The sequence below is a fragment of the Lontra canadensis genome, unplaced genomic scaffold, assembly GCF_010015895.1.
Source record: "Lontra canadensis isolate GAN:19392208 unplaced genomic scaffold, GSC_riverotter_1.0 scaffold175, whole genome shotgun sequence".
NCBI lineage: Eukaryota > Metazoa > Chordata > Mammalia > Carnivora > Mustelidae > Lontra > Lontra canadensis.
In genome coordinates this window covers 56589-200767 of record NW_022631169.1, presented here as the reverse complement: position 1 = coordinate 200767, position 144179 = coordinate 56589, and the positions used below count along the sequence as shown (strand labels likewise).

At 40.2% G+C, this 144179-nt stretch overlaps 1 protein-coding gene across 1 annotated transcript; it reads left to right on the top strand.

Annotated features, from left to right (window-relative positions):
• Window positions 1–28232: 28232 nt before the first annotated feature.
• On the top strand, window positions 28233–131107 carry HS3ST5 (heparan sulfate-glucosamine 3-sulfotransferase 5). The gene is made up of 3 exons (XM_032846426.1): window positions 28233–28325; window positions 125125–125263; window positions 128947–131107. Exons 2-3 carry the CDS (start codon window positions 125157–125159, stop codon window positions 129875–129877), a joined length of 1038 nt encoding a protein of 345 aa, XP_032702317.1. The 5' UTR covers window positions 28233–28325; window positions 125125–125156; the 3' UTR covers window positions 129878–131107.
• The last annotated feature ends 13072 nt before the right edge of the window (window positions 131108–144179 follow it).

Sequence of the window (144179 nt, the reverse complement as noted above, 5' to 3'; positions counted from 1 at the left end):
CAGATCTCAGGAGCCTGGACTTACTCCGAATGGTGGGCATAAAGCAGAGGGAGTGAGTTATCTTCACTATTACAATCCTTAGGGGAGCCCACTAGGCTGTTCTAATGCAGCTCTTTTGCCTCTGTATTTCTAATGAAGTGTTTTGAGACCCTATAGCAGAGATAATATTATTTTTGTTTTAATATCAACTGGTACCTTTTGTCTACAAGGCAAAGTATTTCATCTGTAATATTTATCACCTAGTCTTTGGTTTTGTTGTTGAAAACTACCTGAGTAGGTTTTTTTTTTTTTCCTCCACCACTTTTGATTAAGAAAATATTAGGAAGGAAGCAGTAATACTAAATTGCAGAATTATAAAAGGGAAGCTCTTACAACTAAACTTTAAGATACTCTGAGGACTAAGAAAAAAAGAAAAGCCACCAATGCTGGGTAAGAAAAATGTGTGACAATGGAAGTATGCAATGTGATTTACTTGGCTGGCCACTGTGTAGGAGAATAAATTCTATAATCTTGCCAAAACCTGAGGGAAATGGGAATTGAATAGCAATAAATAACCTTATTGGGAAGAGTTGAATGTGATATACTGTATCCTCCAGCCTTTATGCAGGAAAATTTCCCATTGATTAGAGCATCAGACCCAAAGTGCACTGAAGACGAGATAATTTTTAATATACTTCGCAATGTCCTTTCCGCTCCAATGCCACAGCCTCCTCAAACTTTATGAGTTGGGGACGGGGGGTTGGATGGAACTACGTATGCAACTCCAAAATTTTCAGCCTCTTTCAGGATTAAATAAATTCTATAGCTAATTTTTTTCTATGTCTTTTCATTAATATTCTTTGTTCTGTTCAGAAGTCAGTCTTATACGTTTATTAATGTTATATATTTAATAACATCTTAATTACTTGTATTTGATCAGTGTTTTAAAGTTACAAGCACTTTTGTGCGTTAACTTATTTGACCGTTACACGACTGCCGTGTTTTTAGAGAGGGTATTATTTTTCATTCAGAATTAGAGTGGTTATGTGACTTGCCCAGTCACATGTAGTGAGGAGGTGGCCAATCTGGGGCTCAGTATCAGGGTTTCTGCCTCCCAATATTTAGTTGATAAGAATTTTGTCATATGAATTATTATAATTTATATGATAGTTTCATTTCTGCTGAAATGTCTAGTTCCATCCTATTTTTATTACTGAGCCATATTGTAGACTACTAAAGTGCAACTTGCCTGCTTCATTCAAGCAGTTGCTCTTTCATTAAAAATTTGTGAGTATTTGAGCTCTGTGTATTGTGGGGGTAGAAAAACAGACATTAGAAATTGCCCCCAGGGAGTACACAGTCCAAAGGAAAAGCAGATAAACGCATACGTTCACTACCATACCAAAACCGTTTGTAATACAATAAAAAATATATTTTGTCTTTGTTCCCCCTTCTGACCATTCTGGAACAAAGCTCTTAAAACTGTTGGAGTTTTCTGGGTGACAGGACTGTCTCAGTGTCTGCTAATAATGACTAAGGGGGGAACAGGGAGCTAGAAAAACTAACCAAGTGATTCAATGGTTAGAATTTTCAGCCCCACCCTCCCAATGCCAAGGGAGGGGAGAGGGCCTGGAAACTGAGTTCCGTTCCAATGGCCAGTGGTTTAACTAATGATGCCTCTGTATGAAATTTCAATTAAAACCTGAAACAAAGCTAAAAGAGCTTCTGGTTTGGTGAACACAGTGATATACTGGGAGGGGTAGCACAATGGGAGAGAGCAACCCCCTCCCTCATCACCCTCCCATCTCGTGTCTTATACATGTCTTCCATCTCGTTGTTCCTAAGTTGTGTAACAAGTCTTCCTGAGTTCTGTGAGTCACTACAGTGAATACTGAACCTGGGGTGAGGGAACCCTTGAATTTGAAACCAATTCAGACAGAAATGTGGGTAGCTTGGAGACCCAGGACTAGAGACATGCATTTGAAGTGAGGGCAGTCTTGTGGGACCGAGCCCTTAACCTGGGGCGGGGTTGCGGGGGCGGGGGGTGGTGTCTGTGCTAACTCTGGGTACTAATGCCAAAATTGAATTGAATTGCAGGATACCTAGTTGGTGTCAGATAATGGAAGAATTGATGATTGTTTGCAAAAACCAAACACTAGTGCTCACCATGTCCTCTATAAAATGCCCAGTGTGCCTCAGGCATTTCAGAGTGTCTGTGACCAATGCAGTCATCTCTGTATCCGTTTGCATGTTTGTTCCCACCATTTGTGCTGTGCACTTACCAGTAACTGCTAGTGTTTGCCCACAAATTGTTAGTGCTAATCATATTCTCTATACTTATATATTTTAATTGAATATTTAGTGAACTTAGGAATATAAATGTGAAGTCCAAAAGTAGTTTCTGTGAGGGGCATTGGGGTGGTTCAGTTGCTTAAGCGTCTGACTCGATTTCGGCTCACGTCATGATCTCTGGGTCATAAGATTGAGCCCTGCTTCAGTGCAGAGTCTGCTTGTCCCTCTCCCTCTGTTTTTCCCCTCACTTGCACACACATTCTCTGTCTCTCTCTCTCTCTCTCTCTCAAATAAATAAATAAATAAATTTTAAGAATGCAGTTTCTATGAAAACTTAGATGAACTCTTTTTAGGAAGATTCACTAAAGGTAAGTTGCAGAAAATTCTATCGAAGTGGACATGAGCAAGACAACTCTAAAAGACTGAAGAAAAAATTAAAATCTTAGAAAAACCAAAATATAACAATTCCTAGAATATAAAATTACCCAAGAAATTATTCCAGAATATACATATAGAGTCACTTTTAAAAAGCTAATTATGTAAATATGAGTTGTAGTAGAAAAACTAAATTTAAAAAATTAATCAGAAGACATCTCCAGTCAAAATTCCTCACAAGTGTCTTCAAGGGTTTACCTTAAAGCAATGAAATGAATTTGTAGATGAAATCTGGGTTGTGACCTACAGAGGAAGAAAATAAGGAACACCAGTCACCAGACGCACATTCAGAAGACCATTATCCTCCTTTAAAAGATGATTTATGCATCTTCAGTTAAAATGAAATGTATAAAGTGTGCTTTAATTGTCAATTCCATACCTTAGCCAAGTAATCAACCAACCATCAGTTTGGATTATAAAATGAGAGAATTGAGCATACCTCAGCTTCATAACTCAAGTCTTCCTTCTGTTTTGGGTTAAGAAATTGAAGTTATCACCTGTGAGCCTTGCATGTAGTGTCAACATTTAAATTATTTGCAACATCACTTTGTCAGTAGGGATTTATGACCCCAGTTTTTGTTCAGGAGGAATTAATAAGCTCCTAGTCAGTAGATTACTCTCAGGTTGACTTTCAAAGAAGAGCATAACCCTCAAGTGTTTTCCTTCCCTTCCCCTCCCTAAAATAATTTATAAAATAGTAGAACTGTCTGAATCCACCAAAGTCAGCTTCATTACCCTGCCTCCAGGCTAGCTTCTCCTCATTGTGCTAGATTGTTTAGAAATGTACTCTAGACGTGTGATTTCCTAGGAGATGATTTTGTGATTTTGCTCATTAACCTATAAATGAACCTTACAAACCAGCCTTTTGAGATTTTATTTTTTCTGTGCATCCAATCTTCATCTCACCTACTGCTGGCTTTAAACTCTAATTTTTTAATTTGTTCAAATATTCACTGACTACCTCTTATGGGCCAGGAGCTCTGTAGGCACTTGGAATACAATGGTCTTTACCTTCATGGTACTTAAATATTAGAGCTGGGAAGAGAGTCAGAAAATATCAATAAACATGAAGGATAAGTACATTACCTAGTGTATTAGAAGTAAGTAAGTACTATGGGTAGGGGGGATGGGATAAGAAACAGCAGGAGAATGGAACACCACAAATTGGGAAATGAGTTGCAATTTTAAGTAATGTGGTAAAGGTACATTCATTGAGAAGGTGATGTTTGGGTGAAAAGATTTGAAGGTGAGGAATGTGGCCATGACGAATTCCAAGCAGAGGGAGAGGTCATTGCAGAGACTCAGGTGGGAGGTACCTAGCATGTTTGAATAAAGGTGAGGAATGTGGCCATGACAAAGAAAATTCCAAGCAGAGGGAGAGGTCATTGCAGAGACTCAGGTGGGAGGTACCTAGCATGTTTGAATAGCAAGAAAGAAAGTGCCTGGATGTGTTCAGAGATAACTTATTAAAAGGACTGCCAGTCTAGCTACATGCTGAGAATAACTGGGCAGCAGAGAGGACAGTGGTAAAAACAGAGAGACTACTAAGAGGCTATTGGAATAACCAGGCAAGAGATCATGGTTTCTCACTCCAAAGAGATGTAGGATAGACCGTGAGGAGTGGCCAGTTCTAGATATATTTAGAAGGGAGAACCAATAAGATTCTCTTAGCATAAGTGGAAGAAAGGAATCAAGGATGACTCCAAGGTTTTTTTGACCAAACAACTAGGAAATGAAAAAATTACCATCAACTGAAACAGAACAGCTGTTTTGAGGAACAGGGTGTGGATGAAAGATAACGTCTCGTACTAGACATATTGAGTTGAGATGCTTATTAGACATCTAAATAGAAATGTCAAGTCAGGAATTGCCTTATGGATCTAAAGTTTGGAGGAAGAGTCATCAGCATGTAAATTGCTCTGCTCTTCGAAGAGGTGAAGATGAGCCAGCCTTTCTCAACTAGAGTTTCACAAAAGAAGTAAGCCTTCATATCTTAAAGATCCCTTGTATGTAAATAAATTAAGTTCTATCCTGTGTATCAAAAATGGTACTGGCTGCATAGCATCCTTGAAAGGATGGAGAAATCTTTGTTTTGTGTTTTGTGTTTTTTCGTTCAGATGAGAAAGGCTGCTTGGGATACCTGAGCAAATTTAAGTTCTTTGTCTCTTTTTCAAGCAAATTTTCTTAATTCTCATTCTTTTTTTTAAAGATTTATTTAGTGAGAGAGAGAGAGAGAAAGAGCCTGAGCTCGGGGAGGGATGGAGGAAGAGAAAGAGAAACAGACTTCCCGCTGAGCTCAGAGCCAGACACAGGTCTGGAGCCCATGGCCCTGAAATCATGACCTGAGCCAAAACCAAGGATCAGATGCTCAACCAACTGAGCCACCCAGGTGCCCTTCTTAATTCTCATTCTTAAAATAATCGGGATCTTATGATATTTGATATTTACAAAACTGTAGATAGAATGCTATCAACCAGTCCTTCCAAAATGTGTCCAGTTTTAAACTGGTGTTCATAAAAAGTGTGTGTGTTGTGGGAGTGGGGGGTAGGATGGGGGGTAGGAATGATAGCTCAGATATGTATGGTATTGAGGAAAATTAATTTTAAAAATTTTAATTTAAAATTAATTAATTAATTAATTAAAACAAAATCTTTCTATCGACCCAGAAATCCTCTCCAGAAGGGTAGTAGAAAAAGCAAACATGTTTGTTACTAAGTAAGCATTAAACCAAAATGTGATATGCACCACTGGCAATCCACTGAGAGATTGCAAAGACAAAAAGGAATCGTATACCCCCTTACGTAGGCAAGCAGATACAACCCATTACACACATGATTTTAAGATAAATTAGTACTCAAATCAGAGGACTTGACAGCACTGTTTTTCACACATAGTTTTTCCTACCTTTAACTAGCATCTATAATTTTCACCTCAGGTCATGATCTCAGGTTTGTGAGATCAAGCTCTGCATCAGATTCCTTGAGATTTTCTCTCTCCTTCTCTCTCTGACCATCCCCCGACATATTCATTCTCTCCCTCTCTTTCTTTCTCTCTCAAATAAATAAATGTATCTTCTTAAAAAATAAAATAGAGAAGAAATTACAATTATAAATTTTCTAAAGTAAACACTCTTTGGGAAAAAAAAAAAGGATGGGAAGAAGTCTGTTTGCTAATTGTCAACAGGGAGAATTAAACCTCTTGTTTTTTATTTTTATTTGTCCTTATAATGGTGAGCTCTTGGTGTAAACTGAAAATAAACAGTCCTTTACTATAGAACATCTCAGGGCTTTTAATTTGCTCACATGCATTATAAAATTCCGAGGGAAAAGTGTTTTGAAATATTTCACAATGTCAATTTCTCTATGGTCAAATATACTTGACCATAGAACTTTTTTTTTTTTTTAATGAAGTATCTCATGGGACCAGTATTCTTCAGATTAACACACTAGAAAATGCTATGCTGACCTAATACAAACCTGACCAATTCCAGAAAAAGCGGGTGTATTTATTTTGTCATAATACCTGGCCCTTATTGCCAAACTTACGTTAGTTTTGCACTTGTTCTCCCTGTTTATTTTGGTGTATGCTATGTTGCTCTTTTCCCTATCTTTGTGCATGCTATGATATTTTATGTTCCTATGTATGTGTTAGGCTAAAATATAAACATTCTATATTCCTCTTTTACCACTGTGGTAATAATGGCATTAATATTTTATTATTTTAATATTTTTTACCCCACCAGTATTTCCTCAATTCCACTTCTGGACAGTTACTTTGTATCTTAGAAGCACCCAGGCATCTATCTGAAATCACACCTGATGTTTTAAGTCCATAAAATATTTGTTAGTCTAAAAGCAAGCCTTTATAGGCCAATTCACTGCTTGAGGGCACTAAGCCTTACTGCTCCTGGAGAAAGGAGGCACAGCTGTATTTGTCATAGACAGGGTTTTTGGTGTCCTCAGGCATAGGGCACCATGAGAATTAGGTATACAACCCATAATTACCTCATTAATGCATTTCTTTTCTTTAAAATAAGAATTGTACCAAGTAGCTATTTTCATTAATCTCTAATTTCTACTAAATCTTTCTAAATCCCCGTGATTTGCAAAGCAAAGTCCACAGTAAATAGAGAATGCTTCCAAGTAAACTCAATCATTTCTGTAATTTACTTAATTTTGCACTGAATTTTGTGCATTTTTAGAGCTATCCCTGAATTTCTTCATACAGCCTGACCAGTCACTTGTCATGTTAGCCTTGCTGGTGTGTGGGGGAAAAGGTGTGCTAATTGCCCCTTAAAGTTACCTCCTGCCTTTCTCCATTAACTCTGAGTGTTCCATAGAATGGAGAAGTCCCAACTCATTTCAACCCAAACTGGCTGGTTCCTGGCCAGCTGGTTGGAGCCCTGGGGCTTCCCTGCTGTCTCCTGTAGCTAAAATTATCTTGTCTTTTCAAGGCCACAACCACCAAAAAAAGAACCTTACACCTTTGCTACTTTGCCCTTCAAAAAAACTTTTCCTCCTTTAGTCCTTCCTTACCTCTTGTTAAATATTTCTTTTTCATTTACAAATTTGCAAGGACTTTACTCTCTCTATTGATACCAAATCCCCTCCTTAAAAAACAAAAACAAAAAAAAAAAGCGAAAAAATAAACTAGTTTTCAGTAACACCATTAAATAGGCAACTTCAAAAAAATACTCATATAGTAGTGTACTATCACCACACATACTAAAATCTGTCCCTAGTGACTGCCACTTTATAGACAGATACTCAATTCCATGGAATCTGGGGTCTTTTTGTGGTGTCTCAACCTAGCTAAAAGGTGCTAGGAAATACGCTAGTATTTGAGCTGTAGGCCAGGAAGGGAGATTTTCTAAAGGGCCACTCCCTACTTCTTTGGCTTTGTCATTGCAATTTGGGCAGTACGCTTTCTATTTGCCATTTTAGAGTAAAAAGTAAACACAAAGAAAGAATACAGTAAAAGAAGTTACTTAAAGGATGTACCGTCTTCTTCTGTCACAAAAGCCCTGCTCAGTGGAAGGACAGATGGAGGAAAGATATTTATACTCCTTTGTTCACCCCACCTTAACCCCAACTCACAAGCTAAACATAGGAGATCCTAAAAACAAATTGGCTTGATCTAGGGACTAGAAAAGATCTTCTAACTATGGAACTCGGTTCTGCTAAATTTTGTCTCTGGAGGAATTAGGTCCAATTAAACCTGTTAATGTCATGCGAACAGTCATTCCTGAGTGGCTTTTTAAACTTATAATGACTTAAAACTTTCACATGGAAAGCAATGGAATACGGAATCTAAATGTAAATGTTGTGTGTGTCCTGCTAACTTTTCCTGTGTCTCTCAGTAATGTCTCTTGAAGTGATCATGATCATTTAATATGATTAAGGAGGAAGGAGACAGTTTTTAGAAAATAAATTTTGTCAAGTCTTTCTCCCATTCAAATGCCCAGATTTAGTCAATGTCTAAGATGTCTAAATCAATTAAAATTAGAAGATTGATTTCTGAGTTATTTGGCTTAAATGAGAACTTGTTCTTCTCAACATGATTCATCTCCCCAAAGAAGGTAAACCTTACATGTCTCAACAAATACATAAATACGTTTCTTTTTCTAAAATATATACATGAAGTATTTAGGGACAGTATGAGTTTCTTGCATTTTGTGTGTGTGTGTGTGTGTGTGCCCATTCATCTTTTGACTTCATAAATTAGATCTGAATGCCTGCGTGAGCTATGACCTAGCCGTTCAGGCACCACTCTCAGTTCCTGAGTTGGGAAGCTGCCTTCCAGGAGTAGTTTTCCAATTTAGAGGAGGGAGGACCTGTCCAAGGGAATCTATAAGCATAATCTAATATTGCTTATTGTTTGCATGAAGACACATAAGGAGGAAATTTCACCTTAATAGTGATATCAATTACTTAAGGATTAGTTGTCTCTTTGGGATAATAATAATAATAATATGAGTGTTTACTGTGTGCCAGGAACTTACTAAGGGCTTTATAATACTACCTCATTAACCCCTGAAACAAATATTTAGGTATTGCTATTTACCCTGTTACCTAGATAAAGAAATCATGGCACGGAGAAGTTAATAAGGAATTTGCTCAAGGTCAGCGCTGTGTTCACGTCCAGCAGAACGATGACAAAGTCAGCCTTCTTAGCTCCATGTGATGCTACCTCACACACGTGCTTATTTCCCAGCCACTACAGTCCCCCGGCCCTGAAGTTTGTCATGTAGTCCTTGTGTAAGAAATAACGTAATGAATATTAACTAATTCTTGGGTTTCATGAGGTTTTCCCTTTCTCAATAACACCTTTGCTCACCAGGACCATCTTGTGACTTGCTATTTATGCTTCAAAATAGGATTCATACATCACCTCCTCTCTGAGAACTTCCCTGACTTTTCCACAGAGAGTAGTTTGCCTTCCTTATCGAAGCTCCTGTGACTCATACATGCACACATACATGTTCTCTCCCTCCCCCCCATGTATCTGTATTTCTTTTTTAGCCTGCACCATACTACACAGGCATTGTTCGTTTATATGTCTGCTCCTCTAACAAAGCTGATTAAATCAGGAAGTGGGTATCTTTGATCTCCACTCTCCCACACATTAGTGATTCATAGGAGCTTGCTGATTCAATGTGTTTCATGGGTGGGCAAGCAGGCCATTAGCCACTTAGTCCTGGTTTCATTAATACTGCTGTGATGCTGGCAGATAGAATCTGGAGAAAAAAAAAGAAAAAAGAAAAGAAAGAAAAAAAGGAGATATATCCATTCTATCAGGTTAATTTTTTTTTAAAGATTTTATTTATTTATTTGACAGAGATCACAAGTAGACAGAGAGGCAGACAGAGAGAGAGAGAGGAGGAAGCAGGCTCCCTACAGAGCAGAGAGCCCGATGTGGGGCTCCATCCCAGGACCCTGGAATCATGACCTGAGCCGAAGGCAGAGGCTTTAACCCACTGAGCCACCCAGGCGTCCCTCAGGTTAATTTTTTTTTTTTTTAAAGGGAAGAGAAAACAACATATAATAATCTTCTATGGAAACTATGGATATGGACAAAAAATAATCAGATCATCTTCTGTGGCATAGAAGCTCATGATATAACCTTTTTTTAAAGAATTTATTTATTTATTAGAGAGAGAGAGAGAGAGAGAGAGCAGGATTGGAGCAGAGGGAGAGGGACAAGCAGACTCCATGCTCAGCGTGGAGCCCCACGCAGGGGTATATCCCGATCCCCGTGAGATCATGGCCTGAGTCCAAATCCAGTTGGCTGCTTAACTGGCTGAACACCTAGGCGCCCTTTGTGATATAACTTGTTAAAGAAGAACTGTGATGGCATATATGTCTTATTGACATTGGAGTGATTTATTCTTCTTTACTCTGTAATCCTAGGGTAAAAGCTATAACCCTGGGCCCAATTTTTCCCAAATTATAGAACTCTGAGGTTTCCAGCTGAATCACCTGTGGCCCTCCCTCTGAGCCTAGAGGCAGTCTCCTAAATCTTCAGAAATAGAATGTTCCCTTGCTGCTGCATATTGTTCTTCTCATTGACACTTTATAATTCCAAGCTTGTCGGCTCTGGCCTTGGAATTTAATTTTGAATTTATCACTATTCAACTTCTTCCCTGCCCCCCCCAAAAAAAAATCCTAGCTGAAAGAAGTAAAGAAGTGATATGCTTTTTGTTTTCTTATTTTTAAAGAGTAGGCCCAAATGAGTGGAATGTATCTTAGACGGACAGGTGTTAGCCTTGTGTTCTTGCCACATTGCAGTGGGATGTTGGACGAGATGTTTGCCTGTCAGAGATAGTTCCCTCTTCTGTAGAATGGGATGATAAGAGGTATCTAGCTCTTACAGGTACTGGGAGGATTAAATTAGCTCATGTATGTAAATGCTTAGAACAGTGTCTGGCATGTGATCAGTACTTAAGGAGTATTTACAGTCATCACCGCCAGGCCATGGAGAAATCTATGTGAATACATTAGATCTCAACAGAAGTTCCCTCCACAATTGTTATAATACTGTGCCCTGCCCTTACTGAAGGTGAAAACATTTCTCTTAAGTTTTAAAACCAATATCCAAAATAATATCCATTGTGTTATTTAATACTCATTATGTTATTTCTCATGCAAGGATGACATGACAAACTTCGGTTTTGAATTTAGCCCCCGAAACCTGTTTTCTCTCTTGAAGAACAGATTATCATTTCTAGAAGATAATGAAAATTATACGCTACCTTTTGCTTTGGAGAAGAATTTGCCTGCAGAATGCAAGGTTTCGAGACCTTTGGAAGGAACTTAAATTTAAGTGCCTAATGCAAAGATACATGTGCTCTTTGATAACCAAATGGAAAGAGAATTATATTTTGCTCACAGAAATTAAGGGGTCTATTCAGAGAGCATGCCTCAGAGATGGTCACAGGGGCCTAGAGGGGAGATGGGTTGGGGAACCACTGTGGGCAGGACAAGCTTTCCTCCAAAAATAATCCCCACCACACACATCCCAGAATAACTGTGAAACCCCAGGTTTTGATTGCCACAGGTCCTGGAGTGAGTGGGGGTTCGACAGATGATTGCCATGGGTCCTGGAGCAAGTGGGGGTTCGACAGATGATTGCCATGGGTCCTGGAGCAAGTGGGGGTTTGACAGATGATTGCCATGGGTCCTGGAGCAAGTGGGGGTTTGACAGAGCAGGGTTGAGCGCTGAGGATTCCCCACACTCTACCTAGCGCTGGCATGAAAGTGGAGATAAAGGCTCAGCTGTGAGCCAGCATCCGTTGTTTTATTTTCACAGCCTAGCAATTACTCAAGACTGATTCTCATTGAATGTGGTTCTCGTGTTGTCTTGCTCTGTCCCTAACGTGACATTTATTTCAGCAGGAATAAATGCAGTTTGAGGCTGCCTGTTTGGGGATCACTCTAACAAAAACAAGACACCTATTATCATAGGGGTGGTATGTGTGTTAATAACCAACAAGGCAGGAACTGAAGGACAGTAATGATCAATTTTCAGCTTATCATAATTACTTATCATAATTACTTTATCATAATTACTGCTTTGTAACTGAAAATAACATACAGAAGGGTAGACAAAGAGAGACCACGTCAGAGTGTTGGTGGACTATACATTTTGAAAAACTTCTTTTCAGGGGAAGAAAATGTGTCAGGTTGTATGCACTGGGATCCTTTTGTAAGTCCATGTTTTCCTTTGTCCATTTTTTTTTTTTAATGAGATTAGACCACCAGTAGGTCTGGACCAAGAGCATTTGTCAACAGTTGAAGTCATTTTCTCTTTGGCCACAGCTGCAGTTGGGGGTTACTCATCATGACCCCGTACTCAAAGGGCAGCAATAAAGTGACCTTTACCATCCAAGAATCTACTCAAACAACTAATATACATGTTAAGTGGAAAGGGGACAGATGGCAATATCAGCCCCAGAGTTCTTTGTCCTTGTTGGAGACTGGTATTCAGTTCTAGTCTAGATGATGCATTCGCTCCCAAAAAGAAGTATCTTCACCTCAACAATGAACGTTCTAGGAGACCAAAGAGCTCCATACATGGTTTCATGTTAGAACAGCAACGGATATTTAATGTCTCACAAAATTTGGAGACATCTGTGTGGAACAAATACAGAGAATTTGTTCAATTGGTAGGGCCTCATTTATATGAGGAGGATGAAAAGAATCACGTGTGGTGATGATTCCTTCACTTCGTTGGCAAATACTTGTGAGGGGCTTTCTAAGTGCCAAGCACTGTACTCACTGATGAGGATGCCATGGTGACCACAGTAGTTATGGTGTATTAACTGCCTTCCAAACCCTAATGAAACAATGGAAAAAGAATTAGTTTAAAGCACACATGTATAAGGACAAAAGCAGGGAATATGAGACACTAGCAATAAATCATTTAAGTTGGTAAGTCATATAGACATAGAAACTGATTTAGCAAGACCAAAAATGCTGAATCCTAAAACCAGCAGTGGGCAGAGGCTAGAAGCGATGCAGTTTCCACCAAAGCCCTCCCAAAGGCTCAGGAAATGGCCTCTGTGTGTATCTCTGGAATTGGGACGTGAACATTAGCTTCATAGAGGAAGATGGACTAAGAGCAACACTGGACACCCTCCAGATCCCCTCACTCATCCATGCAGTCGGAACCCTGAAGTTTTTTCCATGATTAGGGCAAAATAGAGAGTCAGTGGACTTGGGAACATCAGGGGGGAGAGAGAACAGCAGTACCACACTAAAAATAATGGATTTAAGTGGGGTTCCATTTACGGAATGTTGAGATCTGCAGCCTTGGTCCCTGGGCTCACGGAACCCTGGGAATCAGAATTCTCCAAGGAAGTTTGATACGTCTTTGGGGAAGGGATTCCTTAAGGAAATAGCCCAGCCAGGTCATCCTGGAGTAACGAGCATGACTGACCAATTTCTGTATGCTCAAAAGCTCTTCACTCATATTTGTGAGTAGACAATACATCAACACATGTTTTATGGAAGGCATCTAATTTGACATACAGACCAAAAAACAAACAGTAATACCTTCCAGGAAACAGATTATATGAAGAGATAAGACAAGACTTTGCCTCATTTTAATGAGAAGAGTGTGCTTATAGAACAGGCACTTTCAGAGAACAACTGAAAAAAAAAAAGCCTGGAAGTCAAAATTATAATCGCAGATGTGAAAAACTAAAATCAAGGATTAGAAGGTGACACTGAGGCATTTTCCCACCAAATACAGCAAAAAGATTAAAGAGATGGACAATGCGAGAGAAGATTTTTTTCAAATTAGTCTAAGGATTCTACTTCTGAATACTAAGAATTTCTCGGTATGAGAAACAAATTTAAATGAAGGGGGAAAATCATCAAAGGAAAATTCTCAGAATTAACATGAGTTTCCCCACTGAGAGGGCCATGGAGTGCCCAGCACGGTGAATAAAAATAAACCACATTCATTGAGATGTTTTATAACACTGAAGACAAAACAATCCTAAGAAATTCCAAAGCAAAAATACAGATTTCATAGATTGGATCAAATATCCATATATTATCAGACCTCTCAACAGCAATATTGGGTCGCTAGAAAACACTAATTGCCTTCAAAAATTAGAAGGAGAATCATTTCTAATCTAGGATCTATACCAAGCGGCCCTATTGATTATTTGTGAGGATAGATGTACGTCACAATATTATACTTTTAAATATACAAGATTCAGGAAACTCTACCTTACATGTACCTTTTTGTAAAAAGCCTTTAGAGGATGTACTTCACCAAAGAAGAAAAAAAGTATGATACAAGGGATTTACAGAATCAGGAAACACAATAATCCAAAAGGGAACTTTGGAAATTCCAGGATATATCTGTGCAGCAACTTGTTTAGAATGAAACCAGACAGAAGGCTCTAGAAGATTTCTCCAAAAGAGGAAAATTGACAGAATTCCTAATATACTTAAACACATGGAGAGATTTGCACAATTAGAAAAAGTTAGGATTGAAAACAAACTAAACAAGTTTAGTTCACTCAGTCAGAGTCAGGATTTGTTAAAGGGGGGCACAAAAATAGTATACTCCATGACTCAGCTGAGAATCCATAATAATCCATAGTAGTAATTCATGATAAAACTCAACAATCATCAAAGGAAAATTCAATCACTGTTGGTCTGCGTTGGGAGAATGGGCTCACAGGCTGTGTGGTAAGTTCGTGTGGGCCATGTGGCAGGAGAGTGTGAAGGGGAACCAAAGTCTTCTCTTCCAAGAGGGAACTCATTATTCAATGTTTTAAAACTAAAAACTCAAGAGAAAGTAATATAAGCATGATATTTACAAAACTACTCAAAAAACACTAAAATATTCAGCTGGAAGAATTGAAAGTAGCTGTTTTAGAGGTGAAAATGGCATTGGAGTACGTAGAGAGAGACTGTCTTCCCTAACAAGCCCCTTACACCTGTGTCTTTAAGATATGTTCATTTGTCACCTTGAAAAAATAAAGACCAAATTTTTAAAAAGAAAAAAAAAAAAACAACATCTTAGTCTTAGTTGTCTTGGAATTTACACCCTAAAGAGGGAGAGGATACAATTATATAGATGTGTAATTATAACTACTAATTGTGCTAGATGCTATAACCTAAATTTCTTGTTTAATCTTATATGAACCCTGAAAGAATGGGAAGGTGCCCTTCTAATGAGGTCTGTGCCAACCCTAGTAGTTGGTGAACGGTCATTATGAGTAATGAATTTTAGGGAGGAGTAAGGAACCATCCAATGTGGCATCTGTTGGGCTAGAGTCACTGACTGTGAGATGCCACCTGGAGCATTCTGTTTAATAATGGCAAGGCTAGCCACTGTGACCATGTAAAAGATAGTTCTCACCTGGAATAACCTTCACTATTTTCTCTGTTCATGGAGGTTAACTTTATTGGCTCTAGTAACAGAACAACTACCTGGAGCCCCCAAGAGAACCTGCTAGGAGCTCTCTGACGAAAGTTCATCTATTCTTACCTTAGCCCTTCCTCTTGCAGCCAGGAAAACGCAGGCTCCAGAAGGTTTAGCAGTCTGCCCCGGGTCTCAAAACTATTTAATGCCAGAGCTAAAGCAGGAACTCAGATCTCCAAGTTTTCTCATATAGAACTCTTCTCTATAATTGTAGAAAAATGTGTAGCGTGGACTGATAGAGAAGCTGAAATTAAATTAAACAAATTAAAGTAATTATCATGGTGTTGCCCAACAATAGAAAACTTCATTTTCTTTGTTCAATGGTAGAAGAAAACATTGCAAAAAATAATTACTTTTTCTATTTGAATTGTGTATTATTGTCTAAATTTAGTACCTGATACCCACTTAGGGATGATCAGTCTCTTATTTATAAAATAAATAATTTAAATTTTATATTCATCAGTGATTATGTGAAAAGCTAATGATGATATTACAGTATTTCCAAGGAATGCTTATAAATACTGCAATATATATTTGACTTACATACATTCTCATCCTGTTTTAAAGTGTGACTTTGCTTTTACTGTGGATATTTATATTTTAATAGTTTCAGTCATACATAGAAAACGTACTATTGTGTCTGATGCTAATGAAACATTATATAAAGAAGTATATGCTAATGAAACATATAAAGAAGTATCTTCCCTCCAGAGGAACCTTGTAATTTAAGACAACATGTGCATATCACACACACACACACACACACACACAGACCCCTGAATTCCCTGAAAAAAGAACGCTTGTTTTACCAAACCAAGAAAGCTCTTTTTTTTAAAATGTTCGCACTGCTGCACCAGGACTCATGTGTTAGTCATGTCTACTGTAGTCAGATTTACAACGGTATTTTGAAATCTTGCTGGGGTCCTGATACCATGTACTTGTACTCTTCTACGGGATTCGCAGCCACCCCAAGAGAAGCTTACTACAAATTCAAAGAACAAGGCTATTGTTACCAAGAGAGACTGTGGAAGTCTTCTTTCCCCCCCGCCCCCTGTAGTAAGGAAACTTTGTAATAATAGGTTAGAATATGCCTTCTGACTCTGAGGTCTCATTAGAAAATTCCAAGACTTAGTCAGGATATCCCAAGGAACATATAAGGTTGTATTGACCCTGTGGTCATTGTCCACTCAGAACAGATTCTCAGTGCTATAAAGGAAAATAGCACATTGTTACGATGAGCATTAGACACAATTAGGCCACATGGTATCTATGAAATTTCCCTTTGGGAAGCAGGAAGGATCTATGATTTGGTAGATTTAGACAAACAATATTTTCGAATATATATTTTTGTGAATTTTACCATGTTCTCTCTGTCAATCAGCTAGAAGGAGGGTTGGCACGCAAGTGTCTGTGTTTACCTCTGTAATGCTCTGGATGACTCTGGAAAGATCTGGGAGCCTCCTGACGGATTACTGTTGGAAGATTGCATGACTTGAATTTGAACAGTTCTTCAAATCCAGTCCATATTTGACTGAAATATGTATATTTAATCTCTAGATTACTGAGGAAAACATAGCAAGGACAGAAAAGGTAACAAAAGAGGATGACAGTATAAGTATGACAGTGAATCATGTGGTTCAAAGCAAGGAAATGGAGTGTATTTGGTGTTACTGTCCCAGATAGTTTAGCTCAGGACACTTGCTATGGACTGGATTATATCCCTCAAAAATTCATAATTTGAAACCGTAGTCCCCGGTGTGACAGTATTTGGAGGTAGAACTTCTAGGAGGTAATAAAGTTAAGCGAGGTCATAAGAATTGTGGTCCTAATCCAGGAGGATCGGTGTCCTTCCAAGAAGAGAGAGAAAGATCTCTCTCTTTACAAGTGCATGCGCCCAGGAAAGACCACGTGGGCACACAGTAAGGAGATAGCTATCTGCGAGATCACCAGAACCTGACTGCTGGCACCATGATCTCAGACTTTCAGCTCCCAGAACTGTGCTACAACAAATTGCTTAAACCACTCAGTCTATGGGATTTTGTTGTGGCATCCCGAGTTAAGACAACACCACAGTAGTGGACTGGGGAGATTGGAATGTTGAAGCAAAGCCTGTATCAGGCCCAATGCAGGATCCTAAGACCAGAGGTAGAGCAGAGTTTAGATGAGAGCAGGGATCAGAATAAAGACAAGACAGACTGTGTGGGGGACAGAGTCATCAACCAAGGAACGCTGAACCAGGATTTGGCATAGTGAGTAAGAGCTTCGGCTTTGGACTTAACTAGGTTAACTTTTTTCTCTACCTTCTGCAAGTTGCAAGACTTTAAGCAAGTTACTTAGCTGCCTCATTCTAATTCCAGTACCTCACTACACATCCTATAATGGAGATAATAATGCTTTTATCACATAGCTACTGTGAGAATTAAATGATTAGTATTTGGCCCAGTGTCTAGTACAGGCTAACATCTTCTTGAATTGGTAACTATGTGTAGTAGCCAATGCCAGAGAATTTGAGGTCTAAACTGGTATACATTCATTTGTTCATACTCCAAATATTTACTCCATACATACTATCTGACAGGCAAGATTATAGGTACGAGAGATGTAGCAGCGAGCAAAATGGACAAAACAAAACAAGCAAACAAAAAACCCTCCACCCTCATGGAACTTACATCCTAGGGCATTAATGAGTCTAACAGCAAGAACCTGAACTTGAGTCCCCAGCCATGTCCCACATACAAAAAGGTCTTGTTCTGGGCAATTCAAACAGTTCCTGGTAATGGATAAATACGTGTAAAAAGAGACAAAGGAAGCATAGGCTACGGAATAGCTTGTCACAGGTATGATAAATATTGCTCATTTCTTTTTCAAAAATGCATGAAGGACCCTTATTAACATGGCATCTTGCAAAAAGCTATTGTCACTCTTATTCTCTAAAAGCTTTTCTTCTCCTTCATCTCTCCCCTCTGGAAAGACAGGCTTTATATAAAGACAGCATTCTTGTCCTAGAAAGAGGTATACCTTGATCTTTCCATTGTCCCGTAATGTTTCATTTGCTTTCCTGAATCTTCTTTCTGAAAAAAAAAGAAAAAAATTCAGCCTGGTAAGAAGGAGAACAGATTTTTAAACAATTTGGGAAATTAAAGCTTCACAATGATACTTTCTGAAAGGGGTCCCTTTGTGTTGCCAGCTCCCCTTCTCAACATTTGTAGAAGTCTATAGAAGACAGTTTGGGGAACCTCCTTAGTCTTGAGGTGTATGTGTGACCTCCTTTTTATATTCATCTTTCCCTCTTGATTCAGAAGGCAAGCTAAAATGTGGAGACCTTGGCTACATAAATAATTGTAGATTGGATTTTGTTTTGTTTAGTGGCCATTTACCTTGCTATTTGTTGTGCTTTTCATTCTTTTGTCATTGGGCTAATTGGAAAATGGATTTGGTTACGATTCATAAGCCATTCCTCAGATCTAAAAAACCCGTTATCCAAGATACTTCTCCACAGTAACAGCGTAGTAAAACAAGTTGTTCCTTTGTTGCTTTGGAAATATACCTTATTTTCCTTTATTATTTTGAGGCACCCTGAGTTCATGTATACACAATCCAAAATAAAAATAGCTAAGGGAAGCGTTGAGATAAGCTGCCCATCGTTTTATGCCTAAATTAAAGAAAGGGAAAAGTAAGAGTAAGTGTTTTTGCAAAACTTCAAGGAATACACAATTGCGGTCAATAAGGAACCACTAGAAACAATGCCAAAAACAAATTGGACTTGGTCCGAAATTCTTTTCATGTTTAAAAAAGTTTAGGATTTCTTTTCTTCTTCCCTTGTAAATGCGTACAGTTTTGCCCACGACAGAAAAGTAATGTTATTTCAGGTAAGTCTCCTTTGTTTGGTTTATCACCTAGATCATGGGAAGGTATGATTTTACAGTTTGTTGCTTTTAATGCACACTTACAAATTAACAGGGCCAAATAAAGATAACCCTTCAAATAGAAAATAAACTCTTACTAAGAAAAATTCCTTTTTTATAACTAGAACACCTCTCCCAGGACTAGGTCCTTTGTTAGTAAGATAAATTCTAGAAATGGATTTCAGAGTAAAGACCTCAGTATTTGCTTTTATTCTTGTGAGACCAATACAGTGCTGACAAAGAGTACTGCAAGGTGTCACCATAGTTAGAAATAAAGCACATTTAAGAGTGTTCTTTATTGCTTTTTGAGGGTTGGGTATTGCTGTCCTTAGCCATGCTACCATTTTACAAAACAGCACTAGGATGGTTGGATTCATCTGAGCCCCATTTGAATCTTATAAACACTCTTTAAAAATGTCGAACCTTTAGGAATATTAGAATGATTATGATATACCACCATTATGTCCCCATAGGTTTAAGTCTGAAATACACTGACTCTAAGAGTAAAAGAATGTATTTTTCCATTCCCTTCATACCTTTATTATTTCCTGTAAATAATAGGAAATTTATTTTTTCCTATACAAATAAGGAAATAGCAACCCCAAGTCAGAAGACTTAGCTACTTCAAGTGTTTTTTGTTTGTTTTTTTTAGATAAGAAATGTAAACACTATTTTGATACACAGACTTGTTTCTTTAGATCTGGGTGTTAAAATGTGTAATACCTCCTGTTCAAAACACAGTAAATTTGCGTTGCAGTTTCCGAGCACAGAAGGTGGGATGGAATAGGAAAATATTACGTTCGAGCCCTGGTGAAGGGATTACTTGTTAGATGCACACAGGTGACTGCAACGAAAATGGGAAATTGCCAAGCAGAAGGCTTAAGAGCAGGATTCTCAATTCTGGCCACACAACAGAATCACCTTGGAGCCACCAGTTCTTGACAGTAACTAGCATGCAAGTTCAGACCACAGAAAAGAGTTGGTATGTAGAAATAAGGAGTAGATTTAAAACCCAGAGCTTTTCTCTGTGCTTTAAAAAAAAAAAATAATCTGTACATATTCAACAATTACCCCTTTCTTTGTTTTGGCGGGAGGTGGGGGTAATGGGTAGTCGTTTTATCATTTACCCTGGGTAAGCATTCAGGAAATGCTTTGTTACCAGTCTGACTCCATTTCCAGCCGCAACCCTGCGGAGTTTAGTTGAGTAATGTCTATACCTGAGAGTAGGCGTGCATGTATATATAATGCTCTGGGTAAATGAAAAGCAAAATTAGTTCTTTCAGAAATGTTCTCTTGGTTCTGATTAACGATAAAAATAAAAGCTGTAAGTTTCCACAAATGCTACAAGTGGCTTTTTCTTTCAATGTACCCATTTATATTTTCAGCAGCATTGGTTCATCTCTTTTGAAAAAGTCCTTCATTCAAGGACCACCTTGCAACCAGAGATCATTTATGGATAATTTGGTAGATGATAGACATTTGAAATTGCTGTGACAGGTGTTTTCACATTGTTTTTACTGATCTGATAAAAAGCATATTGCCAGAAAAGAGTGTAAAGAACTTAAATTCCTCAGAATGAATTTGAAGCACCCTTTTGAAACGAGAATTGCTATAAAGAAGCATTTTGGAAAGAGATGAAGGTGGGGGGTGGGGGGAAGTCCTTGAGAGGAAAATACAGTTCAGTAAAACAAATGTAACTCTTTGATGGGAACTATATGCACCGAACTTTAATTTATTCATCATTGTTATTGTCCTTGAAATTGTTTGCTGCTACCATCCACATGATGGCCCTGGGAAGCCCCAAAGGGAGCAGATGAAAACAACACCATGTTTATTCCTGGTAAACTATTACAATATATTGCAGAATAAGAAATAAGAATTTACGAAAGAGACACATAATGAAGGCTGAAGGCTAAAAAACACAGAGAAAGACTCTTTTTTGTATAAGATGGCCGGTCAGTGCCAACATTAATCTATAAAACCAGTGGCACCTGTGTTAAGTAATTTATATGGGAATAAAAATTGTTTTATATAACTTTTGCTATGGAAAATAATATTCTGTAAGCTCATTGCATTTTTAATCTTGACTTAAGTGCTCCTGTGACAATTTAAAAAAATAAGAGTTCCACTTATCTCTTTGTAAGAGCTTCTCTTCATTCTGTGTCCTTCCCCTCATACCCGCAGGCCCACACCCAACTCCATCCACCCACCCTCTTAGCCAAAGGCGTTGGTGAAATATGGAAGCACTTACGTCATGCTGTTATTTGGTTGGGGTATTCTTTATAAATGCCTCCTGTATTTCAGAGGTGGTTTGAGGAGGTCAGCTAATGCAATTTCACTTTGATTACTTATTTGAATTTTGGATGCAAAGAACCCTGAACTAATTCCCTGAATTTGTCATAATCATAATTCAGTTATCCACAGCTGCTTCATTAGATTTAAGGTCCTTTCAAAAGAATATTGATTATTACAGCTCCTGATTATCTAATAACAATATTCATAAGATGCCCTCTTCCTCCAGCTCCATTCCCCTGACTGACTAATAGGTCCTGATTTTAACTATTCTCCTTTTCCAGTCACAGCACCCCACCCTCACCCCCCCCACAGAAGTTACCACATCGTAATGACAGAGCGATATAAAGCAAGACTTTCTGTTCTTTCAGATGTTATACAGTATTCTCCATAAATCCTTTCTGTCCCCTTTCAGTTTACTGTTATGGTTGCCATCAGAAGTCTGTTATCTTAACGCAAATCCAAGCATGGCATTCCAGAGTCTTACACTCTTCCGTGGCTCCTGTTACCCACTTTGTACTTTCTGTGTAGAGAGAAGTGGTATAAGAAAGCCCTTGGACCCAAGTGTGAAACTTGTTTTTCCAGCTCGATGACATAATCAAATGGGAACATTAACATTAACACATGCCAACTCAAATAATATATTTTTAAAAATAGTTATATTTAACAATGTGTATTATCACCAAAAGGGAAAATGTGTATATTGTCATATATGAACTTTTCACTCAAAGGATTCATTAAACTGTTTAACAAAGTGTTTGAGAACATCTAGAATATTCCAAGCACTTGTCTAAGCAGCTAGAGATTCAACCGTAAACAAGATAGACATGGTCTTAGCCTTCATGGAGCTTCTACTCTGTTGGCCATCCAGGGAGATAAGGAGGCAGTGACATCACTGTATGACAAGGACTTAGTCTGGAGAGAACAGGATTCTACAGGTTCTAAAGAAAAGACACCTAGAGAGAGAGAGAGAGTTGTCAGGGAAATCTTCATGAGGAAAGTGACCTCTAAGCTGAGTCCAAAAAGAAGAGGAGAAATTAGCTGAGCTGATTGTTATAGAGCAAGAACCTGACGTACTCAGAAATTGAAAGAAGCTCTAGATGAATGAATGAGCAAGGGTGTAGGAGAGACAGAAGAGGCCAGAAAGCAGTCATGCAGGGTCATAGAGGGACACAGGATGAAGGGCGGGTTGTTGCCTTGAGGTACATTGGGTATCAAAGAGAAGTTTTCATTAGGCAGAGCCTGCGTTGCCAAAAAACCAAGGATGATTTGATTTTGAAATCTATGATCTGGTAGGGAACCTGTAAGTTTAATTAAAAGGTAGCTAAATTTCTTGAGAGTCCTTGACTAGTTTTCTAGAAAATTCTTTGACTTAGCTCCTGTTACATATTTATAATTAACTGACTACTGTTTCTGTAGCTCTTTTTCTCAACACATTTTGGATTGTATGCTTAAAACATATTTTATTGATGACTTAAAAGTTTCCTATTCTAATTACACACCTTTAATTTCTGGGGGGGGGGGGGTTTCAACCAGAAATTGATATAATTAAAAATGTTGTGGTCTGCCAGGAAGAAGTACAAAATAGAAAATGTAACAGGCTATGGCATTACACTTAGAGTCAATTCTGTGCAAGTTTAATTCCCTACGCTTGTCAAAAGTTGTTAAAACATTGCTTGCCTTTTTTGAATATAAAATGTGGGCAGACATGTACTAATATATCAAAAAATGACGCTTTGTCAAAGAGGGCTTTCATGGGAGAATGTTCTGAATAAAATGTTTTCTTTTACAAAGAACCCGACCTGCTGAACATTCCAAAGCAAACACAAAAGAACGCAAAATGCCTGAACTTACTGCCAGTCACAACCGTCAGTTTCATTTACCCGTTCATACGTTTTTTTATGTTCCAAAAATTGTTCCCCCAAAGAATTATCAGTTTTATTCCATGATAACCCTTATTTGAAGTAAAATAAAAGTAGCTTAGACCCTCCTCAAAAGGGATGCCTTTCAGACTTACTAGCACTTCTGATAGTATGAAGATGATATGGTTGGCTAGGTCTACCGTTAGACTCAGTGTAATTTTATGTGAAGCAACAACTCCCTTATCTATTAGGAACACTTGCTGAGGCTAACTGTAGTTCACTCTTTGGCAGATGAAATACAGAATTAAAATCTCAAACTAGTTTTCAAGGTTTTTTTCCACAGTCATTGGAAAATCTTTTAACCTAGGGAAAGATGGTAGCCAGGAAAGAATGGAAAACAGATGGCATTTAAAGGCCTTAGCAAGATTGACAAAGCAGATGTGCCTGTATGTCTCCCTCTCCTCATTCCTCACATAGTACTTCCCCGTTATGATTAATCTGTGATGGATCCAATGCTTTGGATCTTCTGGGGATTTCCAGAATTAAGATAATGGTGGATAGTTGGAATGTCAAACTGAAAATCAATAGTTAATTGGTTTTGATCACAAACTCATATCATCTTACTGAAATAGGAGGGGTATCTCTAGGTGTCACCCACATCCTTGGCAGAGAACACACTAAGTCTAACTCTCCAGTGGGAATATCATTCATTGTTTAGGGTACCAGGGAGAAGGGCTGAAAGAAATAGAAACAGATGGCAGTTGAGGTAATTGAGATACAGTATAGCTTAAGGCATCCTGGAATGCCACATAATTGTACTAGTGTGAAGAGAAGAGAAACAGTCTATGTGACTTCATTTCACGTGGAAGCTGAGGCTGCCCAGAATTAAAATCCTCAAGGGTGGGAGGGGATGCAAAAGTTTTGAGCTGATATAAGAGAATGGCGGGAGCAGATTTCGCCACTAGGAGGGTTCATTGGAGAGTAGGAGACCCAGACCAGGTTTTAATTAAATACCAGAAAATTCTGTGTAGATTGATATGAGAGAAGACTCATATTGGGAGCACCAGATTTTAAATCCTAATAGCTGAGCCAAATGTGGTGCCTTCGTCTTTTAATTAACTCGCACTATTATTGCAGGGGAGAGGTATTTTGCTGTGGTAGCAGGGGTGGTGGTAAGCATCTCACAATGAAATGCTTCCTTTGGAGCTCTGAGCTGGTGAGCTGGGACAGTGAGACACAGAGCTATGGAGTGCGGTTTTGCATCCACCCCATCACCACTAATTACATGGCCCTTGGCAGGTGCCTTAGACTCCCTAGGCCTCACTTTGTTCACCTGTAAAATGGGTCTAATGAAACCAGCTCATGAGGCATTTAGGTCAGTGTCAACACCTATTTAGTAACTAATAAATGACAGCAATATCATTAATAGACAAATTTGCATAGCTTAGCGCAGCACACCAAGGAGTAGGCTGCTCATGGATGCTCTTCCTCATTGCACCAGGAAACCCACTTCAGTAGTTCTTGTGGGAGGTTAGAATTTCCTCCTATTCTGTAAGCCAGGGAAAACTGGTCCTGTGTTACCACCTGCTCTCTCTGGGTTCCTTAGGTATAAAACTATGTTATGTGTTTAAATAGAAGTTAAAGTCAGAACATTTCCTTGAAAACACATTCTGGTTCCATGATCAGACTGACTCAAAGATTTTTTTTAACACCAATTGTTGCACCCTTAGGAATCATTTGCTAAAAACAGTGGTTCCTCCTAAATGTATTAAAGCCAGAATTAGTTTCTAAAATTTAGATCCCTTTAAAGTTAAAATAGTCATTTCCTTGATGATATAAACTTTTATTACATAAGAGGTTAAAGTACATATCATGTGTAACAAAGGAAATGGCAGTCATATGTCAATATTAGGTTCTACTACATATTAGCATTTCTAGAGACCCTGCAGTCATACCTACCACCAATGGCTCATTATGAGTTACAACTGAAACCAACACAAAATGCAGAGGAACCCTGATTTATCTTAATATTAAAATTTTACAGCACTTTTTGAGCTATTTTATAAATTAATTAATTTCAAAATGGATGAAGCAGTAACATTGAGGTTCAGCTAATTATCTGTAAATTAAATATAAGCATTTAAAATAACCATTTTAATTAAATACAAGACTCAGGCAACTAATCATTAAAAGTGGAATTGGTGACTTGAGATTTATCATTCTGAAACTACTCGCACCACACTTCTAATGAATTCTTTCCTCTACTTAAATGAAAGACAAAATGTATCTCCCCAATGTGGCAGATAACCCTTTCTTGGGTCATTGTTGTCAATTTGAAATTGACTCAGAGCAAAAACAATTTGCTTTGCTACATTCTCTTAGATACAAAACTGTGGTTACTCTTTGATAAACCATTTCCAACATGACATTTATTTTAGTTCTTTAAAAATCTAAGAAAAACCCTGGTTATTGTAATAGTGTTTATTATTGCAAAAAAATGGGAATATTTTGTAAGAAAAAAATTATGCTTTTCATAGAGGAGCCTCAGAGGAAGAAAAATCTGAATAACTTGTGATTTAATTTTTTAAACTAAAATAATTTTTTACAACTTCAAGGATAATGAGGAATAATGCTTTGGATAGCTTCATTTTATATATAGTAACAATATACTTCAAACTTTATATTTGTCAGAATGTAAAAATGTATTGCTATGTTCAGATTTCTCTATGGAATTTGTATATGTTTAAAAAAAAATAACTGTTGGCTAGTTTTTATAGTGCAACGTAACTATCACTTAGCATGAACCATAATGCATGGTTAAGTGCTTAATAAACATTTGTAGGTTGAGTAAATGTATCGATAAGTTTAAAAAGTATCTTTTAAAAGATTCTCTTTTGAAACTATTTATTGTTATATGATACCTTCTACTTTATTCCAAATAGTGAATAAAGCCAAAGTGCATCTCCTTAGCACTTTGAAGGAGGGATGTTGTTCTGCTCTCCTGACAAATGCTGCTTTTCTGTGTCCTGGAATTAGTATAGACGTTACAAATCCAAAAGAGAGCAGTGCCCCTGCTGGCTGAGAGAGAGTGATGTAAAAGCAAGTTAGCTTGTTTTGTTCTTTGTGCTAAATACCTGCAATTACTGATTGTCACATTTTTCTTCTGTTGTAAAAACTGAACTAATTGAAGGTACTACCCTTAGGGGATGAGTTCTGCAATGTAACGAATGTTGAGTGCCCTCTTGAGTTTAGCATTTTAATTATTCATAATTATAATGATTTCTGTTTATTTGGGAACTTTAGAAATAATTCTAGCTTCTCAAACAAATTGAGAAGCAGAGTGGTTGAGGCTTTGTTTTCCTCTGTCTCACATTGAGGTCAGCAGCCTATGAGCATGTGAGAGGTTCTCATAAGCAATGGATCCAGTTTTCTGGCTAATAAGTAGCCACTACCGATGTGTGCCATGTCCTGAAAAAACCTAATGTACTTTTTTTCTACTAGTTCTCTGGTTTCTCTGGAACTGTTTGGGCAGTGCTGGGATAGTGAGGTGGAGAATGGGATTCAAGTGGAAGAACTAGACATAACATATAACGTGTGTTAATCAGAGAAGAGATACAAGAGATTTGGTAGCTGGCAATTAGCCAAGTGTATACAATTTTAAAGTCTTTTTCTTGAAAAAGATGTGGTGGGTGCGGGGTGCCTGGGTGGTGTAGTTGGTTAAGCATCTGCCATTTGATCTCAACTCAGGTCATGATCTCAGGGGCCTGGGATCGAGCCCCACGTCGGGCTCCGCACTCAGTGTGGAGTCTTCCTAGGATTCCCTCTCCTTATCCCTCTGCCCCTCCCCCCACGTGCTCTTGCTCTCACTCTCAATTTTTTTTTTTAAAGATTTTACTTATTTATTGACAGAGAGAGCACACACAAGCACGGGGAGCAACAGAGGGAAAGGGAGAAGTGGGCTCCCCACTGAGCAGGGAGCCTGATGCCGGGCTCAATCCCAAGACCCTGGGATCCTGACCTGAGCTGAAGGCAGATGTTTAGCCAACTGAGTTACCCAGGTGCCTCTCTTGCTCTGTCTCTAAAATAAATATATAAATCTTTTTTTTTTTTTTAAGAAAAAAAGCAAAACTTAAAAAAAAAGTATGTGTGTGTAAAAGATGAATATTCTGGCCATTTGGGACCAGAATAATCTTTATATCTACTATTAAATATATATTAGTGATAATGATGTATTGGGACTGGGTCTTGCAATCTATTTAGATGTCATATATACTCTTAATAATAGCCTGAGGAAAAAAAAACAATGAAATATTACTTAAAAAAAAGTTTGGCATTGCAAACCTGTTTCATTGCAGTCTGTTTCATTTTCTCAACTCTGTCTTTCTTTCTTTCTTTTTTAATCTAATACAACACTCTAGTTTCAGAGCCAAACATGTACTCTGCAGCTAGAGAATTACTCAGGTCTCCTAGTGTTCTATATTCAACTTAGGAAGAAGCAGCAAGTGCTTAATATATTCAAGTAGTAGGAAAGAAAGGTAAAAATGATTTGTATGGATAATCATCATACGGCTCTAAAAGACAGTCTGGAGATACACAATGTGGGCATCTTTAAGGAGAGTACATTTAACCTCTCACCTAAAAACTTCAATCACAGAAACAAGGTTCTGCTGCAGGAACATTATCTGAAAGTGCATGTGGGCAGTCCCCAACTTACAAGTCCATCTCTACTCCAAGGGAATTAACAGTTACATATTCCAGGGTCAGGCTCAAATGTAAGCTCTGCTGTTCATCTGCAAATTGTTTAATAAAGGCCCTGGAAGCACCCTTTAAAAAAGAAAGAAAGAAGGAAATCTGATCATCCAAAATATACTTCTTCCCATAACATATTTTTACCCACTGCTAGTGAGGAACAGCAACAACAACAACAAAAACTTAAATTAAATTAAAAAATAAAAAATAAAAGACTAACTGGAAAATCACTTTTTCTCCATCTCGACCCCCAGGTGCTAACAACCAAGGAACAAGCCGAAAGGACCGGAGGCAGGTGAGAGGAGGCCATGGAACATCCACCAAGCAGATAATCATCGCGGGATCCTTGCGAAGTGTCTGAATGTAGGTTTGTGTCCCGAGGACTAACATGCTCTCGGGGATGGAACTTTTGGTCCTCCCACCCCATGGGTTACACATCTGCCATCTCATCAGCCTTTGGAAAAGCACTACTTGGCATGACATGGCACCATTCATGCAGATACACCGCCTTTCCGAAACCCCCTGTGGCTCTTCCATGAGAGGCCCTTCTTCCTCTCCGGGCTTCTCAAATGTTCTAAAAAATGTTTTTAAAGTGCCTCCTGTTCTCCAGTCTCAGTGATCCCATGTAGAAACCTTCCCACTGACACCAAGCCTTATATCCCTAACATAGAGCGTCTCTGTCCTTGCTGTCTCGGCTATCTGAAATAACTTTCCCAAATCCTCCTTCCTGGTTTTAGTTCTGCTTTTCCTCTAAGACCTAAGTCAAGTTCCACCTACGTCAAAAAAAGCGTGCCTGCCGATTTTCCATCCCCGTTATGTCCTTCCTTCGAACCCGCCATAGAACTTGTAGTTATACTGCGCTCTGACGTCTGACATCTTGTGTCGTGTATGACTTTATCTCTCCTTATGCATGTGCCCTGCATCCTCGGTGTAACTATTTATTTCTGGAAAGGTGGGAACTGTTGAATTTTTTATACCAGAATCCAGGGTGAGGAGTGGTGGACATGTAATGAGCTGCTCTGCCAGCAAGGGGACAAAGCAAGATGGTGAGAACACAGGTCCGCAGCGAGACTGCCTGAGCCTGAGCTTGAGCTCCCACTCAGCCAGCTAGTAACCGGCCGTGGCAAGGTTCTTCAGAAAACTTCCTGTTAAAATGGGAATAATTAATACATCCATCCCTTGGAGTTATGGTAAAGTTTAAACCAGTTATATAAAAAGTGTTTTGAATAGTCTAATATGTATTCAATGCTCAAAAATTGTTACCGAGCAATTACTGTGCATACATGTAATAGTCCATCTCAGTTAAGGTTTTCAATGATGTCATAAGGTAGATTGCATTATTCCCATTCTAAAAGGAGGAAATCTATGGCTCTGAGAGGTCTGGTCATTGCCTAAAATCACAAGAAGAGGCAGAATGAGAGCCAACTTGTCTGACCCTAAACGCTGTGTTGTTTCACACTGCACATTGCCTCATACACAACTTACTGTTGCTACCTATGCAGTGTATAGCTTAAACAAAATTATGCTGAGATTTCACTAGCTTTGACCTTGAAAAATCTTTTCAATGTGCCATGTTTTAGTTGCCTATAAATACTTTTCTTATGGGCTAATCCAAATGTGGTGGAATTATAATTACCTTTTTTGGGGTTGTCTGTCTGGTTTGACTCAGAGGCTGAAATTCAACTCAATAAATATTTCTGTTCCCAGGCACTCAAGGAGAAAGATAGAGAAAATACCAAAGGGATAGTTTTGCCCTAGGGTATTTTATAATCTAGGTGACTCAAGTCATGGAAACAAAGCAAAACACCTCACACATTTTTAAACTTTTCTTTCTTAGGTCCCTTTGAGATTGGCTCTTCCATGCTCCTTTCCTCACCCCATGTCATAAATTTTTTGGTCACAGTACCACTGCCTATAGTAATAACACTTTGGGGTTTGGCTGAATGTGCCATTCAGAAATAAACTCTAATATGTATAAGCTTTTAAATCATTTTATTCTATTTGAAATTATTTGGGGGAATTTTCAAAAAGTCCTGTTAAACTTGGCAGACTAGCCCCTCTTGGAGTATCTTTATTTTCTAGAAAATCAAGTCTGGTTCTTGTCACTGCCAAAAGTCCTTGGCTGCTGCTACTTCTTTGTGCATCTGTAGTACTTAGCACTGTGCTGGGATATAGTAGATGACTGATAAATCCTTGGTTCGATGAAGTGTTGCCATCCTAGTGATACAGTAATATACTCAGCTCTCCTGGCCCACCACTGGTTTACAGAGTAACTTCAAAGATCCTCTGTAGACCTAAAGGAGCTAGCTTTAGGTGAAGACTCAACAAGAAAGGATTGGAAGGACTAACATTTTTGAGCACTTGCCTTATTCTAGAATTTTTACTTTACATACACCATTTCATTTAACCATCAAAGTAACTCTATGAATTAGGTATTGTTATCCCCCATTTACTGACAAGGAAGCTAAAATTCAGGGTCTAACCAATATATGTAAAAATCACACAACTAGTGAAAAGAATTTCCCACGTAAGTCCAATCCAAAGACCAACAAATGGTGAAGTGCAATGGGGGTGAAGTCAGGACGGCGGTACTCTATTTGGACACTAGCTTCAAGTGACTCAGGCACATCAGATAACTTCTTCATGCCTGTTTCCTCGTCATTTTATCATGAAGATCAAAACATTTGGTTTGTAAAATAGCCTTGAAATTATTGTTGATGCTATAAACATAAGCTCTAGTTAATGCGTCTGGTAAAAATAGACACTGAAAGAGTTTAGAACCCCCCGAGTGGTTTGATTGATATGCCAGGCAGTGAAAGAAAGCAAAGGCCAAAAACAAGCAAATGCCCTGCCTTTGTAGAGATTTTGGAGGCAGACCTGGGAAAGACTGCTCTAGTACTAATGCCAGTCCAGTGCTGTCAGTCATCAGTCACTAAGTGGCGGTTACCCATATCATGTCACATCGTGGGTATAATGGCCACAATTACTAAACTGAATAGAGGGTAAAAGGACTGAATAGAGGATAAAACAGTGGAAACGAGGACGACTGCATCAGGAGCTGTATACCTTGCGTAAAGAACGGTTGTTGTTAGGCTGCTCATCTGAAGGATTAAGAGTAATGCTGTCCTGCGGGGGCCTGGGTGGCTCTGTAAGTTAAGCGTCTGCCTTCAGCTCAGGTCCTGATCCCAGAGTCCTGGGATCCAGCCCCACATCAGGCTCCTTGTAAGGCGGGAGACTGCTTCTTGCTCTCCTCCCCACTTGTGCTCTTTCTCTCTTGCTATCTCTGTCACTATCTCTCTCAAATAAATAAATAAATAAATAAATAAAATCTTAAAAAAATAATAAAATAAAAAAACATAGTAATGCTGTCCTTAAACACTTGGTTCTCAAAGTACACGTGTGTATGGAACACCCCAGGGGCCTTAGTGGGAACCAGCCTGCTGGTTCTTGAAGCGATCCGTCCAAAAGTTGTTCAGAGCAACTCAATACATTTCAGGTTGTGGCTGATGTCTGGTTTTGACCTTGTAAACATTGAGGGAAGTAATGTATTTGGTGAGTTTAATGCATGTGTTTCAGTTAAGTTACTATGCTGGCAGAAACATCTTTGTCTTATGAACTGTAAAGTGCTTTCTATTCTTGAGCATTTAATTGCATGTCTTCTGAGTTTAGATAAGTAGTCATTAATCTCAGCATCTGATCTAATCCATGATGTAAGAAAGTTACCCATATTTTTACTTTTCATTTGTTTACATAATAAGTTCCAGAAACCACCTATCAGATTTTTTTAAATTATATTTTAACCTCAGTGACAACAGTGGCAAACCTAACTGATACTTTAAACAATATTCAAGAAGTCAAAGAGAAATTAAGAAAGCACTTCTGGAAGTGTCTCTTGTTAAAGCCTGACTGGAGAAGGCTTCCACTGCTGAGATGGAGAATCTGTAACCAGTCACTCAGTTTCATCTAACCAATTTCAACTGCCAAGGATTTCTAAAAACATAGGCCTATAACATAACACATTTAACTTTTAAGTAGCTGCCTTAATATTTGAAGTTTATCATTATTGTTCGTAATTAAACATCTTGATGGTAGAATGGGTTGCCAGAATAATGATTGGAGTAATCACAGCAAAGAGTTCCCCAATTTGGGGAACACTTTTAGAGCATTGTCTCAAGTTATAGAGGTGTTTTTTTTTTTAAGATTTTATTTATTTATTTGACAGACAGAGATCATAAGTAGGCAGAGAGGGAGGCAGAGAGAGAGGAGGAAGCAGGCTCCCTGCTGAGCAGAGAGCCCGATGCCAGGACCCTGGGATCATGACCTGAGCTGAAGGCAGAGGCTTTAACCCACTGAGCCACCCAGGTGCCCCTGTAAAGGTATTTTGTACACTATAAGTCATTATACAAATATTATTTATAAAAATAACATTTATGATATCAAGTTATGTTTTTCTGCAAAGATGTGAAATATAATGGAGGAAAATTTTCCTACTTTTACTTAAAAAATACTCATGAACATAGGTTCTTTAACACAGGGCAGGATAGCACCTGAGAGAAGACTCATAAGAATTATAATATCTACTGTAACAGAATGCTTGTTCTATGCTAGACACTTTAAAATATATCACTTTGAATTTTTAGAATGTCCCTGCAAGATTTTGTTTTCTTCATATACCCACCTACGCAACTGGGGCTCAGATCCATTAGGAAATAGATTAATAAACTAGTAAATGGTAGTTCCCCAATTTAAAGATGTTTTAGACTGCTGTACTCATACTCTTTAACTACTGGGGAAGCCATATTCCTCCATAGGCAATAGGAAGTAAGGAGTCAAAAGAAAAGCTCTCAAAACAAAAATGATAATCGTAGCTACCATTTATTAATGTGCCAGATGTGGGGGTAGGTGCCACAGGTGCCCTTGAATTCATTAGCCTCATTAACAGCTCAAAAGGAGTTCATTCATCTCAGGTTTTTCAAGTGAATTGGATATTAATATTTTCTCTTGCCTTGTGAGAATTTTAGAGTTCAAAGGCATTGAGTCACAGATCCAAGATGGCACGCCCAGTAAGCAGCAGAACAGAGTTGCCAAGCCAGGTCTTGATGAGTTCCAAAATCCATATTCTTTCTGCAGAATATTATAAACTAAAATACATTTCTGATTTATAAAATAAAGATTCTGCACTGCTGCATACTGTTTTTTCTCTAAATTTATTCTAAGAATGATTTTAGTTTTGTTTAGAAGTTACTGAGCTTTCTGTGGCTAAGGAATTTTCAGAAAATGAGTATTAATTCAATGAATATGCACTACTTTGTGTTTATCCTAATGGTGCCCAAGTTTACATTAAAGTCATATTGTAACATTATAAAATCTCATGTGATCGACTTATATTTCATAATCTAGAATTTCACTAAGAACTTAAATATGAAAACAGATTTGTTAGGTTCACATACAGAAATTGCTGCTCTGGAATACCACAAGTTACCAGCATAACTGAGTAGCTTTCATGCTAATCTTGCAGCAAGCCTAGAGAGGCATTTTGCATTCATTCATTAAACAAGTGTCTACTGATTGCTAACTATTTTCATAACTTCATGCTAGGGAGATTGGCAGATAATAGGAACACAAACACCACTACCCTTTAAAGAGTTTTACAAATTAATTAAGGAGAAAAGACTAGGAAACCATTAAGCAATGACAACTGAAGTTAAGCCATATTGCAACAGTGAAATAAATCATTTTAATACCAAAACAAAAAACCAAACAGGGACGCCTGGGTGGCTCAGTGGGTTAAGCCGCTGCCTTCGGCTCAGGTCATGATCCCAGGGTCCTGGGATGGAGTCCTGCATCGGGCTCCTTGCTCAGTGGGGAGTCTGCTTCTCTCTCTGCCTCTGCCTGCCGCTCTGCCTGCTTGTGTTCTCCCTCTCTCTCTCTCTTTGACAAATAAATAAATAAATAAAATCTTAAAAAAAATAAATAAATAAAACAGTGGGTGTTCCAGTTTCATGGCTGGAGGTGCTGACTATGGGTTGAAGTAGTGAAAAAGGCTTCATAGAAGGAAGGCAACTGGCTCGGCAAAGAGGATGGATGGTACCTGCCAGACAGGAGCTATGGTAGAAGTGGCCAAGCAGCAGGGGCATTTATTATCCTGCAGTTTTGTGCAGGGGAACTGAAAAAGACGAGATTAGAAAAGGAGGTGAGGCCAGATAGTCAAAGGCTTTGATTCTAGCTAAAGACTCTGACCTTTGGCCTCCAGGTGATGGGAACTCATTGAAAATTTTTGAACAGAAGAATGACATAATTAAAAGAGTGCTCTAAAAAAGATGAATTTGGCAGGAGTCGGCAGGATATTGGTAGAGAACAGGAGCAGAGAAACTACCACAGTAATTCAGTTCTAAGGTGATGAGGTTGTAGATAGAAGTGACAATGGAATAGAGGGAAAGAGTAAATGCAGGAGATAGTGCAAAGAAGGACAGGAGAGAAGGTGATGACGGTATGTGGGAGAGAAAGACACAAAATATACCAAGTTTACGTTCTGTTTGGGAACTTTTATATTTCACGAAGTATATAGAGTTCACTGACATTATACACACTATTCATGGTCTGAGGTGCCACTGGGTGCCAGGAACATCTTGCTTTTATTCCCTGTAGCATTTCTTTTAGCAAAATCTGCAGTGAAGTTCTGATTTCCAAGAGATAATAAATACGATTATAAAAATGCCTGGGAGAGTAATTGTAGCTTTATGTTGTACTACTCCTGCTACTGTGACTACTAACAGTAACGACTGCAGTTCTAGGATGGAAGCATAATTAGATGAGTAATGAAAAGTCAACTAAACAATCATGTTTAACTTATCCCCAAAATTTCAATTTCGTAGTTCACCTGTTGTTGTTTTTTTTTGTTTGTTTTGTTTTGTTTTTTACCAAATTGACTTTCAAAAAGTCATTAATTGATTGTCTGGAGTACATTATTTTCACAAATATATTAATATGATTCTCTAGCAGTTTAGAGCTTATTCGGTGCTTTCCTGCTAGGACTAATTCCATTGTCTTCGTAATGTCCATGTATAGTAATTGTTGTACTTTACAAATGGAAGAACTGAGCCATAAAGAAGGTGAATTAATGATTGATCCCAAATACTGTGAGAGCTCAAGAACCTATCTTACCTGTGGGCCCACTGAACCAGAGAGATCAAAATAAAACTAGAAAGACATCGTTAATCTTTTTAGTTATCTAGGTTTCGTGAAATACCCAGTGCCAGGCAAATGTAGCCTTCTTACCTAGAACACACACACACACACACACACGCATGCACGTGTACACATACACACACACACTCTCTCCATTGCATTACAATGATATATCTTAGTTACTTCAAAAAGTAAGTGTCATTTTAATATTACTTAGATGCTGTTTTTAATGCCTCAAGTAAAACATATTGTAGCTTCTAATATTAATTCATTCCCCACTTAGAATTGTTAAAAATATTTATGATCTGGTATAGAGCAAAGCATTTTGTTATCCATTTTCTCCAGCTTTGATATAAAAGCATTCTTCAGCTGTTTTCTAGGGACGGATGTTGTCAAAGTTTGATGGTAATTTATGTTGTCAGTCCATTAAGTTGATTTTATGGCAGCCAACACAACTATTGTCCATTTATGAGAAACCCGAGGACCACTCCGGGTCTCCACGAAGGCCGTTTGATACCTGCCCTCTCATATGGCTGACCTTGAGGGGAGTTGACTTTGGTAATTTATGGCAAACACCATCTAGGAAGACCTATTTGCAAGATTCACTGTCATTTAGTGCTAAATGATCATTGCTGAGTCCAGAGACAATCTGAGCTCTTGACAGAGCAATCCCATAAAAAATATTGCCTCCCCACCCAGGTGTCCTTTCCAATTATCTGGAGTAGAAATTAATACTTTTAAAAGCTGCTAGTTTTTGAAAGGTTATTACAATTTATTCCAGCAGTTTCTTTTCCACATTATGATGAATTAGTTTATTACATCATTATTTTCCGTGTCAGCTTTTTAGAAGATTGAACCATAATGTTGAAACATTAGTGTGAATGGCAAACATACTACTTTACAGCTGAGTAATATATTTCTTTGAGAAAAATGTGCTCAGTTTTTAATAACAGGTAATTTTATGTTTATGTTCCCTAATGCTGTTGTCAGGTGTTATTTATTTCTGTTTGGTAAGAACTGGAGAACTTTCTTTTAAAATGTTAATGGGGAGTTTGGACAGATTTTAGAGTCACAGTAAGAATATACTACTTAAAAGTAGAAAATATAAATTGCAAGTTTTTTTTTTTTTTTCCTGAAAGCTAATATTTTCTAAGGTTTTCTTGACACCAATTTAATGTATGAAGACTTTCAGGGAGAGTGATACTACTCTCAATTTTTTCCTTAAATTCAGTTGGTGGGAGATTTTTTTGGTTCATTTTTCTAAGGTCTTAATGACTTCCAAGTTTTTCTTTAATAAAACTTCTTTATCTTAAATGATGTCTTTCTTCATAAATAATTTAGTGATACTCTGTCATTTACAGGTGTTTTGTAAATAATAGTAATTAGCACTATGATGGAGATTTATTTTTTTCAGTCATTATTCTCTATTATATATCTAATAAAATAGTAAAGAAGTATGGGTAATTTCCTCTTTACCAGGTACTTAAAAAATACTCATTGTATGTGTCTGTGACAAAGATTGATGAGAAACATTCTACCGAGTGCCCAGTGGAGTGTACCTTTATTCATAGAGCAAATATATTTTTAATGCTTATTATATGCCAAACATTACACAGCTGTTCATAGTTGGGACATGGCCAGAGCAACAGTTTAGAAATTCAGTCTTTTTTATTTCTGTTACAATTATTTTTATCCCTATAGTTTAAAAAAAAAAATACAACTCTGCAAAAATTCTGACTCTTGAGTAAACTGAGCAAATAAGCAAATTCAGTAACAACTTGGAAGTTTTACATTTGCTACCTCCAATCCAACAAATGCTTGCCAAAGGAAATACTGTTTTTTGTTTTCTCATCAAACACATTTGTTTCTTTAGCAAATGTTTTCAATATTGAAGTATTTATTTTTGTTGACATGACTGAAGCAAATGTTAGTTTTAGCAGAATAAGATTCACAACATTCTTAAGTTTTTCCCATGTGCCTGAGAATATCTTGATAATGGAGGAGATGGATAACAGGAAGTGCCAAAGTTTCTCCTTTTGCAGAGAAAGGGGTATGATTTTGCTGACTTATAACAGACATGCAGTAAAAAAGATGCACATGTAATAAGCACACAGCTCAGTGGGTTGTCGCAAAGTGAACATACTTATGTAATCGACACTCAAAGCTAGAGACAGGGGTGCCTGGTTGGCTCAGTGGGTTAAGCGTCTGCCTTCGGCTCATGATCCCCGGGTCCTGGGATGGAGCCCCGTATCTTATCGGGCTCTCTGCTCAGTGGGGAGCCTGCTTCCCCCTCTCTCTCTGCCTACTTGTGATCTCTGTGAAATAAAATCTTTAAAAAAAAAAAAAAAACAGAGACAGACATCACCACTGTTTCAACATTTCCTCTCCCAGCTGATCACTCCCCAGCCCTCCCCTACCGTTCTTCCTACTATTGACATCATACATTAGGCTAGACAGTTTTTTGAAATTTGTATAAACAAAGTCATGATAAAATTATGACTTCTTTTGTTCAACATTGTGTTTCTGAGATTAATCCGCATGGTTTGCACATGATTGTAGTTTGTTTTCATCGCTACGTGGTTTAGTTCATGTGTTTATTTGCCTAGTCTACTATTGATGTTCACTGGATTGATTCCAGTATGGGGTCATTGCAAAAAACAAAAACAAAACTGCTGTGTTAGCATTTCCATCTGTGTCATTTGGTGAAAAATAAAAGCATCTCTGTTGGTTATATTTCTTGGAATATTGGGCCGGGCCTCAGGGTAGGTACAGGTTCAGGTTTCGTAGATACGGCCACCCAGTTTTCCTGAGTCCTGGCAATCTCTTACACTTACTAGTTCTTTTCCTTTGGACTTTAAGCTTAAAAATACTTGGGAGGACCGGGGTAAGTAATTTCTTAGGTTTCTATCAGGCCTGAAATACTGTAATTCAGTGCTTGCTTACAAAAGAGAACACTGGCATGGATTCGCACAAAAGGCAGATAATGAGAATCTGCTATTTGGTTTTCCATTATATTTCTCGATTTGCATTTGCATCTGGATTTGACTGTTAATGAACCTGAGCATTCACATGTGGTGCTAAATAATGAAATTACAGTATCTGGTACAGAAAAGCTGGAGAGTTTTCTGGTTCACCCAGTCATATTCTTCCATGTATGGAGCGTATTTCTTGCCAGACTGATGGTAGTAAGTGGCCAAATGCAAAACAGCACCACTCTTCACCGTTCCTGGTTATTTTCACTGGAGAAAAGTAGCACAGGGGTTGTGCCGATACATCTATTGTGGCATTTTACACAAAACAAGTATTCAGTATATTTTGTTGAATGCATCCATTTTATTGGATGGGGTCTCTTTGGTGGGGGGGGGTCACTTCGGGGTTTCATGTAATGTTGGCTCTGCCAACTGACTTTGGCCAAATTGTTTATCTCTCTTAGCAACATTTTCTTCATCTGTAATTGGAGAAAATAATGGCACCTGCCTCATAGGTCAGTGTGAGGACAAAGGGACAGTGCAGGTGAAGCTCTATGAGCAGTGCCTACACAAGAGACTCAGTAGCTGTTGGGTGGTATTGTAGTTTGTTTGTTTCTCTTTCTTCTTTTCTTTTTATTTTTTTTTTATTATGTTCTGTTTGTTTGTTTTTTAATTTTATGACAGGTGTTCTTCCAACCTCTGTTTAAAGATAATAAAGCTTCTGTTGCTCATGCTTCTAGAAGGTAGGCAGACATGCTATAAAGCCAATTGGAACTCGACCACTAGATTTTATCCTTTCTTGTATTAACGTTTCCACAAAAACTTTTGAGTCAAAAATATTTGACTCAGTTGCTCCACCACAAACAGGTCAGACACCACCCCTGGGCACACAAAGCTGACATGACTTGCAAGTCCTCAGGCAGTCCAAGTGCAGTCGGACACAGAGTAAATGGGAGGTTCAGACAGTACCAGTTGCAGAGCAGGGCACTTCACTCCAGGAAGGCTTTCTGGAGGAAGTGACGTTCCATTCACAGTTGACAGATGCACAGGAACTGACCAGGTAAGAGAGGAATAAGAACGTTGGGACAAAAACATACCAGGCAGTGGAAACAACATTAGAGAGACGAAGATTTTCAGAAAGACTGAAGCTGAGAAGGCTAAGTTGGAGAGGGGAGGTGGGGGGTGGTGGGAAGTGTCAGGAAGAAAGAGGGAAGGCTAAAAAGGCAAGGAGGAACAAGTCCATTAAGGCCACATGAATTGGTCTTTGGACCTTGGACATTAGCCTGAGGGTAACAAAAAGCTATTGAATGGTTTTAAATTTGAGTGTCAGACCAGACTTTGAATTTGAGTATCAAGATCACATTTGTATATTGGAAACACCATTGTTGGTGCACAGTGAAGAATGGATTGGATGGACAGGAGCCAGGTAGGAGGTAAAGAGAGTGAACAAAGTAGAGGGTAACCGTGGTCTGAGGTCTCCACAGTAGGAAGGGGAGAAGAAAAATGATAAAAAGCATCACACTTGGAAATCTAGGATCATGCACATACGCTTAGCTCGGACAATGGGATGGATAGTCATGGTAGTCACTGAAGGAAGCAATGCAGAAGGAAGAGAAAGTGGAGGTGAAAGATGGATGTATTCCTCTGGGGCCTGTGAAGAGTGAAGCACCTGTGTTATCTAAGTGCCAAAGGACAGTAAGTACTAAATTACTAGCTTTGCGTTCAGGAGATAAATCTCAAATGAAGGTGGAACTAGCATGGGTAATTGCAGCAGCCGGGCACATAAGGCAGCCTGCTTCAACAGAGTGTAGAGAGAGAAGAGAGTGGCCTAGACCAGAGACCTGAGGAAAAGCCGTTCTGTAAGATAGAGACGGAAGGAGAGGAACCTCAAGGGACACTGAGAAAGAAGAGCCACGGAAGTGGTGGGAAAATCTGAAGAGTGTGGGTATCATGATCACCAACAGGATAAAATGTTTCCAGAAGGGAGTGAACGGCCATTAGTGTCCGATACTGCCAAGGATGTGAACTAAGCTGAGTACTCAGAAGGGTAACCACCTGATTTCGTAGTATGGGGATCTGTGGAGACTTCCCTAAGATAGAGGCTGGCTTTGAGCCAGTTAGGGTCCAAATAATAAATGGAAACATAACTAAAAGTTGAGAGAATTTCAGATGAATATGTTACTAAATAGCACGTTACGTGGCTGTATTTGTAAGACAGTTGCACTAAGACCTATTAAATACATACTTTAAGACTTAAATACCAGAAGTACAAAATACAACCACTACCAAGTACATACCACTTTTGATCCTGCTTTTTTTTCTTCTCTTTATGGGTGTGCATCACTGGTTGGACATTCACCTTTGCATTATAGAAATGTTCTGTAGAAGGATATGAATTTTATGCCCTAATAGAATTGTTCGAAATTTGCCTTTTAATGAAACTCAGCTGCAAATTCCAAAGAAACAGGAATGAATAGGGTGACGAAGAAATTCTCTTTGGATAAGTTCGTTTTGAACACTTTCTGTTCATGCTGGAAAGAATAGGCTACGGAAGGGTAGCATAGACAAATTCCAAATGGAAAAATAGTTCCTGTCCTAGCAGGTGCATATATGCAGAGTCAAACTCAGAGAGAGGATAAACTCCTGGAAGAAAAGTCGGTGATTCATTATTGTGAGTTAAGAGGGGACATGTTATAAATCACAAGCAGAAAAAGCACAGTTCTGTTTTCCCTGGTCTGTCCCTCTGTTGAAAATTAATTTTCCTCAGGACTTTTTTTTTTTTTTTTTTCCTGGTGGCTGTTATTTACAGTATTGTCCACCCAGACCAGCTCATTCATTCATACAGGCAGTTCCTGTTGGGGCAGCAGGGTAAAGCATAGCAAATTCGTTTAGGGGATTGTAGGAACTCTAGGTAGAAGCACTGCTTGCAGTTCGATCTGTAAATGTAAGGTGTGTTTATCCTCACAATTTCACACCAAGCCCGAGCCCAGTTTAATACGTGAGATTCGGGTTTAAAGAGCTTTGGGAAGGATAGTGTTTGGGGAATTTTCCTTTAAAAATACCTAAGGTCACTTAGGCTTGTGATATAATCAGCCCTTTCATAGGCATGGCACCTTCTCACAGTGGCTCTGTCGCTTAGAGGGTAGAGCTCAGGAGCCAGCTGTCTTGCGGAGCCCTGAAGGGCACCCTTCACCTCCCCGGTGAATGTCTTCCTCTCCAGTCTGAGCCCATGGAGCAGGCAGGCACTGGACTGAGGGCCTCGGTACACTGGGGTCTCATTTATTCGCCATTTATTAGCCAGCACCATGAGCGAACACGAGAATAATGTCCACTTTACCAAGAGAAAGTCAGAACCTGAGAAAAGAAGTAATTTGCCCGAGTATGCAACGAATGGAACTAATACAAACTAATGGAACGAAAGAGTCGTATTTTTCTTTGGTGTGGTTTGGTTTTGTTTTTTGCTCTTGTTGTTTTGTTTTTTTGTTTTTTCTTTTTTCCCAAATTGTTGAATAGAGTCCACTGCCTCAATTAGCAGAAGACCCATTATTTTGTCTTCTAATCCCACCACAAGCTTCACTTTGCTACCCTATCCTTTTTTTTTTTTAATTTCTTTTCAGCGTAACAGTATTCATTGTTTTTGCACCACACCCAGTGCTCCATGCAATCCGTGCCCTCTCTAATACCCACCACCTGGTTCCCCCAACCTCCCACCCCCCCACCCCTTCAAAACCCTCAGATTGTTTTTCAGAGTCCATAGTCTCTCATGGTTCACCTCCCCTTCCAATTTCCCTCTACTCCCTTTTTCTTTCCATCTCCCCTTGTCCTCCTTTTTTTCCTCTATTTTTTATATATATTTATATCTTAATTCTATCATTGTGGGCCGCGTATCGTTGAACAGAGGATGATGAGGAGATACTTTATTAAGTCGCACAATAAAGCAGTATTAAAATTTAGTATCCTAACAAAAGAAAGCATAATAAATCAAGACAAATATATTAGGGCTGAGCACGAGAGATCTCATTCCATGAGATAATTAGCATAAACTCATTCAACAAATACTTCTTGAGCACCTACTGCTCTCTAGGGGCTCCCCCGTGTGCTGGGTCAACAGCAGTGAACAAAGCAGACGGCCTGCCCTCCTGGAGCTCTCATTCTAGGTGGGGCTGGGGGGTTAGGGAGCAGACAGTTACATGTGTAACAAGGGCAGCGGGGCAAGAGAAAGCTAAGGTAAGTGGGTAGGGGGTGCCAAGGGGATGGGCGGAAAAGTGTGTGTTCTTATGCACCCAGTCAGGGGAGACTTTTCAGGTGAGGTATGTTTGACAGAGGCCACAGGGAGCAAACCCTGGCCACCTGTGTGTGAAGGGCATCTTGGGATGAGGAAGGCTGACCAAGAGCTGCCCAAGAGCTCGCTAAGTATTTATGTGTCCCTACCCCTGCTTTCCTCCAAGGCAAGAGACCAGTGTAGCTGGAAAAGAGTAGGACAGGGGAAGGGAAAATGGCAAGCTCCTAAGGCAGATAGGCAGGGTAATGGGACGGGCTGGTCTGTTTTATAGGGCACTGTAAGTCACTTCAGTAAGATTCAAATGCAGGAAGCAACTCACCTTTACAAGTAATATTGCTTCAGTACATCCAATCCAAGCTTTACCAGTTTGCCCCTCTTTTGTGTTTCTTTTTAGTTATAAATAGTTCCAATTGGATTATTTGTCCTGAATCCAAAAAGAGCAGATCAGAAATTAAGCTGTCTCTCCTTTCTCCTCCCCCAGGGCAGGAAGCAATAATTGATCATAGAGTTCTCTAGTCCGCTCAGAAGGTCAGAGCCGGCCAAGAGATGAACCATTCCAGATATAGCCCTTAATATGTGGATCTTTCTACCCCTGCCCTTCTCCTCCCCTGCTTCATTAATAGACTAAGGTCTAAGACCCGTGCCTCCAGCAGCTGGATTTGCCTTTGCTTCAGCCCACTTTCCCGAGCCAGAAATTAAAGTGCCCTGAGAACCGTCCTGACCCTGTGTGCACTCCCTCCCCTTGGGTCCCCTGGGTAATTCCTCATTGCTCACCATCGCCCACTTGAAGGGACCTGAACAGCAAAGAGCTAGAGGCAGAATAATCTTGACCTTTCCAAGTCTTAGCTTCCTCATTTGCAAAATGAGTCTGATCTTGCCCTGCCTGCAGGACTGTTGTGAGTATGATGTAGTAGCTATTAATTAAGTGATGATGGCTGACTCCAGTTGAGTCCTTGATCTGATAGAGGAGAAAGAGAGGAGGAAAGTGGGTCCCAGAAGCTTGAAATAGAAGAAAGAGAGGTGAAAATTACTTGGGTCTTGTACTGGCCTTGTAGTTTTAGTGTATTGCTGCTTCTGTCCTATGTGGCTGAGCACAGAAGAGTTAACTACTGTGAACTGAGACGGAATATACAGTCCTGGACAAAAGCTTGATGTCTCCATCAATATCCTACAATGGGAGTCTGCGCAGTTGAGAACAGGAACATGAAAGTGAACACCAGAGAGTTCCTGCTATCAAGAGGGGGCAGAGTTTTGAACTGGTGGGTGGGAAGGATGAGTGTATCAGTGAAAATATAGAGACAGACAACATTTGGAAAATGAGGAAGTACAACAGAATTCCAATAGGATATATAAGTATTCCAACCTGTCATCACTTAATGGGGGATTGTTGAACATTATCCAGGGGCTGTACTAAAGCAGGGCAAAGGCTGGGGCCTGGCAACCCCCACCACCAGAGAACATACTCGAGAAGGTGCATATCAGCTCTAAGTACTCTGACAAAGTGTAGACTAGGAGCCACAGCCTGGTATCTTGACGACAGTAGTCACCATGTTACCACTACCATAAACCTTGGGCAATAAGGTATGTTCTGATGGACTGGTCAGATAGAGCAACTGGAAATATTCAAGCAAATGCATAGGACCTCAACCATTGTCTGGGAGGTCAGAGGCAAGACTTGCACTCCTTGTAAAGTGGAACAAGATGGCTGTAGAGGAGGCTAGAATAACATGCAGCAAACTGAGGGGCGTGGAAATTATAAGGCAGTTTCGGGCAAATTCAGTTAGTAAAACTGTGATCCAGTAAATCAAGACAAGGCAGAAGCTGTGGAATCGCAATCAGAAACCCGGGCCAGAGTGCTTAGAAGTAAAGGGGCACCTGATCCCTCCAGGCTGAGAGGGGGACACACTGATCAAGGGGCAAGCTCCATGCGAGTCCATCGCATTTGGGAGTTGGGCCACCTGAAGAAAGTGGGTAGAAGCAGAGAAGGGAGCTAGCGCTAGCTCCTGACAGAGACTCCAAAAAATCCATTGTGCTGCAAGATGAAATTCAGAGAAGAAACGTGAGGAAAGTAAATCTGTAAGTCGCTTGCTTGTGAGTTTCAAGCGCTTCCTTCTTTCTAAAAATCACATGTAGCACATGTAGTTACTGAACTAGTTTTCATTATCTAAAACTTCAACTCTAACTAGGCTTCAGTGAAGAATGATGCCCTTAGAAACTCAAAATTCTGGAGTTGAAAGTAGACATTAAGATTCTAGGTGTTTTGGGGCACCTGGGTGGCTCAGTGGGTTAAGTCTCTGCCTTCGGCTCAGGTCATGATCCCAGGGTCCCGGGATCGAGCCCCGCATCGGGCTCTCTGCTCAGCAGGGAGCCTGCTTCCCCCTCTCTCTCTGCCTGCCTCTCTGCCTACTTGTGATCTCTGTCAAATAAATAAATAAATTCTTAAAAAAAAAAAAAACTCTAGGTGTCCTAATCACAGTTCCTGAAGTCTTAGAGTACTGTGTGCGGGTAGATATGTACACTGAGAGATACACAATTGGGCCCTTGCAAAGACTGATTCTTTTTCTTTAAAAGTTGAAACTTGTGTGCTACTATTGACAACTGAGACCAAAGTTTCCTTTTGGATAAATTAAGGAACATAAATTTGAACTTGCCAGGGTACAGTTAACCCAGCCACAGAGAATAGGATCTAAAAGTGGAACGGAATGTGTTGAATTGGAAAAGAATGACCTTATAAACACTGGCACGAGAACGTATGTTTTTCTATTTTAATTTACAGTTTGCAAAGTGTTGATATAATTTTATACATTTTACATAATTTGATTGTAAGTGTCTTCTTGCAAAGGGGCTTTGAGTATATTGGAATTTATTGGGTAAATGCTTATTCAGGAGTAAATGGTTATTCATCTACTTATTGGCTTCCAGAGAGAGGTTGTGCTGGTTCATTTAGGTGACTGGAATCCTGTCCACTAGAAAGCTAATCAACAAGATGGCCAGTTACATTCATGAGTATTTCTTTTAGAGGCATTTTATTTCAATCCCACAGATGGTGGCTGCAGCCCATTAGTTTGCGAGCCAAGCTTTTCCGTGTCCTATTGTACTTAGCAAAATTGCTATTGCAGCAACATGATTATTCCAAATTCAGTGAGACTCAGCAGGGCTAAAACAAAGCGATGTCCTAACAATTTAATCCCAGCTCACCTTCCCCTTTACTGGATAAACAACCAAACACCTGCTGAATTCTGTTCCCCATAATGAGAACATCTGAGCAACAGAGATCAAAGAACACTGACATCTGATCTTAAAACCAATCCAGTGGAACCCCTTTTTGGAAAAGATTTTTATTACATGGTTTCAGATAGCTATTCTGTGGGTCAAATTATAGTACCCAGAATAAACAAGACCAAAAAATCCTGACTAGACATGGTTAATTTGTAAGGCCTATACCTCATCATCGTTTTTAGGTGCTTCATGCTGTCTAAATCAGCCTTCATTTGAATGACTTGAAAAATGGTCATTTAAAATTTATAAGGGGCAAGGGAATATGTGTTTTCTGGTTTTAAAAAAGCAATAAAAAATACAAGATGAAAAGCTATTAAATATGTTTATCTTCCCAGTTACACTAGAATCTCCACTTTCAAAATCAAGTAAAATACTCTGAGCTTTGAAAATATCCCACACACAAGTTTTCCATTGTAATTCACCTAAGACACCTTGAGTGTCCCTCCTGGGTTTTTTTCTCCATACTTATAATGAATAAATAAATATGGCCACAAATAACAGTGCTTTCTTCCAAGTTTTTTTTTTCTTTTAAAGATTTATTTATTGCTTCAAGAGAGGGAGAGAGAGTGTGTGCACATGTGCAAGGAGAGAGACAGAAGGAGAGTGAGGAGGGAAGCAGACTCCCCACTGAGCAGGGAGCCCTAAGCTGGGCTCCATCTCACAACCTTGAGATGATGACCTTATCCAAAACCAGGAGGCATACGCTTAACCAACTGGCTGATCCACCCGGCACCCCTCTTCCAGGGTTTTAATATAATTACTGAATATATCTCTCACCCTCAGATGTTCTCTTCTTCTGCGGGTCTTTTTTTTTTTTTTTAATTGCACTGTACACTGTAGAATGCAGGTCCCCTTATCTTCTGCTAGTTAACCAAATGTGTGTAAACTCCCATATTCTTTATAAAAACTTTCCCGAATGATCCAGAAATGGACTTTCTACTCCACTCCTCCATCTAGGTCCAGTTACAGCTTTCCCTGTACAGGTTCTCTACTCTGTAAAGTGTCCTTGTTTAATTTCTTATATATGAAGTGAGTACTTATTTTGAGGTACTCAGTTTGAAGGGCTCCTAGATCTCCACACATTTGCTTATGAAACTGCCTGTGTTAGAAAACTTTAGGAAGGCAGACACAGAACAACAGTCACACTGTCCCTGGAGCCTAATGGAGCTGAATGTTGTTTTTATGTTAATGGTTGTATGGACTGGGCTATGTGACATCTAGATCTGTGTGAATCCTCTGGTGTGTGTAGACATCTGAAGCAGCTCATTGTATTGGAATTATCATTAAATTAATTCTATTTACCTAATAATGATGAGCAAAAGGCTAGTTTTCAACAAGAGTAATTGATGGCAGCCAAGAAAAACATAGTTAGCCATTCCCTACTCCCTGAAGAATATAAATTCTAGTCCCCAAAATAACCTTGGGCGCACAGTACCAGAACATTCTCTTGGCACTAGGCGTCTCCTTTCTCTTCTAGCCAACATATTCCTCTAGTCAGCAAAGGAGAACTGTATTTTAACCCTGTCTCTGTTTGATACTGGAGGGTGCAGAAGTACCAGGATTTTGAAGAATGCTTTATCTCCTTTGGAACTACCTTTGAATAGTTGATAAAATGGAACTTTTTTTACATGGAATTTTAGGATGGTGATATACCCCAGATACTAAACTCCTCATGACCTAAGAATTGATGTCTGGGAAAAATGACTTTGTGGTACCTAGAACTAAAATTCCCAATTCAAATCACTCTAGAAGCGATGTTTATATTTGTTTTTACATAAAATCATTCTGAAATTATGATGTCATGCATGGGACAAAGGAGGATATATTTATTTGCTGCGACAGAGAGAACCCAAGCAACAGAAGCTTAGATACACTACAACGAGGTTTATTTCTCACCATCCTAACAATCTGGAGTGACCAGTCCAGGTTAGTAGGGTGACTCTGTTCCCACAGGTCATTCCAAGACCCAGGTTCGAAACTTCATGTTGTTTTCAACGATCTTCATCTTCATAATTGAAGTTGCTGGTACTCCCACCCATGGAGGAGCGAAATGAAGTGTAAGCAACTTTCTTTCAAGTGAGTTATTTGGAAGGGGCATCCATCACTTCCATCTTCATTCTCTTCAGAAGATACCAGTCATATGGCCACATCTAGTGGCAAGGAAGGTTGGAAAACATAGTCTGTGGAGTCCTCACCCAACTTAGCGTCTCTGGATAGCCATATCTCCATGTGCTTTCAAAGTCCCCCCCGGTCTTTGATCCAGCAAAGTTGTGCACAACCTTTTCCATTAGGACCAGAGATATTTGTCATTTGCTGGTGACCTATAAACAGGTTGTCTGGCTTTACCCACAGACCCTCTGTATATGGTGTTAATGTAGGAATGGGACAGCTACAGTGAAGTCTTCCACTCAGAAGAAAAATAAGGCATCCCTGGTCTACACCAGGTCCCAAATGCCAAAGGAGGGACTTCAGAGACTCCCTGCCTACTAAACTGGTCCCCTTGGGTAGACCCTGGAGGGCTCACTTGATCATCATCCTCCATGGCCTCTGACATTTGCCTCTGGGTGGTCCTTTCTTGTCCATTATTCTCCGTAGCCACATCTGAGCTGAGATGGAATATCTTCATTGGGGTCCAGTTTAGGAATCAAATGACCCCAGTCCTCCTTCTTTCTCTAATAATATGATTCTCTCAAAATCTAGTCAGGTTAGGCCAGGCTTTGCCATAAGAGAAGGACAAAGTTGGTTACTTTTTTGTTCTGTTTTGTTTTAAACAGTAGTCACTCTTTTACAGTGCTCACAGTCTGCTCTCTCAAATATCCTACTTAGCCATCTTGGTATTGGTCATGAGGATAAGGCTCTACTCTCAAGGAATGCTTCTTGTAGAACTATGGTTTCAAGAGAAGAATTCTAAGCAGGAGCAGCTAGAATAAGTAATTTTTGTCATTTCTAATGGAAATGCTATGGGTAATCTTATTTCCAGAGCAGACATTCCTTCTATTGAAAATAATGGAGGCGGGGCGCCTGGGTGGCTCAGTGGGTTAAGCTGCTGCCTTCGGCTCAGGTCATGATCTCAGGGTCCTGGGATCGAGTCCCACATCGGGCTCTCTGCTCAGCAGGGAGCCTGCTTCCCTCTCTCTCTCTCTCTCTGCCTGCCTCTCCATCTACTTGTGATCTCTCTCTGTCAAATAAATAAATAAAGTCTTTAAAAAAAAAAGAAAAGAAAATAATGGAGGCTTTGTACCCATTTTGTTAGCCAGGGTCTAGCAATGGTTCAATTCAGTGCAACATTAAGAAGGTGTACCTTTCCTTCGGTTGTCCTTTGGTTTAAAGGTGATGAGGCATAATAATAACTCAGTTAAGACCACTTTCTACAAATTCTCTAAATTCAGCTACGGTTGAGTACGACACTGTTGTCAGAAATGGTCAAGCCCAGAGCAGAGGGCTGTGACTGGAGGCACTAATCCTGCATCTGCTGAAAAAAGCCAGGGCCCTCCCATGGCACACCCAGACGAGCGTTTCCTCACACGTGCAATTTCCCAGGCAGCACAGGACTGACCTCTCACTTCTGCGTCTGCCGTCATCATTTGCTTTGGTGTTCTCGACGCTGCCTGCTGCCCCTAATTGGCGCCTCCCATTCTACCTCAGCTCTTTGGGCAGCCGTCATTTCCTATCTGTATAAACCACCCTGGCCGCGCTCTCTCCAGTCTCTCTCCTAATGGAGCCGGCTCTAGGTCTCCCTGTGAGCGTTCTCATCTTTCTTATTCTCTGATTTGGGAATCTGCCTTTCCAAACCTACTATTGTTATTTGCTCTCAGCCTTGCCTAAACCAGGGTCCACATAGGCCAGACCTGCAGCAGGAGCCACTGCACATAACACTGGAGATGAGACTAGAAGCACGCTAAGGCTTTTTTAAGAAAGTATCTTCCATTATAAAGAAACTCTATTCCTGGAAGAATGGTGAAAGGTCAATATGAAGTGTCGTTTTGTGTCATATTGTGTTATTTTGCTTTGTTTTGTATTGTTTGGTTTTAGTGAGACAGTCTTTGGACTGTGTGTGAGCCAGGACTGGAAGGTGCCATCAGGAACAACCTAGAAGTACAAAGCCAAACTCTGGGTCAGAACTTAAAGGAATATGGGCAGAATACCGGAACCAGAACATAGTTAGTATGGAAGGTGTGAGATCAGATTCAAAGGCAAGATTCTCAGGGTAAACAATGAGGGATGCCAAAAAGTGAAGGGTAAGTCAGAGACAAAGACCGAGAGAAAGAGGAGCTGGGATGAGGAAGAGTGAGCAGAGAGAGTAATGTCCACGAGCATCAGCCGAGCGTGTTTGAAGCGCACAGACTGTATGGTGAGACGCCACCTGCTGAGGGCTCACACTCTTCAGTTCAGGTCCTGACTCACAACAGAGTGGTGAGCCGGGGAGACTCGGATCCACTGGACAACTGTTATATGTCAGACACAGTCATAGGAGCTATTGCAAGGTTGCTCATTTGATTCTTTTTAACCCTTTGGATCCTTTTGACACCATTTTGAAGTAAATGTCAACTTAGCATTTTCTAGGTGAGGAGACTAAAGCATGGGTCAGATCCCACAGCCAGAAAGAACCCAGGCTGAGATCATTGCCCAGATCTACCCGAGGACAACGGTGTTGGATTTGCCACCGAGCAGGGCTTGGAACATATTTAAAACAGTCCATGGATTTTCTGAGCCTGCTAGATTCAGTTCCATTTCTCCACTTGCATACTGTAGATGCGTTGAAGTGAGGACGACCTTCTGGTCAGGGAGCTCTCTCATCATGAAATAGTCATGTTTGGTCAGACCGTAGGAACTCTCGGAGAGTTCAATGTTCAGTCTGTGTCCCATTCTCATTTTATCAAAGACAATCCAAGGTCGAAACATTTCTTTCTTTGTGATGTAAGAAAGAAGGCCTTTGTCTGGCTTCGATTTTGTTTGTGAAATTGCAGCCCCTGACCAATGAGTAGTGGAAAATCACATTAATAATGTCATCATCTCATTAAATATATTGGTCTAAGGTCACCCAAAAACAGTGAGAGGTCTTCAGTTGTACCCTGCTGGTGTTTGGGAGCACTGCAGGCTTGTCTTTGCATAGTCCAAAACAGAATGAACATCTTGTAGGCTCAAAATACAGGACAGCAGCCTTCCTGACGCTCGAATCACCCATCTTGTCGGGAGCCGTTATGTGCCCATCAGCTCAGGCCACAGAGTGGAGGGGGGCAGACACATTGCCCCTGGGAACACCTCCAATACATCTACATTGTCTACCAAACTCTGGCCTTAGAACAGCAACAACACTATACCCCGAATCACCTCCTCTTCTGTCTTAGACATGGAAACAGTTCCTAAGAGAAACACAAATCTCGAAGAGGAGCGAGGCGATGACTATCCCTAGTGATCTCCCCCTGAATGCAGCGTATGTGTTGTAACAACGATAACCGCTGTTTGGCCGTCAGACATTTATGGACTGTTTAATACATGCTGGGTATCATTCTAGCCACTGCATGGACAGTAACTCATTTAATCTTTCCAACAGTCTGAGGAAGTAGGTCCTGTTGTTATGCCACCATCAAGGGTGGGAGGCATAGACCCAGTGAGTAACTTGCCCAAGACCACACACCTGGTTTTCACGTTTTAGCCCCTTTTCACTGGCTACTAAAATAACAACTACTTTAGAATGAGCACATGGAGAAGAGTGATCTCGGGAAACTCACACGCCTAGCCCGCGCAGGTTAAGTCCCTACGCTCCTCCCTGTGGCCACGGTCCCCGCCTGCATGTCTCCTGCTCCAAAAGCCTGACAGTTTTTCTCTGTGAGTATATTTAGGAGACGAATCTGTGATAATGAGGCAGGGAATGATGAGTGATACGGGAGGATTACTTTTACCTAAAAACAGTTCAAAGGAAATGATACAGTTCTCTGCAGCCCTCATCCATCCCGCTTCCTTGTCCCCAGCAAACAGATGGCTAGGAAAGCTTGACCTGGGATGACTCTGCTTGGAGTTCCTAAGACGAGGTCACTTAAATGCCATTATTTTAGCCCTTTTTCTGAGATTTTGAAATAGTTTTATTATACAGAAGACATTTCCATAATGGCATTTACCGTTATGTGATTTCACATGCAAGGGCAAAAAAGTTTATCAGACTTATTGGTGATATAATTATTCATCTTGACAAATGTTTTTCAAAAACGGCCACATTGAAATTCCCTTTGCCTCCCAAGGTGTGCGTTACCTTCACCACCAGCAGCTCCTACCCCTCCCTCCTGCCAGCTCCGCTCTCACCCATGACACATGACCACGTTCAGTGCTTGTGCATGGAGTGGATTCTACAGAAAGAAAGTCAATGGCATTCCTTCCTGATGTTATTCCGTTTGACCAATTCCTTCCATTGGTGGCCAGTCCTAAACTGTTTTGGTTCTTTAATTCCTAATGGCAACTGTGCAATGTCTGTAAATGGCACGTTCCTCACATCCTGTTTTGAATGTTCCATACAGAGGTGGGAGGTTCGTCACCCTTGAAATAACCAGGCAGCGATGCTCAAAGAGAAAAGCTTAAGAAATAGGAATAGTGAAGAGAGGAAGGCAGTGCACGGCTTGAAACATTGAAGGGGAGGGCATTACGTTGTGAGAGAGAAAGGAGAGACAACATGGAAACCAAGAAATCTCATGAACATCACAGACAACTGGCTCTAGATGATGAAGATTAAAAACGTGGGATCAAAAAATGAAGCTGGGAAATATTCATCTTTTTCAGATAATGTAAGGATCTGAGAGCCAATAGCATAGTCTGGCAGTCATTAGCATGACAAGCCCGCAACACGTGAAGGACCCTCTCAGGTAGAGTGGAGGTAGCTGAGGGGTGGGGCTGGGCTCTAGGAGCACAGGCGGTCCCTAACCAGTGGTGACGGGGCAGGAGCTCACGGGCAGGAAGGTCAAGCTCACCTTCCCAGTTTCACCTTCCAAATATCCTCTGCTTCCTTGGTACATTCCAGCTGAGTTTCATGCATTCGGTATTGTACATAGTGTTAAAATGAAAATTAAAACTGTCATCCTGGGGTGGCTGGTGCACATTTATAATTTATCGCTTTGCTTTATAGTTAAAAAGAACAACCAGGGAAATGCAGCTTACCCCTCACTCACAAACTCTCGGCACTGCATAAAGCATGCTTGGGCCTCATAGGACAGATATACTGCACACATTTAGCATATTTATTTCTCCCCTTATGGAACTTCTTCTTATCCCGGGTATGCTTAGCTTTAAATATATTCAGAGGCTATAAATATTACATGGAATTTTGAGATCTGAAAAATAACTTCTTCATCACTGATTTACTGATATGCTGCAGAACAAGTTTAGTATCTATATTTACATGATAAAAATTTTCAGTTAATACACGGGCTGTTTTTAACCATCCATGGCAGTGCTATGATTACATTTCAATCCTTGAGTGAAAAGGGAGGAAAAGGAATCAGTTGGGAATGATCTCAGGTTTCTGAGGTTTCTGTCCTTGGTTCGTGAGTAAATGGAGAGTCTCTAAGCTTGGGGAGGCAGGAAGAGACATGGGCTTCCGTGCTAGAGTCGGTGAGTACACTTTAATGAGGAAGTAAATTCCCTGTCCTTCTGATATTAGAATCATGTACCTCATGTATTTTCAAAATGCCATTTTGGTTCCCATGTGACTAAAAATAATAGCTACTATTTATTACCCAATCTGTTGCAGGCATTGCAACACTCCATGTCACTTAATCCTTATAACAACCTGGTGGGCATTTTTCTCCATTTTACAAATGAGGAAATTGAAACAGGGACGCTAGGTAACTTGCTAAAGATCATGCAGTTAATAAATGCAAGGAGCTACCAGGTTCTAAGCGCCTTCAGCTCTGCCCTACACAGCTTCCCATGTGGGAAATAGCAAACGTGCCATTTTTCACAGAAGAGTCCCCCATCTTTCTGGTGGCTAAATCCCAGAGCAACCCTCTCATTGTGCTACCCTGTCCACAGTGCTCTTCCAGACGCCCTGGGAGCAGATGTGAATGTGATCCCAGTGCCCTGTGTGAGGTCCACAGCCAAGGGGGCGGGGGGGGGGGGGGCGCGGGGTGTGCCTTGCTTTCTAAATCTGCATTTGCCTTACAAAGGAATCTTAGAACATTGTAACAAGCAAGAGTAGGCAGACCTTAGAGGTTTTCTAATTCAACTCAAACATCTAATGTGTCTCAGATTTCAGCCAGTCATATTGACCCACCACTTTCATAATTATTTCATATACAATTTAAATAAACATTTTTACCTTAAATGTATTTTTTATGAAAGGAATTTTGACATCACTGTTATAAATGGAAAACTAGTATTACTTTCCACAAATTGAAGTTAATCATAAAAATACAGACAAAGCAAAAAAATAAATAAATAAAATACAGACAAAGCAAAGTAATGTTACTAAATTCTAGCCTGATATTGCCCAAACTCTGAAATTGATAGCAGGGTCTTTTTTCTTGGTGCATCTTAGAAATTGTTTGAGAGATACTGAAGACATTGTAGTATCACACGGAGCCTTTTCTTCTTGAAGAAACAGGAGGATGAGAAAGAGGATTTAGAAGGAAATAACTCTTTTCTCCAGATAGTTCAGTGTTCCTTAACTCTGTGTCTGTGCATTACTTACAGTCATCTTTAGCATAACCAGTGGTTTTGTGTTCATCATTTGGAACACTCTGGTCTTATCTAGTCCCCACATTTTCCCAAAGAAGAAACTAAGATCCAGAAAGGCAAGATGGTTTTCTATGCTCACATATCCGGCACCCGGCCTTTAGTAGATGTCAGCACATGAAGGAATGAGCTATTTGGATGTATGTGGACTTTGGAATCGAATGTGGATTCTAATCCTGTCACTTATTGTCAGCACGATCCAAACCTAGCTGGTCTCTTGACTCCCAGCACTGTTCTTGTGGTGCTACCTCATGGGCTGAAGATGACACGTAACAAAGTTATAAAAAGTTGTTAAGACATAAAGATAAAAGAGCTGGATGCAGATTCTGCCACAGATCCAAGTTCTGCCAGGGAATACCTAGCCTGGTGTTGAGAATCCTAGGTATAGTAAATAAGTAACAGTATATGAGTCTGTAGATGGATGGGAGTCTTGTATCCTTCATTCTGAATTCATCAATTAAATTCAACTTCAGTTTATCGGGCATCTTCTCTATTTACCCATATGGATCAGAATTAAAGATAAATGGGGGGCGCCTGTGTGGCTCCGTTGGTTGAGCATCCCAGCTTTTGGTGATCTCAGGGTCCTCAAACCAAGCCCCATGTTGGGCTCTGTGCTCAGCGAGGAGCCTGCTTGAGATTCTTTCTCTCCCTCTCCCTCTGTCGCTTCCCCCACTTGCATGATCTCTCTCCCTCTCTCTCAAAATAAATAAATGAAATCTTAAAAAAAAAAAAAAAAGTTAAATAAGATTACTCATGCTGGATTACCACCCAGAGGATGAAGCGACCTACAGAAGTCTGCTCTGCCTGCCTCACCCAATTTTCCCCCTTGTGCCCCATGCCATTGGCCATTGGGAAGAGTTTTGAATCCAAATTCTTCACACACCTTTCCAACTGCTTTTCCTACTTCCTTCAATATCCTCATCCACGTTCGTCCAAGAGCAACCACCATAAGGTATTACATTAATTCATTCCCAATGGCCTCATTGTTCAACACAAAGCTTGGGGTAATTGGAAACTAAAAATTTCAGTCACTGCAGCAAAGCACAAAAGGTGTGCTTCTCAGAAAAGAGCGGGGAGAAGATCCAGGCAGTGGGGCAAAACTTTTGCTGTTGGGCTGGATTGTGTTGCTCCTGGGAGGGTCCTCTCCCCACTGCCATCTTTGGTGGCCTGCACAGCCTGGCTCTGCATTTTAAGAGTGGAGCCTGCAAGAAGTTTTCCTTTAAATTCCTACTCTGGATATTTATCAGAAGAGCCACATAGATGCGTCACCGACGGACTGTGAATTGTGGTATTTCCAGCCCTTCAACCTCATAAGCGTGGGGCAGGTGAGGCAGCGGAATGCTAGGAAAGAAATTAAAATAAATATAGAATATCCCCAAATGGTTACTTGCTTATTCCAACCCAGTTTCTCCTAACCCTGGCTTCTACTTTTATTTATTTTTTTTTAAGATTTTATTTATTTATTTGACAGCAAAAGAGAGCAACAGCGAGAGCAGGAACATGAGCACGGGGAGTAGGAGAGGGAAAGCAGGCTTCCCGCCAAGCAGGGAGCCTGATAAGGGGCTCGATCCCAGGACGCTGGGATCATGACCTGAGCGGAAGGCAAATACTTGACAGAGCCACCCAGGTGCCCCCAGACTTCTGCTTTTAAATTTATCTGGCCTCTCCCAATGTCAAGACCCTCAGCCCTCTCTAGCATTCCATCATTTTAACCAGGAGTTGGCCTAACAGCAATTACAGACAAGACCTTATTTAACCCTAATACCTTCTGCTTCTAACTGTGCTGATCTGATACAAGTCCACCCCCCCCCTTTTCTTCTGAAGAACAAAGGAAATCGGAAAAGTGAATTTGTGGAAAGAATAATTTTTTAAGTTTACTTCAGTAGCTGAGGGCAATATGCCCTTCATTTTATCAGGTCAATGACTCTCCTGTCCCCAATACATTGAATCTGCTCTGGATCAAAATAGATGCTCAATAGGTACTTGTCAAATGAATGAATGCACATTTGGGCATATAATGAGCTTAGGAATCAGATGGGGATGTTTGCTGTCTTTCTTACTGCCACTTGGTACTGGTGTGACTTTAGCCAAGGTACTCAGCTCTCTGAGCCTCCATTTTCTCATCTATAAAATATGAGTGGTACTTTTCAGATTAGGGATAACATGTGTAGAGAATCTATCCCAGTATTTGGCCCAAAGGAGGAATGTAATAAATGGTAGCTAAGTGCATCTGTGCCGTGTGCTTATTTGGGAGTTTTAAGGAAGTCTAAAAATGCTTTTCCTTAAAGATTCAGCTATTTTTAGTCAGTGCTACCAATAGGACATAGTATTGGATGCCAAAGGGAGTCATAAGCAGTGGGAAATGAGAGAAGTGGGAGAGATGTCATAGGAATAAAAGAATCAGACATAAAAGGCAGACAAATATAAAAGGCAGAAACAGAGTGACCGGCCAACAATGTCTGCCTCGTTAGCACTCGGGACAGGACTTACCTCTCTGACTTCTCCTTAGAGCATCCACTCCCACTTGACTACAGGAGAAATAAAACCTGGGGATTTTGAATGGTCAGCAAGAAAAAGTCTTATTTCTTGCCACTGTTTTGTGTTTCACTCTTTGGTATGACCAACTTACTGTTTGTTTAGTATATCAATTTAGCAGACATTTGTGGAGCAATACAAAGACCAAAATGTAGTAGATGGCCCTCTAGTAATGAGACACTCAACATTTTTAACGAGGACTAAAACAGTCTTATCTCTGAGAAATCCATTGGTGTGCACTTCTATCGCTCTAACAAAATAAAGTGGCTTTCTCATACTCAGTGATAATTTTCTCATATCCAAGAGTTAAAGCCAGCATGCTGTGACTTTCATACTTTGAATTTTTAATGGGATATGTGAGAAGAAAGGGAGAAATAGGAATTGTTTTCATTAAAAGAGAAAGTATCTTTTCCAGATAACCTACTAAAGAAGAGCTCATTCTCCAGTTTCTACTTTGGAAACAGCCATCATCCAGAAAGTCACTGAAATCAGATTGCTATGATGCATTATATTGTCATACCCACATAGCCAGTTAGGAGAAAAAAATACTTTGGTAACAGGTCCTCAGCAGAATATATTATGTTCCCTGAATGAATATGGTTGAGAATGCAAAATATTGAAGAATGGCATTCTCTTCAAAAGTAATTCTTCATGAAAAAACCAGGACTTTTGGCACTCCATAAATACCATTTTTGTAACTATTATCATTAAAAGAAGGAAAATTAGGCCGGAAAAATGTGGAGCTCGATATGAAAAATACCCCCATGTCTTACTCCGTGAAAATGTCCAGAACGATTTTAAGTACTTGGATTATGCAAATGAAATGAGGCATTTTCCACAGTGACCTCCTTTTGAACTAAACAAGGCTTTTAAATTGCCATAAATTCCTTGAATTGTATTTTCAAGTGAGTGAGTCAGTGCCAAAACCATATAACAAGGACAATACGTCACAGTAGTCAACGACCACACAAAGTGGCCCCTTAAGGTGGAGCTGAGGATTTCAAATTAAGGCCCAGTTCAGTTTGATACAATAGATACAGGTGAACTCTTGTGTATGAGGTGTGGTGAGAGAGATGAGGGGGATACGGAACAGTTCCAGGTCTTTGAGGTCCGTAGACAATCGTAGTACAAGGCAGGATTCACTCATTCATTCAGACAGTAGTCCCTAGACGCTGACTACATGTCAGTCTCTATTCTAGATACTGTAGATAAAGCAAAGACAAGTGTCCCTGCCCTTGTATGAGACTAACATATCGAATGCTAGAATAACCATGACTAACGTGGGGAAAAACAAAGCAGAGAAGGGAGACAGTGTTGGCTTCTGTGATAAATAAGGTATCCAGGGAAGTCTTCGTGGAGAAGATGGCATTTGAATAAAGACAGATGAGGGAGAGGAGTGAATTTCTGGAATATTTGGGGAAGATTATTCCAGGCAGGGAAAGAGCAAGGGCAAAGGAAAGAGTGTGGGCGCAAGCTAGACGTGCAGAGGGCTCAGCGTGAGCAGGGAGCAGTGGGAGAATTTGCGAGCAGGTAGGTTTTCTGGTATCTGACCCATCTGTTCCAGCTCAGGTGCTGTGGATTATTGGTGTTCATTACCTCATAAACAGCACCTTGCTGCTGCTCTCCGCCCTTAGCCTCCTATCCATCTCTTGGTTTTCCTCCAACTGGGAAGTGCTGTGGTCATGCTGCCCATGGCTCTGGGACACAGTCCCCCCTCACCAAATCATCCATCCGTTTTCTCACCTGACTTAATTTTTCTGACATCCCCCCACCCAAAAAAAAAAAAAAAAAAAAGTCAAATGAAAGGGCTTGGGGGAGAGGGACAAGATCAAAGGGTTGGCTGGAGATTAAGTTGACCAAAGCATAATGTAGATAAGAACAAGGAGGACAGGACAGGAAAAATGGCATTTAATACACAGTCTTCTTAGCCCAGAACATCTCCCAGAACAAAGTCAAAACTCAAGTCCTCCAAAGGTTTGCTGGTTTGAAAGGGAGCCTCAGGTGGTAAATGGGACAGGAGCCAAAAGTCCAGCATTTAGCTCGTCTTTCAGAACTAGCAAACCTAGCCTTGGTTCACAGTTGGTACACAGGCATACTTTGGTGCAGACCTTATTTAATATTTACAGAGCCTGTAGCCATTTACAAATCCGCCTTTTCTGCTTGGACCTGGCCAAAAGTCTTGTTTAAATTGGGCCAGGCTGTCTCCATTGCTTCGGGCCATAACACTGCTCTGTTTCCTGTTGCTCTTATATTATAGGTGGACAGCTTGGAAAATGCTCTGTTTGTGACCACTAGCACATTCTTAGAAAATGCCTGGTATTTGGCTGAATTTTGAATAGCTCTCTTCCTAACTACCTTGGCTAGCCAGCTACTGTGAGAATGAGAGGGTGATCTTTGTTCATTTCCAGCAATTACATGGCATAATAAAATATGTCAAACTTAACAGTAAGCCCTGTATATAGATTGGCATCAAAAATTGATGTGTTGGGTGTCTGAAAACAGAAATCACGTTTGCCAATAAATTTTAGTTCAAGAGCAAGCGATTAAATGAAGGGCATTTTTGCAAAGTTTTGCTGGGAATTCATAAAATCATGCAACAATAGTAGTTACAGAACAACTATCTATACCATGTCATACACATATATGGCCACTCCCCAGTCCTTATGCTCATTTTCTCTTGGCATTAGTTAGTGGACTAGTGTTGGAGAAGTTCTGCCTTGGGATAGGAAGCTATGAGAATATTGAGAAGTGACTCATTAGTATGCAAAAGAAAATTTAAGAGCTAGGGTACAAATAAGATAAAGGCTCAAAACACTTATAAAGTAAAAATATAGAAAAATTAAGCCGAAGGGGGAAAAAAAACACAAAATGGTAGTGGAAGAAATTTCCACATGGAAGCCACGCCACTCACTCCCTTGGCCTTGGTGAAAGGACACATATTGGAATATCAAATATTCACAGGATTGAGGCCAAAGCTCGTGGTGAGCCCTGGTAATAAATTTTACTAGTCAGAAAGAACAACATAGGGGAAAAAAATGGCAGAGTAATTTTGCAGAAGTAAAATTTATGGATTTTGATGGATGAAAAGAAACTGAATTGGACAAAGATATTTGGTAGCTTTCTGACTTCTTAGGCTTCCAAGCAAACTTTAAAGTAGAATGTTGAAGTCTTTCAAAAGTCAGCTTCCTGAAAGATTAAAAAAATTTTTAATCTCATATTATTCCCCCCAGTTTCCAATCATCATGTAAAAATTATGTTCCCTAAGAACTTTAAGAACATTTTCTCTCCATTCGACATACTCTTTTAAACTACATCTCTCAAGAACTAATATCTTACGTATTTTTATATTTGGAAAATTATTGCCAAAAGTGGGAAAATGCTTTACAATTTTTTGCTTCCTAAATGTATAGGGAAAGTCACTAATTTTTCAAAGTGTATCTCTGCAACATTTTAAGAACAAAATGTGTATTTTCTACTTTGTTTCCTATTTAAGAAATTCTCTCTTCAAATATGGTCTACTTAAATTTCATTTACCCCTTTCTTCTTTTCCTCTTGATCACCTGTGTAGTAGATATTTGCATTAGATTGCTCCTGAAATGTATGGCAATTGGAACATTAAAGTGGTTTCCACCCCATTTCCAAAATTGCATGTGCAACTTTGATGCATCTGGAAAACTATGCATTCTTGGATGATGCCTGCCCAGTTTTTCCTGTGAAACATCTGTGTGCTGGGGTAGATTTTCCTATGGGCTAGCAATTACATAGGTAACTTTAGAAGTGCATTTGGAAAATTTGGTCATGACATTAAACTCTTCATTCATTGTGAAATGCTTTTAAAATAGTGAATAAAAGTTGTTTATCTCTCTCACTGCAGAAAACTAACACAGAGCTGTCTAATAGAATGTTTGGGGATGGTGAAAATATCTTTATATATGCTGTCTGATATGAAAGCTTACTCATCACATTGAGCACTTGAAATGTCCTTAGGTCAACTGAGGAACTAAATGTTTGATTTTATTTGATCATCATTATTTTAAATTTCAATAGCCACAGGTAGCTAGTGGCACAGCCGTTGGACAGCACAGAACAATCAGGTGTGGATTGTTGCCCATAGACCTCATTCCACTGAGACCGAACCTGTGTTTGTGTTTTCACTTGACTTTGTGTGCACCTTGATTTTTTCATTAGTAGAATGAGTGTGTAGACTACGTGATCGCTAATGTTCTCTGTACCTCAAACTTGTCTCTCATGTGCATCTCAAAATATCATACTCTTTGCACCCAGCTTTACTTTTATCAGAACCTTAACATCAAATGTAATAATATGAGCCTTTTTATAGCATCAGGGAGAATGACTGTATACATGAGTTTCATACACAGCTTCAATGGTCAACGTTATCACAACCACTTTTTACACAGATGGCAGAAAATATTCTTTTCTGAACAGCTTTGGAACAATTGCAGTTACATCAAAAGCCAGCCCTGGTGAAACCTCGTCCTGCAAGACTCACCTGATTCTCCCTACCCCCTTCCCACCCCTGCGGAGAGCTCCCCTTCAGTGACACCACTGATCCCTACAACAGCAATTAAAAGGCTTTACTTGTTTGCCATCGCTCCCTGGGCTAGAGTAAGAGTCTTGTTGCAGGGGCGTGTCTCTATTGTCTTTGCATCCCCAGCTCCTGAAGGGGTGCCTGGCCAATCATGAGACCAATGTACCAGTGAAGATATTCAGCATTTCCTGAGAGTTTCCCATGACCAGACATTGTGCTACAAGATTTATATCTTCATTTGTCCTCATAAAATCTATATGACTAAATAAAATCACATAAAATCACATAGTCACATAAAATCTATGTGACTACTACAGTCTCTCCTTAATAAATTACACATTTATTAAGGGACAAAGAAGCCAGAAACTTAGCTTCTCCTTTTCTTGGAGTTTACCTTGCCCATTGCAAGAGGAAAAAATGATGATAATGATTTGTCAGCAGCCTTTTCTACAATGACAAGACCTTAGCAGCCATTTTTCTTCACTGCAAAGCATATGTGACTACCTAACATCTGTAGCAACTAAACGTTGAAAGAGCAATGCTGGAGAGCTGTAAAAAGAGTGCAGGTTCCCTCGTGACATCCACCCTGGACTGGAGCTAATGGCTGACTCTATTTTCCTCTACTTTTTACTCTGAGAATCACTCCGGGGTGCTGCTAATCTTGGTTCAGCACTCTCAACTAAATTGTACAATAAAAATACAAGTAGTTAACAGCTACACCTTTTGTTTTCTTTTTTCTTTTTTAATCTACTCTCAGTCAATGTGCTGCCTGTTGAGAAGTTTTGCCTTTTTTTTTTTTGAGAAGTTTTTATTTTTTTAAATGAAAACCTGTATTCAGGGTATAGGCATAATGGTCTTCTTTCCAAGGCCCCCCCTGCTGGAGTGTAAGCTCTATGAGGGCATATGTACTAATGGGTACATTAGTCAGGGTTCTCCAGCGAAAGAGAACCGATGAGAGGTAGGGAGAGAGATGTATTTTAAGGGATTGGCTCACATATCTGTGGGGCTGACAAGTCTGAAATCTGCAGGGTTGGCCAGCTGGCTGGAAATTTCAGCAAAAGTTAATGCTGCTGTCTCAGTCCAGTCTGGAGGCAGAATTCCTTCCTCTTCCGAGGACCTCAGTCTTTTTTGTTGAGGCCTTCAACTGATTGCATGAGGCCCACCCATATTACTGGGTAATCTGCTTTACTCAGAGTCTACTGACTTAAATGTTAATCACATCTATAAAATGCCTTCACAGCAACATCGGGTGTTTGAACAAACAACCGGGTACCATAGCCCAGTCAATGCCATACATAAAATTAACCAGCACTAGAGGGTATTATGCTTAGTGAAATAAGTCAATCAGAGAAAGACAACTATCATAGGATCTCCCTGATATGAGGAAGTGGAGATGCAACGTGGAGGATTTGGGGGGTAGGAAAAGAATAAATGAAACAAGATGGGATCAGGAGGGAGACAAACCATAAGAGACTCTTAATCTCACAAAACAAACGGAGGGTTGCTGGGGGTGCAGGTAGGGAGAGGGTGGTGGGGTTATGGACATTGGGGAGGGTATGTGCTATGGTGAGTGCTGTGAAGTGTGTAAACCTGGCGATTCTCAGACCTGTACCCCTGGGGCTAATAATACATTATATGTTAATTTAAAAAATTAAAAAAAAATTAACCAACACATTGAAGTAAAATTTACGTGTAATAAAATGTATCCATGTTAAGTATACAGTTAGATGAGTTTTGAAAGTGTATATTCCCTATACCTGCCACTGCATTAAAGATATAGGGCATTCCCTTCACTCTAGAAAGTTATCACCTAGACCTTTTCAGCCACTATCTGCTGTCCATCACCATGGATGAAGTTTGTCCGTTCTAGAATTTTCCATAAGTTGAGCCCTATAGTATGTACTATTTGTGCCTGGCTTCTTTTTCTTTTGTATTGTAGAATATATATAACATGAAACTTATCATTTTCACTGTTTTTAAGTGTACAGTTCTGTAGCATTAAGTACATTCACACTGTGGAGCACTGATCCCCACTGTCACCTGCAAAACTTCTCCATCTTCCCCCGCTGAAACTCTGTATCCATTAAACACCAGCTTCCCGTTTTCTCCTCTCTCTAGTCCCCAGCAAACACCATTTACCTTCTGTCTCTATGGATTTGACTACTTTAGGTACTTCATGTGGGTGGGAATTATACAATATTAGTCCTTTTGTGACTGACTTACTTCACTTGACATGTCTTCCAGGTTCATCCACGTTGTGTGTGTCAGAATTTCCTTCCTTTTTAAGGTGAACGATATTCCACGGCACGTATAAGTCACAGTTGGCTATCACCCATCGATGAACACTGGTGTGCCTGGCTTCTTTCACTTAGCATAGTGCTTTAAGATTCATGCATTTTGTTGCTTATATCTTGGTTGTCTCCCCACATAATTTTGATGGTTCTCAAATTCTGCTAACCAAATGAAGGCTAGAACATGTGGGGATTGTTTTTTCTCTTTAGCCAGTCAGATTGTTATGTGTCTCAATGTTAAGAAATTTCTGTGACTCTTAGGGCATGTTCGATGGCAGGGACACAGACTGGACTGTGGTAATAATTTACGCTGTGTAGCCCTGACCACTAACAGCACTGATTTTCATGCCTTGTGTCACGAATTCCTCTTAATGAACCCTGTGCTAGATCATGATCCCCACCTTACCAAAGAGCAAGCCTCTGTCATAAAGGATTAAGTCACGATGTGCCGAAGGTCACACATCTAGCAAGTGGCAGAACCGTCACCTGAACCTAATTCTCCTGATCCAGGTTCAGAGCTCACAGCTGCCTGAGCACGTATCCGAGGGGCACAAGGCAGGATCCTGGACAAAAATGAGCCCATCCACCAGCCTATCAAGATGCCTCAAATTCCTTGAGTAAATGGCATCTTTGAGCCCTGAGAGTTCTGAAATCCTCTAGAAATGCCTTTTCGAATGAAACGCCTTGGGAGAGCTGCAGTTACATCAACTCTGCCTGGTAGGAATCCTTTCAAAGTCATAAAAGCAGCTGCCTTTTTTTTTTTTTTTAATTTTTATTTATTCATTTGACAGACAGAGATCACAAGTAGGCAGAGAGGCAGGCAGGGGTTGGGGTGGGGGAGGGGGAAGCAGGCTCCCTGCTGAGCAGAGATCCCGAAGCAGGGCTCCATCCCAGGACCCTGAAATCATGACCTGAGCCAAAGGCAGAGGCTTTGACCTACTGAGCCACCCAGGCACCCCAACAGCTGCCATTTTTTGAACCTGCCCCACAACCCTGCTCTGAGCCAGGATCCTACACTCATGAGATACCTCCCTTCGTGCTCAGGATGATTCGGGAAGGGTCGGCATTCTCCTCCCCATATGACAGATGGATAAACTGTTACACAGCAGGGAACTAGAGGAGCCAAGACCGCAGGGCTGTGTAGACGGCGCTTCTCACCGCCAGAGCTCCCTGCCTCCTCCCAGCACCTCAGCTAAGGAGGCCCTGAGCAGCGGGCAGGAGTGAGACAGCCAGGAGCACTGGGGGCAAGGAGCTGGAAACAGGAGTCCCGTTGGACTTTTTGCCTAAGTCTGTCCGGGGCTGCCTTGAATTACTACTTACGAATGATTTGTTCTAAAAAAAAAACTTAAAAATGCCCCTCTGTTTTCTTTTCCTCTCCCTCCACGCTCCATTCTTTCCTTGCGCAGAATGTGTACTCGGCACTTTATTCTGGAAGTATCCAGGGAGTGTTTTTGCAATGTGCTCTCTTACCGAGTGCCCTAAGGATCTGCTGATATTAATCGTGGTGAAGAAAGAACAAGAATATAAGATTCATGCTGCTCTTTGATTAAAGCTCCTTCAATGGGCTTGTACCTCAGAGCTGTGTTGTTTTAATGGCCTCCAACCGGTATGTTGGCTGAGAGGTCTCTGAGGGCTGTTTCCTCTTCCTCCTGGCAGAGCCCAGCAGCTTGCCTTGTACTTCAAAGGAGCGCCAGGGTGATTTGCCTATTTCCGCATTGGAGAGCCAGTCAGACAAGACCAACGAGGCTCTCCTGTGTTGACGAGACGTCAGCAGGAAAGGCCAGTCAGCTAGTCATCAAGTTGATGTATTTGAGACGCTGGGCACCCATTCCAGCTGGCTTCCCTAACTGCTCTCCGTGCAGCCTGTGAATCAATGAATCCAGAGGAGTTCAATTTAGGTCCCACATATGCCATTTATTGTGTTAGACCCTTCAACAGGAATATGGGATAGAAGGCTCCATTACTGAAATAAAATCCTACCTAATGACCAGTTTCCTCAGCATCCCCTGTTATCTAGATGATGCCAGAAACGGAGTGTCTTCTGATCTTGCTAAATATTTAACAACTTTCACGAAGTGAGAGAACACTGGTTTTCTAGAATGTAATGGTTCTTTTTTTTTTGCTGAACTAAAATCAAGTTTTGTATCCTTAAAACTATTTTTGATAGATTGCCCTAAGTTTTAGAGCTGATTTTTTTCAGAACACTCATTTTTAAATGACCTTTAGAATGCGCCTTTTAAATTGTAGGCATGGGTAAGGGAATTTCTACCAAGAAATATGAAGTTTCCAAATGGTATGTACTATTCTTAGTTGAAAGGGACATGTTGGATTGCTCTTGACTTATGATGCTGGAAAAGCTAAAACGCTAATTCTTTCTAAAGATATTTCACCTTTAGTGATGTTTTATTTAAAAAAAAAAAAGAAAAAGAAAATCATATAATTTATTGACCATATTCCATTCTGCATATTTTAGTAGAATATCATATCTTCCAGAGAAAAATCAATTATCTTTTATTTACTTTCCCCAGACTGACTTTAATGCCAATCTGAGATAAATAAACCTATATCTTAGCTGCCCCTCTTAAGAAATTTCCAGCAAAAGCAGCCCCCCCCCAGCAAATTGCTTAAACCACACAGCTGGAATCACCCCATGGACCACGCTTTGAAATACTGCATCTTACTTGCTCGTTTTATAGAACATTTTCCTTACCACCACCAAGGAAGTTGCTGGAGAAAAATACACTAAATGACCCCAAAACAATGTAAATCTGAAAATCAATAGTTGATTTTTAAGAATATGGTTCCTTTCTTTGTCTTTGTCTTCTGAAAGAGGAGAGACATCTCAATTACACTGTTTCAAATGTACCGAGAAAGAAGGATGATAAACTTAACTCCTTTGTGTTGTTCTTTTTGCCATTATCGGGGTGTATTTTTCATCAGCTGGTACATTTAGATTTTTTTTTTTTTTTAAGGTTAATCTTGGGCAAATTTGCTTACCAAACAACTGAGCCATAAGGGTAGAAAAGTATAAGCTAGGACGCCTGGGTGGCTCAGTTGGTTAAGCCGCTGCCTTCGGCTCAGGTCATGATCCTAGGGTCCTGGGATCGAGTCGCGCATCGGGCTCCTTGCTCGGCAGAGAGCCTGCTTCTCTCGCTGCCTCTGCCTGCCACTCTGTTTCTCTCTCTCTCTGACAAATAAATAGATAAAATCTTAAAAAGAAAGAAAGAAAAGTATAAGCCAAAACCTTCTCAAAACTCACTTACGTAAATCAAAATATCAGTCTGATATAGGAACACAGAAACAAACAAACAAACAAAAAACAACCTAACCCATTCTTTTAACTTCATATGTGGGTGGGCACCAGTGGGTTTGGTTAGTTCAAGCTTGTATAGAGGAAGGACAGAACAAACTTTTTGACTCCACCCCAGGGCATAAAGCCTGGCCAGACTGGTATAACCTGCATTCCCAGTTTCCTCATTCCCTCTGGGCAGAAGGCAGTCTATCCTGTTCTGCACAATTTGGAGCTGGCATTGAAAGGGATAGCAGTTCTAAAACTCCTGGATAGCACCAAGAGGATAAGAGTCTGAAGTATTAGGTCCACAGTGGCAAACCCAGTCATGGAACCAGACAAAAAAGCAGGATAGCAGTTGGAAAAAATCAAAGCTGGGGAGTTCAGAAGGCCTTGCAGGGGTGACTTGAAGCCATGGGTGGAAGTTATAGGTAGCAAGCTTCATCTGGGTGCAAGGGAGCTGTTAAGGCCAGCTCTGACCACCTTAGAGAGTAGATGTGATGGTGACCATGTAAAGAGCAGAAGGGAGGCAGCTGGTATCCTTGTGTAATGCTCGAAAAAGAAACCCAGACTGCAGCAACAAATTCTCCCGGGTGCATTCTAGCAAGTTGTTAAAAAAAAAAAAATTGGGGAGGTGGGGACAAAGCATTTGGGGACATCATCAAATGTCAACATATGCAAAGAGATATTACATTTCTAAAGTAACATTTTGTTTTTGCAAGTAAACGTGTCCCTTACAGAGTACATGTGAGCCAAGTATCCATGGCCAAAGAAAAACCCATTTGTCTAGAGAGAATGAGGGCTGGGTTTCTGAGCGAGGTATGAAGAAGGGCAAGGCCATGGATTAGCCCACTGAATGGTATGATGTATCTACATGCTTCTGGTAAAATGTTAATTGCATTCGGGGTGCCTGGGTGGCTCAGTCGTTGGGCGTCTGCCTTCAGCTCAGGTCATGATCCCGGGGTCCTGGGATCAAACCCCTCCTCCCCCAGCATGGGGCTCCCTGTTCTGCAGGAAGGCTTCTTCTCCCTCTCTCTCTCCCCTAGCTTGTGTTCCCTCTCTCACTGTGTCTCTGTCAAATAAATAAAATCTTTTAAAAAAATGTTAATTGTGTTCAAAAATTGACAATTTGTCTGGATAGAAGAACATGTGTTGGTAGAAAGAGAAAATGGACCTTGAATATCAAGCTAAAGAATTTGGATTTGATTTAATTGGACAGCTATTAATTAATCTTTATTTTCATTTCTTTGATACTTTTTGAAGAATTTTTCTCTTGGATATAGACCTTGCTCTTTCACTTTTTTAAGGCAAACTTTAAATTGCTTTTGGATATCCTAACTCTGAAATGAAGGAAGCTCAAGCCATTTAACCTTGGCTGGTGTTCCTCATTTCCACAATGAAAGTCTTGGGCTAGAATAGTTCTTAGATCTCTTTCATTTTACAAGTGTGAGTCTAAACGGTGTTTAAAAAAAAATAACTGTGTATACTTGACACTGAAATAGGAAAAAAGTTTTCACCCGCTTAATGATTTAATTTCTAAAAATAGCTATCTGCAGATTGGAGTTTGGTGGGCTAAATGTTATAATCTTGTGTAAAGGAGGATAATATGACCCATGAGTCATCCCTTTTTCTTTGTTTCTGTGCCCCACACTTTACTGTTCAACACACATTCTTCCAAAGGGGGGGGGGGTTGCAGCTGGTGGAGGCCCAGTTGGCTGTATATTTGGTAACGTATTTGTAACATATGTTAGCTAAAGTGTAGTTTCAATATCCTAGGTGATTTATTTTCTTCCAAGCTTATGTTAACAAGGATTGTCATGAATTTAAAGGGAAAACCATAGAAATAAAGCGCACAGGGCTAAAGATATTAGACATAGCTGATGCCATAATCATTCCAAACTAAACAAAACCTACCACCCTATTGAAGATGAAGATGAATTCCAGAGAGGATTTTCCAACAGGATGCAATAAAGGTGCTTGCTCTCTGCCTCTCTTTGTCTCTGTCTCTCTCCCTCTCTTCTCATGATTCCCCAGAACTTCCGAAACATAGACCCACTCCATGGAGGTGGAGATTGTGTTATTCACAACTATATACCCAGCCCCAGACAATCTTCCGAAAAGTAGGGGCTCACTAAATTGTGTGATGGGTGAAAGGAAGAAATGCTGTGAAATGTTAAATGCTGACATGTTTAAGCACAACCCCAAAAGTCAGCCTCAAAGGAAGGCATGGATCCTGCCAAGGTGACTCCTGAGGGATCCAGGCAGTCGAGGCATGATTCCAAGAGCTCATCATACATTCTGGAAATGGTCAGTGGCAGGCTTGGCTAAGCAGAGGGGCAGAAGATCCCAGCTGGACCTTTCTTTCAGCATTACACAAACCAGGCTTATCCCCAGGGACAGGGCTGGGCTAGGGAAGAACCGTAATTCCCGGAAGGGAGGAAAGACATAAAAGGCAGTGAGTCCTGGCATCTAGCACTCAGGCTGGCCTGGGACAGGACTTAACAGCGGGTAGAAGGTAGGATAAGTTCTCAGACTAAGATCTAACACTAAGTCCTTAGTCATTGCCCATAACTGTATTCCCACCTCCAAAAGGTTATTTTTAACATACACGAACATAAACAAATGTACAGATAAATAAATAAATAAATAAATAAATAACAATTTCTTAAAAAATAAACATTCAATTTTTTTCCAAAGACTGTGGCAAATATCTTTAAGGAATGATATTATGATAATCCAGTAGTGGAGACAACCTTAGTATTCAAATCCAGTGATTGGCTTAAAAAAAATGGGATAATTATGCACTACATAAAATGACTTGTAAATATTCTTTTATCATGTTATTAAGTGAAAAATAAAGTAATAAATAATTAATATCTTTTTTTATAAGAAGGAAATTTAATTCACCTACAAAGCAAAGAATTTAGGAAGATTTAAGCCAAGATATTATTAGTGTTTTTTGTTCAGTAACAGGATTACATTTTTTGTTTATCTGGAATTCTGAATTTTTATACAATGCACATGTATGGCTTCTAAAATTTTCAAAAGAGCAACAAAAATTTGTAAAAACTTAATGTGCAGTAAATTTGTCCTTGATGCACCAGCTTACAGAAAGTCATCGGAGTGGACTGTCGTATGTCTTCACAAGTCCTAAGAAATGGGCTGACACTCAGCTGTGTGTGTCTTTGTTTTCGGGAGTGAGCATTACCACAGAAGCCTCCAGCATAAATGTTTCCATCTCTGTTACATCTGAAGAACTTAGAACATTGTTATGTGGCATATAAACTGTTGGTCAAAACAGTAATACAGAAATAATAAGAGGAGTTTTGCTTCAAGAAATCCAACTTAATTTAAAGTGACTGAATTCCAATTTATAAGCCTGAGGTCCATTAGAGTTTGAATGCTTTTTGTTTCTTTTCAAATATACATTAATATCTGGCTCAATGCTCATAGGGAAGCTATTCAGCACCAAAGGTGCAATTTTTCTTCCAGAATGCTAAAATCAATTTAGCTGTTTGGCTTGTACTAAATGGTGAGCTGTAGTCTCCGATGCCAAATTTCCCTCCAATTATAGGTGTACATTACTGGGACGTCTGGAAAAAAAAATATTAAAACCTCCCTTTTTTAATTCTTAGAATTCAAGTCCCCCCAAAAAAGAACTAATCACTCAGAGAAGAAAATTATGACCTCCAGCTATAAATTTGTAAAACCAGTTGGATCACTACTTGTCTTTTTAGAGAAGATTTTATTAATTTATCTAAGAATATCCTTTTTTCTATATAAAGTATGATTTCTAGACTCTTTGCTGAAAAGCAACTTAACATTTTGCATGTGACTGACTAAAAAGATTCTCAAAATATGGCTTATAAATCATTAATGTCCCAGGAGTTTCTAAAACCATCTTCTAGTTCAACTAAAAAAAAAATAAATAAAATAACCAAAATGTAATCACATAGAAAGGTAGTTTTTTTTGTTGTTTTGTTCAATAAATCCATTGTCCATTTAAAGCACCCATGTGTACACACACATACAGGCACGGTAACATTTCAAAAGCATTTAAAAAAATCACATAATCTTGGGGTGCCTGGGTAGCTCAGTGGGTTAGGCATCAACTCTTGGTTTGGGCTCAGGTCATGATTTCAGGGTCCTGAGAACCAGCACTGCATCTGGCACTGTTCTTGGCATGAGTCTGCTTGAGATTCTCTCTCTCTCCTTCTCCATCTGCCCCTCCCCCTGCTTGCTCGCTCTCTCTCTCTCTGGAATAAATAAATAAAATCTTTGGGAAAAAAAAAATTCACAAAATCTTAGATACGAAAGGCATCAGGGTTAAAAGAACATTGACGTTGAAATCACAGAAAATTGATTTCAAGTCCCAGTTTAGTCAATTTCTATATGAATATAATAAGGCCAAATTACTTCATATCTCTGAGCTTCAGTAAATAACCCCTACACAGCAAGCTTGTAAAACTTAGGGGAAAAAAATTATGTAAAGACCATGTCATAATCACTAACAAATACTAAGTATTTAATAAATGCTAGTCAGAGCCTTATTGGTTTATTATCTGTTTATTTGACTATACTGAAAGCTCTTTGAGGGCAGGAACTATATCCTCTTTGGACCCTCAACATTTTAGCACAATTTCTAACTCCTGGCAATTACTCAATAAACATTTATTGACTAAACTAATGGAACAATATAGTATCCTTCAAGGACTGAGGTTCCTCACTAAGATTATTTGTGACTTTATCATAACATAAATACTAGATCTTGCCAGATTTCCAGTCCCTTTTAAATGTTATAATTTCAGCATCATAAATATCTTTTTTCTAAGCCTTTTGGATTCATTTTTCTCCAAGACATTTTTGATGTCTAGTGTTCCCTCTTTGGGTTGCTGTGTAATCTCCCATGTTTTTCATTACTTCCTTAACATTAAGTGGCTCCTTACTGAGCCAACTTAATTCCCATTTACAATTCTCCTGACTGCCTCCCCAGCTTTGGAAAATCCCACGGTGCTGCTTTTGAAAGATAGCTGTATTTTCTGGATCAGTCAGGAATCTATCAGATTCTGTCATTTTATCAGAACAGTATTTTTTAATATACATCAAATGGTTACAATCTCCCAGTGGTGGTGGTCTGACCACCATGCCAGTTTCACCATCTGCGTTAGGAAAACATTTGGCTGATGAATCCCTACAAAGTCACTTCTCTACTGGTCGGTCCATTTATCTTCTCTCAGACACTTTGCATTTTACCTTTCCTTTTCGGTTTCTGGGTCATTCATTGTATACCTCTTCATGTGCTTTGTTAATCTCTTACTCCCTTTAGTTTATCTGTTCCTTTTGAATAAGGTGAACGTATCAGTTATGACAGTATATGTTATCTTTTCATTAAAAACAACTCACAAATCTAAATGGTTTAATTTTTTTCCCCTTGCAACCCACCACAGATTGGAATGCTCTTCTGTTGCATTTGGCCTCAGTTTAGTACCAGGCAAACAGACCAGCTACTATCTGGAACACAAACTCTAGGCACTGTGGCAGAGGGGGAAAGACCTGTGGCACACAAGCTCTTAAAGCTTCACCTATAGAGGAAACGTATGAATTTCTGCTCATATTTCAATAGCCTGAGTGAGCCCTATACCATGCCTGTCTTAAAAGTGAGGGGGCAGTACCCTCCTACCACCAGTCTAAAGGAAAAACCAGAAATAACTGGTGAAGAGATTACTACCTGAGACATATAACTTTCTACCAATGCATTCTGTTTTGGAGTCTTTTCCCACCCACCAGAGCTCATATTTGCTTACACATTTTAAAATCTCCAGTTCACTTAATTTATTAACCAGAATAGGAAGTTTTCTTGAATAGAAAAATGGAAACCAGCAGCCAAGATAATGGTAGTAACCCCATGTAATTGTCTTATTATATGCAGATTGTTTTTAACACAGTTAATTCTCATCCTTAAGAAATTAGTGGTTTGAGAATCACGAGTCTACTGGAGAGACATCAAACTCTTAAGACAAAACATGAGTTGCAGCCCTGTTTCTTCTTTGTATTTCCTGCCTAACTATACATCAGTTTCTTTCTATATATCATTTTTCCACTGAAAATTAGGCCTGCCTCCTGTGACATGTGGGAATGACTAAGCCAGCAAGAATTGTACACTTGGCCCATCAAACCCTCAACAGTATCACAAAATCACCTGCTTAAAAGACTGGTAAATCTGGTCATATACAGAAAACCCATAACTAGAGGAATAAAGGACTCCCCTTGCCACCAAGAGAAGGCCCTGTGAATGTTAACTTCAGCTTTAATTCCCTCTATGACCCGAGGCAAATCACTTAGTTGCTAGCTGTCCTCCTTTTCTGGTCCAAGAGTAATATTAACATACTTCTCTAGCACCTTGTGAGGCATAATACATAGAATTGGTAGCAAAGGCATTTTTCAGAATTTGAGACACTTGTAGACATTTAATGTACTCTGGATTCCCAACAGTGCTGCTGTTTGAGGAGAATGTCTGGCCAGAGAGAGAAATGTCTGAAGCAAGGGGTATTTCTATAGGGCAGAAATGTCTGTTGCTGAATTCCCAATTAAGCAGAGTCATTTATCTATGTTGTGGATTATATCTGGGCTGCTTGATGTACTGATCTAGTCTTCCTCCTTTCTTTAGGCATTTTTCTGGTTTCTCTCCTAACCAGTTGGCAGAGGAGATAAAATTCAAATTAGTCCTTTTTGCCCAGTGCAGTAACTTTAAGAAAAAGTTGGTTTGGAGAGCTGGTTATAAATAATACTGATGCTTTGGGTTTAGAGTTAGAGTAATGACATATCTGTTTAGCATTTAACTCTTTGCAAAGTGCATTCACAGCATGCATAATCTTATTTTAGCTTTACTGTTACTCTGTAAATTGGGCATCATCCTAATTTACAGAGGAAGAGACCGAGGTCTAAAGGATTCAGTATGTTGCCAAAGCTGCCACATTAAGAAATGATAAACTCAATCCCAGATTTTCTGATTGTGCACAGAGTAATCTTTTGTTCCATTGTTCTAGGATGCCTCTATTTTCTGGCAGAGACAGGTGCCACCCAGCTTTAAACCATAATCAGTTAGAACCAACATAGAATAGGAAAGGAGGAAGTTGATTGAAGAAACAGAAAGAAACTAATCATTTGAAGCCAAATTTAAGATTCTTCTGCTTAGGAAGTTAAAGGAACTAACCATTGCTTCAAGACTAATTTTACTTTTATCAGTTACATCATTCTACTGAGATAAAATTAATCTGGTTAATTAATCAGTTATTCTTCCCCAGAACATTCAGCCAGAATGGGGAGGGAGAGACATTTTTAATTCCCAGTAAAAATGATGACTTGATTTTTTTTTTATTATATTCAGTTAGCCACTGTATAGTACATCATTAGTTTTTGATGTAGTGTTCAATTTTACATTGGTTGCATATAGCACCCAGCACTCATCACAACACATGCCTTCCTTAATACCCATCACCCTGTTACCCCATTGCCCAACCCTCCTCCCCTCTGAAACTCTCAGTTTTTTTCTCAGAGTCCATAGTCGCTCATGGTTCATCTCCCTCTTTGATTTCTCCCCCTTCAAATTTCCCTCCCTTCCCCTGTGGTACTCCGTGCTTTTGCTTATGATCCACATATAGGTGAAACCATGTGATAATTGTCTTTCCTTGCTTGACTTACTTCACCTACCATAATCCCCTCCAGTTCCATCCATGTCAATGCAAATGGTGGGTATTTATCTTTTCTGATGGCTGAGTAATACTCCATTGTATATATGGACCACATCTTCCGTATCCATTCATCTGTTGAAGGGCATCTTGGCTCCTTCCACAGTTTAGCTACTGTGGACATTGCTGCTATGAACATTGGGGTGCATGTGCTTCTTCTTTTCACTACATCTGTATCTTTGGGGTAAATACCTATTAGTGCACTTGTTGGGTGGTAGGGTAGCTCTATTTTTAACATCTTGAGGAACCTCCATACTGTTTTCCAGAGTGGCCGTACTAACTTAAATTCCCACCAACAGTGTAAGAGGGTTCCCCTCTCTCCACATCCTCGCCAATATCTGTTGTTTCCTGTTTTGTTAATTTTTGCCATTCTAATGGGTGTGAGGTATTATTCCATTGTGGTTTTGATTTGTATTTCCCTGTTGGCTAGGGATGTTGAGCACTTTTTCATGTGTCTGTTATCCACCTGTTTGTTTTCTTTGGAGAGTGTCTGTTCATGTCTTTTGCCCATTTTTTGACTGGGTGGTTTTTTTGAGTGTTGAATTTGAGAAATTCTTTATAGATCTTGGATATCAGCCCTTTATCTGTACTGTCATTTGTAAATATCATCTCCCATTCTATGGGTTGCCTCTTTGTTTTGTTGACTGTTTCCTTTGCTGTGCAGAAGCTTTTTATCTCAATGAAGTCCCAAAAGTTGATTTTTGCTTTTGTTTCCCTTGCCTTTGGAGACGTGTCTTGAAAGAAGTTGCTGTGGCCGATGTCAAAGAGGTTACTGCCTTTGTTCTTCTCCATGATTTTGAGGGATTCCTGTCTCACATTGAGGTCTTTCATCCATTTAGAGTTTATCTTTGTGTATGATATAAGAGAATGGTCAATTTCATTCTTCTATATGTAGGTGTCCAATTTTCCCAGCAACCAGTTATTGAAGAGACTGTCTTTTTTCCATTGGATATTTTTTCCTGGTTTTTCAAAGACTAGTTGACCATAGAGTTGAGGGTCCATATCTGGGCCCTCTATTCTGTTCCATTAGTCTGTGTGTCTGTTTTTATGACAATACAAGGCTGTCTTGGTGATCACAGCTTTGTAATATAGCTTAAAGTCAGGCAATGTGATGCTCCCAGGTATGTTTTTCTTTTTCAACATTCCCTTGGCAATTTAGGGTCTTTTCTGGTTCCATACAAATTTTAGGATTGTTTGTTCCAGTTCCTTGGAAAATGCCAGTGGTATTTTAATAGGGATGGCATTGAAAATATAGATTGCTTTGGGCAAGATAAACATTTTAACAATGTTTATTATTCCAGTCCATGAGAATGGAATGTTTTTCCATCTTTTTGTGTCTTCCTGAATTTCTTTCATAAGTGTTCTGTAGTTTCTGGAGTATAGATCCTTTGGCTCTTTGGTTAGGTTTATTCCTAGATATCTGATGACTTGATTTCTTAATGATTCTATCAGCCAGTGACTAATTCCATTCCCCAACCCTCCCCACCCCAAAATAATAGCAATAAGGAGAGTTGATTTTCATTCATTAATTATGCATTGATTTAATACTATTTGCCAAGAAGTTTTCATCTAACAAGTGGAGGGAGGGGAAAACAGATAAGTAAATGGATTCTTATAGTAAGTGCTATCATATAACAAAGGATGGTACCAAACCCAGAAGGAAAAGTGAAGAAAACTTCTTGGAAAAGGCAGCCATTAAGGTGAATTAAGCCATTGCTTAATCTCATGAAGTGAGAGTTACTTGGATCAATGGTGGGGGAAATGGAGCTCTAGAAAGGAGCTCAAATGACTCTGCATGGTAGGAGGATGGGAAAGAAGTTGGAAAGTGGAGGGGGATGGGCCAAAGAGGTAAGCATGGGTTGGGCCTTGAAAAACCTGGTATAGCCTGCTAAAAATTATCCATTTTATTCTTAATGCTGTTGGAGACACTGATGATCTGACCAAATTAGAATGATGTATAGGGCAAATGGATTTGAGCGCCTGGTAGTAGGTCTTTGGGCTGACTCAGAAACATTCGAGGAGGTGGTTCTTGAAATTCAAGCAAGAAACGGCCAGTGAAAAGAGGTTATGGTCTTCGCTGAATGGCATTTACTTCATACCGGAGCAAAGCAGAAGCTAGAACTCAGCTTTTCTAATTCCTTGGCTGGCAGTTTTTTCTCTCATCCCACAGTGCCTTCCCATCTCTTTGGCATTTTCTTTCTTTAGAGAACTCTTTTCCTTTTGGAATGTGTGCTAAGATGCTAGAACATTTTAAAGGTAATCTCATTCTCTACTAGAACTAAATATTTATCATGGTGATGTTAACATTCAGACACTTCCACTAGCAATCCCATCCATGTGATCTTATTTGGTTTTCCTCTGAGAATGCCAGAGCTATCTTTGCTTCTACGGGTAAAAATAAAAATGCTGTAAATTTCTGTAACTAAATACTTTAAACTTTAAGCTTTGACTTTTCTTTATATTAGAGTTTGTGGATAAAACAAAGCAGTTGTTTTATTTATTCTTTAGTATCAAAAGGTAACTGCTCAATGTTAATGAGAATTATAGGGCCAGTTCAACTGCAATGATATATGTTCAGAGCATAAAAGATCATATATCAGCATGACCTCACTAACCTTCTCTGTACTAGCTGACAAACTGCTAGAAATAGCCTTTGGATCAGGTCACGGACACACTAAAATACTTACCCTTCACCACAGAGTTCTATTGAACCCTATCTATCATTTACCACCTTCAATCACAGAAGCCTGCTTCAATGCTAAACAGAATTTCAAACAGAAAATAAAAGGAGAGACAACTTCCTTCAAATAGTTCAACTTCTGATTTTATTTCACATCTCTTTGAACTTTTGAGATAATAGGGGGAAAGATCACACCAAGTTACACTATACGTTTTGCATTTGTAGAAGGATTCTGGTATAAGGGAAAGAATAGGGTTTTAGAGTCAGTGGGTTACCCCTTCCATAGAGGTTAGCATCTTATCACTGCTATAATGATAGGATGGATGTATAACATTACTCTTTTCCTAACAGCAGAACTAGACCCAGCTAATAAAGATTTGGTTAAGCTTTTTAAGAAAACAGTGTGATTAACTCAAGCTGTCCTAAGACTGCAGGGTTCATGTTATACATACTGCACACACTTCATCCCCATCTTCAAATAAACATCGTTGTTCCTTATTCTGAATGTGTCAATAAGAGACTTTTCCAGTCTATTTAGAAAATCAGGATTTTAAATAAATTATCTTCAAGGAAATAAAAACACTCTTTAATCACTCTAATAGTCATGTGTTATTTTCATATATTTTTCATGTGAGAGAGAAACATTTGGGAAAGCACAAAAATTAAAATGTAGCCTCATATAGATGGTTGAACTTCATAGTTCAGCCCATAGGAGGATTATTCCAAGCAGAAGGAGCAGCAAATGCAAGAGCCCTAAGGTGGGAATAAGCTTGTCTTAGTTGAGGAACAGAAGAAAGAAGAAAGAGGTCAGCATGGCTGGAGCAAATGAAGAGAAGAATTGGAAAAGATGACATGGGAAAGTCGACAGGTGCCATAGGCTTTTATAGCCCAGGGTAGAATCTGGATTTTTTTTTTAATTGGGTATAGTGGAAAGAGTTTTGAGGATTATAAGTGGGGAAATGGTTCAATTTAGTCCTTAAAAAATCATTAATATGGGGCACCTGGGTGGCTCAGTCAGTTAAGCGTCTGCCTTCAGCTCAGGTCATGATCTCAGGCTCCTGGGATCCAGTCCCACACTGGGCTCCCTGCTCAGCGGGGAATCTGCTTCTCCCTTTCCCTCTGCCCTTCCCCCAGCTCATGCTTGCTCTCTCTCTCTCTCTCTCTCTCACTCTTTCTCTCTCTCAAATACTATAGTGCCATGGGGAATAGAGACAGGGAGGTTATTGCATCTGTCCAGGTGAGAGGTAGAGGGGAACTGGAGTAGACTCCAGTGGTAGGGACGTAAGAAGTCATTGCGCTCAGAGCACACAGATGTTACTTATATATCTGGATGTGGTCTGGGAGGGGAAGAGTGGAATTAAAACGTATGCATGCTTTTCCTAGGCTACTGAGCATTACTGCCATTAAGGAGGCCCCTGAGAAGTTAAGAGGGTTGGGATCTAGGACTCAGTGGAAGAGACTGGTTTTTGATTGGCTCATGGATAGTCCATCCACTACAACGTGTAGAAGACAAAATGCATGTGTAGCAATAGAAGCAGATTAGGGAAATGGTAGGAAGAAGCTCTATTTCCCAACTCTGTATTTTTTGCTGTGAGGAAATAAGCACAAGTGGAGGGTAAATTGAGGAAAGACAGAGTTGGAGAAGAAAGAAAAGTTACAAAATAATCATCTTGGAGAAAAAGTTAATTTATAGAAAAGTGTGATCAGTTTGTCTGGAAGTGTCAAGTGGTCACTTCTGACATGTAGTCAGATTTTTTTAAGGTTTGTTTATTTCAGAGACCCTGTGAGCGGGGGAAGGGGGAGAAGGAGAGAGAATCCCAAGCAGACTCTGAGCTGAGCATGGAGCCTGACGTGGGGCTGCATCTCACGACCCTGAGGTCATGAGCTGAGCTGAAATCAAGAGTCAGATGCTTAACTGACCAAGCCACTCCTGTGCCTACACAGTCGACTATATTTGAAGTGAGGCCAGTTAGCTTGTTGTGTAATTTTTCCAGTGATCAGCTCTGTGGGTTCTGGCATAGACTAAGTAGATAGTTGCTGGATTTAGCCATGCGTATCAGTTTGCTACTGCTGCTATAGCATACCACAAACTTATGTAACAAACCACAAACCAGTGGCTTTAAACAACACAAACTTACCCTAATGCCAGAGGTCAAAAATCAAAAATGAGTCTAACCAAACTAAATTCAAAATGTCAGTAGGGCTGCCTTTCTTCTGGAGACCCTCAGGGAAAACCCGTTTCTTTGCCTTTTCTGGCTTCCTGAGCACACTTCTTGTCTTACTGCTCCCTTCACTCTTCAAAGCCAGCAACATGCTGCCGGCCCTCCTCTTCTCCCTCTTCTCCCTCTTCTGCCTCCAGTGCGATTACCTGGGGCAAGATAATCTTTCCATCTTGAGGTCCACTAACTAGCAACATCAATTACATCTGCAACTTTAATTCCCCTTTGCCATATGACCTAACAGGTTCACACTTTCAGGGATTAGGCTGTGGACATCTTTGTGGAGCCAGTATTCTGCCTAATACTGTATCTGTCTGCTTTGGCCGCCATAACAAAATACCATAAACTAGGTGTCTTCAACAACAGAAATTTGTTTTCTCATAGTTCTGGAAGCTGGAAATCTGAGATCAAAGTGCCAGTGTGGGCAGTTTCTGGTGAGAACTCTCTAACTTGTAGACAACTGCCTTCTTGCTGTGTCTGCACATGGTGAGGATGGGGAGTAGTGCTCTCTGATGTCTCTTCTTATAAGGACACTAATTGTATGGGGTCAGGGCCGCACCCTTGTGACCTCGTTTGACCTTAGTTACCCCTTATAGGCCCCATCTCCAAAAACAGTTGGGTTGGAGGTTAGGATTGCATCGTATGAATTAGAAGGGGACATGATTCAATCCATTGCATATACCTTGGTTGGAGTTTTGCCAGGTGAAGAATGACAAAGAAAAGGTAAGAGAGTGAGAAACTTAAGAGTGTTTTCAAGGAATGGTTATAGGGCTGAACTATTGAATCCAAGCCGTAAGTTGATAGTGGGAGTTTCAAAAGGATGATTTAGAAAGGGACAAACTGGTAATATCCAGGAATTATGGATCTCAATGAGATCAGGAAATTTCTGGAGAAGGGAATTGGAATCAGTAAGATGGAAGGACAGGAAGTGATGGTCATAAAGCAGCAGATTTAAAAATGGGGTTTCAGAGACTTAAAATTATTGGAAATGGCAAAGTTGATGAGTTTTGAAACTGAAGGACCCAAACAAATTCATCACAAGTCATTTCCCTCTGAATAAGTCAGATACCTAGTATTGACCCAAGGAGACAGTTTTCCATTGTACAATAATAATGTACAATGTGATTAGTTTTGACATATGTATGTACCTGTGAAGCCATCACCACAATCAAGATAATAAACGTATCTATCAATCACCCCTACAAGCACCCCCAGTGCTTTTCTTTCTTCTTCTTTTTTTTTTTTTTTTTTCAAATAAATACCATTTACCCATTTTGAAAAGTAAGCCCAATTTCACATTCTGTCCCTGGCTTTGACCTGTGAGAAGGAAGCTCCTCTTCCAACCTCAGGTTGGGGGCAGGGGGGGTAGGGGAGGGATTTGTCACCAAGGGAAGCAGAGACCAGAACAGTGATGCAGAAGGCCGGTGCTCTGTGTGAGGAGGGTAGCCATTCTATTCAGGGGCTAGTCCATGGCTTTGAAAATTATGGGTACCTGCTTCCACTAAAGCGTGGCAGAGTCATTTGGGATGCCTTCTGTGGTACCAAGGGAACATTCCGTATCTAAATTGGTAAGGATGTTTCTATTTTGAACCGAAAACTGTTTCATGGTTTATTTTGCAATATAAATGTGGGTCATCTCATAGCCGTCTTCATTGAGAGAGTCCTCTCTAGTGTACTCTGCCCAGAAAGCATTGAATTAGTTCTGCTCTATTGAAACCAGTACAAAATCGCCTGTGAAGTGCATGGTTTCCATGTCACGTTATTAAAATATCATTAATTTCTTCCAGGTCTCTGCATATTCTTTTTTCCAAGGTAGTACAAAATGACAGCTTCCTGAATGCAAGGGGCCAGATCTGTATGTTCTCTGTAATTTGGAGGTGATTCTGAGTTGGATGAAAAAGCTACTGAACAAAACTGGAGAATAAGTGGAATGACATGGTTATGTGCCCCAAGGTCAATAATTAATTAAATGTAATGATTACAATAATATTATCAGATAATAAGGATTTGCCTTGTGCCTTTTGAAGGGATTTAGAAACCAATTGCTGTTTTAACTAGAAACTACATCTTTTAAATATGTTGCTAAAATAATAAATGCCACTACATTATGAATATGCAAATACAAGTTGTCGTGTTAAAAAATTCATCTGATTATTTCCGCGACGCTTCTAATAGCCTCACATGTCTCAGCCCACATCACACATTTGTCCACATTCTCACATCCATCCTTCTTGCTTTCTGCTTCTTAATTTTCTGACCATCTTGCAAAGCCCAGCTTCTCCACAGAGACTTCCTTGACCATAAGACATCCACACACCGCTCCTCTCGGACTTGCTTTTGGCCTGGGGTTAGTACCACTCTTCTCAAGTCAAATGGTGTCTACAGACTAGTTTTAACATTTAACAATTTAACGTCTATAAGGACAAATTAGACCCTGCAGAACCAGGCCAGCCACAGGCACAGGGTCATGGTCGAAAGCAAGTTTTATTTTTTGATTTAGAGAAGAACTGAAGCATGTTTCAACCCCCCATGGCACCCTCACCCACCCCTGCCACTCGCTTGAGATTCATTTAGTGATGGCGGTGGGTAAGGTGTCAGGGGAAGTAAAACAATATAGAGACTCTAGGCCATAGTCATATATTTCATAAACAATTTTAATTACTTTAGACAGATTAATTTAGAGTAGACTAAGGAGAAAACAACACAACTCCTCAGTAAGCACTCATCCACCAAAAGGTCATCCAAAAAGGTGAATGTTCTATAGGTAGATGGGATGTATGGAAATGCCATCACTAGAGAGCACCATTTCTGGGTCCCTACCCTTCCCTAGGAAGCTGATGATAATTCATTTCTGGGTCCCTACCCTTCCCTAGGAAGCTGATGATAATTCCCGTTTGAGGAATGACGTGACATGTTGAGAGTTCCTCTTATACTCTCTACAGTTTCTACTAAATGTAAGCTCCATCAGGGCAAAGATTGTGTCTGTATTGTGCATTCTTTAATAACGAACCCAATACCTGCATATAGTAGTCACTAAATAAAATTAAATTAATGCAGAATTGCTCTTCAACATACAGGAGACAGACCATGAGGGGAAGGGGAGTCCATACTTTCTAAGACTGCAAAGGTAGCAAACACTGTGGTAATTCAGCCTGTGCTCTAAATCTTTGAATGAGAAGCAGCCGTGGATACTACCCTCCCAGAGAGCAGGGTCTTCAAGGGTCTAGGGATATCCAGTCACACCAGGACACTGGCTGGGGAGGGATGGGGGCAGGGGCTGTGCTGTAGCCGGTAGGCGCTCAGGAGAACCAAGTCCAAGTTGAGGCTGGCCCAGAATGTTTGCAGAGGACAGCTGCTTAATCCCTGGCCCCACTGGACAGGCAAGTGGGGGAGAGTTTTCTCAGTCAAAACTGGCTCCCAGACTCAAGTCACAGTGGGTCTAGAGGATTTTACTCTGAGTGAAGCAAGGGGCCCTTGATAGTCAGCAACTTTGTCTCTGGGTGTGAAAAAGTAATAAATACATACAAGCAAACACCTTCCACTTAAGCTTAAGCCTCTAAAAGATGCAAAGGTTACTTCTATTGGGAGAGGAATAGAGACATGCTGTATACATTTTTGATAGTTTTATTGATGTATAATTGACATACAATAAACTGCTCATGTTGTAATGTACAATGTGATTAGTTTTGACATATGTATATACCTGTGAAGCCATCACCACAATCAAGATAAGAACATATCTATCACCCCGCCCCCGGAAAAAAAAAAAAAAAAACAATTTCCTCGTGCTTCTTTGTAATCTCTCTGTGCCGTTATTGATCTATGGCCTCGCAGCTCCAAACGCATCTTCTTTGCCTGCTCCATGAAGGTGGGCCTGGGCCGTTTTTGCAGCTGACACCTTGTTTAGCTTCGTCAGTAGAGGGTGCTGGAGAGCTAGAAGGAAAGGGTTTTGCTTCTGGGTTCTGTTCCCAGCGCTGGGCCAGGCTTGGGCAGTGCCCAGCAGCCAGCAGCATCAGGCCGTCAGAAGCTTCCCCCGGCGCTCCCTTGGGCACATTCTTAGCTGACTGCCTCCAGGAAGACACCTCCTATGGAAAGCTCCCCAGGCACCCCGGAGGATGGATCTCGGTCAGGTTGCACCAGAGCTGACACAGCCGCTTTCTTTGCTAGTGAGCCAAAGCTGCCCCGTCTCCAGCAAGGTCTATATTTCAACCTTGGGAGGAGGCAGGGGGGTGGTGCTGGGGCCTCCCCCCGATATTCAGTCTCAGCATATAGGTTGATAGTTGCTCCTTGTATCTGCTGTTCCGGTGGAGTTCTCTTTACCTCTTACTAGCCAGCCCTGGTTTCTCCAGTCTCCTGGTTCTGTGTATTAAACTTTCTCTGTTTGACTTACTGCCTTACTCCCCTCTCCAGGTTGGACCTGGACTATCCACCCAACTGTCTGTCTGTCTGTCTGCCTGCCTGTCTGTCTATTATCTTTCTACCCTCCTCTGTATCTGTATACCTGTTATAGCTAGACAACCTCCTAACCATCCCTTTGTGCTACTCCTGTTTCCCCTAGGTAAATACCGATGTGCTTTCTGTCACTGTAGATTCGAGTTCATTTTCTAGAAGTTTGTATAGATGGAACCCAAAGATTTTCTCCTGTGTTTTTGTTTCTCCTATATACTTGAGGAGTTTCCTATAAACTATAGGAGTTTTTCCTATAAACTTTACAATGGGAGGTCCGACACTTGGTCTAGGATGCTGTGAGCTGGTATTTGTGTCTGGATCCAAGTTCTTTTTTGCGTACAGATATCCAGTTGTTCTAGCATGGCTTACTGGAAAGATGATCATTTCTCCACAAAATTGCCTTGTACCTTTCCCCAAAAGTAGTTATCCAGATGTATGTGAGTTTATTCTGGACTCTCTGTTCCATGGATCTATATGCCTATACGGTTGCATAGTTATATATGGTTAGTTAACACAGTTTTATAATAAGTTTGGAAATCAGGTAGTATTCATCCTCTAACTTGTTCTGATTTTTCAAATTTGCATTTGAGTATTGTAAGCCAGTGAATTTCCATATGGATTTTAGAATCCTCTCAGCAATTTCTACCCCCACAAAAAAAGCATTCTGAGATTTTGACTGGGATGATGTCGAATTTATAAATCAATATAAAGCGAATTGGCAGCTTGACAATACTGGGTTTTCCAACCCATGAGTATATATCCCTGTTCATTACTAGGTCTTCTTTAATTTCCCTCAGCAATATTTTATAATTTTTGGTTTACAGGGTTGTATATCTTTTGTCAGATTTATTTCCTAAATATTTCATATATGTGTGCTATTGCAATGACATTGAATTACACATGGATCCCCTAGTATATAGAAATATAATGGATTTTTATGTATTGAACTTATATTCTGCAACCTCAGTAAATTCACTTTTTCTGGTAGCATTTTTATAGGTTCCATCAGTCTCCATAATCGTGTTGTCTACAAGTAGACACAATTCTACCTTTTCCTTTTTCTTTTTCTTGCTTTATTATCGTTACTAGAACTTCCCAAACAATGATGAACAGGAAGGGTGAGAACAGACTTCCTTGTCTTCCTGATTTTAGGGGACAAGCATTAAACCTTTCATCATTAAGTATGATGTTAGCTATGGGTTTTTCATAGGGGAGCTTTATCAACCTGAGAAAATTCCCTTCACTTCCTCATTTGTTGGGAGTTTTCATCAGGAATGGATGTTGGATTTTGTCACATGCTTTTATAGTGTCTATTGAGGTGAACACACGGTTTTTCTTTTTTAGTCTATTACCATGGTAAATCACATTACTTCATTTTCAAATGTTAAAAGTTTTTCATTCTTAGGAAAACCCCATTTGGACATGAGGTCATTTTTTAAAATATTTTGTTGTTTTTCTTCTCAAAAAAGGCAGAAATCGAAACTCAAGAGAAGGAAAAAAGAATAGGAAGGAAAATGTGGTGTTTTTCTCTTTTATTCTTTACTCAATTTTAGTCAGTAATTTGGATATTGGGGAAGACGATAATTTATGTTTGCTGCCAATTACGTCTCACTGTGATTTCCAACACAAGTCTTTTTGTGCAATTTCTGAGATGTGGTTAATGGAATTATTTTTAATATGCCATCTGCTAGTCTTCTAATTTTAGCACCAGTAACAGAAACTAAGATTTGGTAAAATATGTAACAACCTTATAGAATTCGTATCTTATTTGTAATTTTTCCACAACAGAAATAATATTCAAGTGGTTTTTCTCTGTATTGTGTAAGAATAGCAGGTCGTATACTTTCTCAGAGCCTTATCTTCCTTTCCAACTTTTGCCATGGACCTGATATTTCATAATTATCACGAACAAGTGAATTCTTGCATAAGCCTCAACTGTATTCAGGTATGAGCTTCAACTCTAAAGTAGCAAGGAATTTTTGTCGAAAGTTTCAATTTCATCCTAAGTATTCTCCCATACTGTTTGGACATCTCTTCTGGGCAGTCATTTTACCTAGATTTGTCACACTTCGGGACAGCATTATTTTGTACTGAATGAGAGGTAGTTATAGGTAATCTGTTTAAAATGTGGGTATATGTCTGTTATATATATAGCTTTGGCCATGCTGATGTTCCTGGCAAAACACAAATAGAACATATTACAAATGGAGAAGGAGGAGTGCCTTTTATGCGAGTCTTTTTCGTTTATTCAGTTCAAGGAGTGTTTGGGGAATGCCAACTCCACACAGGGTTCTTTTGTTAATAGTATTTCTTAATTTGTTATCCCTCTCCTAAATGATGGTATTTTATCATTTCATTCAATAGGTCTATTTTAACAGAGAGATGGCTACTCTTAGATTAGTCATATGATGGATGATCACATAATTTATTTCATTTATGTAGGGCGAGTTTTTGCCTTTCTGGAAATCCCATTATCCTTAAAACTTTGCCCTATTTTCTTCTTTTCACAAAATTACCTCCTTAGCTTAATTACAAGTGTAGTGTTTTCCCACAGGCAATATAATATCTACTTACCCTAAACACCCCAAAGTCAAGAAAACTTAGAGTGTTAAGTAAAATTGATCTGTTCAGTTCAGATCGAAAACAACATTACAGCTTACTGGTTAATCAATGTAAATTTTGCTAATGCCATAAGGAGTCAAGTCCATTTATAAAAGAACACGTGTGCAACCTATTTCATCCATCTGTCTCTTTCCTGCAATGTTAATTTGATCTCACTAAGGTAGTTTTATAAGACAAATAAGAATATTTTCTCAAACTATTCTAGTTGGATAACATGAGGTGTCCAGATGAGGAAGGAGACGTGTGCAGGATTATATGGAAACATCTGTTGACATGGAAACCTGCCTCTGTTCAGGAATTTCAAACCTGAGCAGCTAGTTCTAACGGCAGATTTACACGTTCTTCCTAAGGAAAATGGGGACAGTAGAGATCAGAAGAACAAGGGGTCCACCCTCCTCACCAAATTTAATTCTTGAAAAGTGAGTCTAAGCTGACAAAAATATTTCTTCACCGGGGAAAATGTTACTGTGGTTACATTTCCCGATCCAATGAATGTAAATAAAAAGTATAATCCATATCATACACAGTAGCAAAGACACCACTAATAGAAACTTCGATCAGATACAATAGCAAAATATTGCTACCCTTTGAATAAGCCAGAGAGTTGGACTACTTAAGGGTCCCTCACAGAGGAGGACAGCCCTACCTCGCGATACCAAACAATATCGCCTCAAGCAGCAATACTGGGCTAACACATGCCTTAGTTGAAGTTTTACTCAAATTCCTTTGGCTTAGAATTCAGGAAGGCTTTTGAGGGATCGTGTGGCTTTTTCAACTCCCCTAGAGCCATCCATAGACGTCTGGCTTGCTGCCTCCTTTTTCCTAGCGTATTTTTCCCCCTGCTAAGCAAAACTTTTCATTCGCAATTATCCTCTTAACCTTAAAATCACCTCAACATAATGTAGCCGCTGTTAACAGCTATGAGAGTGGTTCACACTTCACTGGGAGGCCGTAAAAAAAAATTCACAGGGGTCTGAAGCACAGACTTTTTAGGCTTTTCCTACAGAGGTTTGCGGAGCTTTGAAAGTGCTCTTAGGAATTGAGGAGGTGAGAGGCATCGCAGAGAACACATTCTGGCTGCAAGATCTGTCAGTTGTCAGTGACTGGATGGAGGAAGGGTGCCAAAAACTAAGCTCTTCATTCGGCCTGCCATGAGGAGAAGGGTATTCCAAGCCACGGAAATGTCCTGTGATGGACGCTTCATCCTTGGGGGATTTGAACTAAAAGTCTTCTCCTGTTCCTTTGCATTTGGCCCCGTGTCCTAGTTCTTCAGAACTTTCTAAGGAAGGGTAAAGAAGTCAGGTCGGCCTTTGGGAGAGCTTCCATAGTTTTTCAAGAACACCGCCTGCATCGTGCATACCTAACAGCTGAACAAAGTCAAGTCAAGTCAAGTGTCGGGATAAAATCGGCCCCGTTCAAGTGGCACCAAGAGTGGCTCTTAAGAGAAGGTGAAGTGTAGGATTCTGTAGGGTCTGAGAGAGTCTAGGGAACAAGGACCAATCCTGGGAAAACCCCAGACTGAACAAATTGGCGAAAATGCAGAGTAAGATGGCTACAGGGGACCCGGACTCAGGGACCCAACACAACTGATGTAAACATTTACGGATGCTCAGAAAAGGAGAGGATGAGCATGAATTTGTAGCTCTCAAGGAGTAAATGCAACCTGTAGTTAGTCAACAGAGGTAAAAGGCAAGGAGTGTCCGTTTGCCTGGAAATCTGAATGCGCATAGTTCCTTAGCTGGTAGTACTTTTTCCAAATACACCACACAGACTAGGTATCACATAAAGGGAGTACAATTCCAAGCTTTGTCACTTGCTTGTCATAGGAATTTTAGAACGTATACAAATCTCTGTGGTTTAAGCATTTTTGAAATGCAAGTCAAATGCTTCTGTCCTTTGGATCTCAGGATTGTTTTAAATATCAAAGGGGATACAATGTGTAGGAGTATGTTGGAAATTAGAGCCCTGCATAAGATGCTAAGAATATAGTCAATCAAGCAGTAAGGAATTGCTGACTGTTCTCTGAAGTCAGCTAGGTACTGTGGAATTACAGCTCGCAGATGGTTTTCATGAGTTGTTGTTTTTTTTTTAAGGTTTTATTTATTTATTTATTTATTTATTTATTTATTTAACAGAGATCACAAGCAGGCAGAGAGGCAGGCAGAGATAGAGAGGAAGGGAAGCAGGCTCCCCGCTGAGCAGAGACCCCGATGTGGGGCTCGATCCCAGGACCCTGGGATCATGACCTGAGCCGAAGGCAGAGGCTTTAACCCACTGAGCCACCCAGGCGCCCTTGTTTTGTTTTGTTTTTAATATCCTCCTACCACCTCTATTATTTACTTATATTTTTTCTGTAAATCAGATCACTTTTGATTTCTTTTATGATTATTTATGTCTCACCCTAAAAGTAATATTCATTCTTTTTCAGAGGTTGGTGTGCTTCTTATATCATTGTAATACATGTTAAAATAAATGCATACTTATTTAAAAAATTTAAGTTCTCCCTATATCTTGGTTTCATACACATTGCTAGAGAAGAAAGCCTTAAAATTCAAGCAAGAGTTTAAAACTGGACAAAGTAAAAAATGGAAGCTCCCAAAGCTTTTGACAATTGTTATTTGATCCTTTTTCAAATATAATCAGTCTCCTCCTAAAAAGTGCGGTATTGATTTTTAACTTACAGTGAGTTGGAATTTTATTTTGAAATGACTTTACAGTAACTAAGTCATCGGAAGTCTAGAGTTCCAAGAAAAATTTTTATTGAGGTTTTTAAAATTCTGTCTTGATCCAGCAACTTCTGTTCCCCAGAAGAAGGGCACACTGTCACAATCTACAGTTCAGAAGGGTGGGTTTTTCTGAAATGCATGCTTCCGAAGGCAGATTTTAAATTTCTTCACACCGTCCTAGCTGTAGTCCCCCAGGCTGGCATTATGATGTAATTTTAATGATAGAATTTAAAATAAGGTTATATTCTGTGACTGTTTGGCACAGACATTCAATCCAAGAAACTGAGGGTTCTAAATGGGGAAACCAAGACCGTGCAAATCCACTCCAGCCCGAGTGCCTCACTCTTCCTTCCCAGGGTCTAATTACTGCCATCAAGGTTTATTACCACGTTTCAAATTACCCAGGTCGGCACCACTCTCCATGATGACAGGATTCTTCCTAGGCACCTAAGGCATACAGGGCCCATCCCCACCCTGCCCAGAATCTGTGGAACACCAGTCATCATGCTCTAGAGGGTAGGGGTGAGGAGATAAACAATAACAGGCCCTGCAGATCTATGATCTGCTCCCCTTTCGGCACCAAATATAGTCGTTCCAAAACCAGCTTATGTGCCGAGAGAATGCCTGATGTCCTGACGTAGGATGGGTTATGTGCAACCATTTCTAAGCTGGAAGTTCAATAATATATACCAGGACAGTTAGACAGTAGAGGAAATGCTGCAGTAAATACACAGTCTTTTTGACTGAAGGTATTTTTGAAGGCTTTGCTATTCCATTAGGCACTATAAACCACTAAGTTGGGGTGTTTCATCCCTCAAACTGATTTTACCACATACTTCTTTTTTAGGGAGTATCTGAGGAGACCAGTGTCCCAACGGACCACTGCTCTAAAAAGATATCATTGCTATTTGGGGATAATATAAAAATCCAATATGATATCGGAGGTTACCTCTTCATATATTTTTAAAACATGTTACTTTTGTGCTGTGGAATTGCCCTAAATAAATATATCGTAAACCTTTGTGAGTATCTGCTTATTCAGCTTAATAACCTCTTTCTTTGTGGCTTCTGAATAATGTAAGAATTTGATTCATTATTTAGAAATCTGAGTAGCTACAGTAATGAGGTAGATATTACATTTAATCGAGACTGCCAAACTGCAGAGCCTGCCAATCTCACACGGCATCAAACCTAGCTGCATTTTCATACTAACTTAAAAATAAAAGAAACAGAGAAAGGATTCACTTTCAAAAGTCAGAAAAAACACTTTGTCAATGGTTAGTGACCCTGGATGTGGCTTTTCGCTTACAGAAAGGCACAGATTAATTGTTTTCAATCCAAATGCCAAGACTCTTAGCTCACATTTTAGTTTTAAACAAATCTTACCCTCCATCTTGTCCACGAAACCCTACCTACAAAGCGATAAGGCTTGTAATGGCTGTCTGGCATGGTGTCAACTTCAGAAGCCGTATACTATATATGTTTTGGAACTAAATATTTCTTCTTCCCATTGACTCTTGACCCCCTCAGAACAACTGTCGCCTCCTTCCAACACTTTGACTAAGTAAAAAGTCAATTGGCTGTAAGTGGTGATGAAGAAGATGTCATGTGATTAATGCTACAGTTTAGGCTATTGTGATTAGTCACAGGAAAAACAGTTAAACTTCCTCCCTGAGAAACATGGTATGTTAACAGCAAATGGCCTGCCTGAAGCCCAATAGTAAGAAAGAGTTGGGCAGTGTTAAAAGCTGCCTATTGATTTGTGCCCCGACTGAAAGCCATGCGCTGATGTAAATGAAAATGTGTCAAGAGTTGATATCGATTTTTTTTTAAATCAGACCATCTCTGGGGAAATACTGCTAGCCATACTACTGCTCTTGTCTATGAGTGAAATAAGGTTCCTTTCCACAAGACTACACATGTCCAGACATCAAATTTTCCTCTTTAACTGAGGTAGGTGGGATGCTAGTCCATGGTCTGCAGTCTCTGCTTGGGGGGAAAAAAAAAAAAAATGGCCCTGAGTCCCTATATCCAGGAATAAAATAAGAAAGAGAATATAAAGCTTAAGAAGGATGTGTATGTGGAAAGGTGTGGGGATCCATGCACACCTACGTACCGACTGGCCTGTTGGTATAGGGCTCATAACATACACATAGGGTAAGCTAGGAATTTTTACCCCGTGTGTCCCAAAAGAAATCATTTCTGAAGGATATGTTTATTTTTAGAAAATTCGATTCAAAGATAACCATAATATAGGGTAGGAAGTGAAATCTATTAGCTTATAGACCATGAAGTTAGGGCTTTTCTTCTTCAGTTGGTAGGAAAACTAGACACACACACACACACACACACACACACCCCAACCCCGTAGAAATAACTTCCTGAGCTGTGCTTTATTTATAGACCACAGTGCCTGTAAATATTGATGAACAATATAAGGAAAGGCCAAGACTCATAATCATCATGCAGCTTTGTGTCAGATTGTGGGGGTTTCAGCTGCCCTTCATGATCCAGCTGGGGTAGGGCATGGACTCTAATATTGGGCAATTAGAATGGAAAATTAGTATGGAAGAGGAAAGAGGTCATCGTCTGCCAATATACGTGAACTATTTGAAATCAAGTATTGGGATTAGAGAAAACCCTAATAAACTGATAAGGGGAAAGGCCATTCCCTCCTTGGTAGCTTAAAGAGCTAAATCCACTTAGTTTGAGTCACTGGCTTTAGGCACACACTTGTGATTAAAAAAAAAAAAATGCCAATTGATTAACTTTTGTTGATTACTCAATGACCTTTGAGATATTCCAGATTTTACGATCTATATACTTTGCCTTTGAGATTAAAGGGAAAACAATAATCTGAAATGGACCTTAGGGGAATGAGAATTACTGTCATGAGGCCATTCTGTACTCAATCTCCTGCGTTAAAATTTAGGAATGTGTAGCAAAAATTTTCAGAAGACAGTTAATTACTCTGCTAGTAACATGGTCTAAGTAGATGGGACTGTTCTGTTTAGGCCCCCTGTCTTAAAACAGTTAAAATTGATCTCTAGCTCTTAAACCAGGTGGCTTGCTGGACCTGTAGTTTAAGAAACTGAGGCTTTTGGCTGAGTGTCTGGGGTTTCCCTAAAGAGGCAACAAGGGCAGCCCTCTGTGCAGCTGGGAAAACCAGGCCAGACCCAGAGATCTTTGCCTGTGGTGGTTCGAGACCAGCTCCTGGCTCTTCTGCCTCCTGCCTTTCCTCTTGTTGTCTTGTTATTTAACCTTGGACACATGTTTATTAAGTTCTCTCTGACAACACAGTAAGCTCAATAAAGACAGACCCCATGCATTGTAGTTCACTAGACTGCCAGCAATGCCTCACTTTGTTACGGCTCAAGGAATAAAGTTACAAATACACACGCATGTGTACATATACAGACACAGGTGTATCTATGCATGTATTTATTTAAATATGTGTGTAAAATGCAAGATGATCTAGCCATCCCTGTGACATTAAACTACCTAGCCACTTTTCACATTTGAAATTAAAAAGCTATGTACATACCAGTGGCCTTACACACTTATGCATTCTAGGATAAGCTCAAATCAACTCAGAAAATGTTATTCAGAATGAAAAATGTGCTTCCTTTCTTGTGATTTTTATATAGCTGTTTAACATACACATTCACCAAGTAATTCTAGGATGCCTTTCTCTCATGCTCAAAAATATAAATATCACTTTCAAATATATATACTTGAGACAATGAGGTAAAATGATTTGAGAATAGCTATAAAGTCTGGAAAAATAGATAATACTAATTTTTATCTATGTGTGATATAATATCAATATATCATTTATTATATGTTTGCCTCTTCTCAGATTTAGTGGCCACCCAGTATTTTCAAATGTATTGTCTAAAATGTATACATTTAACAAACTAATAGATCTTCTGGTTTTGACTTCGGTTGCCAAATTAAAGGGTTTTGCTTCATTGATTTTTAAGTGTTAAGTTTCAGAGGAAAAAAATTAGCAGAAGGTTGTCACAGCCAAAAGCTTCCAGATTAAGCAAAAGATCATAACTTTATCATACCACCTTGAATGTTTTAGTATGTTCTTCACTTAGGATAAAAATCCGAGTTAGACAGCATATGTTAATATTTAATTCCCATCCTTCCCTTTCAGAGACCATCTTTGCTTTGTCAAGCACTCATGAAAATGGCTGACAAGTAAATGTCTATATATAAGTCATGTATTTGGTTTTTGTTTGTAGAAAAGAAATAGAAAAAAATACACATGGATAATCCTAAAAATAAGAATGTATGCCAGCCCACAAAATTTTTGGTTCGCTGGGGATAGAATTAGCTTTAAAAATCTGTATTTAAATTTTGAGTGGGGAATTAAACGTCTGAGGTGGGAAACAGAAAAGAATGAGAACGTGTACTATACTCTGATAAAAAGAAAACACATAAGCAAGGAAAGCTTAGGACATTTGCTTCCGCTTTGGCACCCCCACAACTACCACCCCCCAAATATTTCTGATTACTTCTGTTCAAAGGGTACGTGTTTTCCAGGCAAGATCAGGAGTTTTCAGGGTGGTTTATGGCTGTAGACCAGAGGGTACATATTTCCCAAAGCACAAAATGCACTCCAAATATAGTTCTATGTGGACTTTTCAGATACTCACACCACAATATATGACAAGACTAGAAACAAACAAGAAATATGTAATGCAGTACTCATAATATGGACACATCTGAAAGTCTGTGGAAACAGCCACGAATCACAATATACTATATAAAGGATTCTAAATATCCAGTAGTTCCTTTCCTAGTAATGCTTTGGGTCCTACCTATGATTTAATGTTACTGGAAAAAAGTTTTTAAACGAGTTTTTCTTTTTACATGCCTTAGAACAGTAAATCAAATATACCCTAATAATAAAAGTAACCTTTTCTTCTAAGGACATCTATGGAGGATCAAGCCTTTCAAAGATTCCTTTAACGGGTAATATACTGGTATTCACAATTTAAAAATGTTTATTCTGCATATTCTGCTAAATAGAGTTCAACAATCTAATATCCAGTTACGTATCTATCTATATTTATAGATATTTATTTTATATCAATAAATAGTGACCTATTAATATGGTAGGCTAATTCAGGTGGTAAAAACCTTAATCTTTTTACTCTGTATTTCTCGGGAAGAAAAGTAATCAGGAAGCTAGATGGAGTTCTGTTTTTCCCCCTTTTACTACACTAAAGAGATTGAGTTCAGTGAAGCATATTATGCCTTTCTCTATCAGGTGCATATTTACATTTGCATTGCTAAATTATTTACCATAAATACATTTTTAACTCTAGCAAACCTTAAAATAATAAAGTTCCATTTTCAGGCTTTATACAAACATGCAAATGTTAATGTTACTAAGGAATATACTTTAAATTACAGAGCATTTTTATTCATTGTTCTATTGCCCCTGCTGTGAGTCAGGTCTCCCAACAATTTTGGAATGTTAGGGGGCCCCCTAGTGGCACCCTAGTAAATTTACAAACTCAAGAATAAAGTTAGTGCTTTTCTTTACTAACTCCTTGGACCAATTCTCCTACCTAAACATATTTTTGCTGACTTTTTGCCCCCAGTTTTTAAACCCTAAGTGGACTTCTTTTCATGTCCCACATATGTGGTGTACATTTCTGGCATCAAAAATATAGTAATTCTCGTCTCCAGTTATTCCAATGCACAACTGCTAAAATCTCTTCTCATTTTTTCTCATCTTGTATAACCTTTCCAGTCATCTCAGAAGCCACTTAGAGATTCAACATGAAAAACATTTTTGTGGGAAATAAAATTCCTATATTTAATGAGAAAAACACACATCCAACCCGAATAGATGTGTGTTTTAATGTTATAGTGGTACAGAGGCATATCTTCATTCTACTTTCATCTAGCCAAAGGAAAAAATACAGAAAATGATACCTAGACTACATTATCATTGGGGCAGCCACATAACAGGTTTAGAGCTTTCTAATATTACTATTAAGTGTGGTGACGATTTGATGATCGGCCGAAGAGTGATGTTCCCTTGGATCAAATGAGTAATTTGCAATAGTTCTAATGCCTTTCTAACCATACGCCCACAAAGCCTCTATTCCAGTCTAGACAGATCCTCCTCGATAGGCAAGGGAAGGCTTCCTGGGGGTTATAATATTTGCACAGACTCTTAAAGGACAAGGTGAAATCAGTCTCAGAATTATGGAGAGCATTCCTCACAATGAACACAACTTCAACAGGAATATAGAGACGAAAATAGCATGGATTTGCCCTGAAACTATTATTAAAGTGATCAGTTTCACTGAAACACAAAGTGAGAGGTGGGATCACTGGAGGCACGTCCAGGGATGGAGCAGGGCCAGCCAGTTATGGAAGGGTTCGGGGGCTACGCTAAGGAGTTGGAATTTTATCCTGAACACAGCGGAAAATATTGTGATATCATCAGATTTGTTTTAGGAAGGGAGTCTAAGACGACAGTAGGGGATAGAGTTGAGGAGGAATGAGATCTAAGTCAGAGTGAATATTTGGTCCGGGCAGGCAATGATGAAAGCTGGTGCAGTAAGTTGTAAAAGTGCTTTTGCAATAAAGTGAGGTCATTTCTGGGCCACCAATGCCCCAGGCAACAGTGGAATTAACTGGGATCTGAGCAAAGGCCCTAGCACCTCCCTGCCTCAGCTCAGCAGTCCATCAGTTTTGTCTTTGGTTATTCACCCCTTCCTCTTGGCAATACCGCTGCCTCCTGTTGTGTCTCTGAGAGTGAGCGCAAGTGAGCATCTGGTAGCCTTCAGCCCTAAGACAGACACGGGTTGTGTCGTCTAAATTGTACTACTGTGGAGGGTGTGAGGCATGGAAAAGGTTGGGGTAAGGGTTGGGTCGCAGATTGTGCATAATGGTTAGATGTTAGATGTTGGGCGTAAAAGATGAGGAGCAGGCCGGTGGGGGCACTGGGAAGATGGAAGCACTCATCACCGGTTTGTAGAGCCAGTAAGAGAGAAGGAGCAAACGTGAACTGTATCAGTCTTGCAGGATGTGTAACAAATGGCCACGTAGTTAGCAGCTTGAAACAACACACCTTTATTATCTCATCATTCCTTTGGGTCAGGAGCCTGAGCACGGCTGAGCTGGGCTCTCCAGTCTTGCCCGGCTGCAATCAAGGTGCCAGCCAGAGCTCGGTTCTCCTCTGGAAGCTCACCTAGGAAAGTGTGAGCTTTCCTGACAGTCTTATATAATGCAACAAAACCACAAGAAGGCTGTCCCGTCATCTTCGCCATGTTCTTGTGGTTAGAAGCAAGTGATAGGTCCCACCCACACTCAGGTGGAAGGGATTATGCAATGGCACAAACATCAGGAACCAAGGATCATGGGAGCCACCCCAAGATGTCCATCATGTGAGCCTTTTATAAAGCTTAAAAAGGTGAGATTTCTGGGTATCTTTACTTCCAACTGTCAATTCAAGGAAATTCCATTATAGTATAACTTTTACCAATATTACACTGGATTAGGATCATAAGAAAAAGAATATATATCCTGGAAGTATGTACTGTCAAAAGGTGGAAAGGAATAACTATTCTTTCTGATCTTCAACATCCACTCAGGAGGGGTTATGTCATACATCTAATAAAAATTTGGTTTTCGGGCTTTCGTATGCCTCTGAAAAATCTCAGTTTATTGTTTAGATGCTATAAATGACAAAATCCAGAAACTTCTACCAGATGATGTTACACAGAATTGTTGCTAGTTGCTTCCTGTCCGCTCTGAAGTTTTGCTGATGTGAATATTTAGTGAAGCATTAGAACTGACTTTAATTCCTTTTTTTGGGCACCTCTTTCTTGATCTTCCCCTCAAAAAAAAAAAAAAAAAAACCATGACTTTTTGAAAATTAGAGACAATCCTAAAATGCCTTATATTATACTTCTTCCAACTTCTAATTATCTTCTCTTCAAAATACCTTCTGTACTCACCCTTCTCCATTCACATTTCTACCAAGGGTGAGCTATTTAGCGTCATGTCTGGATAAATCAGCATCAGTCTCCTGCCTGCTGTCCTTACTCTAATATCTCTTCCCCTCTCTGTCACTGCTATTCCAGACTGAATTTTGCTTCTACATAAAAACTTCTAACAAACAGTTTTTTCCTTTTTTTTTTTTTTTTTTTTGTGCTGCTGCTCTGTTTCCTACACTACCATCTACATACACTTACGTCTGGCTTTTTCAAAGATCTGTCATCCAATACACCTTCCATTCAGTCTTACTTCCATTCTTCAGTATAAACCATCTTTACCCTCCCCCCACCACAAATAATTCCCTTCTGGTCACTACACAAGGCAAGCTTGTTTCTGTTTCCTTATCACCCATATTGTACTCCCAGCTTGGATCGTTTATACCCTATCATCATGCACGCTCAAAATACAATGAATAGATATCAAGCCACAGAGACTCCAGGTAAAGAATGAGGGAAAAGTCAGATGTATATAATAGAAAAAAGAAAGAAAGAACAAATGTATAACATAACTTAGAAGGTAGTGGACAAGGCAGAGCCAGAAGGTTAGAAAAAGTTGGGTATAATGAGCAAGGATGTTATCATATCCTAGAAGTCAAAACCAATCCCTAGAGTCATGCCAGCTTGGTTAGCCTGGATGAATGTATCAAGAGCCAAGATGAGTAGAAAGGGGTGGACAAAAAGTATCCAAGAAAACAAAATCCCATAGGATGAGAGAGTTCATGTGCAAGGATTTTCTCAGGCTCTGTAGGGATAGGGCAAGCAAAGAGGGTAGGCAGAAGCACATTCACGTGCTTGATAAGACAGTAACTTGATAAGAGATGCAGTATTCTGCAGGAGACCCAGAATCTCCCATGACCCAGTGTACTTCCTATGCAGGCAGCTAGGTGCGTCTGAAGATCATGATCTTTAAAGCCAGTCAGTCATGGCTTCAAATTCCTTTTCCCTAATTTGGTAGCTGTGTGGCCTTGGACTACACAAGGCAAGCTTATTGAACTTCCTCAAGCCTTCATTCACTTCATTCAGCAAAATGTGAATGATTATACCAATCTCTGGTTTTATAAGGATCAAATATATATATTAAGTGTACGTATATATGAAATAGCTGACGTCTAGCAAGTATATACACATTTATTTTTCCTTGCCTTCTGCCAGAACCAAAATGGCTACCGAATCACATCTGAGATTTGCAGGACCTTCTCTAAGCTCTTGCGACCCATTCAGCCAGCCTCACACATTGTGCCATTTGTCACAGAATGCTCTGTGGGTTCTCTGAGTTTCAATTATTTAAGCTAATTTCCCCAGTGATATTATGAATTCCTTAAGGAGATGCTTCCCACTGCTAAGCTCATTATAAAGACTCTGACAGCAGTTGCTATTACAATGCATTTCAGTGTTCCTCTTCATTTGTTCATTCAGTCAACAACTATTTGTTGAGCACCCACTATGTGTGATGCACTATGTGGGATTCGTTAACAAGAATAAAGGCGTGGCTTCCTGGAGCAAGGCATGGATCACATCATCATGGCATGGGTTAGATCTTATAAACGGGAGAACCTGCGAGAGCGTCTAGCCCAACTCTAATTTTACAAAGGTGCGATTAAGAATCAAAGAGAGGACACTGGACTTTTAATTTATTATTCACTAACCACTTCTTTGCCTATGAAGTCACTATAATTTTGAAAAATAAAGAGAAAACTCTAGGATTTGTTTTAACTGAGTCAGAGTTTCCAAGTCCATTGTTTGCTGTCTGCCATGTCACTGTGTCAGTGAGCCCCCTCCTCTCAGAACACTGCCAGCAAATGTGCATGCCATAACCTGCACAGATCTACCAGAAAACTCTGGCTTCTTTGCTTTTACCCCAGTGTGCAGGGGGAAAAAAAAAAAAAAAATCCATCACAGAAACAGAGGCAATTCCAGAAATATGCAAAAACATTTGCTACTTTCTTTGCTAGGGAGGGCCAAGATGGCGGCTTCCTCCAGTGGCCAATCTAGACCATCATTGATTAATACATTTGAAAAGACATATCTAAGCATTTATATAGAGAGATACCTTTGAATCAATAATATGGGACTGGCATCTGAGGACTTGGTGGCTTTAATCAAAGTGTTTGCTCAACTTTCTTCAATACTTCAATACTTGATCCACAAACTTATTTCAAGATTAGAATGCCAAGGTGAAGATTAACACCTCTCGTACAGTGGGGCTAATGAGGCACGACTTATTAATCCTCCAAGAAAATCTTAATTAGACATTGGAGCACCGCTTATTTCATTGTTAAATATTACCCAATCCCTGAAGAATTAGAAAATAAATAAGGACTAAAATAGAAAGTGGTGTTATAATTAGGCCCCCTGAAATGCAAGCAATGCTTATTTTCTTCCACATAGAAAGTATTCGTGGGCGCCTGGGTGGCTCAGTGGGTTAAGCCGCTGCCTTCAGCTCAGGTCATGATCTCAGGGTCCTGGGGTCGAGTCCCGCATCGGGCTCTCTGCTCAGCAGGGAGACTGCTTCCCCCCCCCCCCCGCCCTTCCTCTCTCTCTGCCTGCCTCTCTGCCTACTTGTGATCTCTCTCTGTCGAATAAATAAATAAAAATCTAAAAAAAAAAAGAAAAAGAAAGTATTCGTGACTTTTTTCCCCTAAATAACTCAGTATTATCATTTGTAACAAAAATTTGACACATTCTTGAAATCGCTAGACATGTGGACATTAGAGAAATAGCAGATGATGACTCAACAAACTCCAGTTTTATTGCTGATTTTCAGCTGCAGCAATATTTATCATGTCCGGGTTAATTAGCAAAATGATTCATTATTTACTTCTTGTTCATTTAGTAGTTTCTACCTAGTAAGAGACACTAGGGTTTCATAGTGCAAGTCCATGTCTTTTCGAACTGCTTCTTTTTATTTCATTCGCACTTTTTTCAGTCTGTCCATCATGCCCAAAAGGGAAGTGGGGGGATGGGAGGACCAGGGCTGCAACATAAGGCGATAGCAGACATTTATTACCACTTCCCAAACAAAATGGTGGAACATAGCATTCCCATGGTAATATGCATGAGTACCAAGTTTTCATGAGTAAGTTCATGATGAGAATAGAAAGGAAGAAAAGAGAGGAGAGAAGGAGAGCAAAAGGGAGGGAGAAGTCTTGGAACATTCATTTACCACTTTAGAATAAGTCTTCTTGCTGAGATCTAGGTGGGGAAAATGTTGGCATTTTACATACAATTACTTACAAAGTAGACTAATAAACCAGATTGTCAGATTGTGTCAATCACATCTAATCCACAACAAGCAAATAGCCTTACACAGATGGAAAATGTGTAAGATGCACAGATCTCCTGTGTAAACAACCTCAACTAAGATCTATTGATTAATTTTGTCTTACTTATCATTCTGTTTAAAAGCATAGCCTACATTCTTTTCACCTTCTTTTTTGAAAGAGAAAAATCATTAACATCTAAGCCTCACATTTCAAAAGCTTCAAGCTTTCACAGGTCTCCTAATCTTTAGCAGAAGGAGAATTGTACAAGTACGGGGTTCCCAAAAAATGTCAATAAATCTCTCCTCATTACTGGAGTTTCAGAAATATAGCAAGTGGACCCTCAGTATAAAGTTTTGGGGAGTTAATTTAACAGTTATTCTGGTTGTTGTTATATTAGTTAAAATTATTGAGAGGTTATTTTCTCTCCACTCATACTAAACCCCAAAAGTTGTTTCTCCTTGTTTTAAAGAGAATATTCTGGGAGCACCTGGGTGGCTCAGTTGGTTAAGCTTCCAATTCCTGTTTTTGGCTCAAGTCATGATCTCAGAGTCATGAGATCCAGCCCCGAGTCAGGCTCTGTGCTGGGTGGGAAACTTGTTCAAGACTCTCCCTCCTCCACCACCCTCCCCCACAAAAAAAGTGAATGGAATGGAATGGAATAGAATAGAATAGAATATTCTGAAGAATAAAAAATTAACTGGTAAGTCTAAGGTTTGAGGTTGACCAGTTGCTTCTCTCCACTCTTGCCTCGAATAATACCTCTTGCCCCAGCTATAACGAACAGGTGTTCTTATTCATAAGTATCTTATGATACTCATAAGAGTATCATAGGGGAAGCAATCAGAATATTTAGAAACAATGTTGGAGACACATACAGCCTCATCACTTCTTAGCTGTATGATGTTTGATCAGATTCAGTTAACTTCTCTGAGTTCTACATTTCAAAGTGGGAGGGTGCTAATAATACCTACTAAGTTTGCTTTGAGAATTTTAGGATATAATATATGTGAGAGGAGTTCTCCATAAAATACCAACCAATAAATAAATGCACAAAAGGGACCAGGACAGGAAAGAACAAGGGAAATCCATGAAAACCCATCACTGCTATTTTTCAAGTAGCTGAAGGCTCATATTCTCTTCTGCACAGATCCAGAGCAGCAAGATAAGCACTACACCTTGGAAGGGTCATCTGAACAGGAAAGAAAGTTGTCATTTACTCTTGTAAATCCACATATGCTTAGATGCTACTGTCAGGGAAAAAAAAAATTTTTTTTTAATTAATTTAATGCTTGACCAGGAAGAATGTTTTAAACATACTTCCCTATTGCTTCCCAACTTGCCTCCCCCTTTCTGTGTGGTAGAGTCGAAATCTCGCTACTCTGAATCAGATGTATAGTCTAGTTTCAGTTCATTAGGTGTGGTTACCTTGTATTATTCATTCATTCACTGGACCAGTGTTCATCGACGCCTCCATGTCAGGTCCTGCATGAAGCAGGCGCATTTTACCTCGCACATGGCTTACGTCTAGCAGGATCACTCACCTTCTCCCGCTAGAGCTCCTTCATCTGTAAGACGAGGGAAGTGGACATAATGCTCACCACAGTCTCTTCTAGTTCTGATATTCTCGGTCTTTTTTCTCTCTATGGATTTTCTTCTTCTTCTTTTTTTTAAGATTTTATTTATTTATTTGAGAGAGAGAGGATAGTGCAAGAGAAAGGGCATGAGCAGGGGAGAAGGGCAGAGGGAGAGGGCCCTGCTGAGCAGAGAGCCCAGTACAGGGCTCGATCCCAGGACCCTGGGATCACAACCTGAGCCGAAGGCAGCTGTCTAACTGACTGAGCCACCCAGGCACCCTTCTCTCTATGGATTTTCATTCTTTATTCTTCTCCAAAGACTCAGAGTCTTCATGGTGATCTTTCCCTCTTCATTAAATTATGAAATATTTATAAGTATGTGTGTATATATATGCATGTGTATATATATATATACACACACACACATAAACATGTCAGTACATACATACACATATGTATATAGAATATAATCTGTTTCCTAAATAGAATTCCTCCATTCCCTTCATGCGTCACACATTTTTTGAGATTCACTGAGAAAAGGCACTGTGCTATTATTTATGGAGGTATATATACACAGATAGACATGTTGAGCTGTCCCTGTCCTCTAAGCACTTATTTTGTAATGAAGAGACAAATATATTCACAAATAATAAAATATCAGGATCCTCCCTTTAGAAGGAAAAAATTATTTTGGTTGATAGAACCAGAGAAGGTTTCTTATAGACAGCGGAGCTAGCTAACAAGAGCCTGGAAGAAGGTTAAGCAAAATGAAAGCTAAGAAGAAAATAGTCTGAGCAGAGGAAGAGAATAAGGACAGAGTTTCTGAAAAAATTACTGGCCATGATGGACATTTCATGTGCAAAACATGAGAGATGAGATTCTTAAAGGACATTGAGGCCACATGTGAATCACAATGCCAAGTTCGGCGCTGGAACTTTATGCCCTTTGCTAGCACTGCCTAATGCAAGCCATAGAATTTTTTAATTTAATTTTATTTTTTTTCAGTGTTCCAAGATTCATTGTTTATGCACCACACCCAGTGTTCCATGCAATATATGCCCTCCTTAATACCTATCACCAGGCTCACCTAACCCCCCACCACTCTCCTCCCCTCCAAAACCCTCAGTTTGTTTCTTGGAGTCCACAGTCTCTCATGGTTTTTCTCCCCTTCCAATTTCCCCCAATTCACTTCTCTCCATCTCGCAATGTCCTCCATGTGATTCCTTATGCTCCACAAGTAAGTGAAACCATATGGTAATTGACTCTCTCTGCTTGACTTATTTCACTCAGCATAATCTCCTCCAGTCCTGAACATGTTGATACAAAAGTTGGGTATTCATCCTTTCTGATGGAGGCATAATATTCCATAGTATATATGGATCGCATCTTCTTTATCCATTCATCTGTTGAAGGGCATCTTGGTTCTTTCCACAGTTTCATGACTGTGGCCATTGCTGCTATGGACATTGGGGTACAGATGGCCCTTCTTTTCACTACATCTGTATCTTTGGGGTAAATACCCAGAGTGCAATTGTAGGGTCATAGGGTAGCTCTATTTTTAATTTCTTAGGGAATCTCCACACTGTTTTCCAAAGTGGCTGCACCAACTTGCATTCCCACCAACAGTGTAAGAGGGTTCTGCTTTCTCCACATCCTCTCCAAAACATGTTGTTTACTGTCTTGTTAATTTTGGCCATTCTAACTGGCGTAAGGTGGTATCTCAATGTGGTTTTGATTTGAATCTCATATATATAATTTTTATACTTTAGTGGCCTCATTAAAAAAGAAAAAATGAACAGGAACAGGTAAAATTAATTTTAGTGACACATTTCCTTTTACCCAGTACAAGCAAAATATCTTCTTTTAAAAAAAAAGATTTCATTTATTTATTCATAAGAGACAGAGGCAGAGGGAGAAGCAGGCTCCCCATAGAGTAGGGAGCCAGATGTAGGACTAGATCCCAGGACCCTAGAATCATGATCTGAGCCAAAGGCAGACGCTTAACCCACTGAGCCATCCAAGTGCCCAAGGAAAATATCTTCTTAACACATAAACAAGAGAAAACATTATTAATGAGATAGTTCATTTTCTTTCTATACTATGCCTTTGAAACCCATGAGTATTTAACATTTCATCGCATCTCATGTTGTCTTTATGTCTCTTAACCAGTGACTGTCATTCTGTGCAGTGTAGCTTCAGGCTTCTGGGAAGCACTGCTAGGTTTTGAGGTGGACAGTGGCTCAGTTAAGCCAATTTCTCAGCAGCTGAATAAAGTTTTAGTATGTAGAGTGGACACAAGATGGGGAGATGATCCTGTTGAAATTATCTGGGTTCGAAGTGATTGGGGATGGACTGTGGTGGTCCAACTCACAGATTACACAAGTTGAGAGAAAGGTAAAGTCTACGCAATCCAGTTGAAGGACACAGCAGTGATCCATGAGCTAATTCATACAGTTAGAGAAAAAGCAGACATATTCTTCGTTATCACCTGATTATCTTGCTCTTCTCACTAGACCCAAGCTTCTGTTTTACAGACGTGGATCATACTTCTATTATTAATGAACTGTGCCATCTTTGGGGGTATATATATGTAGAGAGACAGTTGTTTTTTAAAGACAGTAATTTAGCAATAACATAGGGAAAGTGAACATTTATTTACACAACAAAGAGCAAAAGCTTTGGGAACACAGGAGGGAATACACAGTTCTGCCTGGAAGAATCTAGAAAAGATTCATGGGGGAAGTGACATCTGAGCTGAATATTGAAAGGTAAGTATAATTTCTGCAAGTGGAAATGGAAGAGTGGAAGGAAGAGCATGAGGAAAATTAGGAAGGTGTCAGGCATGTCTTGGAAACAATAAATATTTGCCAAAGTTACAGTCCATGTGGGCATGTCATAAATGAAGCGGGAAAGGTGAAAGAGAAATCAGGGGTGGGGGAGGTCAACATCTAGGTAAATGCACAGTGTTCCACTGTGCTGCACAGACCTGGAGCATCATCTGGGAGAGAAGCCACTTCAGACCCACAGATGTGTTGGGGAACATGGATTTAGCTTGAGAAAAAGACACAGAGGCGTCAGTTTCTAAGGGAGAAATATGAAGATAGTAGTTTGCACATTATAACTCAGAGTACTGACTTGGTGTCAGATGTAATGATCTGCCTTTTCACGGAAAGGTATTCAACATTTCACTAAATTGACCTTTTCTTGCCAATAGCAAACATAATTGCATTATAGTCTCCCTTCAAAGTTTGATAGTAAGAGCTAGCATTATAAGGGGTACAGTGTATCTCTTGAGCTTCTGCTGTTTGGCACTCAGTACTCCCTGTGAAGAAAGCTTCAGAGGAAAATCACCACTGCTTTTTTTTTTTTTTAAAGCTACAGATGATGGAGAGATATGCCTGTATTAGTTTTTCAGTGCTGCATAACAAATGACTACACACAGTGACGTAGAACAACACCCATTTATAAGGTCACAGTTCCATAGATCAGGAGTGCAGGTGTAGGAGCGCCTGTGTGGCTCAGTTGGCTGGGCATCCAACTTTTGATTTCCGCTTTGGTCATCATCTCAGCGTGAGCCCCACGTCAGGCTCTACTCTCAGTGTGATGTCTGCTTGGGATTCTCTCTCTCCCTCTCCCTCTCTCCCTGCCCCCCCACCCTGCTCCACACTTGAGCACTCTCTCTCTCTCTCAAATAGAAACAAATAAATCTTTAAAAAAAATAAAGTTGCAGGTGGGTTCAACTGGAGTGTCTGTGGAGAGTCTCATAAGCTGGTATCACTCACTGATACCAGTTCGTTGTGGTTGGCTGCATCTAGACCCTTGTGGTTGAAGGAGTAAGGTCACTTGCTCTTTCTGGCTGCTGGTCAGAAGTTGCTCTCAGTTGGGAGAGGCTTCTCTCCAAGTCCTTGCACCTTCCAGCTCCTAGCAGCGTGTTGAACACTAAGCTACCAGCTAAGGAGAACTTCCTGCTTTCCAAGAGTTCCTCTGATTAGACTAAGCCCACCTAGACGATTTCCTTATCTTAAGGTCAAGGGATTAGCAACCTTAATTACAATCCACAAAATCTTTTTGCTCTGTATGATGACACAATCACAGAAATAACATCAGGAGCAGAGGTCAGGGGGGACATGAGAAATCCTTCCCTGCCTATAATGCCCTTTGCTCTCTGGTCAGAGCACAACCACATGAATCCGTTTCCTTTGCTTCTTAAGTTGAAAGAAATTTTTGGCCACTTTACGAGATGAAACAAAGAGATAACATTTCTTTGAATGTCTAAGAAGGGAGAGATTTTCTGCTGGCTGAGTGATTAAGGAGGTGAGCAAGATATTTGTGTGAGTTTAAGGAAAAAGGATAAAATAAAAGACACTTTCATTTCTGGCAGTATGGTCAAGTAGATGGTCTGTGTCACACTTGCTACTGAAATAACTAAAGTCTATGGTCAAATAACTATATGTCCATCTCTATAAATCTAGAAGTATATTTATAAGGCTGCTTGAAAGTAAGAATCAATAGAGTCCCAAAATGAGATAAAAATCAGGAAACATGATTGGCAAGTAAGTTCCAAAATGAGGATTACTCTGAGAATTTCTGCCAAACTGTAGGATCCTTAAGCGTCCACTTTGATGGTTTTGTGGGCTCAGCTGTGAGAATAAAAGCAAAGGGCCTGGTCAGTGCAAGGAATCTAAACTGAGAACTCATAAAAATAGTATTCTAGAAGATTATACTGTCATTGAAAGAAAGAATTAGAAATAAAACCTAATTCCAAAAGGAAATCAATTTGGACCCAGGATAAAAGAACCAAATTCCCTGAAGATTCATAATCACAAATTTTTTCTCTCTTGAGTATGGGGTTCTCATTCATCCTACATGTATGGTTCAAAAAACCTCAAGCATGACCCCAGAGGACCATGCCTCAGGCAACTGGCAGAAAGAAGCAAATTTGTAACTCCTTTGGAAAATTAAATCTCAACCCGGGCCTCAAAGAATACCAAAAAATAAACCTCCTTGGAAAATGAACAATGCAGAGTGAGAATCAGAACAAACAAGGAAATAAGATATTATGAGTAAAACAACCAACCCAAAGGTCTTAGATAATGAGATTTTTGACATAGAGTTTAAACTAGCTGTGTTTAATGAAATTTACAAAAAGCTTGGAAATATGAGCAGGGAACAGGAGACCATAAAACAATGACCAACCGTCTTCCAACAATATTAGATTCTAGAAGTAATATATAATCATTGAAATTTAAAATGCAATGAATATACTATCCAAAAGATTAGATATAGTGAAGATAGTGAACTGGAAGATATCTTAAGAAATAAACTAGAGGGACACTTGGAGGGCTAAGTCAGTTATGTGTCCGACTCTTGATTTTGGCTCAGGTCATGATCCTCAGGGTCGTGAGATGGAGCCCTACATCGGGCTCTGCACTCAACAGGGAGTCTACTTGAGATTCTCTCCCTTTGCCTCTACCACCATTCTCTCTCTCTCTCTCTCTCTCTCTCTAAATTAATAAATAAAAATCTTGAAAAAAAAAAAAAAAGAAATGAACTAAAATTCTGTCCAAACAGGTAGAAAATTTGAGCGAAGGTCAAGGGTTATAGAGAATAGAATGAGACAGTTTGACATAAATTGCGTCAAATTCAGAAGGCATTAGAAATAACAGAAAAAAGGAATACTCAGTGAGATGATGATTCTTATTTTTTCCAAATTTATTGAAACATATGAATACCAAGAACCAGAAAACCTAGTAAATCCCAAATCAGATAAATGAACGTTTTCTTCTACACCAGCACCTACAGTAAAGCTACAGATCTCCAAAGTGAAAGAGAAGATCTTAAAAGCAGAGTGAAAAGAGACATTGCTTTGAAAGAACTGACAGCCTGATTGTCAACCTTGAATCAGCACCAAAAGAAACTGGAACACAGTGGTATAATACACTTAATAGAATGTGCTTCAAGAAAATAGCTACTTCCCTTGAATTCTATACCCAGATTTCCTTACAAAAATGAGCATGAATGATATGTGGAATTTAAGAAATAAGGCAGAGGATCATAGGGGAAGAGAGGAAAAAAAATGGAACAAGATGAAACCAGAGAGGGAGACAAACCATAAAAAACTTTTTTTTTTTTAATTTATTTGCGACAACATGAGAAGGAGGAGTTTCAGAGGGAGAAGCAGACTCCCCACTGAGCAGGGAGCCCAGTGCAGGACTTGATCCTGGGACCCCAGGATCTTGACCTAAGCCAAAGGCGGTTGCTTAACCAACTGAGCCACCCAGGCATCCTAAGAAACTGTTAATCATAGGAAACAAACTGAGTGTTGCTGGAGAGGAGGGCGGTGGTATAACTGGGTGATGGACCTTGGGGAAAGTATGTGTTGTAATGAGCACTGGTTATTACATAAGACTGATGAATCACAGACCTGTACCCCTGAAACAAATAATACATTATATGTTAATGAATTGAATTTAAATTTTAAAAATAAAATTAAAAATAAATAATTTTTTAAATGAGCATAAAAAAAGACATTCATATTTAAACACAAAGTCAGTGAATATTCACCTAAAGACTTTTCCTAAAAGCAATTCTCTTTCAAATAAAAGGCAATGATCCAAATGTTTACTGTATTAAACAGTAACAAAGGTAAAAGTGTCCAGTTAGTAGGAGGAAAATTCAGGCTAAGATGATAATCAGGCTAAAACTAAAATAACATCACTGTTAAGAGCCCAGGCTTAGAAATAATAGGGTTCTTGACTCTACCACTTGGGCAAGTTTCTTTAAATGGTTATGACAGTAACCAACTTCACAAAGCCATTAAAAGGGATTAAGTATGTTAAGTACTTAATACTTAACATACTAACGTAGTGTAACAGGCTACACTAAGTGCCCCATAAGTAATATCCACCACTATTACTCTTAATGATTATCCAAGAAAATTTTGGAAACTCTGTTTTGATTTACTAGTCAAAAAACAAACAAACAGAGGATTCACCCACGTGCTCATGCAGACCCGTGACCTACCACATGGTAGGAGCTGACAGAGACTCTCTCCTTGACTGAACTCCAGTCAGGTCCCTTTGGGCCCTCTTCTCAGTGAGGCCTCAACCTTACTCCATAAGAACTGCAGACACTCAGCACAATTTCAGTCCCCCTCCCCTCTACCACCACAGCACACCACACACACACACACACACACACACAGTCTTGCACAAACTCTAGCCTGGCTTCAGGCAGCCTCAGGACCTGTCCCTAGGATAACCCCAGCCCTCCTTAAAATGTCTGCCTACAACAGCTCAACACCATTGAAGGAATTTACTGTTTATTCCAGTCAAAACCTGACGTAGGCCCATGAACTCCCTCTTAAAGCATAGACTAGAAAACTTATAAATTCTTTCTCTTGACCCTTTGAGATATAAATCCACACCCGCAACTGTCTCCTTAAGGATTTGTAGATGCAGACCTCCAGGGAGGTTGCTCTCGCTCTCTTGCCTCCCAGACCCTTGGGGAGAGTAAGAGCCTAATTTGTTGGGTGCCTTGCTCCAATTTGCAAAACTACTTCTTGTCCCGAAGATATAAGAAGTTTGTTCTTCCTCCAGATAAGCACCGATTAACAAACCCAGATGGCTTAATCACAGTGACCCACCCCCTTCCCACTCAATAATTGTTCACTTTCCCGACTCTACTAGAGCCCCCTTCCCTTCCCTGCCTGCTCCTTCATTCTCCCTTTTATTTGAAACTCCCAGTCACCTCTCCCCATCAGAGGTAAGCTCAGTTCTGTACTGAAGTCTCTCTCCTGCTACAGTAGTAGTACTGAAAAAAATCTGTCTTGACCACTTTTAGCTAGTGTCCAATTCTGTTTTCTTTAACACCACTCAATGACATCTCAGTACATTCCCCTGGTCCCAGTGAAGTTGTTTGCCTCTTGGTGCTGACTGCTTCCCCAGCCATTTTCTTTATGTTCTGGAGGTGATTACTAGCCTAAGAGCCCCTTACTGAATGCTAACCATCTTAAAACCCATTTTTTAAAAAAAGACTAATTTTGGAAGAGAACATTTTAATAATTTGTTATTTTAAACTAAGTTTCAGCTCACTACTAATTCAACAGCTAAAAAATCCTTAGATCACCATAAGGGAGTAAACATATAAACATATAAGGGAGTAAACATATAAAAGAAAGAAGTACTTCCTGTTTTTCCCTTTGGGAAGGAAAAATGGAGGAAGATATTTCTGCAATGAATATAAAATGTCACAATGTTTATTTGCTGAATGGGAGGAACTTGGACTTCTGGCAAAAAGAAAATGAGATGCAAGAACGTAGACCAAGGCAAAAAGGGGATGAGTGGTTGCGTAGGGCTAAGGGGAGAGATGGGGAGGGGGGCTACTCAAAGGCAGTGTTTCTTTTCAGGGTGGGGGAAATGTTGTAAAATTGCTTGTGGTGTGGTTGCACAAGTTTGAATATACTAAGATCCATTGAATTTATACTTTTAAATGGGTGGATTGCATGGTATGTGAATTATATCTCAATAAAGTTGATAACAATTAAAAAGAATAGCGTCTGAGGATAAAAGAAATGTAGATAAATCTAAACCAACAATAATTGTGCAAAACAGTAATAATGAAAATATTGTGCAATTTATAAGGGGTTGAGGAATCAGGCTAGAATGAAAATCCTTACCAAAAATATACATACTAGTTGGGAGAAGGTGATTGGACTTAATGTTCTAAATTCACAATTGACATAATGATTGTTATACTCAGGAATTAGCTGGTTTGTTTCCTCTTTTTCTATTCTTGATGAGTCTACTAGAGGAATTGATGACCCAACCAGAGAGACACGGGAAGAATATTAACACTTGTTCATCACAAATTACCTTCTATCTCTTTCCTTTTATCCAATTCGTATACTTAAACAAAAATTACTGTAGCACTCTTTCAAAACCTGTAACATCCAGTGATTAGATTTGCACTAATGAGTGAACATCAGGTCTTGATACTAAAATTAATGCCACATCTTCACAGAAAGAGGATGATTTTTCCCAGCACAAACACTGAAGTTCAATACAGCTATATTTTATTTTGAACTCTGCCAGTCAGTAGCTGGGTGGACATGGGTACCATACCTGATCTGGGCATTGGCTTTCTCATCTATAGAGTGGAGAAGTAAGTAGGTATTGTTGTCCCTCATGTCTTTGTTGTAAAAATCCAATAAAATAATGTTTAAACTATAACTTTAAAATCTGTAAAATGCCACACAAATGTTTAGTAGTATTATGGATTGTACTTTTATGATGATTTAGTGGAGAATAGGAACTCTTTCTGTAAAGGTTTCAGGAAGTTGTACCCACTCAAATTTCTCTAAATTTTACATTAAATATGTTGATTTTTCAGAGTCTAACTTGATAACTTAAATGTGTACATTCATATTTATGTATAATCAGTCTACTAATGGTTTAATTCTTCACTTAAAATGTTTAATGTTAAATCAGCATCATTTTCAGTCACTATAAAAGAAACATATGGCAGTGTTACAGAGATTAAAAGAGGAAAAAGTCACTGCAGAGAAGGGATAATGAGAATGCCAATCAAATAAAAAATTAATGATACATTATATGTTAATAAAAAATTTAAAAAATTAATGATAAAAATACCACCATACTTCTAATTTATTTATGGCTTTAAAAGACATCATTTCTGGGGCACCTGGGTGGCTCAGTGGCTTAAGCCTCTGCCTTCAGCTCAGGTCATGATCTCAGGGTCCTGGAATCGAGCCCCGCATCAGGGTGTCTGCTCAGCAGAGATAAATAAATAAAATAAAATAAAATCTTAAATAAATAAATAAAATAAAATCTTTTTCAAAAAGACATCATTTATTTGATCTTCACCAAAAACAAAACATTTATGAGAATGGAAATAAGATTTGAAAAATAACCTTCTGTCTGGTAGTGACTATGACACTTGATTTTCCTGGGTGGGAAGTGCGGAAGGTGGTAAGTAGAACTAATATTACTATAAAACTGACCTTAGGTATGAAAGGCAGAGGGAAGAGCTTATCCAATGAACTTCATCTTTTTAACAGCATGAGCCTAAATTACCGGAATGAGCTGCTTGGACCAGGCTATATTAACTTAAATACCAGTACACTTGTTACCTCTCCAACTCACTCTTTTCTGTATAAACACTAGATTAGAAAAGGAACGATTCTACTTCTAAACTCATCAGCAGGACAATTTACTAAACTCCAACAACTATTTAATGAACCGAAAAGAAATTTTCAGGGGAAAGACACTCTTCTTCCATAAACATTAGTTACATATAGCAATGAGATACTGAGATTAGGAGTAATCGGAATTCTACGCCAAAATACAATTCAGTTCCCATCTCTTTCCTTAAGACATTATTCCACTAAATGAGACCCCTGAACAGAAGCAGAATTAACTGTCTCCTTTTAAGTTCGATCATTACAAATGCAAAATGAGTATCTTCCTGCAGACAGAGAGCCAGAGGACTACTCAAGCTAACACAATAATGGTAGCTGCGTGTGATAAATTATGTATGCATGATATCAAAAGCTGAATGGAGGAAAGAAATGGAGAACCCATTTGAAAATTTGGAATTTGCTCAAAGCTGCTCCTGCAGTATTTCCCAGGAGGATAAGCACCAAACGCAGTGCAGTAATAAACTCCACCATTCTGTATAATTTATCAACTTTTTTCCTTCTCATTTCTAATATTGACCCTTCATGGTTAACTGAAGAAACAAAGAGCTAAATAGCTTCCTCAGTCATTTGATAGAGCAATTATGAGCATCCTGACTGATACATTTTCTGCTTAATCTGCTAACAAATGGTGTCCATTTTCCTCTTAATCTACACCCTATCTCCACATTCGACTTGACACACGCAGAACACCGCTTCCATGCCCTTGTTCTTGTGACTCTTCATTTGTTTCTTTCTCATTACAGCTCTCTTATGTGATCATTATAATAGAAGAAAAGCGAATTCTTTATGACAATTTTCCTCAGCTGCCCTTGGTTAATTTTTTTCAAAATGTGATTCCTATGGGTTCTCTGACAGCTGGGCAAATTGAAAGCTAATCAGTAGAATCTTTCTTAAGTGTCCGCATCTTTTCAAAGAAATTTCATGTCTTAGAATGAGAGGATTGTTTTTCACAGGAATAGGCAGTATAATGTGCTGTAGCCATCTTGAAAGGGGTCAAGCTGTTTAAAACTAGGGGATAATAAGAAAAATTGAAATTTACCTCGGGCACTAATTTCCCCCCCACTGCAATTGTTTTTACTTCCTTACCCATTAATCTGTCATTATAAGAATACTCATCTAGTGCTCATCTAGTGGCATCACTTAGAATAAGAGAACTTTAGACCAAGAAGGGATTGTTGAACTCATCATTTCAAAGCCCTTTCCTTCTTGGGTGAAAAAAACAAGATATGGGAGGTTAAAAGATTGACCAACAGTCGCATAGCAGGTGCATAACTTAGTTTGAACTCCCTAGGTTGTGTTTTTTTGGTATTTTGTTTTGTTTTGTTTTGTTTGTCTTGAAGGGAGGAGGGAATGGGGAGATAGTTTTCTGCCCATGAGAGGAGCAGATGCCTATAGTCCTTAAGTCTCTTTTTTTCTCATTTGTATGTTAGCGATGATGATACTGCCCTCTTCATCTCACAGGATTTCCCCCCACTAGTCTATTGTAATGAAACCCCTGTGTTATTGTGTGTGCAAGTGTGTGTGTGTGTGTGTGTGTGTGTGTGTGAACATCATCCTTGTATGGCACTTGCCCCATTGTGGATTGTACTTAGGACTATAAAGCTTTGTGTGTCCTGAAGGCAGACGCCATTTTCGGTATTGGGGACCCAGGGAAGATATGGGCCGCAGGAAAGGTCACAGAACTTAAAGAAGTGAAGGGGAGTGGAATTCCCAGCTGTGTAAGATGACCTAAAGATTGGTGTTCTTATGTGACGGGGTTAACACAATGTCTGCCTCCTGAAACCAAGCATCTGGAAAAAGGAGGTACCACTGTAACGAGTTATAGTCAACACACAAGTGATCTATTCTTTGAAGGCTGGAAGACTGGACTGCAGCACTGTATAACTGTGTACATGATCTGTTCAGCCCAGCGCAAAATGAAAATATGGGGCCTCTTGTTCAGAAATTGAGGATCTCAGGACTGTGGCAAGAGAGCATTAAAAGAAGCATGGGATCCTTCTGAGTACAGAGCCCCATACAGACCCACAAGTCACATACCCATGATGCTAGTGCTGTTTGGTCACAAGCACTTAATTTGGCCAAGTCTGGTCTAACTATGCTCAGTGTAGTCTTCACTCAGCAAAGGCTTTTGAGAAAAGGAGTCCTGTTAAAGGAAGGATAGTACCTTTTAGAGAATGGTTTGGATAGGATAGGAGGCAGGAACATTCCATTGGTAAAGTGGGTCTTAGGGCAAAGGGAGGAGTCTCTGAGGTCCTGCAGACCCTGTGCTCCTGGGAATTTTCCTTCACTGCCATTTAAGAGGATCTGGGCTCTTGTTTAAAGGAAGATGCAATTTCCTCGCACTTTCATCAAGAATTGGCCCTGACTACTAGAGGACCACAACAGGCATGGTCTGTGTGTCTCTTGTTCTCTATATTATTCCTGGTGTCTACAGTGCCTGACATGTGGTAGGTGCTCAGTAAACATTTGTTATTGACTAGTGATGTACGTGGTTATCTTAGTGTCAGAATTTGGTGGAGCCCTTCTGGCCTTGAAAGCAAGATCTGAGAGTCCCAGGAAAGAGGTATCTCTGACAATATAAAGAGGAGAGGGATTTTTGTTTTGTTTTGTTTTGAAGATTTTATTTATTTATTTGACAGAGAGGGACAGTGAGGGAACACAAGCAGGGGGAGCAGGAGAGGGAGAAGCAGAGAGCCCAATGTGGGGCTCAATCCCAGGACCCTGGGATCACGACCTGAGCCAAAGGCAGACGCTGCATGACTGAGCCAACCCAGGTGCCCCAAGGAGAGTTTTGAAGTATGGTAATAATACTGCAATTTAAGAAAATGGTAGCCTGCCAAGCCTGGACAGCTTTTGGTATAATCTTGCATACAAACCAATATAGATTGTTTTATAAATTTGTTCAATATTTTTAAGATTTTTAAGACCTTCTGCTGTACTGTTCTTTCGTTATCAATGTTGCTATAAATAGTAGCACTGTATTCTTTTTTAAGTTCTGTTTTTTAGAGAACACAGGCTGTGGCAGAAGCAGGGAGAAACTGGGAGGAGGCACTGAAAGCTGAGGAGAGAGACCTAGAAAAGTGAAAACAGTAAGGGGCCTCAGAAATGAAAATGGACCCCTACAGAGCGTCAGGAATATGAGGAAGCTAAAAGAGAAGGGGAATGCGAGAGGGAGGCCCCTTCTCTTTCCCTGACTGCATCTGGTACCACACTGCCCATACAGCGGGCACACAGGAAAGACCTGATTAATGACCATGCTCAGGAAAATGAATGGAGTACGATCAGTGGTGTGCCGGTAAATACTTAACAGCCAGCTCTTGGGGAAGGGGATGATTTCTAGTAATTGTCATTTTCAGTTGTATAACTGCTTTCTCCCTCCATGTCCAATGTTGAGCTACCAACATGAATTCACTGAGTGTGAAATTAGGTAGAGATGCACAATAGTATCTTCACTGTACACATACAGTGGACTTAATCTCAAAGCATAGATAAGAGTAAAATGTAGTATGATAATTGGGAAATAATGGGGTTTTAAATATTTATTGCCTTTGTTTTAATTTATTTAGTAATGAATTCCTATAATGTAACTCTTAATCATGGCATTAACAACTGACTTGACAACTACAAACCAGCCCCAGCACTCCAATGGATGAGCCATCCCTGGATGCTATTGATGTTATATAGAAAGAGATTTTCCAATTCTTTTTTCATTAAAGAAACTGCGAAAAGTAAAATATGAGACAGGATAAGAAAAGAAATATAAGTTATTTTCTGTGCTAAAGGTTGTAGATGGAGGTGTTGGGGGTTGTGTGGAGCTGCAGTGGAAAGGAGCATGGAGTCTTTCAAAACCATGCAAATGATAAGGACACATTAAAGTGTATTAAGCCTGGGGCGCCTGGGAGGCTGAGTGGGTTAAAGCCTCTGCCTTTGGCTCAGGTCATGATCTCAGGGTCCTGGGATCGAGACCTGCATCAGGCTCTCGAACCCCCCCCTTCTCTCTCTCTCTCTCTGCCTGCCTCTCTGCCCACTTGTGATCTCCATCTGTCAAATAAATAATTTTTTTTTAAAGTGCATTAAGCCTGAGGGCAACATGATCAAATTTCTGTTTGGAAAAACCACTCTGGCATCAGTAGGGAGAACAAACTGAGGCAGGAACAAAAGTAATGGTGGGGAGACCATTACTCCCATTTAGGAGCCCGTAATACTGTAAGGAAAAGAGAATATGGTTTGAAGCAAGGCCATCACAGATGACAATGCAGAGAAGTAGGTCGATTCTAGTAGTATTTTAGAGGTAGAATTTTACTGGCTGATTGAATGTTAAAGGCCAGATGGAGCCAAGAAGGAACTCCAAGGTTTTCAGTTTGGGCAACCCAGTGGGCAGAGGGGGTGACATTCACTAAGATAGAAAGGGGAAGAACTGAGAAAGGTAGGATGGGTATGAGGTGATAACAAGAGGTCACTAACAGATTTAACCAAGATCTTATGGAGATCAGACATAAGCATCTGAATCAAGCAGCAGTAAAAAGCAATGTTATTTTGATAGTCTGCTATAAAATTTATCAAAAGGAAAGTTCTTAAATTACAGAGAGGACAGGTGAGGTTCCCATGATCTGGTTGGTTTAATGGTGTGGTGAGGAACCTCCATAACCTTTTCCACAGTGACTGCCTTGGGTTGTGTTCCCACCAGTAAAGCATGAAGGTTCCTTTTCCTTCACATTCTTGCCCACACTTATTCTTTCTTGTGGTTTTGATTTTAGCCATTCTGACAAGTGTGAGATGATATTTCGTGGTCCTTTTGATTTGCATTTCCCTGATGATGAGGGATATTGAGCATCTTTTCATGTGTCTGTTGGCCATCTGGATGTCTTCTTTGGAAAAAAATGTCTGTTCATGTATTCCTTCCACTTTTTAATTGGATTATTTGGGGGTTTTGGTGTTGACTTGTATAAGGTCTTTATCTATTTGGGATATTAACCCCTTATTGGATATATTATTTGCAAATATCTTCTCCCACTCAGTGGGAGAAGTTGGATTCTTGTTTCATTGATGGTTTCCTTCACTGTGTAAAATCTTCATGGAGGTTCCTCAAAAATTTAAAAATAGAAGTACCGTATGATCCAATAATTCCACTACAGGGTATTTACCCCCCCAAAAAAATGAAAACACTAATTTAGAAAGATATATGCACTCCTATGTTTATTGCAACATTATTTACAATAGCTAAGATATGGAAGCAACCGCAATGTCCATTGGTAGACAGATGAGTAAAGAAGAGGTGGCATATATATATATACACACAATGGAAAATTACTCAGCCACAAAATGAATGAATAGTGCCATTTATAAGGATGTGGATGGAGCTAGAAAGTGTAACGCTAAGTGAAAAACATCATTCGGAGAAAGACAAATACCATGTGATTTCACTCGTATGTGGGATTTAAGAAACAAAAGAAAGAGGCAACCAAAAAATTGATTCTTAAATATACAGAATAAAGTTGTGGTTACCAGTGGGAAGGTGGGCAGTGGAGGGAAATGGATAAAAAAGGTGATTAAGATTACACTTATCATCATGAGCACTGAGAAAGGAACTGTTGAATCACTATATTGTACACCTGAAACGAATATAACACTGTATGTTAACTATACTAGGAATAACTATACAAATAAATAAACATTCTAAAATAGAGAAATAATCAATCAGGGACATTATATTGACAAACGACCTCATTTCTCCCTTAATCCAAGAAAAAAAAAATCTGAAAAGTCTGTAAAGAAATTAAAAAAAAAAAATGTCGTAAGGAACGTAGCAACCAAAAACAATAGAAGAAGCCAAAGTAAAAGAAATCATTGGTGAATATGAAAAACACTTTGTAAGGTTTTAAAAACATTATTTTCCCATAGGAACAGCACCTTTCATTTTCATCTTCATTATCTTCTCTTATGAATATTTTCCCTTCGTTTTTCCCGGTTCAAAATATCCAAAAATGTCCCTGTCGCCTGCCCCCTGCCATGGGAATTCTTTTCCTCTTTTACTTTCTCTCAACTCCCCATCTCCTCCTTCAAGGTTTGGTGGCAGGTAATCTGGGTGGCGCTAAGTGGTTTTGTCGGCTCTCATCAATCAGTAAACAAGTATTTAGTAAGAGTCTCCCAGGGGAGCATCCAAAGCTCCACGAGTGGCATTGCCATCAAGGGGCCACAAGCTTTGGCATCAGCTAATTGTGAATTTAAATTCTCCTTCTGCAGCTACCGGCCACATGCCCTTGGGTAAATGACCTGCTCACCTCTCTGCTCTTCGGTTTCCATCAGAAAAAATAAAATAGATCATACTAAACGGTCACATCGTGTAACATGAGATGATAAATGTGAAAGAAAGTAACAGCATACTGCTCAGTAAGTGTAGTTCCTGTCCACTTCATAAGGCTTCTGCTACGTGAGCTAATACTCAACAGACAGTTGTGATTTCCTCAGAATAATTCTGCTACGGGAGTTCAGTCGTTTTTAATGAACTTCACTGCTATTGTTTCTGTTGCTGTTTTTACTGCTACCAGGGGCTTGTGGTAACCATGTCTACAAGCTTTTGAGCAACACTTGAACGTATCTTTATTATTATTATTTTTGAGTTCCCTTATTTCTTTGTTTCAGCTTGGGAATCGTTTCTCTCTTTGCTTAGTGCTGCTTTTAAGAAACAGCCAGATGTCTATACAATGTGTCGTTTCTGGCCACGTACTCTGTTATTTAGATACTCTGCTTTGTTCAGCTAAAATACAGTGTCTATTAAAGCTTTAGTAATCTAGGGAAACTGAAATTGTACTGTTCTTGGCACACCAGATGAAAAACACTGAGAGATTAAAAACTGGAGAGGAAGGAGGGCTTAAATGTCACTGTAGGTCTTTAACCTTTATTTTATTCATAAAAGGAAATAATAAACTTTTTAAAAACTTTAATTTTATATAAATTTCCTATTACCAGTATGCTTTCTGTGATGAAAGATTATTAAGATATCCATTAAAGCTGGCAGAGCTAAAGGGAAGGAACTTGGGGGTTGAAAGAGCGGTTAACTTTCTCTCCAGTTTAGCACAATTTTTGGTAAACCTTGGATGGTGTGACTTCTCTTTTGTTTGTATTCTCTGACCAAGACCAACAACTCCCAGCTTTTCAGACCCCACCCTGGCAGATGCTGAGGCACTTCATGATGGTCTGGGAAACCAAAGAGGCATCTTGCATGTTAGATCAACCAAGCACCTTTGGTCTTCCCCAAGCAGGATTTATTCAGGGGCTGCTAGGATAAGGTCTCTTAGTATATAGTCTGAGACTGACTACAAAACAGAATGAGATTTTACTTCCTGTGCCCTAGAGACACTTACTAGAAACTATTGTCTTGGACTCTTCATTTCTGAAAAATTCCAAGTGATTTCCGCCTAACGCAGTAAGTGTTGAGTTTTTGTCTTTGTTTTTGGTAACTCTTTGCTTTGCCAAGCTTTGCCATCTCGCTTTGAAGAGAGAATATAGTGTTAGGATTCTAATAGTTAACAGTAGTTTCCATTAAAAGTTCTTTAAATTGGGGCACCTGGGTGGCTCAGTGGGTTAAGCCTCTGCCTCTGGCTCAGGTCATGATCCCAGGGTCCTGGGATCGAGCCCCGCATTGGGCTCTCTGCTCAGCAGGGAGCCTGCTTCCCTCTCTCTGCCTGCCTCTCTGCCTACTTGTGATCTCTGTCTGTCAAATAAATTAATAAATAAATCTTTTTTTTTTTAAAGTTCTTTATATTGGGCTGCCTGGGCTGCTCAGTGGGTTAAGCCTCTGCCTTCAGCTCGGGTCATGATACCAGGATCCTGGGATCGAGTCCCACATCGGGCTCTCTGCTAGGTGGGGAGCCTGCTTCCTCCTCTCTCTCTCTCTACTTGTGATCTCTCTCTCTGTCAAATAAATAAAATCTTAAAAAAAAAAAATAAAAAGTTCTTTATATTAAAAAAAAGTTTCTATTTTTCACAATCTAATTATATTGTTAGTGGGAATACATTTATTTTATTCTCTTCCTCTTGAAAATGCTCTGCAAGAACAAATATTTCAGCCTCCTGGTGATATTTGTCATGCTTCATTTTTGTAAAGTACCCAAATATTCATAAAATTCTATCCCACATTGTCTTACTCAAGGCTTAAGTCATAATAATCCTGTGAGATAGACATTACTATCTTCGTTGCACAGATGAGGATACCAAAATTTGGAGAGTTTCCATTCTAAAACTAAACCAAGATGTTACTCAGGGTCTTTGACTCCCAATTCAGTGGTCTTTGCACCTCACCGCAGACGACTAATTCACATGAGCTGAGCTCTTGAATGAAAACTGTAGTTCTCCTCAACATCCTCAGCTGACAAGAGGATGCTTTGGAGGGTGCCATGGGCCTGTCATAAGGAGAAGAGGGGATGTAAACAAATGTTTGGAGATACCCTGGTGAGCCTATTTAAGGTATCCAACGGAAGCTAGACTGGCAGTAGGAGCTTACCCCATGGAGCAAATCTTCCACGGTGACAGCTGGACTTACCATAATGGGAGGGTCTGTAGGTGGAGTATTGGTGCTTTTGACAGTGAAAGATCCTCCTGGGTGGCGGAAAAAATAGTGGAGTCATATTCAGTAAGGTTTCATAACCTACTGTTTACCAGATGGCATGTGCATCGCAGTAGAAGGTTCAATATCTTGTTGTGATATTCTTGTAAATCTTGGGCTCCTTCCCCCGTAGCCTTCATAGCCTCAGTCATTCCCCCCCACATGCAGATGTCTCCCCAGTGTTATCCCTAAGCCCAGCGATCACCCTTCATTTCTGTAATTATCTACACAGCTCCCACCCACTAATGGACAGTATATTGGGATTTCTCCCCAAATTGCCCATCCACCAGGATCACCCTCTCCAGGAAGTTATTAACAGGATCTGGAAGTCTCGAAGGAGGAAATGGAGGAAAGCCATTCTGGGCCCATGAGGAAACTGATGGAAACAGAGATCAGAGCAAAGAGGTGTGAGAAATAGTTAAGCAGCTGACCGGAAGGCCACAGAGGCTGGTGTTGGGGAGTGACAAGAAGGAAGGAGACTGACCATCCAAGCTGGGCCCTCAGAGGGGAGGGCCTGTGCTTTCAAGAAGAAATTGGACTTGATCCAGCAAATAACGAAAAAACAGATGAGGGACAGAACAACCTGTATGAGAAGAATAATCAGACTATACCAGCCATAGGAAATGCACAAAGAGAATATCCCCAAATGTTAAGAAATAAGGGAGACATTAAGTTTCTCCCTAAGACAAGACAAGAAGAAATTAAGGAGAAAGAATTTGCTAAACTCCGGTGACTCAAGAGGAAAAAAAAAAAAAAAAAAAGGTAGAAAATGACTATGACTAAGGTTTGTGTGTCATTCACTCCACTGTAAAAAAAAAAAAAAAAAAAGGCAAAACATGATGCAAGATTAATTCAGACCCATCCAGTTGGAATCTCTGAGGGTGGTGGCAGGTGTGCTTTTTCTGAAGTTTCTGCTCTACCATAGAGACCCCGGAGCCTGTGCAGCAAAGCAGAGCGATTCCAGGCTCACCACCCTTCAGTTAGCCTTCTGGTACTTCTGAGCCAGCGAGCACGGCTAGCCCGTTGCTGGGAGATGTCGTGATACCCACAGACGAAGGCGGCCGCTCACACTCATCCAGCACCTACAGCAATGGAGGGCTCACTGCAGCTGTGGCTGCCCAGACCCCCACCACAGGAATGCAGAGGCGGTTGGAGATGACCACACTGGGCTGTCAGCACAGAGGCCCTGCCTCCGGGAACTGGGAGATAGCCCCAGCCTTAGACACTGGGTGACCTATAGCTAAAGACCTACCAGAGCGCCAGTGAGCCGGAGACCGTGCCGCAGAGTGTGAAGCAGGAGAGTGTGGGCACTCCGTTCTGGTAGTGGAGGAGGCCAAGTGGCTTCCCCAGCCTTCCTCTGAGTTGCTTCTCTGTATAGGGCTGCTGACCCTCCCTAAGGCCACGGGACAGGAACATTTACCTCTACTCTTCTCATCTGTCCCATTGGTAGCTGGCCTTCTTCAACTACATAACAGCTCTTTGTTCTCTGACCATGAATACATGTGAAATTCATTCACACTAACAAATGATGACATATAATCCCTTATGTTAGTATCATAGCAATAAATCTGTCCAGTGATGTTCCTGGTAGAAGCCTTGCTTCATTTTCACCGTGGGCCTACAGAGTGGGGAGGTCAGAGCCTGTCCCCACTTTATAGATAGGGAAAGAGAGGCCCTGGACATCGAAGCAGCCCCACAGACGATCACAGAGCTACTGGAGGAAACCGTGACTAGGGGACTTGAGCAGTTTTCTTTTCTCAGCCCTATTGCTGCAGTATTTGCATTTCAATAGGGATCGGAGCCCCCCAGCTAATGGCCTGTGCCTCCAGCTGCCAACTTCAACATTAGACATTAACCTTGAGACACAAAATTGACTCTTTCGGGGCAGCCCTGAGTCACGCAGTGCAAGTTACTGCCTTTGCCTTTGCGTTACCTCTGCCAGTTGTGTGATCACGGGCAAGTTAGAGAAAACTGCCTGAGCTTCACTTTACCTGTTTATAAAGTGGAAATAACTTCATCGAGTTTTCTTTTTATCATCATCATTATTATTATGTTATGCTAGTCACCGTACAGTATATCATTGGTTTTTGATGTAGTGTTCCATGATTCATTGTTTGTATATAACACCCAGTGCTCCATGCAATATGTGCCCTCCTTAATATACTCATAGGGTTTTCTGAGAATTTCCTGAAATACCTCTTTTCCTTCTCTTCCCCATTTTACCTACACACAACACAGGATGTGCTCGGTCAAAACCAACAGGCTCACCCAGTGTCTGCAAAGACCCTTTCTATCACCTCCTCTCTGCTTTGGCTCCTGGCCCTTCCTCTGTCCCCCTCAATTCCTGTGTCCAGTCATCATCTTCCTTAGATTCTCAAACTAGCCAAGCCTTCTTCCCCCTCGGTATTTTTGTGCACACCGGTTCCTCTGCCTGAAACCCACTGTGCCCTCATCCGCCCTCCTTGCTTCTCATCCTCAGCTGTCAGACAAGGTGTCACTTCTTCAGGAAAGACTGAATCACTTCCTCCTATTATTCTTTCTCATTACTTCCTATAATTTTCCTCTGGTAGTATAACTTGTAAGCATATGTGAATCTGATGCTTACTGGTTTAATATCCGTCTTCTCCACTAGACCACAGACTCCCATGTTGGCCACCATCTATCTCTTTAACACCTAGTAGAGAATCTAGCACATAAGGTACATTCCATAAATATTTGTTGACTGTTGGATAAATGCTTCTCTGACCTCTCTCCTTTGGGATTCTTCTTAAACTCTCCTCACCAGATCATGCACTATATTCCACAGAAAAAGCATTCCCATGGAACTCACCTCCCCAACCATTTCTTTATTTTCCTTCCTCAACAATAATGTATATATTATCATGAATTAGGTTGCGTTCTCTGGTTGTGTTGCGATTTCTGCTCCTATAATTAGGTTTTCAAGGGCTAAAACTCTTTCAGGATCTTTTTTGGAATCCTTCATAAATCTAATAGAATCGCTGGAAATGTTCTTGGTGGTCGGTAATCTCCTGATGAGTGGATAAATAGACCCGTCAATCAATCCTAGTATATCCCTTTCCACATAGCAAACATGGAAATACCATTGCAAGAAAATAATTTCTACCCATGGCCCACTGCTGGAGTCCCTCTTCTCAGGTTACTATTTTGAGTTTCAATAAGAAACAAACAATCTTATCTTGAAAGGGGGATTGGATTTACTTTGTAATAAGAAAGACTGAATTGGAAGCTTGCATTTTTTCCCCCAAATTTAATAATAGAACTAGTAAAGCTTTACACTCCTCAGCCAGCCTTACTTCAGGAATAAGAGTACAAAGCTTCCCGGTAAGCTTTTGTCATGATAGAAGAGTGAAACCCGTATCACCAAGTCTGTGTGAATTCACTGAGAGCCAGCAGGGGATCACACAGCAGGGGAATCTAGTCTGTGCTTGTTTCCAGAATCAGTCAGTCCAATCCCGGACTGAGCAGAGGGGGCAAAGGGCAACATCAGGTTACTTGGAGCCACTGTCCTCCAACATCTGAGGTCCTGATAGTCATCACTGATGACCTCGGAGAGTAAAGAACTAGCTTTTGATCTCACTCCCTTTACAGTTAGAACAAAACAAAAAATCATGCAAGTAAATATATAGTATAATATATGCATTAGTTCACTTTGACAATTGCCCAGCAGGTTCTTTCTAGTTAGTAACTTCCCCCTAGTTTAACATTTGATATTATACCAATGGCCCAGAAAAAAGGAAGGCAAGTTTGGGTAAATACCTATAATTGAACATTGTCAAGGTCAGAATGGGATCTTTTCTCTATGACACCTCACTTAATCGCCTGTGTTCCCCCTCCATGGCTTTGTGACAAACCACAGAGCCTATTAGAGACAATTGTTGATGAGTCCTCTTCTCTTCCTGTCTCTCAGGCTGCAGAAGTCCTGAAGGTTGATGGAGGGCCATGCTATTCAAACAGCAGGCGTGGCTCAGACAGAAGCTGCTCGTGCTGGGAAGCCTTGCGGTTGGGAGTCTGCTGTATCTAGTCGCCAGAGTTGGGAGCTTGGATAGGTAGGTAATCAACACATATGTATGCCCGTGTGACTTCAAGTGTCTCTTGATTTCAACTTCCTTAGGACATAACCTTAAACCTATCCATTTGTTTTCTTCTCTCAAAATTCCCATGAAACGGGCTTTCCTGCAGTATTGATTTTGATTTATTGAGCCTTTAGGAGAAAGGGCTCCAAGTTGCTCAAACCAAGGTGTTCGTCAAGATCCATTTGTATTCTGTGTGCCTTGACATTTGTTTTCAGAGAAGGGATAAAGCCGTATACAGTAAAAATGTCATTTATTAGAGCTCAGTGTGGTCTGTGTGCATCTGGTTGTTGACCTCTAGCCATCGCAAAATTGTGATGTTGTAGCTATTTATCTTCATTTTGCAGTTTATGAGGGAGCAATTAATGTGCTACCGTGAGAGTTAAGATTATGTATGAGCCTGGAAAGGAGCTCATCAAGTTTGGAATCCATTGCCTTGGAAAGATGGCTGCAGGCTTGGGGAGTTTTAACTATGTAAATTAGGTCTGGTTTCCAGGAGCTGAAAGTACCAGATGAGGAGGCTGCCACTCAGGGTAATTGCCCAGAGAACAATGGAAAATACAGGGAAAGGAAATTTACAGAACTAGCACTTGACTGTAAATGAGCAAACCGTTGAGAGGTACTAGACTTGCAGAAGGCCAGGCAAATAACAGCTGCCCTCCCACTGAGTACCTCTGGACTGTCTCACATTTGGGATGATTGGAAGAGACAGAAAAGTTAATTTCTGAAATGCAAAGCTCCCTTCTTTGCCCTTTAAAATGAATTATTGCACTGGAAAGACAGAAGTATGTTCTCTATGAATTCAACTCCCATTTTCCATGAAAATCCAGCCACACTTACAATGAAAATACCTTCCTTACAGTTTTCCTTTTCTAATCTATAGATCTTATCACTAGGTTATTTAACAAATAATTTTGCAGTGGTTTTATTTTCCTTCAGCCAGTGTTAGGTTTGACTGGTAAAGTGAATCTTTACTTTTCAACTCAAAATTCCTAAGTGAACTTCCCACTCACTGGTTGCTAAGTATGGGAAATGGTATAATCCAGAGCTTGTCACTGACTTTAAGTAGTTCTCTAAAGTGGTACTTGATTATTAGTGAAAAGCCTTGAGGTGGGCCCCACTGTCCTATGTCCCTAATGGAACTTTTATGTCAAGTTCGTCCCCTATGCTTAGTTAGCTTCCAGTCATTTCCTTTTTATTGAGTAATTGATCCAATGATCACTAGCACAGTAATTATTCAGTTGAAGATTCTTTTTATTTTTTTTAAGATTTTATTTATTTATTTGACAGAGATCACAAGTAGACAGAGAGGCAGGCAGAGGGAGAGGGGGAAGCAGGCTCCCTGCTGAGCAGAGAACCCGATGTGGGTCTCGATCCCAGGACCCTGAGACCATGACCTGAGCCAAAGGCAGAGACTTAACCCACTGAGCCACCCAGGTGCCCCAATTCTTTTCATTTTTAACTTGGTGTCTCTTCTCTCTAATGGGATGGGTTTGGGGCTTTCCCAAAACCTCTCATTTGAGAGTATGGACAAAATTACGTCTGAAATCAACACACACTTACTTAGCCCTATCCTTTAGTAACTGAAGACCTGCTCTCTGGTTGAGGGGCTTAGCTCTCCCTTCCCGTCGTCCTAAGATCCCATGTTTTTTTTTTTCCATATCTGAGGCCCATGCTCAGAATCTACTCTTCAGGAAATGGTAATAATGTATTTTCTCCTATGGTGAGGTAGGAAGTCAAAAAAGCAATTATTCTGCAGGGTTTGAGCTCCCAAAGTGGAAGGTAGAAAGAGGAAGGAAGGAAAGAAGGAACGGCCCTTTCTAGAAGTAGAGAAAGTCTTTCCTGCCCTAATAGGACAGAAATGGTCTATTTCAGCCTCTCTTGGCCAGAGTTCTGCAAGAGAATTAAGTCCTTAGAGAAAAGGATTTGACTACTTCCTCAATTCTCCCAAAGATGGTACTAACATCATTCTAGATGCATTGGAGAGAAGTCCATCCTTTATATCCAGTGGATGCTGTAGGGAACTGGGGCTTAATTCTCAACTACCCAAGAAGAGCTAAAAGATGAATTTGTCATATCCCCATGTCACAATTTTAAAAATATTTTTGACTATGTATGTGTTGCTACTTTTATATCTTCCATGTAGAGCTCTAGCATATTTATCTTATTAACAAATTTATAAAAACAAAATTTATGTTAACCTAAAATATTAATTGTGATTCCCATCTTTATACGATTCCATATTTTCATGTTTTTCACAATGAGCATGAATTGTTTCTAAAATCATAAAAAACAAACACCACAAACAAATAATATATAAAGTATAGTTTTCCATAAGCCTTATGATAGATAGACGTCTAGGCAGATGGGCAAACTCCTTTCCCTCAGTTCTGTAGAATGCTGTGGCATGACGAAGTTTTCCTCTTCTCCCTTTAATTATAAACATTACAGAAGATGAGAATGGTACAGTAGGTCTCTCGGGAAAAGCAAGAGACAGCCTCATTAGCTAGAAGCTTCAGCTGGAGGATTGGCTTAGCAGCATTTTGACTAATCTTATACCCTTTAGCAAGAAGGCTGAAATGCCTTTTCAGATAAACTTGGGGAAGTTATAATGAATTTCAGCTAGGTTCCAGACTGTTACCCAAAAGGAAACACCATATGCCACCCCTAGACATCAGCCATGCCAAATCAAGCCGTAACTCTAATCTAATATCATTACGATTGTTATCATGCCTTTCTCTCTGAAAAAAGCAGTGGTGGTTGTTCATTATTTCGGGCAACGCTGACGTGGAAATCCTCCTTTCTGGCTCCATCCACTGCATTCCCTCCTTCCTGCGCTTGAGTCCCTGATATCCTTGGGCTTGGCAGTGAGTACCCACAGCTTCTGGCTCTGCCAAGGTCTGGTTGATCTCTGGTCAGGCGTGGGAGGTGAGAGACGGCACTTGGGGATGGCAATGGATTTGTTCTCACATTCAGCAAAGTCAAACCATAATCCCGACCCCTTTAGACAGAAAGAGAGAGAGAGGCAGAAGAAATACAGCATTTACCTAGCTGTCCCCAAGGCCCATGGCAGGAATTCTCATAGAACGAAAAGTTCAGCAAGTCCCAAGATTGGATCTTTGCAGGTTGACGATATAACTAGCCACAGGCTGAGACCAGGACCTCTATTAGATTAGATCTCAGGTTTCTAAGAGCCACATGAGTGCTGCATAGTTGCAAGGAAGTCATACCCCACGGAACACAAAAGACATGTGGCCTCCTAGCCAGCCTTCGCCCTCCCAGCTGAAGATGCTCCACTTCTGCCTTTCACGTTTCCTAAATGATGTTAACTGCTGAGCTGTTAAAAGGCTATTAGTATGACTAGTGTCACTTGCCTGTCCTGTACTGTGAACATAAGTACACACTGTAGTCAATTAAGTACTTGACGAATAAAAATTTTAAGGAGCACTAATAAAAATAATCCCATCAATTATGTGTGCTCCATTTAATATAGGATTGCTTAAAATAAAATTTCCCAAACATATGTTCATTATGGATTGCAGCAGGCTGGGAACCAGTGGTTTTATTTATGCATTGAAAGTCTTACTCCAACTAGGGAAGCAGAAAAATGATACGTTAGTCACCATGAGCTTCTAAAAGCTTCTGTCTGTTGCTTTCAGGCTACAGCCCATTTGCCCCATCGAAGGCCGATTCGGAGCCCGCAGCCAGGCCGAATTCCCTCTCCGAGCCCTGCAGTTTAAGCGTGGCCTGCTGCACGAGTTCCGGAAGGGCAACGCTTCCAAGGATCAGGTTCGCCTTCATGACCTGGTCCAGCAGCTCCCCAAGGCCATTATCATTGGGGTGAGGAAAGGAGGCACCAGGGCCCTGCTGGAGATGCTGAACCTCCATCCAGCTGTGGTCAAAGCCTCTCAAGAAATCCACTTTTTTGACAACGATGAGAATTATGCCAAGGGCATTGAGTGGTACAGGAAAAAGATGCCTTTTTCCTACCCACAGCAAATCACCATTGAAAAGAGCCCAGCGTATTTTATCACGGAGGAGGTTCCGGAAAGGATTTACAAAATGAACTCATCCATCAAGTTGTTGATCATTGTCAGGGAGCCGACCACAAGAGCTATTTCTGATTACACTCAGGTGCTAGAGGGGAAGGAGAGGAAGAATAAAACTTACTACAAGTTCGAGAAGCTGGCAATAGACCCCAATACCTGCGAAGTGAACACAAAGTACAAGGCCGTGAGAACAAGCATCTACACCAAACATCTGGAGCGATGGTTAAAGTACTTTCCGATTGAGCAATTTCACATCGTCGATGGAGATCGCCTCATCACGGAACCTCTGCCAGAACTTCAGCTCGTGGAGAAGTTCCTAAACCTTCCCCCGAGGATAAGTCAATATAATTTATACTTTAATGCCACCAGAGGGTTTTACTGTTTGCGATTTAACCTTATCTTTAATAAGTGCCTGGCGGGCAGCAAGGGACGCATTCATCCAGAGGTGGACCCCTCTGTCATTACCAAACTGCGCAAATTTTTTCACCCTTTCAATCAAAAATTTTACCAGATCACTGGGAGGACATTGAACTGGCCCTAAAATAGTAAGTCCTATAACACTATGTGTTGTGGCTGGAGACACACAATGTCTCCTCTAGATTAAAATATGCACTTTTCTTAGACACAACTATCCAAGTCGTTTTTTTCCATGTATACCTGTACATACACAGTGTGTGACCAAATATAAGATCAATTCTTTTTCTGTTGAAAAGTTACAAAAATTAATTTGCTGTCCGAGTAGTTGCATCTTTTAAGCTATTTACAAAAAGAAAAGGTGGTGGTATTGGGGGAAAGTGACTTCAGCTCTTCTCAAAAAGCTTAGTCTTCCTTTGAGTCAGAATTTGTCGCCCGCCATTTTCATAGAGTTAAGCCAAAAGATTATGTGTGAAAACGTACCAATGGCTGTGAAGCTTCGGGAAGTAGAGGACCCAGTTATGCATTCTTTTCTAAGGGAAAGCTGGCTCTTTAATTCAGCTACTGAATCGGTGCCGTGAAAACAGAAAATACTGTTTTCTTATTATTTGAAAGAATGTCATATCTCATAAAATTGACATTGTCCCAAAGTTCCTGTGGTGATTTTGCACTATTGTTTTCTCGTATAGACCATGGTGTCACTTGTAGCATGTCAATCACACTTTGGAAAGTTAAAGTCCTTTTACTTCCATGTTCTATGTCAACAAAGAGAAATGTCATGTACATAATGTATATTGTTGTAAATACTGGTTTCACACTAAGTAATTCTATTTTGTAAACTGAATATGGCTATTTAATTTATTGTGAAAATTAAATTTATCGTGGTATTTAAAAATGGAATGGATTAAAATTACTCTATGTGCAACCTTTTTTTTTTTTTAACTCGGTTTTGTTTTACACGCCCCCTGCTGGCTCCCCAAATCTAAGCTGTTCATGTGCGTGTGAGCGCACTTGGAAAGATAACGCTTCTCCGCTGGATTTCTGTACCCTTGTGAAAATGTTTTTATGAAGTGAGGTTGAAATATATTAAAAAAAAAACAAAAACTCAGCCATCTGGAAATCTAGTCATAGAGCCACCTCAAAGAATACTAGCTCTTCTGCTACAACCTTGTAACAGTTAATTTTCATGCAATTGCTGCTGTGTCAGGAGAGAGACAGAAATATTTTAACATAATCAAGGCATAGAAGAAATCACAATTTTATTTGAACCTCTAATCAGAGTCAGACCGGTGGAGAAATTAAATAAAATAAGATTAGGAAACTTGTGTGGCCTCTGTACTGAAAGCTGCTGACGCTTCACAAAGACTACAAAGTCTCAGAACTCCCTCTTTGAGACGAAAAAAAAAAAATCAGTCTGCTCAGAAATGATCAAATGCATAGTGCTGTTGTATGTTTACTAACGTAAACATACGGCTTCTATTTCCATCCAGAGAAATTAATGCTAAATTGGGTGTGTGCTAACATCAGATACACTGTATCATGCTTAAACATAATTCCGAAAACCCTGGGAAGAGGTGTGTCAACAGCAACACAAAGACGGATTTTTCCAATCATGGCTACTTATCCGGTAGAAGATGTTTGAGTGTTTGAGGGAGTTTTGTTCAACATCACATTGAGCGTGCCTAGAGAAATCAGCGAATTACAATGGGTTCCCTTTTGATTGTAATAAGTGTTGATTTTCTCCATGAGTTGTTTCTCCTGTCCAGTGACTTGATGGTGAACTTTTCTAAATAAATAGCCCTTTCCCCTCTGGTGTTGGTATATATTGCTTCTCAGGCTACAGCCTTAGTGATCATCTCTCCCATTTCAACTAGCAATGATGCCGTTCTCTCAGCATGGAATAGGCGTGACACCGGCACACGCTGACAGACCAGCTTCTCCCTCACCATGCAGCGACTCTGGAGAGAGGGTCTTGGGTTTAGATGCCAATCCCTTCTCCCTCAAGCCATGAATGAAATCAAACATAATGAATGTAGCATTAGATTTCCTTGTGCCTCAACTGTCAGCAAGCTCTGAATACTACATTCGAGGTCATAATCACATGCCATCAACAATTCTATTGGAACTCTTTCTAGAGCACTGTGTAGCTCATACCATATTATAACAGTAACTGTGAAATTATGCCCCATTGGAACACAGGTGTTTCCAAAAGTCAGCCTGAGTATTCCACCAATAAAACTGATAAATGGCAGCCTTTTCCTAGGCAACGAGAGGAATTTTTCTAAAACAATGAATAGAAATTTATCAGTGATCATCTTTTGTGTTCTACTTTTTTCTTAAATTTTGCGCAGTTTCCAACAATGTGTATCTCAGAGTTTATTCAAAGATTCTATTTGACTTATACTGAATTTTCTCATTGGTTATTTTTGGCCCAGTAAGCCAACATTTCTTCATCACACTCAGAAAAAAAGGGCCTGTGATTTCCAATAGTTCTGCTTCCTGAATAAGTTTGAGAATTGCTTTAAACCTTGGAGCCTCCCCACAGGGGCCTAACTCAGAAGGCCTGGACTGGGAGGATGTTTTGGAAATAGGTTTCACTGCACTGGAAAAAAAAAAAAAAAAAAAAAACAGCCACAGCCACTGCTGACTGAGCAACATAGAAGTAAAAATCCTATAACTTAGTAGCTTACTTCCACTGGAGGTTTTAAACCTTCTTGTTTAGAAAAATGTTTCCTGTTGTCACCAAATAAGCAGCAGACCTCTAGAGAAATGCTCAGCTCATTACCTTAGCCCTACCAGGGCTCTCTTGAATAAGTCATTCCTTTTTCATCATGAAATCTCTGTGTTCCTCCTGGAGGCTTGGTGGCACCATGCGGCTTTGTGAAATCGTTCTAACTGCAAAGAGGGGAAAAGAAAAAAAAAAAAAAAAACTTTATGCAATGGTGAAATTTCTGCTGGACCAAAAATGCTGAAATGACACCATTTTGGAAGGCAAGGAATTCTGATTACAAATACACAAACAGGAACGAGAGTCCCAAGGGATCAGAGAGAAAAAGAGACCTACAGACCCGGAGGCACACATCCCCAGTTCCAAGTCTGTCCCCTACTCAACCTGAAATCACCTCACGGAAGCCCTCAGTTGATGAAAACACTCGCTTTCCCTACTAACCTCACTGCCGTACAGGAAACATCTAAGACATTAGGGTCCTTACTTGTGTATGAGAAAACAAAGGCATGTGAACCATCATAATCACATCTGATCTTAGACTTGGCACCTTTCATGTGGCGAGGCCAGCAAGAACCCTCACTGATTGCCACCAAGGCTGACAGGGCCTCACGAGAGCACTGTTTGGGCACTGCACCTGGTAGAAGGGCCCTGTGAGGAGCATTACCTGGGGCCCGGGGGAGCGTGTTGCTGCTAAGGCAAGGTGGGAACCCAGGACAAGGGAAGTCCACATGCCAGCCCCACCAGTAAGTTTTTGCTTTCTCCAATTAGCAGTTAGCCAAATTGGATTGCCTCCATAAGCCTGATTTGAGAATTTCCCAGGGATGGAGAATTTCAAATGATCATAAATAGTGTCTTCCTGCTGAAGTCTCTTGTAATATTTTGGCACACTCAGCAGCCATTCTCTGCTCAGGAGAAGAGTCCACAGTGTAAGCAAAAAAGCAAAAAACTTTGCCGAAAACATTCCCCCTAAAAATGACTAAATACGGCAAAATCCTAGCAACTGGGGCTAACAAGGTGAAAATATAGAATATCTTCAAGCAAACTCATTACAATTATTCCCAAGGGGATGAGCCGCAAAACTACCCTAACAATATATTGAAAAATATCTAATTGCATCTGCTTGATGAAATAAAAGCCTCTCGATTGGCATAATTTCTTTTTTCTAAATTGGTGTTCCTCAGGTATTTCAAAACAGTCTGTTCTCTTAAGCAGGTTCCTCAGGCCCTCTAACATCTGTTTATCAATTTTCATAGGAAGCCTTTAGGGCGAGGCCAAGGATGAAATTTAGGCCAAAATGGGGTCATTCAGTAAGGTTCTAATCAAGGGTGCCTTACTACACGTTACAAATACAAATGCGAATGCACTTTCAAAGATTTCTTTCCAATGACATTTTAGGGTACCTTTTAGGAATAAGAGTGCTGTTTAATAATAATTCAAAATGGGGTGGGGAGCAGAAGAGGCAGAAGTGGGGAGCTGACGACAGTATGCATTCCCATAGAAAGCCCCTGACTGGTATCCCAAAGAACGAGTGTCTGTTATTTACAGGCAGCTCAGCTGAGAAGAAACACTCTTTCAGGTACCACACATGAGCAGCAGCGGACTTGGTACCTGACAGGCCTCCTTCTATCCCTCCTGAGTCCATGAACCATGTCAGTCTACCAGGTCTTGGCGAGCCGTTGGTGAAAGGGCTATTGTTTCTAAACACACATGCCACCCCCACTTTAAAAGCAGTCCGCCTCGAAGGGGAGGGCTTCCCCGTAGCCTGGTAACTTTACAAAGAGCTGGCTCACCTCCAACATTTCCGAATGCACAGAATTCAGCTTCCCCTGTCCTTTTCAGACAGCTGGCTTGGACGATACAGGGAGGGATCTGTGAGCCCAGGAATGTGGGCTGCCTTTAGGAGCTCGAAAAGGCAAGGAAATGGATTGCCCCTAGACCCTCCAGAAGGGAACACCTGCCAACACCTTAATTTTAGCCCAACGGAGCTCGTGTTGGATTGCTAGACCGATAGAAATGTCAGAACAAGTTTGTGTCTTTTTAAATGACTGATTTGCGGTGATTTGGTACAGCGGCTGTAGAAAACAATCACAAAATAAGGAGAAACAGTGTCCTCTCCAAAGTGCTGGCGTGTTTATACAGCTGATGCTCCTTTGTCTTCACAAGGTGATGGAGCAGCAGGCATCAGTCCCAAAGGGCATTTCCAAACAAAGCAAGCAGAAGTCCTGAAGGACAGGGGTACCCTTGCAAGTTCCCAAGGGCAAATGCAGGCAGAGTGACCCTTGAGGGGACAATTCCCTGGTAATAAAAACCAGAGCAAATCTCATTCCTTCTGGGACACCTCCCGGAAGCTCAAAGGGTACAAAAACAGCTTAATGGTAACACGCAGAGAAGCGTATTACAAGGTATACATTATGTAACAGTATCTTTAACATTAAGGTTTGTACACTAGAAAGAGAAAATATTTCCAGTCTTTTCTCAAGTCCATAGAATCTAGCCTTGATCCAGAATATCCCAAGTCTCCAAAGCTCAGAGCCGGGAGACTTGGGTCTTTTTCAAATTGGTCCCAGGACCTCCTCCAAATGGCTCAAACATCATCCGGTAAAGAAAACAAAGAGCTGAGATCCTTTTTCCTGGGATTAATGAAATTCAGAGGCACTTACTGATCACCTAATATGTTCCCAGCTTCTGAAAGATCTAGCAAACAATGACTAAAGGTCACTAGAAAAAGCTAGCGTTAGAGGAGTGACCAGAAAGCCAACCTCCAGAATTCCAGCCCGGGACTGCTTGTCAGGAAGTTTCTAAATGGTTCTCTTTATTATTTATGTCTGCCTACTTCCTAAAAGGATTTGAGGTGGTGATTTTCTAATTAAAATTTGTTTCTAATCTCTTTCTAATCTTGTTTTACTGGCTGCATTTCATCCCTCTTGTACTTAATCAACCTTGAATAGTAACATGTATTGAGTCTGTATAAAAATATGAATTAGCATTAAAATTAAAATGTACACACATTTATTACACATGTACTATGTATGGGCATATTTGTATTTGTAAGCTTGTTGAAAGAAGCTAATGATAATGGTTCATTATGGGAATAATCAAAACCATTCTTTTGTTAGCGATTACCTATCAAATTTGCACAGCTGCCTTTTAAAAAAGTCCATTCAAAGGTGTCACAGTCCAGCCAAACAAAGTGAATATGCATAAAGAAAAGAAAAACTCAATAAATTAATATTTCACATCAACTGATCTGGAAACAAATACTTTGATAAAAGAATACAATTTGCCTAATTAAAGTGTCACTACGTCGCATATAAGAAGTATTAATGGTAGAGAGACATATGTCTTGCTAATTCGAGGATAAGGCAGGTGCTCACACAGGAAGAATTATTCACACCACGACCGTGTGCATGTGCATGGACACACGTGTGCATGGCTGTGATTCTCAGCAGTTCTGGAACAGTGTCTCCTCCCCATGTGATTATCGCGTTACTTTGGCTTGATCGCCGCCATGTGTCTTCCGCCTGAACTGTATCAAGTTTCTCTGAAAGCACAATTAAATTGAAAGATAAATTTAAGAACAACATGTTTACTTGGCATTATTATCTGTAGCTGTTCTGTTTGAGGCACTAATGTAAAAAATGGAGTGAAATTCGTAGGGACACAGAACGTGGAATTGACAACTCCCTCGGGGTTGGGGGGGTGTCTTTGGGAACTCTGTGCTAAAGGTTCAAACAGCAAAGGAGGCAAACGGCATTTGAGGGGAGTGGTCAGAATCACAAGGACAGAATAGCCCCAGTGCTTGGCTTTTCATCCCCGGCCCCCTCAGGGGAAAGACTACAAAGGGAGTAAACTCACACTGAGTGTCATCTGTGTTTATACACACACACTAACCAGCCGAATTCAGCCACACAAACCCTCATTTTGAACAGTGTGTTAAATTGGCCAAATTATTGGTGACTAGGATCATCTTCAAAAAAGTCACTTTAATCTTTTCAAGTTCTCCTTCAAACAATGTCTTTGAAATATTTGGAGAAATAACCTAACATTCTTTATGCGGGGACTCCTGGGTGGCTCAGTGGGTTAAGCGTTTGCCTTCGGCTTTGGCTCAGGTCATGATCGCAAGGTCCTGGGATTGAGCCCCACATCAGGCTCCTTGCTCAGTGGGAAGCCTGCTTCTACCTCTGCCTGCCGCTCCCCCTGCTTGTGCTCTCTCTCTCTGCAACAAATAAATAAAAGCTTTAAAAAATGTTTTTAATTTTTTATGTGAAAATAATTTTTATTTTATGTGAAAATAATTAATAACAATCTCTTTGGCTGGCTCATGCCCGACATGGGTCCCAGCCTCTGCAACATGCTCTCAAAGCATTCCCAGAGGTCCTCAAGAGCATCTTAGCCTGCTGACAAACAAGCCAGCCCACACCAAAGAGCACCTGTCAGTTATGGCTGTCTCTCACTCAGCACCTCAGCCAACTTCGCTGGGCATCGTGGCTTCCCCAGTCGGCGTTGCCATACCCTCCACATCCCCGGTGTATGAATGTATGTGAGGGGGTATCCTTCTAGTCTTCTATTATACTGCCTCTTAAAAAGTACCCCAAACTTCCTATGGAGATACCAACAAAGCATCTCTTCCCATTCCAATGTTCAGAATCACCCTCTCCATAAGGCCAGGCTAGAGCAGAAGACAAATTTGGGGAATAGATACCATATTAAACTTAGAATCTATGATTGGTATTCAGTAAAGATTTATGGATTGAATGAATAAATCCTCTTTCATTATGATGATGGAGGCTTTACTGCTGGACTAAGTCTGGTTCTCTGCCAGGAGAGTCTAAGGTCTTCTGTGCAAATAGACCTCTGGTGGCCAACCCACCAAACAGCAGTGGACATGGAGGGCTTTTGCTGGGCTCCCAAATGCCCATTATATATTTAATGTACTGTACAATACAAACGCTAAGTACCGAGGGCTGCCTTCAAACTCTGTTCTCTACTTTCTCATGCCAGGAACCAGTGAGACAGCTAACTGTTCTCTATTAAACTGTTAGGTTTTACATTTAATGAAGCACAAATTAAAATTATGAATTTCAGAAACAATAAACTAATTGCCACGTTCGTCATAGTAAACCATGCTCTGAGTATCATTGTTTAGGGGATTATAATATGAAAGGCAAGCAGCTCAGCTCACTGGTGGTATAGAAATAGAGCTCTTTGGTTTCGTTTTCAAGGACACTTGACGGCTACCTTTTTGCATGTGAACGCATCTTAGTCTGGGAAGGTGCAGACATGGTATGATGGGCAATAAAACAGATAAGACGTAGACAGTTCACGAGCCCCCAGAATACAGGGGAGTAACAGGGATCTACATATACACAATAATGCTCCTGCCTTCGAGCAGGAGAAATACTTCCTTCTATTTGCTTTGACATGTTTAGAAAATCATTAGTAGATATTAATGAAAGAATTATATTAATTGAACTAATTATTGAAGACCCTGTATGTACAAGTAAAACAACCAAATGATAGATGATCCACTTGTTTCTTTTTTTTTTAAAGATTTTATTTATTTATTTGAGAGAGAGAGAATGAGAAAGAGAGCATGAGAAGAGAGAGGTCGAGGGGTGGGGAGAAGCAGACTCCCTGCTGAGCAGGGAACCCGATGTGGGACTTGTGGGAGCACAGGACTCCAGGATCATGACCTGAGCCGAAGGCAGTCGCTTAACCAACTGAGCCACCCAGGCGCCCCTAGTCCACTTACTTCTGCTAATGCTAAAAATACTTGCAACTTGAAATTGTCATTCTACGAGTGTAGCTGATTCTTGCATCTCGGTTGGTTGGTTATATGATACAGACACGGGCACACCTTTGAGGAATATACTTTGGTGAATGAATGATTTTGGAAAATTCACCAACTAAAGAGGCTGCGACTGTGCATAGAAGAAATGTCTTGACTTGACTTTCTACTCAAGTCAATGGAACCACACCTGTCAAGGCACAATGGGTAATATGGCTAACGCCGACCCTCTGGGCTGCTTATTTCAGTATCCCACAAGCAGTTCTGGAAGAGACCGTAAAGAAATGGGTATGTCAGTTCCTATCCCTTGTGGTACAGACAGGCAGCCCAGGTGGAGAACCACTATTTTCTATCCTAAAATGTACATGTTGACTTCATTGTCTTAATCAGTGCAGCATAATTAAGAGAATGGTGTCTTTGACATTTCTTCTGTATCAATAAGCAATTTTAGGACAAGGATTGTGTCATAGACACCTCCCCCTCCCAAGCAGGCCTGAGACTCAAACCAGAGTAAATGATTTTTTTTAACTGTGAATGAAAAAAATTCAACTATTTAAATTATATAAAAAATACCAAAAGATCACTGTTTGCTGAAAAGTCGCTTCCGATGCCCAATGCCGCTCAGGGACCCCCAAATACAGACCCTCTGAGATGCAAGGGTTTGGTGTAGGGCTCCTCACTTGCAGCAGGAGGTCAAAGAAGGGCCACGGGCTCCAAGCCTCCCATTGGCAAAGAGGTCAAAGTCAGACCAGCGGCATTACCTCCAAGGAGGAAGAGACTGCAGTCCCTGAAAAATTCAGACACATATCACCTATTTTGACATATTTCATTTTTAATACACCCACACCTTCAAAACATGGTGGCAGGCCCCGTAACCTCTGAGAAGCGACGCTCTAATACATCTGGACCTAAACTCAGTCACAGCAGGATGGGCAGGATGGAGGACGGGATCCCTGTAACATACTCACGGGGCCTGACCTTGTCAATTTGTTCGGCAAACCAGAGCGTGGGACTCACAGGTCTGCGCAAGAACGCACTTTTGAACAGAGCAAAGGCCGACGGAATACTAATCCCTATTCCTATGGAAATGCTTGGGTATTCCTTTTGAAAAACGTAACTTCTCTGGTAAGTTGGTCACACTCCAAGAGGAATTAAGCTTGAAAGATAACAGAACTTCAAAAGCGAAATTGAAAAGACCAGACCCGAGGCTGTGAAGGGCATTCAGAAGAGAGAGGGGTTTTAACTCAGCTTTTCAGAGCAGGTTCTCCCTCCTCCTTGAACGTTTCTGACACTCGGAGTGTTGCTGAAGATTTTCCCACCCGTGACATCTTTCATCAGGAAACCATGAAATAACAAAAAGCCGTTTCTAGGTAGAGCAGTGGGAATGTGAAAGTTAAAGTAAGTTGCTTCTTGTGCCGTTAATTCCGGGGGGAGTGTATGTGCACGTGCACGTGCATGCGTGTGTGTGTCTGTGTACACATGACTCTGTGTGTGTGTTTTGCTTCTTGAGCCTAACAGTCATCTCTGAGAAAGCTCCCTGAGCCTTGCTTTTCTCACTGCAAAGACACACCTTCTACGGCCAGTGGAACCAAGCCCCCAACATGAGCCCCCAATGGTAAGCAGAGGTCTCAGCGGGTCACCGGAAACGTGTCCCTGTGCCACACTGGCCAGGGAGGGCAAACAATCTGAAGGGAAAATAACGAGAGAAAGGAATAAAAGTAGGGGGGGGGGGTCAATACACAACTCAACACTTATATTCCTGCCTCCTTCCAGTTACTTCTTTTACCCAGAATCCTGTTGCCTGCATTTCCCTAGGGAACCTCTGCTGCCCCTTCGAGATTCAACTGAGAATCATTCCAATTACTCCTCTGTGCCAGACCTGGTACTAGGCACAAGGAACCTAAAAGTGCACAAGGCGAAATGCGGACCCTCGGGGGAGCTGTGTGCCAGGCTCACAAGCAGGCCCCATGAACGATATACCAAGAAAGCCATTATGCTAAGCTTATCGTTTGGCACAAAGAATGCAACAGCGCACGATACAAGATGCCTGCCCACAAGGAGCTGAGCACCAGACTCAGCGCTGGGCACATGGGAAACAGCAGTGCACAACCGATCTATCCCTGAGGGGCTGCGAGCTGGCTGAGTCCTGAGCATGAGGAATTGGACGGCGCACAACACTGGTGCCTGTGCCCAAGGAGCTGATGACCAGGCTCCGTGCTGGGCACCCGAAGCCCAACGGAGCAGAATGAAATGTACTCACCTGGAGGGAACGGAGTCAGGCTCGGTACTAAACACCAGGATCAGAGATGTGTGCCAGCTTCTTTGCGGGCAACATGAGCAAGGCAGGGGCGCCTGGCTGGCTCAGTCGTCTGAGTGTCCGCCTTCAGCTCAGGTCATGATCCCGGGGTCCTGGGGTTGTGCTCCATGTCTGGTTCTCTGTTCAGCGGGGAGCCTGCTTCTCCCTCTTCCTCTGCCTGCCGCCCCGCCTACTTGTGCTCTCTCTTACACACTCTCTCTCTGTCAAATAAATAAATAAAATATTTTTTTAAAAAATGAACAAAGCAATATACAAGGCCATATGTCTATCCTCAAGGCACTGCCTTCCTCGAACCCCCTGACCTGATAACGGCTTATACACCTCCCATTTATACCCTGATCAATAGCATCACTTTTGAGCAAAATATTTTCAGGGTCTACTTCCCCTCCACGGACAGTAAGTGTGTTTATAATTTCATTTATAATTTATTTGTCTTTATATCCCCAACACTAAGCACAGTGACCCCCAAAAAACAAAACCACTACCACCAGGGGTGACACAGATGTGTGTAGCTGAACATAATTACTACATTTCTGCTCAAAACAATTGTCAGTGAGGTTTCGGAAAAACAACTCTTTGGCATATTTTTGTTAGTCCGTATGCTTCAGTGTGTATGAGTGATACTGGTCTGCGGTTCTCGCCTCGTGCTGTCTTTATCTGGCTTACAGATCAGCGTTAAACTTGTTTCCAAAAACGAATCAGAAAATTTTCCTTCCTCTTCAGTATATTAGAACAGGTATCAGCACATTTTTGCCATAACGGGTCGAGAGCGACAATAAATATTTTCAGCTTTGTTGTCTACATGGTCTCCTTTGCAACAATTCAACTTGTCCCCAAAGCAGCCATAGACAATGAGGAAACAAGCAGCCGTGACTGAGTGTGACTGTCCAATTAAGCTTGATCTATAAAAACAGGTGGCAGTGAGCCTGATTTGATCTTGATCTGTGGGACCGGGCTTGTTGACACCTGTTTAGGAATAATTTATAGAGCATGTGAACCATATGGTCTTTGAAAATTTGGTAGAAATGCGTCTGTATCTGATCGTGGCAGAAAAACTCCGGTGTTTCCCCAGGAAATAAGATTATAGGGCATCACGGGTTCATCTGTAGTCTCCCTGCCCCGGTTCTGGAATGACCCACTTCTCCAAGGAGCCAGCCCCAAACTCTCTTATTTATAAAGGCCTTACAGGATATTTTAATGTGTGGTAGAGCTAGTTGCCTTTTGTAGTTCTACTCTTTTCATATTTTGTCACAGGATCTGCCCTGCCTCAACCAACCACAGAAGGAGGAGGCTAGCAGGATACGTGACCCCGAGGCAAACTGGGAGGGAAACAGGCAAACAGGGGCCGGGAGGAATCGGCTCAACCCGGCAGGCCAAACGTGGGTGTTGGTAGCTTGAGTATGGCGATCTTATAACCATGGGTGCTGGCATGTCTGGTCTAGAACGCTGAGTCTAACAGTGAGGGGCGGGCTCCGGGGGCAGTGCAGCCACGTGCAAGTGAAATCCTGAGACTCACTCGTGCTGGGTGGGCAGCAGGTAGCAAAGATCTGCCACCAGCAGGACGCTGTCCCTGCAGCAGAAGATTGGCCTGGCGAGGACAAGGCAAAGGCCGAACAATAGAGATTCAGGGTCCTGAGATGGGGCCCCTGGCAGGGCCAGCGGGGGAGATGCCCTTGGCAGTGCTTGCCAGATCTCTGAGGAGTAGAGTGAGGCCCAAGATGAGTTACCAAACCTGGGGTTTGGGACAGAGCTGACAGGGACTCAGGTTGTGATCTCATGGGTGGTGGGATTAAGCCGCAAGTTGGGCTTCAGGTTGGGCAGAGAGTCAGCTTGAAGATTCTCTCCCTCTGCCCCTTGCCCGACTTGTGCACTCTCTAAAGTGAATGAATGAATGAATGAATGAATGAATAAACAAACAAACAAATAAATAAATATTTTGGGGGGAAAAAACAATGAGGACTTGTTTCACCACCATATTCTGTATACTACGCTTGCACACTGCCAGACACTTCACGTACATTAAAGGGAAGAAAACTAACATTTTTTTTTTGTTACCAGTGGTGTGTTGGGAAATGTTTAGCCACCAACTCTTTTCAGGAGGATAGAGGAAAGGGACGGGGTCGGGGGGAAGCCCTGATTTGTAGCATTTTCCAGTATCTGTGGTACAAATACTTCCACCGAGATTTCAAGTCACCACCAAGTAGTTACTGAGTGCAGAGCTGGGAAGACAAGTGCAATGGAACATTGTTACATAACATTTCCCTCCTATAGATCCAAGAGATATGAATAGCCTCAGAGCATAGACAGATAATAACAAAATACAGTGAAATGATTAGAAAGTGATTTGTTTTGTGTATATTTCAATATAACTTATTTTGTTATAGGTTACCAGCTCTCAACATTTCTGATAATTTATCCATCAGTTCCTGACACCTGGTATAGGCCACGTGCAACACACCACTGAGTATTGCTTACTCTTATGCCTGGTGCCAGGACTGTCATTTGAGATACACTGTTTCATGAACCCTCACTGTGATCTTCTGAAATAGTTGCTGTTTTACTGAAGAAGAAAAGGATCTCAGAACGGTTGAGGGACTTGTTTGGAAGCACGGAGCTAAACAACGGTTGTGTGACCTCCACCCTCCAAATCCTTCTAATTCTATTATACTGCACTGTCACCCAGATAGCAAACATTTGATTTTAAAGTGTTTTATTCTTTAAGAGAGCAGATTGCGTTCCACAGATGCCGAGGGGGCTGACTCGGCGTCCACGGAACGCACTCACTGACTCCATGTCCACAGACTCACTGAATCCAGCAAGTCTGTGGACACGGATATGTGTGGAAGGTCATTGACACTGAGTCAGTTTGGTCAGAAAGTGTCATTATGCTGGATATGATGACCAGGTTAGGCAGAGCATGACCTGTGTCATCATCTAGAGGAGAATGATAGTTCCCCGGCAAGAAGGCTTTCCAGAAACAGTGAGAATCACCTCAGGCCCTCTTCTCATTTTCCTTTCCTTTCTCTAAATTCATTCCAGTCCACAAAATTCATTTAATTCTTTTTAATCAAGTCAATGTCTTACACAATGAACCTAAAGGGGAGTATCCAATAATATTTCAATCACTGTTTTCAACGAATTCACATTTGCTATGGTTGTGATTTTTGTGATCAGAGTTACTTTTTCTTGTTAAAATATGATGGTGTTTATTTTTTAATAAGCAACGTCACTGTAAAGTTACAATAGGAGCCCCTAGGAACAAAATAACTTTAGAACATTAAGTTATTTCTCACGACAATCCTATGCAACAGGAACTATTATTATTCTAACTTCATAGTAAACTGAAATACAAAGAGATTAATAATTTATCCAATAGCATCTTATTTGTCTTAAGACAAACTCCAGATTCCTTTTTGTTTTCAATCTCCATAATCTGGCCCCAAATGCCGTTTCAAAATTAGATCTCACTCCTAACTGACAATAGCATACATTAGGACTTGCCACATCTGCTTCTTGCCTGTAATCTTCAGTCCCATCACTGTCCCCAACCAAGATGCCTTCTTCCTTGCCCTTTGCCTATCTGGATCCTCCCACCA

Excerpts from the sequence above, each read along its gene's own strand:
- HS3ST5 (XM_032846426.1), top strand. The coding sequence starts at position 125,157 with ATGCTATTCAAACAGCAGGCGTGGCTCAGACAGAAGCTGCTCGTGCTG. Across the intron at positions 125,264-128,946 it reads AGAGTTGGGAGCTTGGATAG|GCTACAGCCCATTTGCCCCA; the intron begins GTAGGTAATCAA and ends TGTTGCTTTCAG.